Source organism: Pygocentrus nattereri, chromosome 12, assembly GCF_015220715.1.
Source record: "Pygocentrus nattereri isolate fPygNat1 chromosome 12, fPygNat1.pri, whole genome shotgun sequence".
Taxonomy (NCBI): Eukaryota; Metazoa; Chordata; class Actinopteri; order Characiformes; family Serrasalmidae; genus Pygocentrus; species Pygocentrus nattereri.
Genome location: NC_051222.1, coordinates 37,182,084 through 37,324,854, shown reverse-complemented (window position 1 = coordinate 37,324,854; position 142,771 = coordinate 37,182,084). Strand labels below are relative to the sequence as shown.

General features: G+C 41.2%; 7 protein-coding genes and 1 long non-coding RNA gene across 12 annotated transcripts; 1 reads left to right on the top strand and 7 right to left on the bottom strand.

Moving 5' to 3' along the window:
* The first annotated feature begins 1,360 nt into the window (after positions 1 to 1,360).
* LOC108412163 lies at positions 1,361 to 3,539 on the top strand. The gene is made up of 3 exons (XR_001856621.2): positions 1,361 to 1,441; positions 2,732 to 2,756; positions 3,412 to 3,539. It is a non-coding gene; the product is annotated as an uncharacterized LOC108412163 (long non-coding RNA).
* Positions 3,540 to 8,778: 5,239 nt separating this feature from the next.
* On the bottom strand, positions 8,779 to 16,387 carry LOC108412160. The gene is made up of 7 exons (XM_017684081.2): positions 16,310 to 16,387; positions 13,820 to 14,116; positions 13,603 to 13,686; positions 12,492 to 12,575; positions 11,346 to 11,462; positions 11,200 to 11,225; positions 8,779 to 10,193 (listed from the first exon to the last, which is right to left on the bottom strand). The coding sequence occupies exons 1-7, from the start codon at positions 16,347 to 16,349 to the stop codon at positions 9,579 to 9,581; spliced, it is 1,263 nt and encodes a 420-aa protein (XP_017539570.1). The 5' UTR covers positions 16,350 to 16,387; the 3' UTR covers positions 8,779 to 9,578.
* A 12,688-nt stretch (positions 16,388 to 29,075) lies between these two features.
* On the bottom strand, positions 29,076 to 36,080 carry LOC108412164 (CMRF35-like molecule 1). The gene is made up of 11 exons (XM_017684083.2): positions 35,966 to 36,080; positions 33,591 to 33,710; positions 33,141 to 33,239; positions 32,965 to 33,002; positions 32,378 to 32,438; positions 31,895 to 32,197; positions 31,411 to 31,749; positions 30,575 to 30,694; positions 30,124 to 30,222; positions 29,948 to 29,985; positions 29,076 to 29,811 (listed from the first exon to the last, which is right to left on the bottom strand). Exons 1-11 carry the CDS (start codon positions 36,021 to 36,023, stop codon positions 29,599 to 29,601), a joined length of 1,488 nt encoding a protein of 495 aa, XP_017539572.2. The 5' UTR covers positions 36,024 to 36,080; the 3' UTR covers positions 29,076 to 29,598.
* A 16,944-nt stretch (positions 36,081 to 53,024) lies between these two features.
* On the bottom strand, positions 53,025 to 67,992 carry LOC108412166 (polymeric immunoglobulin receptor-like). Of its 4 annotated transcripts, XM_037543579.1 has the most exons (7): positions 67,851 to 67,992; positions 63,762 to 63,820; positions 63,276 to 63,578; positions 62,788 to 63,126; positions 54,095 to 54,196; positions 53,931 to 53,971; positions 53,025 to 53,781 (listed from the first exon to the last, which is right to left on the bottom strand). In XM_037543579.1, the coding sequence occupies exons 2-7, from the start codon at positions 63,817 to 63,819 to the stop codon at positions 53,581 to 53,583; spliced, it is 1,044 nt and encodes a 347-aa protein (XP_037399476.1). In that variant the 5' UTR covers position 63,820; positions 67,851 to 67,992; the 3' UTR covers positions 53,025 to 53,580. The 4 variants fall into 4 exon arrangements, 1 of the variants encoding a protein (XP_037399476.1); XR_005131204.1 differs by lacking the exons at positions 53,025 to 53,781; positions 53,931 to 53,971; positions 63,276 to 63,578; positions 63,762 to 63,820; positions 67,851 to 67,992 and adding exons at positions 57,092 to 57,304; positions 57,484 to 57,584; positions 58,080 to 58,232; positions 58,818 to 59,798 and having other exon boundaries at positions 54,121 to 54,196; positions 62,175 to 62,894; XR_005131203.1 differs by lacking the exons at positions 53,025 to 53,781; positions 53,931 to 53,971; positions 54,095 to 54,196; ... (1 more) ...; positions 63,276 to 63,578; positions 63,762 to 63,820 and adding exons at positions 55,747 to 57,304; positions 57,484 to 57,584; positions 58,080 to 58,232; positions 58,818 to 59,798.
* Positions 67,993 to 69,533: 1,541 nt separating this feature from the next.
* Positions 69,534 to 77,304, bottom strand: LOC108412157. Its single transcript, XM_017684078.2, has 8 exons — positions 77,199 to 77,304; positions 76,536 to 76,593; positions 73,883 to 74,056; positions 72,095 to 72,147; positions 70,547 to 70,666; positions 70,107 to 70,205; positions 69,932 to 69,969; positions 69,534 to 69,777 (listed from the first exon to the last, which is right to left on the bottom strand). The coding sequence occupies exons 1-8, from the start codon at positions 77,302 to 77,304 to the stop codon at positions 69,553 to 69,555; spliced, it is 873 nt and encodes a 290-aa protein (XP_017539567.2). The 3' UTR covers positions 69,534 to 69,552.
* Positions 77,305 to 79,336: 2,032 nt separating this feature from the next.
* On the bottom strand, positions 79,337 to 87,090 carry LOC108412165. 2 transcript variants are annotated; one of them, XM_017684086.2, is made up of 7 exons: positions 86,944 to 87,090; positions 82,987 to 83,045; positions 82,505 to 82,807; positions 82,021 to 82,359; positions 80,731 to 80,832; positions 80,564 to 80,604; positions 79,337 to 80,414 (listed from the first exon to the last, which is right to left on the bottom strand). In XM_017684086.2, exons 2-7 carry the CDS (start codon positions 83,042 to 83,044, stop codon positions 80,214 to 80,216), a joined length of 1,044 nt encoding a protein of 347 aa, XP_017539575.2. In that variant the 5' UTR covers position 83,045; positions 86,944 to 87,090; the 3' UTR covers positions 79,337 to 80,213. The 2 variants fall into 2 exon arrangements, with proteins under 2 accessions (XP_017539575.2, XP_017539576.2); XM_017684087.2 differs by having other exon boundaries at positions 82,021 to 82,317.
* Positions 87,091 to 88,289: 1,199 nt separating this feature from the next.
* Positions 88,290 to 139,658, bottom strand: LOC108417413. The gene is made up of 23 exons (XM_037543339.1): positions 139,522 to 139,658; positions 139,032 to 139,334; positions 138,556 to 138,885; positions 137,618 to 137,905; positions 137,127 to 137,471; positions 136,455 to 136,568; positions 132,744 to 133,031; positions 132,259 to 132,603; positions 131,683 to 131,796; positions 124,538 to 124,705; positions 122,111 to 122,398; positions 121,631 to 121,969; positions 121,089 to 121,190; positions 119,788 to 119,955; positions 117,361 to 117,648; positions 116,881 to 117,219; positions 115,553 to 115,666; positions 114,580 to 114,747; positions 112,618 to 112,725; positions 89,201 to 89,299; positions 89,026 to 89,063; positions 88,707 to 88,871; positions 88,290 to 88,295 (listed from the first exon to the last, which is right to left on the bottom strand). The coding sequence occupies exons 1-23, from the start codon at positions 139,577 to 139,579 to the stop codon at positions 88,290 to 88,292; spliced, it is 4,575 nt and encodes a 1,524-aa protein (XP_037399236.1). The 5' UTR covers positions 139,580 to 139,658.
* Positions 103,538 to 106,778, bottom strand: LOC108412168 (CMRF35-like molecule 8). The gene is made up of 7 exons (XM_017684093.2): positions 106,560 to 106,778; positions 106,079 to 106,313; positions 105,631 to 105,969; positions 104,809 to 104,877; positions 104,422 to 104,529; positions 104,126 to 104,169; positions 103,538 to 103,946 (listed from the first exon to the last, which is right to left on the bottom strand). The coding sequence occupies exons 2-7, from the start codon at positions 106,278 to 106,280 to the stop codon at positions 103,716 to 103,718; spliced, it is 993 nt and encodes a 330-aa protein (XP_017539582.2). The 5' UTR covers positions 106,281 to 106,313; positions 106,560 to 106,778; the 3' UTR covers positions 103,538 to 103,715.
* Positions 139,659 to 142,771: the final 3,113 nt, after the last annotated feature.

Here is a 142,771-nt window from a genome sequence, read left to right as displayed (position 1 = left end):
GGGAATGTTTATAGGTTTGGGCCGGGTACACGTCACACTGGGCATCCAGAAAGTTGGCGAAAGGAGCTTGGGCCGATTACCATATGTGCTGATATGGCCCAGGGAATGTTTATAGGTTTGGACCGGGTACACGTCACACTGGGCATCCAGAAAGTTGGCGAAAGGAGCTTGGGCCGATTACCATATGTGCTGATATGGCCCAGTCAATGTTTATAGGTTTGGACCGGGTACACGTCACACTGGGCATCCAGAAAGTTGGCAGAAGGAGCTTGGGCCGATTACCATACATGCTGATATGGCTCAGTGAATGTTTATAGGTTTGGGCCGGGTACACGTCACACTGGGCATCCAGAAAGTTGGCGAAAGGAGCTCGGGCTGATTACCATACATGCTGATATGGCTCAGTGAATGTTTATAGGTTTGGGCCGGGTACACGTCACACTGGGCATCCAGAAAGTTGGCGAAAGGAGCTCGGGCTGATTACCATATGTGCTGATATGGCCCAGTGAATGTTTATAGGTTTGGGCCGGGTACACGTCACACTGGGCATCCAGAAAGTTGGCGAAAGGAGCTCGGGCTGATTACCATATGTGCTGATATGGCCCAGTGAATGTTTATAGGTTTGGGCCGGGTACACGTCACACTGGGCATCCAGAAAGTTGGCGAAAGGAGCTTGGGCCAATTACCTTATGCGCTAATATGGCCGAGGCATGCACTATAGCTCTGAGAGCAAGAGGAGAGTGGGCCGCCGTTGGCCCGCTGATGGCAAAGCTATTTTTTTGCTCAGCGTTTTCCAAGGGGTAGTTTAAAAGAGTATTAGAGAAAATTCCACTTATCATCGCTCATTTTCCACTAATGGCCCAATTTACTGATATTTCCTTCCTTTCTGTAGCTACACTTTGTAAATTAGTAAATAATTTTAATCCAGCTCAGTGTCGGCAACAACATTTTCAACAAAATCATTCTACATTAGGCCTTGCCATTATTTTGTTTTCCCTCGGTTGTTTGTAGTGTTTGTCTAAGTACATTTTCTAAAAATAAAAGTCTCTGTGCATTAAAAAAAAAAAAAAAAAAAACTGTATTCAATCCAGAGGACCTGTACTATTCAAACTGGGTGCCACTTATGGATAAGTCTCAAATGGCTTCCTGCTCCCTCCATAGTGCACTATATAGGTGTTAAAATAACAGCTTCTGAAGGCAAACAGTGCATAATGTCTAACAGAGAGCCAGCTGGGATTTAGCCGTGTGTGGACATATAGTGCACTAATTAGTTGAAAAAGTCGAAATCTCTGTACCGACACTATATAGTGCACTATGTAGGGAGTAAGGAGCCGTTCGAGACTCAGCCGGCCTCGGCAACCTCAGTAACATATACACAAGCCCACCCCGAATTATTCAGGAATAAATACTAAAATATCGTGTTTTATTGTGATGAAATGTGGTAAGTTAACAGGGATTCTGCTTGGAAACGTTTAGAAATCACTGCTTATACAAAAATATCACCGATGACGCGCTTTCACTTGGCGGGAAAACGCAGGTAAGACCCTCCACCTTCGCTGGATTTGCCCCGCTTCCAGCTGGACTTCGAGAGGGGCTGCGTCGTCGTTTAGAGTAAATGTAATCGTGTTTACGTCAAAAACTGGGTTAAAATGGCTTTAACGTACTATAAACAGCCCCGTTAGTGACCTAACATGAACAAACCACGAAGGAAAAGGCTTTGTTTTGAAGGGTAGCTCGTTAGCTTGATGGCTAAGTCCGTTGAATAGCGTTTAGCTGCGTTAGCTAGCTGGCGTTATCCACACAAACTGAAGCTCGATTTCAGTAAATTATTTATAGTATTTGCTTTAAATTGTGTCCGAGTTATTTATACAGGATGTGACTCCGAAATCCGCCGGCGAACATCACTTTAATGGCGAAAACGCAGAAATGAATCCTGTTTTCCGGGGTATTTTACAGGGACTTTAGCGTTAGCTTGCTAGTTAGCTGCCTAAGCTAGCTACCATCAGCATTAGTTCTCTTCACCCTTCAGCCCTCACTCTTTAGCCTTCAGCCTTCACTCTTCAAGCCTTTACTCTTCAAGCCCTCACTCTTTAGCCATTAGCCTTCAGTCCTCACTCTTTAGCCCTCACTCTTTAGCCATTAGCCTTCAGTCCTCACCCTTTAGCCCTCACCCTTTAGCCTTCAGTCCTCACTCTTTAGCCATTAGCCTTCAGTCCTCACTCTTTAGCCTTCAGTCCTCACTCTTTAGCCATTAGCCTTCAGTCCTCACTCTTTAGCCTTTAGCCTTCAGCCCTCACTCTTTTAGCCTTTAGCCTTCAGCCCTCACTCTTTTAGCCTTTAGCCTTCAGCCCTCACTCTTTTAGCCTTTAGCCTTCAGCCCTCACTCTTTTAGCCTTTAGCCTTCAGCCCTCACTCTTTTAGCCTTTAGCCTTCAGCCCTCACTCTTTTAGCCTTTAGCCTTCAGCCCTCACTCTTTTAGCCTTCAGCCCTCACTCTGTTAAACATCTGTTAATGTTTTTTATATTTCAGTGCTGGAAGGTTAATTCCCGTGGCACAGCTTTTATAGTTAGCTAACTAATTGTTGGCTGTTTCTTGCCAAGTCTGTCAGAAAATGAGCTGTTAGCAGCTCCGCACATTACAGAGAAGGTCGCTGGAGTTTTCATGTTGAGGTAAATCAAATAAAATGACTACTTGTTTTCTGGTTTCACTGATGGTTTTTCTTTTTTAACAGGTCTGAAAAAGCAGAATAGGATAAGGTGAGCCATGTATTTCATGTGGATGTGTGTGAATTTCTATATATATATTACACACACTGCTCAAAAAAATAAAGAGAAAGTATTCAAAGAGAATATTTCATTCATTCAGATCTAGGATGTGTTATTTGAGTGTTCCCTTAATATATATATATATATATATATATATATATATATATATATATATATATATATATATATATATGTATGTGTGTGTATGTATGTGTGTGTATGTATGTATGTATATATATATATAAAATACACAATACACACACATTGTCCACTTCAGGTAGTACACCTTATTGAATCTACACTCATGGCCAAATCAGCATGTCTGTAGGACATTTATAATGACAGTGTAAAAGGCAAGATGGCAGTTTATTCGTATGTAATTTAAATTCTCATGCATATATGCAGTGTTGTCACACAGTTACGCTTCATACAATTGGTGTCAAAATGATCAACTGTAATTTACCTGATGTGCATTTACACCCTCTAATAATGTGTTTAAAGCATTACAGAGAACTTCAGGCAAAATTCAGATGCTAGAAAGGAAATTCTGCCTCTCCTCTTTGCAGTTACTTATACTTGTGCTCATTCTGGGGCGAAATGAATTTGAAACTGCATTCTGCACCTGATTATATTTTCTTTTTCATAGACTTTCACCTGGCAAGCGTCCCATCAGGTCAGGACCAGCAGCGCACTCCGCAGAAAGGGCTTCACCTGAAGAATTATGCTCGAGAGATTGCAGCTGTTCTTGCATTAAAAGATGAGCCGAGACAGTAAGTGTGGCTTCCTGTGTCTTCATACATACAGCATTGTATGGAGATTTAAAGACTGTTTAATCAAATGTGTGGCCACGTTTTCTAGTTTATCAGCCTAGGAGTCGTAGATGAACACAAGGCTGATGTTATTCTCTTTATTTACGTGTCTGTTCCTCATTAAAATTGCTAAGCCAGCAAAATGAAACCGCTGCACCGTTTAAGGTAGAATAGAACATGGGAAAATGCAAGGCTGATAGACGGTGTATTACCAGAGAAGAGGGGAGGCCTGCTGTTTAAAAAAAAAAAAAAAAAAAACACCCCAGAAAAATCTGCCATGTGTTTGATTAAAGATTCTTCATAGGTCTTGTATGAAGACATATGTTCACTTGTGATGCTTATTATCACTGTTTCACCCAGTCTTCTAATTTTGGCTGCCATAATCTGGATTAAGGCCTTTCCGCTGAGCGTGCTGTTTGCTTCGCCCTGATGGGATGATTGACAGGTGGGTGTCTGAAAGAGCCAATGCAGTCGTATAAAATGCATCTTCACAGTCATCATCTGTGTTCGAAACAGTACACTGTTTACTACGTACTGCACCAGTATGTCCAAAAGGGAAAGGTAATTGCATTATCTGCATTGTTATTGTTTCTACAAAACCTTCACCCAGACCTGCCATTCATCCTGTCACAAGTGTTCACAGGATGGCATCTTTATTAAACTTCATGATTTCCCTAGGATAATGCAGCCTTATGGACTGTTGAAAGTTTTAGGTTTATGTCTGATGAGGATCATCATGTGACCACCTCTAATTGAAGCAAATAACATCTTGGTCATAGTTTTTCCTCACGATTATATGCCTAGGTGATCTGTGGACTGGTGGTCCTTTACAAACATGCTTAAAAACTTTCACATGGTACATAGAATGTCACAGAATTTGAACTTGCGGAAGAATTTTGAATTTGTTCAAAAACCTGTGTCTTTTTAAGGAAGGAAATCGGTGGAAGGCATCTGAACTGAGATCTTGCTCTATACGGGCCCCATGTTTCTCTGGGATGTTGCAAGTACTGCAGTTTACGATAACTTTATGCTCCTCTCGGCTGCAATCTTTATTCAGACCAGTCCATCTTTGTGCATGTCGATGTGTAACTTCTCAAGGACTTCTGTCTTTCATTGAACATTTTGGCTAATTTTATGGCAAAGAATGATCATGTTGGGAATATATCCGGGTTTCCTTTTGAGAGTTCTGTGGGTCAAATAAAAAATGGTGCGATGCCCAATTTGTCCTGTGGCACAGGTCATACGACAAATGTGTGAAACTGATAACATTACCGTTGCTTTTGACAGTGATGTAAGATCTTAATGTCATCTAAGAAAACATACTGAAGGTCCTTTATCACAGTCTATATCAGGACCAGCAAAGGATTTTAAAGAGCTTTATATCAGTAATTTTTGTATCACAGTTTCTGTTGGAGGTAACGGTGTCGAAAGTGGAAATGGCATTGATTTGGTAAACATACTCGTGGTTAAAGGTAGGGCTGGGTACTGAATGTTGATACCAGAAAGGCACCAATCAAAACATCTTGGTGTAATTGCAAAATACAATAAAATAATATATATATATAATTAAAAAACAAAAACAGACTGGCTCCCTGACGCACAGAAATGCAGAAAGCACAGCTAAATATGTTGGAAAGTCTGGCTCTGTTTCAAAAAATTTACTGAGAACAGTTAAAGGTGCTACATGTGCGTTAAGATAGTGGCTTCCCAAAATGGGTAATACGTCACGTGATGAAACATTTGATGACACATGGAATTAATCTCAGTCAAGAAAACTGCTGAATTTTCGCCTGCATGAAAAGGCACCGTCGCCACCGGAGATGGGAGAATTTGGACGGAATATAATACAACCACATGCAGACACCAGTGTTACCTGAGAATGTTTCATCACTGGAAAGTTAAGTTTCTGTGCACCTTTCTCACTTTGCCAGAGAAAACTAACATTTCTTACGATGCTTTATGTCGGCACTGAAAGCCAGTTAGGATAAGACTAGCACTTATCATACCATCGTATGAATGTATCAGTAATATTGTTATAGGTCATGTTCTGCAGGTTTCATGTATGAGGTCTACAAACTTCTTGCATGTGGATTTTATGTTGTAGGTGAGGGCTTTGACAGTGCTATGGCCAGTTCTACCAGTTTTACTCGCACCAATGCGTTTGCCCATGGAGAAACACTTGCTTTCACTGCAGCAGAAAAGCTGAGGTCGTCAGTTGAGCACAGGGAAGGATGCCACAGAGCAGGAGGGGAAAGAGAGCTAGCATTTTACTAGAGAAGGCTTGACCTGCTTATATTTCTTAACTGCAACCCACAACACGCCCATTGTTTGCTCCAGCAAGATCCAATTAAAAAGATGGTTGCTTCTGATGGTGACCGTACGGGACGGAGTACTCATGTTACTTGGTCTTTTAAGACTTCTTGTTGGAGTTACATTGCTTTTCTACTTGTTTAACATCTTCATATGTTTTAGTTTCTGTGAATTGATTGAAATGGACAGTATATATTTAAGCTGTTGTTCAGGCCCTAATTCTCAAGTTTTCAGGGTCAGCAAAAGAAACGATTCTGCACACAAAGTTGAGTTTTTCTTGTGGGCCAACATGCTTTCTAGTTTTAATCAGGTGGGCCATGAGGTGGAAAAGGTTGAGAAGGCCCAATCTAGGGAAAAAGTTTCAGTGGAATGTGGTAAAGCAGGGCAAGATGGACAGTCTGCAGTGCCGTGGTACCTTTTGGAGTAGGATGGGGGGAAGGTGAGAATGTATGTGAATTTTGTAGAATGGAATGAGAAACGTGCTTGTCATTAAAAGAACATTTCTGCTTGATGCTTTATACATTTTAAGCCGTTATCTTTTCCTTATCTTTGTCTTTGATCGGATGTTTTATATTGTTGAATTTGTCGAGACGGCTGAAGTTGAAATTGTGCCTTTCACCTGAGTGCAAAATGGTATGTGTTTATGACCTTCATGTAAGTCCACAGAAAAGATTTAAAAATCTGTAACCCACCAGGAGGTTTCAGGCAACAATTGGACGTCCTTTCATGTTGATGTGCTTATTGTACATTATGGTACAGTAATAGACACTGTGTAACTCTTGAACATGGTTTTATTAATCCCTTTAATATGCTGTGATAGCCCTGGATTTCTCTGGGCCTGTCCAGTTTCTCTTGAACTCTTACTTTCTGGGGACTTCAGGATTTATTGTGTTTTTTCAAATAGTCACAGGACTGTCCTGAAACATTGTCTTCCATTGAAAAGGGAAATCGAACCATCCCAAGTATTGCTATTATTTTAATTTCAGCTAGAGACTTGATTTCACATGTTACAGCTTCTTATAGTTGACCAACTTACCACTACGATCTGTGACCTTCACCATATTGGGTCTTCTACAGTCCCCCGTTTTGCGTTTTTTCAGCTTGGACGTACTGGACATTTCTTCTGTCTTACACTCACGATCTTACTGTGCTTCTCTGCTAGACAGCTTACTGCTGTTCTGATTAGGTAAGTTGGCTAATTAAGCTGGATATTTGTTAGCTAGCTAGAAAAGCTAACTTTAGTATTTCCTTTTCTGCCAGCTCATAACCTCCAAAGATATTCTTATTAGCATTTTTTTAGTTAATTAGTTCGTTCACTGTGTTGTAGAGATGCTAATTTAGCTATTTGACTATCTTTAGTGAATATTAGCACTCACTAGCTAAGTCTAGGCTTCATAGCTCAGCTGCTAAGCCTTGCAGATAGCTCATTGCTGAGACTGGGCATGTGGGTGAAGTGTACCACATTCGTAGGCTCCACTGATTGGCTGATGCAGATGGAACCTTAACACCCAGTCAGCAAGCACTTTTCAAGAAGGAATGTCTCAGATGTCTTTTAAAATACAGAATTTATTAGGCTCGTTTTATAAAAAAAAAAAGGAAAAAAAAGCAACAATAATCCGTACTGAGTGACTATTTGTAGCCCGCTTTGTGTGTTTGTCTCTCCACCCACTTCTCTGGGGTTTGGTCTGTTCCTCTTTCTCTGGTATGAATCCCTGTTACGTATCCACATAGCTCCACCCACCCGTACACTGACCAAAATAATTACAGAGGAATTGAGTAGTAGGTTAAAAAAAATACATTTCCAACATGATCAGATGGAGAAGTGACGGGTGTGGGTGTGTGTATATATACACCCTATATTGCCAAAAGTATTCAGTCACCCATCCAAATCGTTGAATTCAGGTCTTAAAATCACTTCCATGGCCACAGGTGTATAAAGCCAAGCCCCTAGGCCTGCAGACTGCATCTACAGACATTAGTGAAAGAATGGGTCGGTCTCAGGAGCTCAGTGAATTCCAGCGTGGTACCGTGATCGGACGCCACCTGTGCAGCAAGTCCAGTCATGAAATTTCCTCACTACTAAATATTTCACAGTCAACTGTCAGTGGGATTATAACAAAGTGGAAGCGATTGGGAACGACAGCAACTCAGCCACGAAGTGGTCGGCCACGTAAAATGACAGAGCGGGGTCAGCGGATGCTGAGGGGCATAGTGCGCAGAGGTCAGCAACTTTCTACAGAGTCAATCACTACAGACCTCCAAACTTCATGTGACCTTCAGATTAGTCAATTATGGTGTGGGGTTGTTTTTCAGGAGTTGGGCTCAGCCCCTTAGTTCCAGTGAAAGGAACTCTTAATGCTTCAGCACCAAGAGACTTTGGACAAGTTCATGCTCCCAACTTTGTGGGAACAGTTTGGGGACTTCCTGTTCCAACATGACTGCGCACCAGTGCAAAAAGCAGGTCCATAAAGACACGGATGAGCCAGTGTGGTGTGGAAGAACTTGACTGGCCTGCACAGAGTCCTGACCTCAACCCCATAGAACACCTTTGGGATGAATTAGAGTGGAGACTGTGAGCCAGGCCTTCTCGTCCAACATCAGTGTCTGAACTCACAAATGCGCTTCTGGAAGAACGGTCAAAAATTCCCATAAACACACTCCTAACTCTTGTGGAAAGCTTATAGCGTGCGCGTCTGTGCGTGTGTGTGTGTGTGTGTGTGTGTGTGTGTGTGTGTGTGTATATATATATATATATACATACATGTAATATATATTTTTGTGTTCTATTTTATTGGTTTTATTGATGAATGAGACAATATTCTTGGTGTTGGTCAGAGAAATACGGCCAGTGGAGCTATACATTTAATTAGAGAACAAATGTTTGCAATACAAAATCAAAATGTCTTGTGTAATTTATTTATATTAAATCACATAATTGAAACTCTTGCAGTGACATACCTGCTGATCAACATTCATGAAATGATCTAAAATGAGTGGTTTTCATGTCATTTTAGGCAGTAGAGGTGACATTCTATACTACAGCAGAGTTTGAACTGCCTGTTTAACCAATGAATCAGCAAATATATACAACATATTGACACTTTTACAGTATGCAGAGGAAAAATTTATATTAGTCTTTTTTTTTTTTTTTGTAAAATTAAGAACGGAAATGCACATTCACTTAATTATGCTACAGGTGATCGTTCTATGTAAGTTCTTTCATTTTCTCATATTCATGCTAGAATGTTTTATTTTGGCACCAAAGGTTTGATCATTGAAATCTAGGGCTGACCCAGCAGCACTTTTTGTGCATATAATATATTATAATGAAATAATAATATATTTCAAAAAGCTAATATTTGGAGCATTTTAGTCTCTTAATCAGTGCTAGACATCTGTCATCAGTTGCACACATGCTTTACCTTTTAGCTTCTGTGTCCCCATGACAAGGGGTGCTCTATGACAAGGTGAGATGCCTGAAATGAACTTGAAGATAAGATGCATTTTAAACTAAACCAGCTATAATTTTTTCATATGTATTAACAATTTCTCTATTTTAGCGACTCTGCTGGTAAAATTTATTTAAGATTAAAATTATTGTGTAAGAAATCAATGCTTTCAGTAAATAAACTAAGGACAGAGTCACAAATTTGATTACCTGAGTGCTCAGGTAATCAAATTATTTGGGCCAGCCCTACTTAAATATAATATGTCTAGGACCTAAAGTGTGGTAGACTGAATTTATGTCCTTTGTTTTAGGGTCTAAACTCTGGTAGACTGAATCTGATTGGTTGGTGTTGGAGTTTGGACTCTGGTAGGCTGGAAGTGATTGGCCAGGGTATGGGTTTGGATTCTCGTAGTCTGAATCTGATTGGCTTGTGTCAGAGTTTGGACTTTTGTAGACTGAATCTGATTGCTTGGTGTTGGAGTTTGGGCTCTGGTAGGCTGAAAGTGATTGGCTAAGGAATGAGTTTGGATCCTCATAGTCTGAATCTGATTGGCTTGTGTCAGAGTTTGGACTCTGGTAAACTGAATCTGATTGGCTCTGGGAAGCTGAATTTAATTGGTTAGGGTATGGGTTTGGATTCTCATAGTCTGAGTCTGATTGGCTTGTGTCAGAATTTGATCGGTTGTTGAATTTTGTACTCTGGTAGACTGGAAGTGATTGGTTAGGGTATGAGTTTGGTTTCTTGTAGTCTGAACCTGATAGACTGGCCGATTGGCTCATGTTGGAGTTTGGGCTCTGATGATCTGAATTTGATTGTTTGGTGTTTGGTCTAGGTGGATCATTTTCATCATCGCCACCTGTCTGAAATCAAAGCAGCACAGAGTACAAATTACCAGATGATACAGAAACATTCCATAGTCCCATAGCAAACTGTAAAACAAATCCATGAGACATACAGCAGATCTAACAAATGATAAACAGGGCAAACAATTCAGACACCTACATCTTTTGTTATTTAGTATACTTCCAGTGCGTCTTGTCTTTTATAAGGACAGGAATAGAGCACTTGTTTAGATCAGCTCTGGTTGTTTTATGACAGTAAGGTTTTTACAACAGGATTCAAATGTCTCACTCTGTTCTGTATGACTCTCTTGGGGGTGTGGAAATTTGAGTATAATGCTTTGGTTCCAAAACCTGGTCTTTACATTGAGGTGAGACTAAGGCAGATGTACAGAGCTCTGAGTAAAGCGACGCCCGACATGCTCAATCGAGTATGGGATGAATTTGACTTTGGCCTTGATGTTGTCCGTACAGCTGGAGGAGGTTCATACTGAGCACTTGTAAAATTACAAAATAAACTTTATGCTCAACTGAAGCATTTACAGTTTATTGCATTGTTCTGTAATGATTTACAAGTGAAAAATAATTTTGAAATTGGATGAATCTTTTTGAATCACCCTGTATATTAACCCCTTAAAATCCCAGACTTATTACATACTAAGTCCAGTTATTCAGTAACTACAAGGGCTTCAATGCAAACAGCCTAAGCTATTCTTAGTTGTAAAAGTGTGTCATAAAACTTTGGGCTGGCCAGTGGCACTGGCTGAGAAAGGGGTTAAATGGAAATAAAAGTGAATAATTGTTCTCTTTTAAATTTTTTTTTTTTACTTGTGTGGTCACAAGCATGAACAGAGTTTCACAAAACCACAATGTCAGTTTGAGAATCAAGTTGCGACAACTGCTCAACTATTCCCCTAATATTTACACACAGTAGTCTGTCCTGTCCATAGATAAATTCTATTTTTTTTATTACACGTTTGTTTTCAGAGAAAATGTAAGTTTTAGTCAGTATTACAAAAACACTTACTGTTTTTTGGCCTCTACAAGCAGAATCTGTGGAAAAAGAGAAGCAATCAGTGACGGATGCTCTTTTCAAACGGTCTGCTGTAAACAGACTTTAGTTTTAGTCTCAGAGTGGAGTTAATCTTCGGTAGAACAAAGTGCAACATTTACCTACACAGCGAGTGATCGCAGCATGTGTCTTGTGCTGTCTCTGTCTGTATTTCATCATAAATAATCCTCCAAGCAGTATTAGAGCTATAAAGAAACACGCAGTGATGATGGCGAAACCTGGAAATGAAACCCAGAGGCAGGAACAGAAAAAACATTCAGCTAAGATGTCATCACATTCATTAGAAACATACAGTTCAAATGGGGCCACATTTAAAGAAACGGGTGAAAAAATCAAATGTAGAGTTTTCCTCTGACAGCAGTTCCAATCGATCAGCCCAGACATGTTTGTTGTATAGATTTTGCCTTTTCAGTTTAGCACTTGAGAAGCACTTGAACATTGGAAACATTCAAAGTCGATAGTCACCGGTATCGTGTGGGTTTTTTTTTTTTGTGTGTGTGTGTGTGTGTGTGTGTGTGTGTGTGGTGTTGTTTTTTCATATTTTGATCTATTTTAGGTGTGGGGATAAATGTTAAGCCTTTATTTAGAAGTTTTAGCTGACTTTCCGTAGGTATGAAGCATTTTGAAAGGTTTAATACCTCACCACCTCTCTGTAGACCCTGTTTTGGGTTCAAAGGCTTCCCCAGTTTAAGTGCTTGGCCCAATGTTCTAGCATGACCCTAGCACATGCTGGTGTCCAGTGTATTTTGTCCTGGGTGACCTCAAACTGAGCTGCTGGCAATTGTGGGATATAGGCCATGTTTTTCTTGATGTGCTTATTAAGGCACATCAACTTTTCTTGCTCATCCAATTTAAGTGCTTTTGAGAAATTAATAAGGGGGATCCTGATAACTGCCCCCGGAAATGTATCTGTTTTTAAAATAAAAAAATACTCAACTCTTGTCAACCCTCTCAAGTGGAATCCAGCTTTTTATTAAGGGCCTTTTCAATGCGCTTTAGGACGCTGACATTGTATAGCTGAATGCTATAGTCAGTCATTTGAGAACAGGTGTTGTGCCAAATTCTGACACTCAAGTGAACCAAGTTCATGGAATCATGTAGGTGTTATCTTATATTTGAGATTTCTGTTGCACACTGCAACCTTACTCAAGAACATTTAACAGTAATAGCAGTAAGCATTTATTCATGTTAATGTATACTATTTCTACACAATTTTAAAGGGAATTATGAATATTAAGAGTTCTTACTGAATTGTTCATCAAATGTAAATGCTGTTTGCCCTACAGATGTGTTCCTGTAGGTTGTTGGTTCCAGAGTTGAACTTGATCTTGCTGGCAGTGGTTGTTTTGGTGTAGAGGATTAAAACATACAAAATGTAAAATATTGAGCATTAGTGGTATAAAAATTTGAGGAATTTGTCAGAAACATAAGGACTTGTATGAAAATGAGTTAGAACCTGAAGCCTTCTGGATATACAGTGGTGCTTGAACGTTTCTTAACTTTTTAAATTTTCTCTATTTCTGCATACATTTGTTCTCATACTTAATCAGATTTTCACACAAGTCCTAAAAGTAGATAAAGAGAACCAGTTTCTTTATCATGCAGTTCGCTATAGATCACAGAAGGCTATGGGAACAATGTTTTGTGGACAGATGAGATCTATCTATCTATCTATCTATCTATCTATCTATCTATCTAAAATAAAATGTTATATATATTTTAAAGAGAAGTGTTTTGTTTGGAGAAAGGAAAACACTGGATTCTAGCATAAAAACCTAATCCCATCTGTGATGGATGGAGGTGGTAGTATCGTGATGTGGGCCTGTTTTGCTGCGTCTGGCTTGCCATCATTGATGGAACAATGAAATCATGAATCATACCGGCAAATTCTAAAGGAAAATGTCAGGACATCTGTCTGGGAGCTGAAACTCAAGAGAATGTGGGTCGTTCTACCAAAGAATGGTTAAAGAAGAATAAAGTTAAAGGTTTGGAAATGGCCACGTCAAAGTCATGAACTTAATTCTATAGAAATGTTGTGGGAAGAACCCAAAGCAGCAGTTCACGGGAGGAAACCCACCAACATAAGAGGTGAAGCAGTTTTGTACTGAGGACTAAAACTCCACCAAGCCGACGTGCAGGACTAATCAACAGTTACCGGAAACATTTAGTTGCAGTTGTTGCTTTACAAGGGGGTCAGGTTCACATACTTTGCCATATTGCCTGATACGTAGTTTTGGATTTTCCTCAATTTATAAATGACCAAGTCTAATATTTTTTTTCTCATTTGTTTAATTTGGTTCTCTTTATATTAGGACTTCAGAATGTAAGGGAATTTTTCGATAGTAACCGAGCTCTTACTGAATTGTCCTTTAGATGTAAACGTTGTTCCTAGTGGAGATGTGTGCCTGTAGGTTGTTGGTTTCAGAGTTGAACTTGGTCTTGCTGGCGTTGGTGATGTTGTAGGTGAACAAAATATACAATAAATTTAAATCATAAAACATACATGGCATAAAGATGTCTGTGAGAAACATAAGAACTTGTATAAAATGCAGACTTAGAGCTACAAGCATCTCACCAATAATTTCAAGATAAATCCATCTCAAGGTGTTTCCTTTCATCACTTTACAGGAATAATCTCCTGAATCTTCTTGTGTCACATTAATGATGTTCACACTTATGGTGTTAGACCTTCTGTCATCAGAAATGGAGAATCTGCCTTTTGGAGCCTCTGTGGTACTGACCACTATGGTATGGGAGTCATCAAATCTTTTGGCTAAACACTTGGGTTTGCTCTTGAACTTCTCAGGATAGTTACAGCTGATAGTTACAGTCTCTCCTAGAACAGCAGTTAAATGTTCTATACTCCAAGCATCTGAAAATCACACAATCATGAAACAAGCAATCAGCCATAAACATAAACTCCAATTGAAACGCTTACTATCTGCATTGTGCCTTATGTCTCTATCGCAGTAATGCCTCAGGAATGATTTACGTTGTAGTAACACACTGAAAAGTTAAACTCTAATCTTCAGCTAAAAAAAAGCTTCAGCTTTCAGCTACTCCAGATCTGTTACAGCATCCAAATCTACTCCACATCTGGCTCAGGTGTCAGCAAGATTGTTTTTGAACATCTAAGGTCCTTAAGCAGCATCCCACCTGGACCCCCCCATCCATTACAATCATATGTTGATACAAGAATGAAAGGGTACTAATCCTTCATTAATTACTTTAATAATACATTTTAAACAGGAGAATAAAATGGAGAGACTGAAATGGATAAAAGGCTACATTTTCTTAATTTCCAATTTTATTCTTTTCAGCTGTTGTCATTCTCTACCTAATGTGTGTCCATTGCAAATGATATGTAAATAAAAATTCCACACAATCGCTCTGAAATCAGTGCTTGTTTCATTGTTGTAAAAGTTTCCTGAATCATGCACAATAATTTGTACATCTGGATGGTCAAATCTCTGCTTGCTTGCTGTTCAGCTTTAATGAATAAGGGCCAACAACACAAATAACTATACTCATTGAGAACTTTATTAGGAACACTCATACTGTGTAGGGCTTCCCTTTGCCGTCAACAGCCCCATTAAACTTGTGTTCAAGAAATCGGTTTGAAATGACGTTTGCTTTGTGAGATGGGATATTATCATGCTGGAAGTAGCTGTTAGAAGATGGTTAATTATGGCCATGAAGGAATGCACATGGTCAGCAACAAATAGACTGTCACTTAAATAGACTGTTGCATTCAAGCGATGGTTGATTGTTTTCTTGGCACATTTTGGGTCTGTTAATACCACTCTCCACACAGTTACACCACCTCCACCAGCCTGGACTGTTGACGCAAGGCAGGTTGGATCCATGGATCCATGCTGTTGAAGCCAAAATCTGACCCTACCATCTGTGTGCCTTAGCAGAAATATATCAGACCATCCTACATCCTTTCGTTCTTGAGCTGTTCGATTTTGGTGAGCTTGTGAACACTGCAGCCTCAGCTTTCTGTTCTTGGTTGACAGAAGTGGAACCCAGTGTGGTTTTCTGCTGTTGTAGCCCACCCCCCTTCAAGGTTTGTGTTGTGCATTTGGAGATGCTTTCCTGCTCACCATAACTGTACAGAGTGGTTAAGAGTGGTTATCTGCCTTTTTGTGATATATAACACTGACACACACACTGACACACACACTGAATGTGTGTACTGAATGATAGTTGCCCAATAAATGTGCGTACTAAGGGTGTGTGTGTATGTATGTGTGTGTGTGTGTGTGTGTATATATATATATATATATATATATATATATATATATATATATATATATATATATATATATATATATATATATATATATATATATATATATATATATATATAACCATCTCTAGGGTTTACAGAGAACTGTCCGAAAAAGAGGAAATATCCAGTGAGCAGTCAGTTGTGTGGACAAAAATGCCTTGTTAATTTGAGAGGTCAGAGGAGAATGGGCAGACTGGTTCCAGATGATAGAAAGACAACAGGAACTCAAATAACCACTTGTTACAACCAAGGAATACAGAATACCATATCTGAACGCACAACACATCGAACCTTGAAGATTTTCCCCTTTCTTCCCCATTCTGATGCTCGGTCTGCACTTCAGCTTGTCTTGACCACCTCTCCATGCCTAAATGCAGTGAGTTGCGGCCGTGTAATTGGCTGATTGGCTATTTGTGTTAAGCAACTGAACAGGCGTACCTAATAAAGTAGCCAGTGTGTGTGTATAGACCAAAGGAAACCATCCAAACTTACTTAGATACAAGGTTTTCTTCTGACATCAGCAAGACATGTATATGTCCAGTTAACGCAATTAGCAAATTAAACATATTAACAATATAGTTTAAGATATTTTACACAGCATGTCAGAAAAAGGGGGAATCTTACCTTTTGGAATTATTAAGTTTGCATTTATATAAGTGAACATAAAACAGTCACTAACATTTTGTGAACATCAGCTTTATGTTCAAATCAAAAATTTCACAAACACATTTCTTGACATATTTAGCAGCAAGTAAAAGTGATATATCTGACCTGAGACCCGACAGAGGGTGAGGAGAAGGAGGATGTTCATTCTGGACTGAAGTTTAGAAAATCAATCTGCTTTCCATGAAAGCCCTTTAAAAATGACTTTAGTTTTTGTCACTTATGTTCCTATGTGTGTGTCTGTCTCCACTTCCCTCTGTGGTGGTTGGAAAAAGTCCCATATGGGGGAGGGAGGCTTAAGTGGTACAGGGGAATTTGATTGCCCAAAATAAGGCCCACCACCCACACACAGAGTGAAGCTAGTAGCTGATTGGTTATTACGTTGGATATGGTTGGACATTCAGTTAATTCTTTTGAGGAAACAGGAGAAGGTGGTTGCACTCTGCTATCCGTTCCACATTTCAGTTCCGTGCATAAAAAAAAAAAGAATAAACACATTTTCACGATAAAAGCCTGAGGTGATTTTAATGTTGTGAACATGTATTCATCCCCCTCTCCTTTCTTTTGAGCTGATTGACCTTTCATCTCTTCATATGTGGGCTGTGTGGTGTTGCAGCATTTTACCCACGCATTGGCCCTTATTCATCAAAGTTGCAGCAATCTGATGAAAATCCCAGTTTACATGCACACTACAAATAATCAGATCCAAAATGATGTGCTTGTGTAGAGCACTATTTGGTGTAAACGTTACCATGACAACCAGCAACCAGATGAGCAGCAGTGAGCAGTGCTTGTTTTTAATGTTTTAATTTTTAAGGTGTCTGACTCAGGAAAACGTTCTTGACGTGTACTTATTAAAGGACGCAGACAGGAAGACGTCATGTTATGAGACACATAAGCTGGACATCCGTCTCACCGCCGTCTTTTAAAGATCAGAGCATGAACTTTGTCTCCTCTGCAGACCAGTTTCTGCTCCGCCGTGTTGAACAGTATTAAACTTTCACGCATACAGAAGGTACTTAAACTGGCCGATAGGGAATGTAGTCAGATACAGGCGTTTACATAGTTACTATTCTTCTATTTAATGTATTATTCACATGATTACCCTCCTCGTTCAATGGGATAGAAATTGTATTCCAAATGCACACAGACTAGTCTATTCCGACTGAGGTGTATACATGGACATATTCAGCTGAGCTATTAGTCGGATATTTAATGGATGATCAGGCTGCATGTAAATGTGGCTAATGGCTGTGCGTATTGGCAGAGTTTTGAGGTCAAGCAGTGAGTGCATAGTAGTTCCCACTACTAATTTTTAAGATGGTAGAATGGTGTAATTGTGTCATTATTTTCGTAAAATAACATTTAAAACTGTAGTTTTCTGTAGTCTTCTGCTGTATTGTCTCTAAATGGGACAACAGATAGTTTTAGCTTCTGTATTATAATTATTTGCATGTAAAAAAACAAAATAAATCTGAAAAGGCTTTCCACAAGGGTTAGCAAGCAAGCAAAGTTTATTTATATAGTGTTTTTTACAACAGGTGTTGTCACAAAGCAGCTTTACGGAACAATCTAATACAAACAGTATTACAGAAAGAAAAATAAAACAAAAATCCGGGTCCGAGCCCCCATGAGCGTCGCCAGTGGCTACAGTGGCAAAGAAAAACTCCCTAAAGAGGAAGAAACCTTGAGAGGAACCAAGACTCAGAAGGGGGAACCCATCCTCCTCTGGTCAACACCAGAAAGCAAACATTGTTAGTATAAAGAATTATAGTATTGTAGTACAAAGCGGGAAAAACAGGTGGGCAGCGGTTAATCTGATTAGTTTATGATTATCAGCGGCAGTAGCATCTGAGGATGAGGATTGCACAGCATTGTACAGCAAGAAGCTCAGTGGTGGTCAAGCTGGTCCAGAAGGCTGGTGAGCAGTGGGCACCCGATAAAGGCAAAAGGGGCAGCAGCATCAATCACAGGATGGGCAGCTGATCAACTCGGCAAAGAAAGTAAAGAAAAACACAGTCAGTTCAGTAAAGAGTGACTGACCACAGATTACAGTGTTAACAGAGCAGCAGAGACTTCAGCAGGTCTACATCTGACTGGGAAGACTAATCACCAAATGCTCGACTATACAAGTTTTTAGCCTAGACTTAAAGACTGAGGCTGTGTCTGATTCCCGAACATTAACAGGAAGATTATTCCAGAGCTGGGGGGCTTTGTATGAGAAAGCTCTCCCCCCTGATGTAACTTTTTATTAATTCTAGGTACCAGTAGTGAGCCAGCACCTTGTGATCTAAGTAGGCGTGATGGTTCATAGTAGGAGAGAAGTTAGGAGCGTGTTTATGGCTGTTCTTCCAGAGTCGCATTTGCCAGGTCAGAAACTGATGTTGGACGAGAAGGCCTGGCGGCAGTCTCCATTGTAATTCATCCTAAAGGTGTTCTATGGGGTTGAGGTCAGGACTCTGTGCAGGCCAGTCAAGTTCTTCCACACCAAACTCGCTCATCCATGTCTTTATGGACCTGCTTTGTGCACTGGTGCGCAATCATGTTGGAACAGGAAGGGGCCGTCCCCAAACTGTTCCCACAAAGTTGGGAGCATGAAATTGTCCAAAATCTCTTGGTGCTGAAGCTTTAAGAGTTCCTTTCACTGGAACTAAGGGGCCGAGCCCAACTCCTGAAAAACAGTCAGACAAGTATGGAGAAGCGTGATTGGTCACTCCAGAGAACACGTCTCCACTGCTCTAGAGTCCAGTGGCGGCGCTATACACCACAGCATTCCACGCTTTGCATTGTGCTTGGTGATGTAAGGCTTGGATGCAGCTGCTCGGCCATGGAAACCCATTCCATGAAGCTCTCCACGCTGTTCTTGAGCTGATCTGAAGGCCACATGAAGTTTGGAGGTCTGTAGCAATTGACTCTGCAGAAAGTTGGTGACCTCTGCACACTATGCACCTCAGCATCCATGACCCCGCTCTGTTATTTTACGTCTTGCTGTCCTTCCCAATCGCTTCCACTTTGTTATAATACCATTGACAGTTGATTGTGGAATTTTTATTACAGAGGAAATTTCACGACTGGGCTTGTTGCACAGGTGGCATCACGTATATGATGTCATAATATTGATAATTTATTATTTGCGAAGCATTTATTCTTTTAGAATATTAAACTTTTACTCTCAAATGTACACACACTTCTACCAGATGTTTGATCCTACAGATACTCCAAGGGTGAAACTGATGCGATACAAAACTTAGGGAAATTTGCATGTGTTCAGTTTAATGTTCACATCTGGGCATACGCATCTTTAATTAATGGAGTAATGAACCAAACTGGCCCTTAGGCAAATCTTCTGGACCTTTGGAGCCTGAGGGTCCACTTTCCATTGGTGATATTTTGTCTTTGCATCAAAGTACCTCATACCCAGATGAAAAACATGCACAATGCATATACATAACATTTCAAAAGTAAAATATTGTTAAGGATAACATGCATTGTACTGTAGAAGCTCTTCACAGTAGTCATTAAACCACAAACCTCTTAAGAATAATTTAAGAAATCATGAACTGCTACTCTTTGTCTTCTGTCTTAGTTACCTGAAGTTCTCCCAGACCTGACCACCTGGAAATCAAATAAGGCAGCAGAGCAGGTGCTTGAAATGTTAGTCATTTGTATCACAGTTGTCATTAGAGTGCTTGAAAAAGCACTCTATTGTTATCTCTCATACTTCTTATTCTTCTTCCACACTTTTCTGTGACTAATACAGCCCGAACTGCTTAATGTACAGACTCCATTCAAACTTGTTCAGAGCTTCAAATTCTAACCTACATCGATGACATCACAGCAGGCCACGCAGTCTCACAGACACAGCTGATTACGCAGGGAATCTGCTTTAAAATCCTTAAACTTTCACCTAGAAACTCCATTTCAGTTTTAAATGGTAGAGAAACTTGTCCTTTCAGCTGAGTCAGCTGAGAACAAGTCACTGCTGATGGGCTTGGTGGAGAGTGCAATAATTTGAATTGGCCATAATACATTGACAGCACCCACAGAAAAGAAATTTTATCTTAAAAGAAGAATGTTGTTTATATTGCAATGTATATTGTAATGTATTTCAGGGTGTATAGTGTAATATATATTTTATCCCTATTTGATTGGGTGGGCCTCTGATATCTGATGTAACTCTTGAATAGGCTGCTGCATTATCACAACTGCACTGTTTTCACATTAAATCTCACGAATGGTGATGTGTGGGGAAGAAAAAACCCTCCAGACCTTGTGTCCTCATAGCTAGGTGTGGCCATGATTCCTGTTACCCACTTGGCGCCCTTATACACCTTGTATCTGAAAGCATTTGAAAAGCCTGTTTAGTGTAAAGATGCACAAAAATGTGTGTATTTAACTGAAATTTCATAGTTTATGTAAGTGGAGTCTCAGTTGTTGGAATGCTGCATTTTGGTGTATTACTGACAAATGTGATTGTCTACATGTATATCACAGTGCCAACCTCACCGTGGCCAGTACCAGCTAAGATTACATGGACATGTTGTGTCTAAAAATGCCCTTTTTTTCCTCTCTCTCTAAATTGTGCTGCAGTGGAGCTGTAACGTTCAAGTTTCTCCATCCTGTTAATGGGAAAGGACACAGCTAGTGTCCTGTGTTGGAGAGAGATGGTGCGAGGGACCTAGCAGAGGTGTAGAGGTGGGAGGGGCAACTTTAAAAAAAAAAAAAGGAAAAAAAAAGAGTTTTTAGCTAGAAACCAATGCATTCCAAGATGGATTCCATGATGAGTTTATTGAAAATGAAATGTACACATTATAAAGAACTGGGGATTAAACTGACAGTGAAAAGCTAGAGATCAGGCTTTTGATGGCTTATAGCCAATTACAAGAAACAAGTTGCAAACATATTCAAAGAAGCAATCTTTAAAAATGTAAAATATTGACTTTACAAGTAATAAGGCAATTTAGCAATTGTACAGATAAGCATTTAACTCTTTCCTATTGTGATCATCTATGACAGAAGTTTATACTGTATAAAAACAAACAAACAAAAAATACCATTACTTTTACAATTCATCTGGAAAGAACCTGAGACTTGAGGGAGTTTGGCAGTATTTGGTAAATTTCTCAGCCAGCCCAAATTTAAACTTTGACCAAATAGAGAAGAGGCTATGCACAGTTCTAATGGGTAGTTATCATTTGGTTCTTATTTTGTAGCTGGGAAACACTGCTTGGTGAAATGCCCCCCTCATCCACTGCTGTTAATGTTGAGATTCCCATAAATGGATTCTGATTGGTTGGTGTTTGGATCAAGTTCCTCATAGATTAATTCTGATACGTCAGGATATGGATTTAGGCTCTGGTAGACTGGACCCATGCTGATGTCGTATTGCTTTCCACGTGGAACATTTTCATAAACTCCATCGCCCTAAGGTCAGAGGAGGACACTTCGTACAGGCAGATCATAGATAAACATTCTGCAGCTCACATATAGTATCTCTTCCACATTTCAGAATAAAATGTTATATTTCATAATTTTTGTGCCTTAATTCAACAACATTATTTTTACTCACTTTACTTTTGTCTGTTCTCTGGCCAGTCGAGGCAGAGTCTGTGGAAAAAGATATTAAAAATATGAGCAATACAGATATTTGTGTGTATTCTCCTTCTTTGTCCTCTAGAGGGAGCCTTCAGCTTTAGTTTTTGAATAGGTCACTAAAGGACGTCATGTATACTAGTAATCTGCTTACCCTGTATCCTGTGGTTCCTCAGTTTGTAGACGATCAGTGCTGATCCTCCAATCAGCAACAGAGCCACACAGACAAATACAGTGATGATGACAGAGGAACCTGGAGATGAGACAGAGACAAGAACAAGCCAAATACTCAGTATTACAGTTCAGTTAGAATATCCTTACAGTATCTCACAAAACTGAGTACACGCCTCACGTATCTGCAAATATTTTTGTCTGTCTTTGTTTGATGGAACGACACTATAGAAATCAAACTTGGATATAACTTAAAGTAGTCAGTGTGCAGCTTGTACAGCAGTGCAGATTTACTGTCCTCTGAAAAGAACTCAACACCCAGACATTAATGTCTAAACAGCTTGCAGCACCTCACAATGAACACCACCTCCAAATGAGTGTCAATATTATGTGTGACCACAATTACTGTCTAGCACTGCCTGAACCCTCTTAGGCATGGAATTCACCAGAGCTGCACAGGTTGCTACTGGAATCCTCTTCCACTTCTCCATGATAATATCACAGAACTGGTGGATGTTAGACACCTTGTGCTCCTCCCTCCTTCCCCTTGAGGATGCCCCATAGGTGCTCAGTTGGGTTTAGGTCTGGAGCCTTACTTGGTCAGTCCATCACCTTTACCTTTAGCAGGGCAGTTGTCATCTTGGGGTTGTTATCATGTTGGAAAACTGCCATTTGGCGCAGTTTCTGAAGAGAGGGGATCATGCTCTGTTTCCGAAGGTCACAGTACATTTTGGAGTTCATGTTTCCCTCAATGAACTGCAGCTCCCCAGTGCCGGCAGCATTCATGTAGCCCCAGACCATGATGCTACCACCACCATGCTTGACTGTAGGCAAGAAACAGTTGTCTTGGCACTCCTCACCAGGGCGCCGCCACACATCAGAAGAGCGCAGCGGCTTCCTTCAATGACAATGGCCATGCAGACAGAGTCGCTGCACTGTGTGGTGTATGGTCTGAGCACTGACGGGCTGACCTCCCACTTCTTCAACCTCTACAGCAACGCTGAACACGTGGACTCAACTTCTTTGGTTAACCCTGACGAGGCCTGTTCTGAGTGGAACCTGTCCTGGAAAACCCTGTATGACCTTGGTCCCCGTGCTATTGCTCAGTTTCAGGGTGTTAGCAATCTTCTTATAGCCTAGCGTCTTTGTGGAGAGCAATAATTGTATTTCTCACATCCTCAGAGTTCTTTGCCATGAGGTGCCGTGTTGAATATCCAGTGGATAGTATGAGTGAATTGTACCCAAAACACCAAATTTAACAGCCCTGCTCCCCATTCACACCTGGAACCCTGTAACTCTAATGAGTCACATGACACCAGGGAGGGACAACGATACAGTTGGGCACAATTTGGACCTGTTTACTTTGAGGTGGACTCACTTGTGTTGCCAGCTGTTTAGACATTAATGCCTGTGTGTTGAGTTCTTTTCAGAGTGAATCTGCACTGCTGTACAAGCTGCACACTGACCACTTTAAGTTATATCCAAGTTTCATTTCTATAGTATCGTCCCATCAAAAGATAGAATAAAATATTTGCAGAAATGTGAGGGGTGTACTCAGTTTTGTGAGATACTGTACATTAATCACAAATATGCACTAATGTATTAAATTTGGGAACCTATTAAACACTTTATTTACAGTAGGGTCACAGTACAGTGGTGCAACTGGTCAGTTTCGGATTGGATTGAAGGCTTAGTGAGACCATACTGCAAAGTAAGGGCATTAGATCCCACAGCATCCTGATACCCACCGTACCAAGAACAGTCTATCTCCAAATTAGTTTCAGTTCCTGGTGTGGAGCCTAAACCACCAAAGTCCTGCCTGAAACATTTAACATGAATGCAGACTGAAAGAGAAATTTATGAGTAATGAGTTCTTACTGAGATGTTCATTAGATGTATCTGCTTCTGGTGGTACTGCCGCTGATGTGGTCCAGTAGGTTGTAGCTGTAGTCAGTTCCATAGTTGTGCTTGGATTTTCTGGTAGAGCAGTAGATTTATTTATTTATTTAAAAAAAGAAAAAATCAAAATATGATTCATAGTGTTCACTGGGTAGGTGGGAGTTGGCCCATTGGTTTGATTTTGATCATATTTGTCACTAGAAGAACTTTTATCCAAAGTTACTTATACTGTAAATTACAGATTATAGGAGAACGTGATATTAGTCTTACAGTTATGTTACAGATATAGGAGAATGTGGTGCCAGGAGGACTTAATTTTAATGCTTGTGAATCTCTTTTACAAGTGAGCCCTGGCCCTCGTTAAACCCCAGTCGGCTGAATGGAGTGCGGTGATGTCACCCATTACACCAAACACACCTCCAAACTGACCGTTACCTTTGTCATTGTCATTTCCTCTGTTCTCTGTGGTTTAAAGATCATGTGACTTCCTCTGAATCTTACACTTTGCGTGTTTTATATTTGGTTTAAAACTTAAACATGGCTGTCAACTCGTTTAACACGTTGAAATCATTAAGTACTATGGATGTCATGATTGTGAATCTGTATTAATTTTCAAAATGTGATGCATTAGAATTAAGCAAATGCAAAGTTAATGTATCTCACCAGTAACCTGTAGCTGAATCTCTCTGAAGTAGGAGTGATAACCCACTGACTTCTCTTTCTTCCACACTGCACACAGATAAACTCCTCCATCTTCTTCTGTCACGTCAGTGATGTTCACACTGAAGACTTTAGAGCTTCTGTCATCAAAGATGGAGAATCTGCCTTTCTGTTCCTTTTTAGATTCTGCTACAGTGTAAATTATGTCTTTAATAGTATTTTGATTATTGAGGTTGATTAACCGCTTGCTGTTTGTCTTGAACTCATCTGGATAGCTACATTTGAAGGTGGCCGTCTCTCCCAGGTAAGCTTTCATTCTTTTAATTCCCCCACAACAAGAATCTGTCAATCATATAAACAAACATATGCGAACTAGAGTTCATGAATCAGTTCAGTACTAGGCCTTTAAACCTCAGTGTGTTTGATGGTTTGATTGACTCATTTTATCATTTTAATATAAATATTTTAGAAACTAGCAGCTTAAACGGGTTAAACACTCTCACCACTCTGAACGGTGAGCTTGATGTCCTTATGCTTTTCCTTCCCAACTCCAAATCTGTACACGGCAGAATCCTGTGGGTTCAGCTCTCTGATCAACAGTAGAAATTCTCCATCTACATTTGAATACATCTTGAACCTCCCGCTAGTAGCAGCTTCGCTCTTAGTCTGATCCTTCATTATATCTACGCAACCACTTTGTACCACCCTGCAAATATACCGTGCATTTACATCCCACTGCAGATCAGGGAATAAAAGGACGCTTCCTCCTGAATAGCCGAACACATAAGAGCAGCACACTGGGCCTGTCGATCAGAAAAGAAACCTCACACATGCGAGAACCTCACAGAACCTTCGGTACTCTTCACTCTTGCAGTATAAACATAACTGTAGCACACAGAACTACTATAGCTTCCAATGCAAGAACAACCGATAATAAATAACTGCACTTTCTGTCGTATTAGCAGTGATTAGAGTTGAATATCTGACCTGAGATCAGGTAGAGGATGGTGATGATCTTCATCCTGAAGTTCAGAAATTCTAATCCACTTTTCCAGAATGGAAAAAAAAAAAAATGCGATTAGTATTGTCCTTTTTCTAGGCGTGTTTGTCTAGTCTTGCACTGCCGTGTCTGTCTCTGCTGTCTCTGTCTCCGCTGTCTGGGTGTTCTCACTGCTGTTTTTTTTTTTTTTTTTTTTTTTCCCTGTTTCTTTTTTTACTTTTACTCTTTTGTAGTATTTTCTTGTTTGTTTAAATTTTTGTATTGATTTTTGATCATTTTATTTGCTTTAGCCATTTAACTATGTATTATGGTATTATTGTATAGTTGTTATTTTATGTCATACCAGCTGACACTATAAATAAGGCCTAGCTCTCAGTCCTGGCTCCTCCCACCAGAACCACTAACCACTAAGCAGTGAGGTAAAGAATGCTTGACATGTTAGACTGTTTCTGCACTATCACAGCCTTGAATGATTAATGATCATAACTCGAGTTCATCATTATGAGTGTCATTTAAAATGAATGTATACATATAGTAATATGATCAGTGTCTTAACGGAGATAAAAGCTGCAGCTGTAGGTATCTGTGCTGTTGCATTTAGGGTTTTATGTAATAATATAGCCTCTCATATATTTGGTTGGCGATTGTCAGAGTGTCTTCTCTAGAGTCACAGATGGACAGAGAATACAGCCACATTACCTCACCAGACACTTTATGAAAAAGCCCAACCAAAATCGCTTTAAATCAATATAATGCCATTTTACCATTAGGCCTGCTTGTAGTAGTACAACACCGAGAGGCAAAGATGAGAATTGTTCTTTTCTTTCCTTTTTTTTTTTATAGTTTAATGCTTGGTCAGTGTGCTCTGTTCATTGTTGTTCATTTATTTCTCACAATCTATAAATAATACAGCTTCCTTTCTCTGCCTCTCATCATGAGGTCATGCTTTTTCATATACTGCTTCAAACCCACAGCTTGCAAGACAAACTGATCTTCATTCATGTAACTCTTATAACCCAAGAGTAGCTGTAGCTGATTTTAGTTTAAGTTTAGTTGAAGTTTTGTCAAAGGCCATTACTGTTGCGAAGTATTTAAAGTACTTATGAGACAGTCACACAGGCCATATGTTGCTATTTTTAGAAGACCATACATGCATGCACACACCTAGGGGCAATGTTGCATGTCCAATTGGCCTAACTGTATGTATTTGAACTATGGGGGGAAACCGGAGGATGCCCACATACAGGGGGAGAATAAACTCCACATAGAGAGGACCCTGGTCGCCTGGCCGGGGAATCGAACCCAGGCCCTCCTTGCTGTGAGGTGACAGCCTCTGCGCCACTGTCAGCTCAGATATCTTTTGAGATGTTGTTAGTGTAGAGGGTCTGTGAGCGGAAAATGCAAGAAATCTGGTGGTGCTAAATTCCTTGGCTTAGTAAAAATGAAATGATTGACGTAATCATTTACTGTGGCGCATTTTCTATTGATTTTCTGTTCTGTTCATGCTGAGTGCTAACTAAGTTACAGCCGAGCAAGCATTACAATGTTGTACTCGGGGCCAAGGTGAGTACTTTTGAAACTATTCTAGCAGTGATGCAGAAGAAAACATTGGAAACACTGCACATACAGACAAATGCTCTTTTAGTGGAAAACAGACACTTCAGCGAAGCAAGGAAATACCCAGTGCTATCCCCACATGTAACATGGCAGGAGCTAACCCACGTGGACAAAACGAATGAGGAGTGTACACATCTAGCACACTGTAAACACTACATAGCCCACCCTCTTCATACACACTTACTCTAAACACAATAACGCACCAACAGCAGCAAAACATCACAAGAAGAACAAATGACTCTCGTCTTATTTTCACATCTTTACAGCCATGTTGATGACCACACTTCCTGAGTTCCCCACGTGGCCTGTGGTGGTTGTCATGTAGTCCTCTCCCCTCAAAAATCGGCCAAGCCGGTGACCCATACCGCCTGAAGAGAAAAAAAAAATCCCTAGGCCACGCAGAGTCCTGGCAAGTACAAGTGCTGGAAATGTCTCCTCTTCAGCATTGGGCACCCTGTATTCCTCTCTTTGGACAGTGTCCCTAGCCCAGTGGCTCCTTGGTGTGCCCTGGTAGAGTTGTCTTACTCTGCCTCTGATGTGCAGGCAAACACCAGCATCCTTGGTGAAAGGGAGTAGAGATGGAGTTCTCCCTCCCCTTCTCTGTGCAGCAGGACTTCTCACATTTCACAACAGTAATTTTGGTTATACTGGAGGTGATGGCTACACTTCTCTCAGCTGACACCACTACACTCGTCTAGCAATTTTTTCATCATCCACTGCTTTGTTGCTACTGACAATGTAGCTGCTTGTGTGCTGCTTTTGTTTTGAAGGACTATGCCTGGATGCAGCTGCAATGCCACAGAGCCAGCATAAGAAATTGCAGGGAGCTGCCCCCTGTCCACACTGAACTTGAGGTCTGTGGCAGCAGCCAGTTTTCCTGGCAGGTTTCATTTTCCCTTCGACCTTGTCTTGCGGCATTGATGGACACAGTCTTCATTCTTCTTGCAGCACCAGTACAAGTCGTTCTGCCACCTCTTGGTTGGGGGCCCCACTCGAAATGCCCTCTACTCCTCAAGCTCCTGTGTTGCATGGTGCTGTTAACTGATGCAGTGTCTCCACACCAAGGATGAATTCTGTCCTCTCTGCCATGGTGTGATAGTGGTTTTAAATGATGGCTGGTGCAGCGTGCTTCATGTGCTGTACTGGATCCTCCTGCAGTAGCATGCTCAGTAAGTGTTCAAACTCTGCTTTTCTTGCACAGCTTTCTTGAATGTTGGGTATATCTGTAAACCATCATGCTCAGGTCTACCACCAAAACACACTAATCCACTTTCCCTTCAGCCTCTGCCTCTCAGGATGCAGCTGCCTGTCCAACCACACCACCAGCACCTGTTTGAAGCGTCACTGCAAGGCTGTGGTGAACACCCCTAGGCCACAGTGTAGCTCTGTTAGCGGGTCTGTGATACTTGAAGACTCACTCATAGCTGCAAGTAGGAATCCCTTCATCAAGCGCCTTTACAGCTGAGTAAGCTGACGGGTACCATCTCCCTTGCAACACACTTTGCATGGCACCCCAACGGCAGCTTGGCCCATGGCAGATGCCACAGAATGTGTGTGTGTGTGTGTGTGTGTGTGTGTATGTGTATATATATATATATATAATGATATACAACCCCAATTCCAATGAAGTTAGGACGTTGTGTAAAACAAATGAAAACAGAAAACGATGATTTGCAAATCCTTTTCAATCTATGTTCAATTGAATACACTACAAAGACAAGATATTTAATGTTCAAGCGGATAAACTTTTGTTTTTTTTTGCAAATATTCACTCATTTTGAATTTGATGGAGCTCCAACATTCAAGTTTCTCATTGCTCTCCAGGAGAGGGAGCACTTGCTAGTGTCCCCTGTTGCAGTGGGAGATGGTGCTAGGGAGCCAGGGAGGCGCAGAGGTGTCAACAAAAAAATCTTTTTAGTCAGAAAACAAACGTTCCAGGATAGATTTAAGTTTATTGAAAATGAAATGCACTCAATATATAGCAAAACAACTAGAGATCATACTGACAGAGAAAATCTAGATATCAGGCTTTTGATAGTTTAAAATTAATTACAAGAAGTTGTCAATGTATTCAAAAACAGTTTTAGAAAGGTAACTAATTTTAACTGATAAAGCAATAAGGCTTCTCAATTTTGCAGGTATATGTATTTAACTCCAGCTAAATTATTCCTGATTTCTTTCTCTTTGTGGCAATCTTAGACAAGTACAGTTACACTGGATAAAAACAGGCCATTAAACCAAAAAACAAACACAAACATTTATTTTTAAGATAAGGCTGGGAGAAAACTGAGACTATTGAAAGTTCAAATTGACCTGAATTTGAAGGTCTTTGGTAAATTTATCTGACAACTCGAACCAAAAGTCTAGTTTTGACCAATAAGAGAAGAGGACATTTCTAATGGGCAGTTATCACGGGTTCTTATGTTGTAGCTGAGAACCCCTGCTTTGTGAAATACCCTCATCCACTGCTGTTGATGTTCGCATTCTCATTAATGAAATCCGATTGGTTGGTGTTCTCAGCTATGTTCTCATAGTCAGAATCTGATTGGTTGGTGTTTGGATCAGGGTTCTCATAGACTAAATCTGATGTGTTGGGGTTTAGGCTCTGGTGGACTGGAATCATGCTGATGTCGTATCGCTTTCCATGTGGAACATTTTCATAATCATCATCCTGAAATCAGATGAGGGCACTTAATACAGCTAAATGGTCTTCTGCTCACATACAGTGAATTTTATGCTGAGATGCAGAAAAGACACTTCTGACAGTAATTTTTTTTTGCCTTAATTGAGCAACAGATTTAACTCACATTATTTTTGTCTGTTCTCTGGCCAGTCGAGGCTGAGACTGTGAAAATAGATCAAATCCAAGCATCAGTCATACAGATATTTGTGTGTATTCATCTTTGTCCTCTAGAGGGAGACTTCAGCATTAGTTTTGGAATGGGGGACTAAAGGACACCATGTAAAACTGTAATTTGCATACCCTGTATCATGTGGTTCCTCACTTTGTAGACGATCAGTGCTGATCCTCCAATCAGCAACAGAGCCACACAGACAAATACAGTGATGATGACAGAGGAACCTGGAGATGAGAGACTCAGAGACTCAGGATTAGTCGATTTAGAATGTCCTTACATTAATCAGACATATGTATGACTGAAGCTTTTGGGTCTAACACACTCGAGTCACAGTAGGGTCAGTATACAGTAGTGCCACTGAGTTTCTGCTTGGGTTGAAGACCTCAGGATGTCTTTTTGCATAGTTACGGCATTAGAACCCACAGCATCCTGACACCCGCCAAATCAAGAACGCTGCTTCTCCACATCAGTTTCAGTTCCTGACGTGGAGCCTGTAGCACTGAACTCCTTGCTGAACACATGAAACATGAATATAGAATGAAAAGAGGAAGTTATGAATAATGATGGAGTTCTTACTGAGATGTTCTTCATCAGATGTTTCTGCTTCTGCTGGTGCTGCTGATTTGCTCCAGTAGGTTGTAGCTGTAGTTGGGTCTATAGTTGTGCTTGGACTTTCTGGTAGTGCAGTTGGTTTTTCTTTTGTGTTTAAGAAATATAAAAATATGACATTCAACTTTAATAATGGATACGTTTACAAACAGACCCAATCTACTGAAGGTTCTGCTTTTTTCTGTGCTTCTGGAGTTTATATGTAATTACTCCTTTTTTGGGCAGTTGCTGGGTGGGGGGTGGGGTGGGAGAGATGGTGCCATGTTGACAACTGTCTGTCTCTCTCATTCTCTCTCTCTCTCTCCTAGTGGGCCCATTGATTTTGATAGTATTTGTGCACTGGATAGATCCTTTCATCCCAAGTGATTTGCATTGTTACTTATACATGTTACAGGAGAACATTACGTTAGTCTTACAGGTTAATCGTGTTACAGATGTAGAAGAATGTGACACTAGGAGGACTTTTAAGCGCTTGCCAAGGAGGGGCCTTAAACCCCAGTTGGCTAAATGGAGTTCAGTGATTTCACCCATTACACCAACCACACCACCAAATGGACCCTAACATTAGACATTGTGACGTCCTCTGTTCTCTGTGGTCTAAAAATGAGGTGATTTCCTGTGAATCATGCACTCTGCATGTTGTTGTTTTTGATTTAAGCATTGGTTTCAGTGTGACTAGTGAGTGTCAGCTCACTAGTCACATTGATTGCCTTAAAGAAAACAATGTCATGAGACAGAGTTCATATTCATTTTCCAAACCCGATAGAGCAGAATTAAGCAAATGTAAAGTTAACGTATCTCACCAGTAACTCGTAGTTGAATCTCTTTGAAATAGTTGTAATAACCCACTGACTTCTCTGTCCTCTTCACTCCACACAGATAAACTCCTCCATCATCTTCTCTCACATCACTGATGTTCACACTGAAGACGTTAGAGCTTCTGTCATCAACGATGGAGAATCTGCCATTGTGCTTTTTCTGAGCCTCTTTTCGAGTGTAAATTATCACTTTAACAGTAGTTTGATTGTTGAGGTTGATTAACCGCTTGTTGTTTGTCTTGAACTCATATGGATAGCTACATTTGAAGGTGACCGTCTCTCCCAGATAAGCTTTCATTCTTTTAATTCCCCCACAACAAGAATCTGTCAGTTATATAAACAACCATATGGTTTATTCATTAGCTGATTAAACAAGAGTGTGTTTGGGATCAATGTCTCATTTATATATATCGTTATTTTCTTAAATATTTTAGAAACCCAAGAGCTTCAACAGGTCAAATTGTCTCACCACTCTGAACGGTCAGCTCAACGTCCTTATGCTTTTCATTCCCAACTCCAAATCTGTAAACGGCAGAGTCCTGTGGGTTTAGCTCTCTGATCATCGCTATAAAGTTGCCTGCTGTATTTGAATACATCTCGAATCTTCCACTAAAAACAGACTTGCTCAGAGTCTGGTCCCTGATTATATTTAGGCAGCCACTTTGTTCCATCTTACAAATATATCTCGTATTATTTACATCCCATTGCAGATCGGGTATTATAGTGACACTTCCTCCTGAATAGCCAAACACATCAGAGCAGCACACTGGGCCTGTCAATCAAAAAAGAAACGTCTTACACAAACGAGAACCTCAAGAGTGAAGAATACAGAAGACTCAAGTATAAACATAGCTTTAGCTCACAGAACTACTGTAATTTTCAATGGAAGAATAAACAATAGTGAATAACTGCGCTTTGTCGTATTAGCTGTGAATAAAAACGAATATCTGACCTGAGATCAGGTAGAGGATGGAGATGATCTTCATTCTGAAGTTCACAGACATTCTAATCCACTTTTCCAGAATGGGGAAAAAAAATGAATGCATTTAGTATCGTCCTTTTTCTAGGTTTGTTTCTGTGTCAGCTTGCACTGCATTTGACCAATAAGAGAAGAGGACATTTCTAATGGGCAGTTATCACTGGTTCTTATGTTGTAGCTGAGAACCCCTGCTTTGTGAAATACCCTCATCCACTGCTGTTGATGTTCGCTTTCTCATAAATGAAATCCGATTGGTTGGTGTTCTCAGCTATGTTCTCATAGTCAGAATCTGATTGGTTGGTGTTTGGATCAGGGTTCTCATAGACTAAATCTGATCTGTTGGGGTTTAGGCTCTGGTGTACTGGAATCATGCTGATGTCGTATCGCTTTCCATGTGGAACGTTTTCATAATCATAATGATCATCCTGAAATCAGATGAGGGCACTTAATACAACTAAACGGTCTGCTGCTCACATACAGTGAATTTTATGCTGAGATGCAGAAAAGACACTTCTGACAGTAATTTTTTTGCCTTAATTGAGCAACAGATTTTCACTCACTTTATTTTTGCCTGTTCTCTGGCCAGTCGAGGCTGAGACTGTGAAAATAGATCAAATCCAAGCATCAGTCATACAGATATTTGTGTGTATTCATCTTTGTCCTCTAGAGGGAGACTTCAGCATTAGTTTTGGAATGGGGGACTAAAGGACACCATGTAAAACTGTAATTTGCATACCCTGTATCATGTGGTTCCTCACTTTGTGGACAATCAGTGCTGATCCTCCAATCAGCAACAGAGCCACACAGACACATACAGTGATGATGACAGAGGAACCTGGAGATGAGAGACTCAGAGACTCAGGATTAGTCGATTTAGAATGTCCTTACATTGATCACATATGTATGACTTAAGCTTTTGGGTCTAACACACTCTAGTCACAGTAGGGTCAGTATACAGTAGTGCCACTGATCAGTTTCTGCTTGGTTTGAAGACCTCAGGATGTCTTTTTGCATAGTTACGGCATTAGAACCCACAGCATCAAGACAGCCAGCAAAACAAGAGCCCTCCAGCTCCACATCAGTTTCAGTTCCTGGTGTGGAGCCTAAACCACTGAACTCCTGCCTGAATACATTTAACATAAAATAGAATAAAAGAGGAAGATATGAAGAAGGACTGCGTTCTTACGGAGATGTTGAGCAGATGTTTCTGCTGCTGGCAGTGCTGCTGTTGATGTGGTCCAGTAGGTTGTAGCTGTAGTCTGATCCACAGCTGTGCTTGGACTTTCTGGTAGCGCAGTTGATTTTTCTTTTGTGTGTTAAAAAAAAATTAAAATGATTTTTTCAACTTTCGTAATGAATACGTTTACTCTTCGTGACCACATATTTTGCGCTGCTGTAGTTTATGTGCGATTTCTCTCCTTTTTTGAGTGTCATTTTTGTCGCTGGCCGTGGGCTGGGGATGGGTGAGAGAGATGGTGTTGCCATGTAGAACACCAGTTGGCTGATTGGAGTTCAGTGATGTCACCCATCACCCCAGCCACACCATCAACTGACCTTAACATTAGACATTGTGTGACATTCTCTGTGGTATAAAGATCATGTGACTTCCTTGTGCACTCTGCATGCTGTTCTATTTGATTTGAAAGTCACTGTGTCTGCTCACTACTCACATTAAAAACATTAGAGGAATGAAAATGTGTTGACACAGTTTATATTAAGTTTCCCAAAGCGAAATGGTCCTGGAGATCTATCACCCCAATTCCAATGAAGTTGGGATGTTGTGTAAAACATGAATAAAAACAGAATACGATGATTTGCAAATCCTTTTCAACCTACATTCAACTGAATACACTACAAAGACAAGATATTTAATGTCCAAAGGATAAACTTTATTGTTTTTTGTAAATATTCACTCATTTTGAATTTGATGCCTGCAACACGTTCCAAACAAATTGGGACAGGGGCAGGGAAAGTTGAGGAATGCTCAAAAAACACCTGTTTGGAACATTCCACAGGTGAACAGGTTAATTAGAAACAGGTGAGTTTCATGATTGGGTATAAAGGGAGCATCCTTGAAAGGCTCAGTCATTCACAAGCAAGGATGAGGCGAGGTTCACCACTTTGTGAACAACTGCGTGAGCTAATAGTCCAACAGTTTAAGAACAACGTTTCTCAACGTGCAACTGCAAGGAATTTAGGGATTTCATCATCTACAGTCCATAATATCATCAAAAGATTCAGAGAATCTGGAGAAATCTCTGCAAGTAAGCGGCAAGGCAGAAAACCAACATTGAATGCCCGTGACCTTCGACCCCTCAGGCAGCTCTGCATTAAAAACCAACATCATTCTGTAATGGATATTCCCATATGGGCTCAGGAACACTTCAGAAAACCACTGTCAGTGAACTCAGTTCGTCGCTCCATCTACAAGTGCAAGTTAAAACTCTGCCATGCAAAGCAAAAGCCACATATCAACACCAGCTTCTCTGGGCCCGAGCTCATCTGAGATGGACTGACGCAAAGTAGAAAAGTGTCCTGTGGTCTGACGAGTCCACATTTCAAACTTGCACATCTATGAAGGCACCATTAATGCTGAAAGGTACATACAGGTTTTGGAGCAACATCTGCTGCCATCCAAGCAGCGTCTTTTTCAGGGACGTCCTGCTTATTTCAGCAAGACAATGCCAAGCCACATTCTGCACGCGTTACAACAGTGTGGCTTCGTAGTAAAAGAGTGCGGGTACTAGACTGGCCTGCCTGCAGGCCAGACCTGTCTCCCATTGAAAATGTGTGGCGCATTATGAAGCTCAAAGCCATTGTTGTTTGTCTTCAGCTCATCTGGATAGCTACATTTGAAGGTGGCCGTCTCTCCCAGATAAGCTTTCATTCTTTTAATTCCCCCACAACAAGAATCTGTCAATCATGTAGAGAACCATACGCAAACTAGAGTTCATGAATGAGTTTAGTACTAGGGCTTTAAACCTCAGTATGAGCTACGTCTCATTTTTTATATCATGCATTATTATATTTTAATATAAATGTTTTAGAAACCCAACAACTTAAACATGTTATCTCACCACTCTGAACAGTCAGCTCAGAGACAGGCCAAAGGAAAGTTAACCCTTTCAACGTCCTTATGCTTTTCATTCCCAACTCCAAATCTGTACACGGCAGAGTCCTGTGGGTTCAGCTCTCTGATCAACAGTAGAAAATCTCCATCTACATTTGAGTAGATAATGAACCTCCTGCTAGTGACAGACTTGCTCTGAGTGTGGTCCTTTATGATATCTAGGCAGCTATTTTGCTCAATCTTGCAAATATATTGTGCATGGTTTACATCCCACTGTAGATTAGGGAATAAAATGACACTTCCTCCTGGACACACTGGACCTGCCAAAAATGACACATGTGAGAACCTCACAGAACCATCTGTACCCTCTACTCTCACAACATAAACATACCTGCAGTAAACAGAACTGCTATAGTTTTCCTATAGGAGGAATAAATGAATATGAATACACTTGCTGTCATATTAGCAGATATTAAAGTTTAATGTCTGACCTGAGATCAGGTAGAGGGTGGAGATGATCATCTTCATCTTGAACTGAAGGATCTTCATCCTGAAGGTCACAGAAATGGTACTGTTAGCTTTACCGTGCTCTGTATGTGTTTCTGCCTCGTCCTGCGCTGCTGTGTCTGTTTCCGCTGTCTCTGCTTTTCTTACTTCTGTGGGGTTTTTTTTTTCTAGTAGCCTTTTCTCATTTGCATGCAGTTCATGCCATATTTAATTTGTTAATACATTTATTTTTGTTGGTTTCTTTAACCATTTGATAATGGGTGCCTGATGTTAACTGAAATATGTTTACATTGTATTGTAAATCTGTTTTATTGTTTGTCTCACCAGCTCATACTATAAATAAGGCCTTGCTCTCAGTCCTGGCTCCTCCCACCAGTTTGACTGAACAAATACCAAATTTAGCAATGAGAGAAATGCTTGACATGTTGGACTAGTTCCGCACTGACACAGCCCTGAACGATTAATGATGATGTGCCATTTAAAATGAGCTGAAGATGAACAGTAATATGATCGGTGTTTTGATGCATGAATCATGGCAGGGGGAAACCCAGGAGGACACAACATATGAAGAGTGTAGACACTTCTAACACACTGCAAACACTACAAAGCCCATCCTCCTCAGACACACTTATACCCTAATAACCGCAACTCCACACTAACAGCAGCAACATAGTGATAACAAGAACAATCCATCCATCCATTTTCCAAGCCGCTTCTCCATCAGGGTCGCGGTGGGGTGCTGGAGCCTATCCCAGCAGTCTTCGGGCGGAAGGCAGAATACACCCTGGACAGGTCGCCAGGGCATCGCAGGGCACAACAAGAACAAATGTCTTTTTTTTTTTTTTTTTTTTTCTTCTCTATGCTGGGCACCTTCAGAGAGCCACTTTCCATGACCACCTCCCTATCTGGGCCCTATATTGGCTACCAATTTTTTTATTATCCACTGCTTTGTTAATACTTTATGCTGCCTGTGTGCTGCTGTTGGCTTGAAGGAATATGTCTGGATGCAACTGCAATGCTCACGAGCCAGTGTCCGTTAGAGGAGGAAGCTGCCCCCTGTCCACACTGAACCTGACACAAGGTTCGCAGCGGCAGCCAATTTTCCTTGCTTGTTTTTGTTTACCTGCTGAATTTTGCTTGTGGAATTGATGGACTCTGTGTCCCATCATCCTGCAGCACCAGCATACAAGTGGCTCTGCCTTCACTCACTTGGGGGGCACTCGGAATGATGCTGTATGCTATGCTCAGATGCTACAATGTTTTTATTACACACACACGTAGGTGTGTGTGTGTGTGTGTGTGTGTGTATGTACACTGCTCAACAAAAAAAGGGAACACTTACAACACAATATAACTCCAAGTAAATCTAACTTCTGTGAAATCAAACTGTCTGGAGAGAGAGAGAGAATGAGAGAGACAGACAGTTGTCAACATGGCACCATCTCTCCCACCCCACCCCCCACCCAGCAACCCCCCAAAAAAGGAGTAATTACATATAAACTCCAGAAGCACAGAAAAAAGCAGAACCTTCAGTAGATTGGGTCTGTTTGTAAACGTATCCATTATTAAAGTTGAATGTCATATTTATATATTTCTTAAACACAAAAGAAAAACCAGAAAGTCCAAGCACAACTAAAGACCCAACTACAGCTACAACCTACTGGAGCAAATCAGCAGCAGAAGCAGAAACATCTGATGAAGAACATCTCAGTAACAACTCCGTCATTAGTCATAACTTCCTCTTTCACTCTATATTCATGTTTCATGTGTTCAGCAAGGAGTTCAGTGCTACAGGCTCCACGTCAGGAACTGAAACTGATGTGGAGAAGCAGCGTTCTTGGTTTGGTGGGTATCAGGATGCTCTGGGTTCTAATTCTGTAACTATGCAAAAAGACATCCTGAGGTCTTCAAACCAAGCAGAAACTGATCAGTGGCACTACTGTATACTGACCCTACTGTGACTCGAGTATGTTAGACCCAAAAGCTTAACATATGTCTGATTAATGTAAGGACATTCTAAATCGACTAATCCTGAGTCTCTGAGTCTCTCATCTCCAGGTTCCTCTGTCATCATCACTGTATGTGTCTGTGTGGCTCTGTTGCTGATTGGAGGATCAGCACTGATTGTCCACAAAGTGAGGAACCACATGATACAGGGTATGCAAATTACAGTTTTACATGGTGTCCTTTAGTCCCCCATTCCAAAACTAATCATCATCATCTGAAGTCTCCCTCTAGAGGACAAAGATGAATACACACAAATATCTGTATGACTGATGTTTGGATTTGATCTATTTTCACAGTCTCAGCCTCGACTGGCCAGAGAACAGACAAAAATAAAGTGAGTGAAAATCTGTTGCTCAATTAAGGCAAAAAAAAATTACTGTCAGAAGTGTCTTTTCTGCATCTCAGCATAAAATTCACTGTATGTGAGCAGCAGACCATTTAGCTGTATTAAGTGCCCTCATCTGATTTCAGGATGATGATGATGATGATGATGATGATGATGATGATGATGATGATGATTATGAATACGTTCCACATGGAAAGCGATACGACATCAGCATGATTCCAGTCCACCAGAGCCTAAACCCCAACAGATCAGATTTAGTCTATGAGAACCCTGATCCAAACACCAACCAATCAGATTCTGACTATGAGAACATAGCTGAGAACACCATCCAATCGGATTTCATTAATGAGAATGCGAACATCAACAGCAGTGGATGAGGGTATTTCACAAAGCAGGGGTTCTCAGCTACAACATAAGAACCAGTGATAACTGCCCATTAGAAATGTCCTCTTCTCTTATTGGTCAAAACCAGACTTTTGGTTCGAGTTGTCAGAGAAATTTACCAAAGACCTTCAAATTCAGGTCAATTTGAACTTTCAATAGTCTCAGTTTTCTCCCAGCCTTATCTTAAAAATAAATGTTTGTGTTTGTTTTTTTGTTTAATGGCCTGTTTTTATCCAGTGTAACTGTACTTGTCTAAGATTGCCACAAAGAGAAAGAAATCAGGAATAATTTAGCTGGAGTTAAATACATATACCTGCAAAATTGAGAAGGCTTATTGCTTTATCAGTTAAAATTAGTTACCTTTCTAAAACTGTTTTTGAATACATTGACAACTTCTTGTAATTAATTTTAAACTATCAAAAGCCTGATCTCTAGATTTTCTCTGTCAGTATGATCTTTAGTTGTTTTGCTATATATTGAGTGCATTTCATTTTCAATAAACTTAAATCTATCCTGGAACGTTTGTTTTCTGACTAAAAAGATTTTTTTGTTGACACCTCTGCGCCTCCCTGGCTCCCTAGCACCATCTCCCTCTGCAACAAAGGACATTAGCAAGTGCTCCCTCTCCTGGAGTGCAATGAGAAACTTGAATGTTGGAGCTCCATCAAATTCAAAATGAGTGAATATTTGCAAAAAAAAATGAAGTTTATCTGTTTGAACATTACACTACAAAGACAAGATATATATACACACTGCTCAAAAAAATAAAGGGAACACTTAAACAACACAATATCAACACAATATAACTCCAAGTAAGTCAAATTTCTGTGAAATCAAACTGTCCACTTAGGAAGCAACACTGACAATCAATTTCACAGCTGTTGTGCAAATGGAACAGACAACAGGTGGAAATTATTGGCGATTAGCAAGACACCCTCAATAAAGGAGTAGTTCTGCAGGTGGGGACCACAGACCACTTCTCAGTACCTTTCTGCTTTCTGGCTGATGTTTTGGTCACTTGAATGTTGGTGGTGCTTTCACACTCGTGGTAGCATGAGACAGACTCTACAACCCACACAAGTGGCTCAGGTAGTGCAGCTCATCCAGGATGGCACATCAATGCAAGCTATGGCAAGATGGTTTGCTGTGTCTGTCAGCGTAGTGTCTAGAGACTGGAGGCGCTACCAGGAGACAGGCCAGTACACCAGGAGACGTGGAGGCCATAGGAGAGCAACAACCCAGCAGCAGGACCGCTACCTCCGCCTTTGTGCAAGGAGGAACAGGAGGAGCTGCCAGAGCCCTGCAAAATGACCTCCAGCAGGCCACAAATGTGCATGTGTCTGCACAAACGGTTAGAAACCAACTCCATGAGGATGGTATGAGGGCCCGACGTCCACAGATGGGGGTTGTGCTCACAGCCCAACACTGTGCAGGACGCTTGGCATTTGCCAGAGAACACCAGGATTGGCAAATTCGTCAATGTGCCCTGTGCTCTTCACAGATGAAAGCAGGTTCACACTGAGCACATGTGACAGAGTCTGGAGACGCCGTGGAGAGCGATCTGCTGCCTGCAACATCCTTCAGCATGATCGGTTTGGCAGTGGGTCAGCAATGGTGTGGGGTGGCATTTCTTTGGAGGGCCGCACAGCCCTCCATATGCTCGCCAGAGGTAGCCTGACTGCCATTAGGTACCGAGATGAGATCCTCAAAACCCCTTGTGAGACCATATGCTGGTGCGGTAGCCCTGGGTTCCTCCCAATGCAGGACAATGCTAGACCTCATGTGGCTGGAGTGTGTCAGCAGTTCCTGCAAGATGAAGGCATTGAAGTTGAAGTTGAGCACATCTGGGACATCATGTCTCGCTCCATCCACCAACGCCACGTTGCACCACAGACTGTCCAGGAGTTGGCGGATGCTTTATTCCAGGTCTGGGAGGAGATCCCTCAGGAGACCATCTGCATTGTAGGGAGGTCATACAGGCACGTGGAGGCCACACACAATACTGAGCCTCATTTTGACTTGTTTTAAGGACATTACATCAAAGTTGGATCAGCCTGTCGTGTGTTTTTCCACTTTAATTTTGTGTGTGACTCCAAATCCAGGCCTCCATTGGTTAATAAATTAGATTTCCATTGATTTTTGCGTGATTTTGTTGTCAGCACATTCAACTTTGTACAGAACAAAGTATTCAATGAGAATATTTCATTCATTCAGATGTAGGATGTGTTATTTGAATGTTTCCTTTATTTTTCTGAGATATATATATATATATATATATATATAAAATGTATTTATTAGCAGTGGGATTGTGGTTAAAGCAACCACTATTCAAGGGACCCCTTGATCACCGTGACTGAAGTTGCATCCTCCAAATTTGTGAGGTAAATAATGTTTCTGTTCAGTGGAGCAGGCTCTTGCTAGTTTTGACTGCAAGTTGGGTATCTGCCATGATGGCAAACTCTGGCTTAATCATCATTGTGAGGGAAAACACAATCAGCAAAATCCTGGCCCATGTTTTGGCTCACCAGTCACACCAGTTAAGCTCCAGTTTGTCCTCCCTAACTGGGTTTGGCAGTAAATCTATTGGGCTTCAGGTTTCCTCAGTGTCCTTGAGGCTGCGAGTGTTTTGCCATGTAGGCCCAGTAAAGCAGATGAAGGCCCAGATCATCCCTTAGGGGTTTATGCGCACATGGACAGCTGCCTAAACTGCAAGCAATTATGACATACACTATATTGCCAAAAGTATTTGTTCGTCTGCCTTCACACCTGTACTTGAGTGACATCTCATTCGTAATCCATAGGGTTTAATATGAAGTCTTTTTCTTTTCTTTCCCTTTGTGACAGTCTTTAAATCAGTTTACTCTGGAAACCAACAAACAAGTAAAACCCATTATTTTTTGATCGGTCTGGGAGTGTGGGGGGGTGGTCATAGACTAAAATTCTTTTCATCCATCCATCCATCCATTCTCTAAGCCGCTTCTCCGTCAGGGTCGCGGGGGGATGCTGGAGCCTATCCCAGCAGTCTTCGGGCGGAAGGCAGGATACACCCTGGACAGGTCGCCAGTCCATCGCAGGGCAGACAGACAGACACAGACAGTCACTCACACACTCACACCTAGGGAAATTCTTTTCAGTATTTTTTAAATTGACTGAATTCAGAGGTATTTGGTGAATTTCTCAAGCAGTCCAAGATAAAACTGACGCTTTGACCAATAAGAGAAGGACATTTCCACTGGGCAGTTATCACTGGTGACTGCAAAACCCTGCTTTGTGAAACACCCCCTCCCATCCACTGCTGTCACATGTTCACATTCTAATAATTGAAATCCGACCGCTTGGTGTCATCAGCCACGTTGTCATAGTCAGAATCTGATTGGTTGGGGTTTGGATCAAGGTCCTCATAGATTGAATCTGATATGTCAGGGTTGGGGCTCTAGACTGGACCCATGCTGATGTCATATCGATCTCCATGTAGAACATTGTCATCATCCTGAAATGATGGAGGATGACATGCAGGCAGATCATAGAGAAACATTTTGCTCTTCACATGTAATGTATTTTACGATGAGACATGGAAAAACACTATTGCCAATCATTTTACTGTCTTAATTCAGTTACACAGGTTACTTTCACTCACTTCAATTTTTTCTGTTCTCTGGCCAGTTGAAGCTGAGTCTGTGAGAAAAGATATCGATTACATCAATCATACAAATATTGGTGTGTATTTTCCATCACTGGCCTCTAGAGGGAGACTTTAGCATATGGATGAGGGACGAAAGGACGTCATGTAAAGTAGTAATTTGCATACCCTGTGTCATGTGGTTTCTCAGTTTGTAGATCAGTGCTGCTCATCCAATCAGCAACATCTGAGACCCACAGACACATACAGTGATGATGATGAGAGACACAGAGAAGAACAGACCAAACACTCCATATTTCAGTCAATTTAAAATGTTTTATATCAATCATAAATGTGATGATGTATTGTCAACTATTTGGAGACTTAAAACGGTGACTCTTCACCGTAGGGTCACTAAACAGTAGTGCCACTTGTCAGCTTCTGCTTGGTTTGTAGGCTTTGGGATGTTTTGTTGCAGAGAGCCTTAGATCCTGCACCAGAATGGGAAAAAAAAAAAAAATGCGATTAGTATCGTCCTTTTGCTGTCTCGTCTTGCACTACTGTGTCTGTCTCCGCTGTGTCTGTCTCCGCTGTCTGGTTTTCTCACTGCTGTTTTTTTTTTTTTTTTTTTTTTTTTAAATCATCCCCCCCGCCATTTTTTACTTTTACTCTTTGGTAGTCTTTTCTTGTTTGCATCCAATTTATGCCTTGTTTAAATGTTTGTATAGATTTTTGATCATTTTATTTGCTTTAGCCATTTAACTATGTATTATGGTAACTGAAATACTTTACGCTTTTATTGTATAGTTGTTATTTTATGTCATACCAGCTGACACTATAAATAAGGCCTAGCTCTCAGTCCTGGCTCCTCCCCCCAGAACCACTAACCACTAAGGTAAAGAATACTTGACATGTTTGAACTGTGGGGGGAAACCCACGCAGACACGGGGAGAATAAACTCCACATAGAGAGGACCCTGGTCGCCTGGCCGGGGAATCGAACCCAGGCCCTCCTTGCTGTGAGGCCACAGCGCTACCCACTGCGCCACAGTCAGCTCAGATATCTTTTGAGATGTTGTTAGTGTAGAGGGTCTGTGAGCGGAAAATGCAAGAAATCTGGTGGTGCTAAATTCCTTGGCTTAGTAAAAATGAAATGATTGACGTAATCATTTACTGTGGCGCATTTTCTATTGATTTTCTGTTCTGTTCATGCTGAGTGCTAAAACTAAGTTACAGCCAAGCAAGCATTACAATGTTGTACTCGGGGCCAAGGTGAGTACTTTTGAAACTAGCAGTGATGCAGAAGAAAACATTGGAAACATTGCACATACAGACAAATGCTCTTTTAGTGGTAAACAGACACTTCAGCGAAGCAAGGAAATACCCAGTGCTATCCCCACATGTAACATGGCAGGAGCTAACCCACGTGGACATAAGTATGAGGAGTGTACACATCTAGCACACTGTAAACACTACAAAGCCCACCCTCTTCATACACACTTACTCTAAACACAATAACGCACCAACAGCAGCAAAACATCACAAGGAGAACAAATGACTCTCGTCTTATTTTCACATCTTGACAGCCATGTTGATGACCACACTTCCTGAGTTCTTTGCCTCTGCCTCTCAAGATGCAGCTGCCTGTCCAACCACACCACCAGCACCTGCCTGAAACACCCCTAGGCCACGGTGTAGCTCTGTTAGCGGGTCTATGAGCACATGGAACACTTCCTTCCAGGGCCAGGCACAGCTGGATTGCAGTGACCGCTGCTGTGATACTTGAAGACTCGCTCATAGCTGCATGAAGTAGGAATCCCTTCCTCAAGCGCCTTCACAGCTGAGTAAGCTGATGGGTACCATCTCCCTTATACCGCATGGCACCCCAACGGCAGCTTGGCCCATGGCAGATGCCACAATATATATATTTTTTTATTACTCAGATTTACATTGATATATGTATTATCAGTGTGATCACTGTTGAAGCAATGACCATGTAAGGGACACCTCTTTTATTGTTGTGGCGGTTGAATACTCCAAGTTTGGGAGGTAGACCATGAGGCGGGGCTCCCTTTTTTTGTTCAGTGGTGCAGGCTCTTGCTGCTTTTGACTGCAAATTGGGTATTGGCCATGGTGGGAAACCGGAACTTGCTCTCCTTCAGTGTCAGGGAAGACACTGCATCAGCAGAATCATGGTACATCACTCACATCAGGCAAGCTCCAGTTTGTCCTCTCTAACAGGGTTTGGTAGTGAGTCTGTTGAGCTTCAGGTTTCCTTCATGTCCTTGAGCCTGCGTGCATCTGCCATCTAGGCCCAGTAAAGTAGGAGCAGGCTTAGATCATCCCTTGTGCATTGGGGCCCAATTTTAACTTTTACATTTTAGCTTTTTTGACTCAAAAAATTTTAACTAAAGCCACAACTAAAATTAATTTAAACTGTCATAGTATATAATGTTAGTTTTAGTATTCAATATTTAGGTCACCTATAGTCTGTCATTCTGTTTCATAAACAGTGCAGTTTTCAAGGTTACTTAAATTCTTGTTAAAAACAATGTTGAAGTATTATTTGTAGCTAATTTTCTCTTGTTTGTATACAGTTATATGACTACCAACAGAGTAAGAGAAAGTAATCAGATTATGCCGCTCTAATGTAGTAATCCTTTGGATTAGGTTACAGTTCCATTTTTTTAACAGGAAGTCAGTAATCTGTTCTGGAGTACAGTTTTAAAGTAATGCTCCCTCCAGTTTGACAGTCTGATGGACAAGTCTTGGTTTGGTGGATGCCAGAATGCTACCTACCAGAATACATAGTGCCCACAATAAAAGTCTGTTTTTCAGTGTTTGAGCCCTGTAGTTTCAGTGAAGGGTAATGCTAATGCTACAGCTCATACACACATTTAAGACAACTATGCTTCCAACTGGCAGCAGTTTGGGGAAGGACCTGTCCTGTTCCAGCATGACTGAGCCTATAAGCATGTTCACCTTTGGTCAAACCACAGCTGTTCTGAGGTCAGCTGATAACCAGTCTCAGCTGATTGGCTGGTCTCATCGCTGTTTCCAGATTGAATCTAATAAAAATTACTTAGATCATTGCTGTCTGCATACTAGCTATGAACATGATCGGTGCTGACAACAAATTGAAGGTTTGAGGTATTCACAGATAGGAACAGTTGCTGAGCAGTGACTGGAGGGCAAAGAAAATAAGATGAAGCTTGGTGGAGAATGAAATTATTTTAACCAACCAAGATACAGTCTTAAAAAGGTATCTCAAAAAGTAGCCTGTAATAAATATTCCATCCTTACTTGATTTTGGTGCTCCTGAGATATCCATGAGTGCACCCCTGAATAGATTGGTGAATGATCAGCGCTGCAGTGTCTCATGAAAAGTCTCATGAATAGAAATACATTCAAATGAACTGTCACTCTGTTATTATGCAGCTCTTAGTGGAGAAGCCTTGTTTGAGTCCGATTGGCACCCTCTGAACAAACAGTCATAACTCGGGAAATGTTTACTCTATCACTTAACCGGATAGATGGTGTGAGATGAGATCCCTTGAGGATTATTTTGGTGTAATGTTATGTGTATTGAGAAGAAAATGTCTTGAGTTGTGATGAGTTAAAAACAGAAAATCTTGAAATAAGCAGATTCTGATTTTGAGAAATTTACATGGGAGAGAATGGGGCAGTTTTCTGTGCCTAGTGCCAAACAAATGCCCATAACTCTAAAGCTAATTGATAAAATGATGAGATATTCTGAGGTTTCATAAAGGACAAGTTTCTCTACCATTTAAAACTGAACTGGAGTTTCTAGGTGAAAGGATTTTAAAGCAGATTCCCTGCGTAATCAGCTGTGTCTGTGAGACTGAGTGGGATGCTGTGACGTCATCGATGCCAGTTAGAATCTGAAGTTCTGAACATTCCGCCGTTCATTCTTATGGGAGGTTTTAAATTTTTAAACTTATTTTTATTAAAAACTACCAATCGACTCCAAACATACAGAGCACACGTCACAGCACAGAGACCTTCAAAACACAGTTTGAATGGAGTCTGTATGTTAAGCAGTTCAGGTTGTAATAGTCCCAGAAAAGGGTGGAGGAAGAATTATGAGAGATAACAATAGAGATAACAATAGAATGCTTTCTCAAGCACTCTAATAACAGATGTGACTAGAATGTCTCACAATGCAGTGACCACCATGGGCAGTACTAACTCAGATTGAAAAAACAAGTGTGTAAAAATTTACTCCTGAAAAAATTTCTAATTGTGCTGCAATGGCACTCCAACATTCAAGTTTCTCATTGCTCTCCAGGAGAGGGAGCACTTGCTAGTGTCCTCTGTTGCAGTGGGAGATGGTGCTAGGGAGCCAGGGAGGCGCAGAGGTGTCAACAAAAAAATCTTTTTAGTCAGAAAACAAAGTTCCAGGATAGATTTAAGTTTATTGAAAATGAAATGCATACAATATATAGCAAAACAACTAGAGATCATACTGACAGAGAAAATCTAGAGATCAGGCTTTTGATAGTTTAAAATTAATTACAAGAAGTTGTCAATGTATTCAAAAACAGTTTTAGAAATGTAACTAATTTTAACTGATAAAGCAATAAGGCTTCTCAATTTTGCAGTTATATGTATTTAACTCCAGCTAAATTATTCCTGATTTCTTTCTCTTTGTGGCAATCTTAGACAAGTACAGTTACACTGGATAAAAACAGGCCATTAAACCAAAAAACAAACACACACATTTATTTTTATGATAAGGCTGGGAGAAAACTGAGACTACTGAAAGTTCAAATTGACCTGAATTTGAAGGTCTTTGGTAAATTTCTCAGACAACTCGAACCAAAAGTCTAGTTTTGACCAATATGAGAAGAGAACATTTCTAATGGGCAGTTATCACTGGTTCTTATGTTGTAGCTGAGAACCCCTGCTTTGTGAAATACCCTCATCCACTGCTATTGATGTTCACATTCTCATAAATGAAATCCGATTGGTTGGTGTTCTCAGCTATGTTCTCATAGTCAGAATCTGATTGGTTGGTGTTTGGATCAGGGTTCTCATAGACTAAATCTGATCTGTTGGGGTTTAGGCTCTGGTGGACTGGAATCATGCTGATGTCGTATCGCTTTCCATGTGGAACGTTTTCATAATCATCATCATCATCATCATCCTGAAATCAGATGAGGGCACTTAATACAACTAAACGGTCTGCTGCTCACATACAGTGAATTTTATGCTGAGATGCAGAAAAGACACTTCTGACAGAAATTTTTTTGCCTTAATTGAGCAACAGATTTAACTCACTTTATTTTTGTCTGTTCTCTGGCCAGTCAAGGCTGAGACTGTGACAATAGATCAAATCCAAACATCAGTCATACAGATATTTGTGTGTATTCATCTTTGTCCTCTAGAGGGAGACTTCAGCATTAGTTTTGGAATGGGGGACTAAAGGACACCATGTAAAACTGTAATTTGCATACCCTGTATCATGTGGTTCCTCAGTTTGTGGACGATCAGTGCTGATCCTCCAATCAGCAACAGAGCCACACAGACAAATACAGTGATGATGACAGAGGAACCTGGAGATGAGAGACTCAGAGACTCAGGATTAGTCGATTTAGAATGTCCTTACATTAATCACACACATGTATGACTTAAGCTTTTGGGTCTAACACACTCTAGTCACAGGAGGGTCAGTATACAGTAGTGCCACTGATCAGTTTCTGCTTGGTTTGAAGACCTCAGGATGTCTTTTTGCATGGTAAGGGTTTTAAAACCCACAGCATCAAGACAGCCAGCAAAACAAGAACCCTCCAGCTCCACATCAGTTTCAGTTCCTGGTGTGGAGCCTAAACCACTGAACTCCTGCCTGAATACATTTAACATAAAATAGAATAAAAGACCTGCGATGGACTGGCGACCTGTCCAGGGTGTTTCCTGCCTTCCGCCCGAAGACTGCTGGGATAGGCTCCAGCTCCCCCCCCGCGACCCTGACGGAGAAGCGGCTTAGAAAATGGATGGATGGATGGATGGATAGAATAGAAGAAGGAGATATGAATAAGGACTGCGTTCTTACGGAGATGTTGAGCAGATGTTTCTGCTGCTGGCAGTGCTGCTGTTGATGTGGTCCAGTAGGTTGTAGCTGTAGTCCGATCCACAGTTGTGCTTGGACTTTCTGGTAGCGCAGTTGATTTTTCTTTTGTGTGTTAAAAAAAAATTAAAATTATTTTTTCAACTTTCGTAATGAATACGTTTACTATGGGTGACCACATATTTTGCGCTGCTGTAGTTTATGTGCGATTTCTCTCCTTTTTTGAGTGTCATTTTTGTCGCTGGCCGTGGGCTGGGGATGGGTGAGAGAGATGGTGTTGCCATGTACACCACCAGTTGGCTGATTGGAGTTCAGTGATGTCACCCATCACCCCAGCCACACCATCAACTGGCCCTAACATTAGACATTGTGTGACGTTCTCTGTGGTATAAAGATCATGTGACTTCCTCTGAATCGTGCACTCTGCATGCTGTTATATTTGATTTGAAAGTCACTGTGTCTGCTCACTAGTCACATTAAAAACATTAGAGGAATGAAAATGTGTTGACACAGTTTATATTAAGTTTCCCAAAGCGACACAACAGAGTTAAGCAAATGCAAAGTTAACGTATCTCACCAGTCACTTGGAGCTGAATCTCTTTGAAGTAGGAGTAATAACCCACTAATGTGTCCTTCTTCCACACTCCACACAGATAAACTCCTCCATCATCTTCTCTCACATCACTGATGTTCACACTGACGACTTTAGAGCTTCTGTCATCAAAGATGGAGAATCTGTCTTTCTGCTCTTTCTGAGCCTCTTTTCCAGTGTAAATTATCTCTTTAACAGTAGTTTGATTATTGAGGTTGATTAAGTACTTGTTGTTTGTCTTGAACTCATCTGGATAGTTGCATTTGAAGGTGGCCGTCTCTCCCAGATAAGCTTTCATTCTTTTAATTCCCCCACAACAAGAATCTGTCAGTTATATAAACAACCATATGGTTTATTCATTAGCTGATTAAACAAGAGTGTGTTTGGGATCATTGTCTCATTTATATATAATGTTATTTTCTTAAATATATTAGAAACCCAACAGCTTAAACAGGTCAAATCGTCTCACCACTCTGAATGGTCAGCTCAACGTCCTTATGCTTTTCGTTCCCAACTCCAAATCTGTAGACGGCAGAGTCCTGTGGGTGCAGCTCTCTGATCAACACTGTAAAGTTGCCTGCTGTATTTGAATAGATCGTGAACCTCCCGCTAGTGACAGACTTGCTCTTACTCTGATCCTTTATGATTTCTAGGCAGCTATTTTGCTCCATCTTGCAAATATATCGTGCATGGTTTACATCCCACTGTAGATTAGGGAATAAAATGACACTTCCTCCTGAGTAGACAAGCACATCAGAGCAGCACACTGGGCCTGCCAAAAATGACACATGTGAGAACCTCACAGAACCATCTGTACCCTCTACTCTTACAGCATAAACATACCTGCAGTTAACAGAACTGCTATAGTTTTCCTATAGGAGGAATAAACGATAATGAATAACTACACTTGCTGTCATATTAGCAGATATTAAATTTTAATGTCTGACCTGAGATCAGGTAGAGGGTGGAGATGATCATCTTCATCTTGAACTGAAGAATCTTCATCCTGAAGGTCACAGAAATGGTACTATTAACTTTACCGTGCTCTGTATGTGTTTCTGCCTCGTCCTGCGCTGCTGTGTCTGTTTCCGCTGTCTCTGCTTTTCTTACTTCTGTGGGTTTTTTTTTTCTAGTGGCCTTTTCTCATTTGCATGCAATTCACGCCATATTTAATTTGTTAATACATTTATTTTTGTTGGTTTCTTTAACCATTTGATAATGGGTGCCTGATGTTAACTGAAATATGTTTACATTGTATTGTAAATCTGTTTTATTGTTTGTCTCACCAGCTCATACTATAAATAAGGCCTTGCTCTCAGTCCTGGCTCCTCCCACCAGTTTGACTGAACAAATACCAAATTTAGCAATGAGAGAAATGCTTGACATGTTGGACTAGTTCCGCACTGACACAGCCCTGAACGATTAATGATGATGTGCCGTTTAAAATGAGCTGAAGACGAACAGTAATATGATCGGTGTTTTGATGCATGAATCATGGCAGGAGGACACAACATATGAAGAGTGTAGACACTTCTAACACACTGTAAACACTACAAAGCCTACCCTCCTTTAACCCACACTTATACCTAATAACCGCAACTCCACACTAACAGCAGCAACATCGTGATAACCGAGTTTATGCTCACCTGGATAATCCATATGGATAATGTTTTTTGACGTCTCCAGCGCATTTAACACCGTCTGGCCTGCTCTTCTGGGTGATAAGCTCACAGTGATGCAAGTAGATGCCCCCTTGTGTCCTGGATTGTTGACTACTTGATTGGCAGACCACAGTATTTATGCCTGCAGCACTGTGGGTCAGCAACACTGGAGTTCCACAAAGAACTGTTCTCTCTCCCTTCCTCTTCACTCTCTACACCACGGACTTCAGCTACTTTACAGAGATTTGCCACCTTCAGAAGTTTTCTGATGACTCTGCGATAGGTGGATGTATCAGCAGGGGTGATGAAGGTGAGTACAGGGCAACGGTGAAGGACTTTGTCGCATGGTGCGAGCGGAACCACCTGCAGCTCAACGTGACAAAGACAAAGGAACTGGTGGTGGACCTGAGGAGGGACAAGGCATCGGTGACCCCTGTGTCCATCAGGGGGGTTAGTGTGGACACTGTAGATGATTACAAATATGTGGGTGTGTATATTGACAATAAACTGGACTGGGCTAAGAACACTGATGCCCTCTACAGGAAGGGCCAAGGTCGTCTCTATTTTCTGAGGCGCCTGAGGTCCTTTAACGTCTGCCGGACTATGCTCAGGATCTTCTATGAGTCTGTAGTGGTGAGTGCTGTCTTCTATTCTGTTGCATGCTGGGGAAGCAGGCTGAGGGTGGCAGACGCAAGGATCAACAAACTGATCTGCAAGGAGGTGTCTTTGGTGCACCACTCACATCAGTCAAGCTCCAGTTGGTGTTAGTGGTCCTCTCTAACAGGATTCGTCAAGAATTGTTATGAGCTGGCAGTGTCCTTTGTGTCTGTGAGGCTGTATCTGTCTGCAATTTAGGCCAGTAAGCAGGGGTGGGTCCGGATCATCCTATAGGTTTTACAGGCACTGCAGAAGCACCCAAGGCACTAAGCGGCCTCCCACAAGCAATTATGACAATTTTAACAGATTTCTTGACTCCCAGTGAGAACAAAAATTCATTTAAGCCGCGTCATTGAGTTACGGCTGAACGTAAGGCTGGAGCTGTACACTTTTTATCAAAGCATTTGATTTATTTTCCCGTTCACTTCCTGCTTAGCAGCTGTTCATCTATCCGCCGTTACTTTGGTCAAGCTTTTAGGGGTGAGCTAGTATCTAAATGTACTTTTAAGTTCAAGCTCCAGAAATTCAACAGATATGTCTGGGGGACCTGATACTCTGGCAGAGTGAAGAAATGTCTACTTCTAACACCAAACAAATTAATAAACATCATACCAAGAGTGTGCACACTGGTGCTGAAAAAACAATGAAATACATAACATGGGTAGAGTGAATAAAGCAGCACCTTAGTATGTGTACCTGCAAGACTGTGTTTCAGACATGGCAGTGTGCAGTAATGGGGCACCTCAGGGGACTGTATTAAGCCCATTCCTGTTCAACACATCTGACTTAAAGTACAACACAGTCATGTCATCTACAATCTCTGATAAGGTTTTTCACCCAAAGTTGATTAAATACTTCTTAAAATGTAATTACAGTGGTCTTCATAACATATAACTCTCTGTATGTCTCCACGTCACCTTCTCTGTATTTTTCTTTTTTGTTCCTCTTCCTTTGGTGTCGGAGTTTAACCTCAATGCTCCTCCCACCAACACCACTGACTATGAAACAAAGTAATAAGAGAGAGTGCCATCTGCTGTTGGTGAGTCTGCTTTGGCACTAGGGCAGCCCTGACGGATAAAAAAGATTGTATTTTGGGGGTTATTAGAAATTCGTTTCTCAAAACATCAGGTGATTATTTTGGTTTAGTCCAATTTCTAAGTATAACAGAAAACTGTGTGCATGTAAATGTAACTATTGACACAGTGGATAAGAAGGTGATGGAGCAAAGCACTCCAGGCACGTAAACATTTATCAGGACTATTTGTTGATGATCAGTCTTGATTGCAAGGACGTGTGTCCTAAAATGAAATTTGGAAAAACTTATCAAAGTATCCTCTACCTGCTCAGGGGAGAGAGCACTGCTAATGTCCTGTGTTAAAGTGGTAGATGTATAGATGGTGTGTAGGTGGCAGGGGAAACTTTATCATGCATTGCATGATTTGATAAGTTTATTGAATGTAAAATGCTTAAAATATACATGGGGGTGCATTTTTCTTTCATCGAGGTACAAACAGTGTAAATGTTCCTTCAAAAGTTCGGTTTAAGGTCCAGTTGTGTACCTTGTAGTTTTTCCAAGTGAAGTTCATATTTGTTCCTTTTCATAACCGAATGTTTTAAAACAGAGCAGTAGAATAAACGCCTGGAGGCGAGGCGAGGCGGGGCGGGGCGGGGTGTGTGGAGTCAGCACAGCTTAGAACAGATCATTTCAGTGGATTATGGTTCAGTTATGTTCCCTGACTGAAGGTACTGAGATGTACCCTTTGACGGTACCACCCAAGTCACAGCTTCATACCTTTTTTTTGACAGAATAGAGATCAGATTTTGATAGCTTATAACTAAGAATGAGTACATGCAGACATATTAAGAGAAATCTGTAGAAGCATAAACTGACTGATCAAGCAATAAAACACAAATTTAGCGATTATAGAGATGTGTTTAACTCTCCAGCTAAAATATCCTTAATTTCTCTCCTTGTTGCAACCTCAGGCAAGTAAGTTTACACTGGAAACAACTAAGAAAACAAAAACCAAAAGTATTGTTTTTTTATTTAATCTAGAAGGACTGGAGTATTGAGGGAGGTGCAAATAAACTGATGTTGTGAAAATTTGGGTGTATTTGGTAAACTTCTCCGACAACTCGAACCAAGAATTTAGCTTTGACCAATAAGAGAAGAGGACATTTCTAATAGGCAGTTATCACTGGTTCTTATGTGTTGGCACTGAGAACTGCTTTATGAAATACTCCCCTCATCCACTGCTCTTGATGGTCACATTCTCATAAATGAAATCTGATTGGTTGGTGTTCTTATAGTCCGAATCCGATTGGTCGGTGTTTGGATCACGGTTCTCATAGACTAAATCTGCTATGTTGGGGTTTGTGCTCTGGTGGACTGGACCCATGCTGATGTTGTATCGATTTCCATGTGAGACATTTTCATAATCGTCATCCTATAATCAGAGGGAGGACACTTAATACAGGCAGATCACAGAGAAACATTCTGCAGTCCACGTATAATGGATTTTATTCTGAGATGTGGAAAAATACTGTATCCCATATTTTTTGTCTTAATTGAGCTACTGAGGTTATTTTCATCCACTTCATTATTTTTGTCTGTTCTCTGGCCAGTTGAAGCTGAGTCTGTAGAAAAAGAAAAGATGTAAAACAATAGTCATATCCATCACTGTCCTCTAGAGGGAGACTTTAGATTTAACTTTTGAATGGGGGACTAAAGGACACCAAATATACTAGTAATTTGCATACCCTGTATCATGTGGTTTCTCCGTCTGTAGAAGATCAGTGCTGCTCCTCCAATCAGCAACAGAGTCCCACAGACACACACAGTGATGATAGAGGAACCTGGAGCTGAGACACAGAGAAAGACAGGCCAAAGACTAATCATGTTACAGAGATAGATGAATGTAACTGTAACATAGAGGCTGAGGCAGGTTACAAGTGCAAAGTGGCTTTGTTAGGGGCTTTACGATACTCATTGTTGTAGCAGAAGCATGCAGGAATAAAGCAGTCTTATTGAGATCAACAGAAGGTGCAGGTGTATGGGAGAGGAGGAGAATGGGCGGGATCTCAGCCTATATTCCTGGGGTGGGGGAGCAGCTCTGGAAGCCAGAACTGGATCAACAGGAAGAGCCGGCACAGAAGAAGCTTGGAGCAGAGGACCAGGAGCCGCTCGAGGTGCAGGAACTGGAACAGGAGCCGTCCGGTCCTCAGAAACTGGAACAGGAGCCGTCCGGGGTGCAGGAGGTGGAACAGGAGCCACTCATGGTGCAGGACCAGAATCTAGAGTGGCTCCCGTTGTGGTTGCCACCCCAGCAGAGGTGGTTAGAGGAGCCACCACAGATGAGGAAGCTCTGGGTGGCATGATGAGGGTTGATGGGCCAGTGCTCTCCATAACACTGGGCAGAGCCTTAAGGACAGGTGTCGATGGGCCAGTGCTCTCCTGAGTACTGGGCGGAGCCTTGAAACCCTTCTCTGCTTTAAGGGTCTCTGCATACATTGTCCCCTTCGCCCACTTGACAATACAGGAACTAGAGAGATCCTTTTAGCCCCCCTAATAAATTTCTTTGTGGAACCTTCTTCTCTGGCCGTGTGTCAAAACAGACTGGAAGAGACCCCAGAACTTCTCCAATGAGTAAGCTTATGCTTTCTGAGGCCCATATAAGAGCTGCCCAGTCTAACGCAGGCCCTCGCAGCAACATTTATGAAGTCCTCAGACTGCAACGACTCCTCAAAGCAAAATGGGCCAAATAGCAGAGCCACACACCCGTAACGTCTGCCCACAGCTCTACCTCCCCATGATGGGCAGGCTTGTTGGTAGGTGGGGGTGTGAAGCCACTCACTGCAGCCTTGGTTAGTGAAGTCTTTTGTGAATGTACACTGTAAACCCGAATATGTTCAATGAACCCAAAACATTTGGGGTAACACGTTGCCTCAAAAAAACTGATTTCTTAACCACTGAATAAACATAAAAGTTAAGGTTGACTGTACCATCATTTTAAGGTACACTGCATTGTTTGATTCAGTACAATAAACTATTCTCTCATGTTATACTAATCAATACTTATTAGGTTGAAATTGATTGTTTGTTTACATAATTTAATATTATTTGTAATTTTTTCCAAACCTTTTAATTTGGCTAGTGCTAAATGTGTACTTCATTTTACTACTAAACATGGGGTTGGGGTAATATGTGAATGTTTAGTCTTCAGCAGTATTGCACCTAGAGATATTTGTATGTACTTCCACATTTACATAGCATTTTTTGGTAAAGTTGTGGGTTCAACACTAAATGGGGAAAACCTGCCAAACTAGAACATGCATACTTAAACAATTCCAAAATAACAGCACATCTATTGCTGTAAGAGCTATGAATAAAAAAAAAAAAAAAACAGATTGACTGGTTTTTGAAGGATTATTGTAATGCAGTAATGTGAAAACTGACAAACAAGAAAGCCATTCTACATTAGGGATATTATATATATAACAAAGGGTTTTTATGTTTTACTTATCACATACAAAAATACACTTACCACTATATGTTCGTACATTGTGTTATGGGATAGACTGGTTAAGATTGTAATTTACACACATGCTACTGAATAAAGGATTTCCCACTACTGTGGCAGCAGCCTCCTCCCACCACCTCTACAATGACTGTAGAGGTGGCGGATGCTACCACAGCAGTGACAGATACACTAAACAGTAGCATGTGTGCAAATCTCAATCTTGACCAGTATATTACACACCAAACTATCTGAAAACATGGTGGGAAGTGTAAAATACCAACCGTGACCTGTAGGCCAAAACAAAGAAAACCTATTTGCCAACACTGTCAAATGACCATGACTGTAAACGCCAATATACCCTTTTTTACACAAGACAGTGGTATCAGCTGTGTGCACTTTTCCTTTCAACTCCTCCCTACCCAAAGAGAACCTGCTGAACGAATTGAAGGTTGTGTTTACCATGCACCTTGGGTAGTTTGTGTACAGGATGGTCATTTGACAGTGTTGGTGCTACCCTATTCACAGAACAAAGTAGCATAAAGTGCATATAAATAAAGTCACTGCCTTCCACAACAGAAACTCCGGCAATGGCACTTTGTAAAAACAACTTTTTCAAAACTTTTTTTTTCAATTGTTCACACACCAAATGTAACATCACTTTTTTCAACAGCCTTTGTACCTTAAGAGTTCTGAAATGGTTATTCATGACACTTAAAACAGAATTTAAAATAAAAATTACAAATAAAAAAGATAGAAAAAATACAGCTACTCACCACAAAAGGCCCATAATGATTAATTCAATAATGAAATGAACCAAATCGCCATACCCAATAACATCTTCCAAGGTCAAGCTGGGCATTTTACATCTACCACTATATGTTCGCACAGTTTGTTATGGGATAGGATGGTTAAGATTGTAATTTACACACATGCTACTGAATAAAGGATTTCCCACTACTGTGGCAGCAGCCTCCTCCCACCACCTCTACAATGACTGTAGAGGTGGCGGGTGCTACCACAGCAGTGACAAATACACTAAACAGTAGCATGTGTGCAAATCTCAATCTTGACCAGTATATTACACACCAAACTATCTGAAAACATGGTGGGAAGTGTAAAATACCAACCTGAAGTGACCTTACATGGCCAGCTGATTAGTCAAAGTCAACACTTTTCCCTTCAACTCCTTCCTCCCCAAACCCAAGAAAACCTGCTGAATGAACTGGAATGTGTTTACCATGCATTTTGGGTAGTTCAGATGAAGTGCATATGTCAAGCCAAAGAGTAGGCACATGGTCTGGGGCAAGTTGTTGATATTGTCCATCACAACATTTCCTTCCAGAACCACACCCAGGGAGGATGGGTTTAGGGGATGTTGTGCAACACCATCATGATGAATAGCGAGGATTCCAATTGGGATGTGTTTGTAGGCGTCCTCATCATCCACAGCCTAGAAATGAAAATAAAAAAAAAAGTGTGGTTTTACTCTGAGAACAGAACGCTGTATTTGCAATAAAAGTGTTAATCACAGATAGCTAAGATGGACTACAGGTAACCTAGAATGGTTACATGTGCTACTTTCTATATCACAATGCATATAGACAAAGGTAACCAAGTGGTATGACTTACAAAACCTTCCAAAAGTCCTTGAAGAATTCAGATGGGTTGTCATCCAGAAGCACTGCCAGCCCTCTCAGGACGAGGCATCATATGTCGGCAATGTCCGATGTCTGGATTGCAATGAAAAAAAAATACTACATTGTAATACTACTTAAGGTTAGAATTCTCATTCATTGTGTTTCCCAAGAACTTCCCAAGTAGTGTGCCTACTTTAATCCTAAGTAGTACTTAAAGAAGAATTCCTGCCCATTTCAACACTCAATTTGACCCAGCATATCACTTTAAGCCTAAATTGTAAGCTTGATTTCACATTTGGAGCTTTAAAGGAAAATTCCGGTCAATTTCAACATGCCGTTGTGTTGCTCATGTTACCCATGACTTGTCAGTACCTGATGATGCGGCATATTTTTGTAAAGCTTTCTGAGATCCTGACCATAGTAATGGGGGTAAGGTACAACAAAAACACAAGCTCCTAAATAAGTCCAGTTGCTTACAACCTAAATCCTTTAGATAGTATGACCTTGCTGAAAGAGAATTGTCAGATATCTCATTGTTCTCCATCAAGACAATTGTACATGGGAATTGACTGAATTCAATTCACAAACCTGTGCTTGGCGCAAAAGTGCATCCAGCAGCTGCCCCTTCAGCCCTCTCTTTGACTTCATGACATCAACAAGTGCAGGACAATGGCGATCAAGGGAGTCGTAGAATTCTTGCTTCAGGTTTTTCCCCACGACCCTGTTCAATTCCTGGTACACCTGGAACACAGCAATAAATCAAGATTTAATATCAATTCTGTCAGAACCATTTTAGTCAAGAAACACAAGAGAAGATTCTGAATGAAATTTCTTTATTGTAAAGTATGAATTACATTTGGCGGTATGGCTCTGTTTAGAGGAACCCCACCTTTTTCCATGAGCACCATGGAAAAGCAGCGAGTCAGGGGGCAGCAGCAGTTAGGGAATTCTCACCCCAGCAGGACAGGGAGAGATAGATATTCCCCCCATGAACAGAGCCAGGCGACATGACAAGAGCACATGCCATGTCATACATGACAAGGCTGAGCAGGGGAGGAGGTGGGTTAGCAAAAACCAAGCAGCATGCAGCTGAGGGGAACAGAGTAGGATTTAAAGGGCGTGCCAGTGGTGCGTGGCCAATCGCTAGGGAATAAAGATGATCAGCTGAGGAGATTCTCCTGGATCAATTAGTAATGGAATTGAGGTGAGGACAAGCGGCAAGCTTCTTGACTACGATGGCCTGGCCAGAACTGACGTTAACACTTTGTTTACACCGCCACACTATAAGAATCATTCACACACACACACACACACACACACACTTACCTGATTTTCCACGAACAGTGCTGGTCAACGCTGGAGCATCTGGATCACAGGTGGCTTGTCCTGCACAACTTCCTTCCTTCACAGAGACAATGTTGCATCCATCTTCTGATTGATAAGTGTTCTGTCTGGGTTCTTTTTCTTCATCTCGTCCACTAATTGCTTTCGGGCATCTTCAAGGCTTGTGTTATTGTGTCCATCCGGAATATTTGGTAAGTAATTGACTTCCCCTTTCTTTGGCTTTTTTATGTTCTTGTGTGGAGGCTCACCATTCGGGGTGTTTCGTCCTCGTTTCCCTGCATTGACCTTGACATCTTCATGTCCCAGAGCTCTCATTTTTGACCTGTAATTGCCCATTTTGTCTTTAAGGCTGTCCTTCCACCCACAGCAACCAGATGGTGATGCCGGTTCTTGAAGGCAAGGATGAGCCGCTATTAATGCCCTGGCTACTGCGTTGAGGTCACGAGTAGTTGGGTATGCTTTGAATGAGTAAATTCTTTCTGCCAGCCTGTGAAGGATGTCATGCTTCAACTCTTTTGAGACCTTAAGGTATGTTCTCTCCTTGAGATAAGTCAAATTCCCCTGACGGAGTCTGTACTCGACATCTACAGAGAATTTTGGAATTAAGACGTCATCGGGCCATGGCTTCCTTGCTTCTGTCAACGAAGTGGAGAGCAGCTCGGTATCTGCTGTAGACACAGTGTCATTCAGATTTTCAGATAAGCTTGAAGGAAGGGAGACCAAATTGAGCAATGGAATGATCTTTACTGTTGGCTTCTCCGGCAGTTCTGATAAATCTGTGAGGTTGCAAAGTTCATTATCAAACTCTGCGTCTCGAAACTGTAAGTTGAAGTCATATTCGAGTCCGAATGATTCTTTTATATACATAATCAAATCCGCAACTGAGCTAGGCCTTGAGGTTAGCTTCAATTTTCGGACATTGGCTTCAGTTAGGATGACTCTCATGGTGGTTGATGATGCCATCTGCGGAGAAAAAAGGCATTCAACTGTGAATAAAATGCCTCACTGTTACCATTAATTTACCCTGTACATTGTAAGGTGAAAGAGGGAAAGGGTAATTTAGATCTGTAAGCTGAAGTACGCAAAATGTTGGACTGTCTGGACTGCAAAGTTCATATGACCGAAGCTGTTCATATGAGTACCAAGCTGTCATGACCTTGCAAATGAACAGAACATCTGTGTTCACAGCAATTATCTGAGTGATTTGCTTAAATTCAGGAAGGCCAGAACATGAGCCAGCTGAAAGCAGACTGTCTACGTTGTAATCTATTCCATCAATACAGATGGAGGATGCCGTAAGAACAGCTGAAGTATTGGGGACTTTTTTTCGAAGTGCATTCTGGATGCTCTCTGGTAAAGAGGTAACCAACAAAGATGTTACTTTGGCCTTCTCAAATTCTGGCTTGTAAAACAAACTGCAGTCTAGTTGGTAGCTTTTTGGTGTCTTACAGCAAGAGTCATAGGAACATTTTTAAAGTTCTGAGCATCCCGATCAACCTTTTTGAAGAACTTGAGCTTTCCTTCAAATCTCATTGTCCACACTTCACACAGTGTGCCATACAGCTTTATAAGTTTGGAGTAATGCTCGATATAGTGGTGTTTGGGCCACAATCTAAAACCTGGGAAGGTAGACTGCAAAAGTTCCCTGTGCTCTGCCACCTTGCTTTGAAGAAGGTGTACAGACACACTGGTATGTCTTGGTGCAAGAGCTAATGCAACAATGTCCTTAAGAAGCATTAGTACATCCCAAGCATCATTTCCCTCAGCAATGCAATGGCCAATAAGGAGAGGAAGGAGTCTGATTAGGCACCAGTTTTCATGGCCATTTCCTCCTATCGTCCCTTTCTTATCAAAGCCCTTCACAATAGGCTGTGGCCGATCAGTTTTGTCTGTGCAAGCATAAGGAAATGTTTTGATGGCCTCATTGATCACCTCTAATATAATGCACTTCTTTGCCACCAAGTCTGCAACACATATGATAACCTTCTTTTAATTGTAGCTAGACATCCATCCTTGCCACAGCATGCAGTGATAATGTTGCTGCCTGTCAAAGTCTCTACTACCTCTCTAACAACTGACTCATCAACGTTTGTATGATGCTTCAGTAAAAACATTTTTACTTTACTGTACAGAGGTGCCTGGGACAACTGAACTAACTCACAAAGTTGCTGAATAACCTCTTGCACAGATTTTTCTGGAACATGCAGCACTGTTTGCATTTTTAGAAACAGGGCTGCCAAGTTATGCTCCAAATCTTCCCACAAGTGCTGAGACTCAGCCTCAGGTGTTTCATTGTCATCATCCAGATTACCTGCTGTATCCACAACATTTATCTCCAGAGTATCACCACAGTCACTACATTCGTCATTTTCTGTTTCAGTACTGACTACTATTTCTGATTTAAACGTTGTCCAAGTCATATCTCTGTGCACCTTACTTTTATGTGCATTAAATGTTGAGTAGACACTGCTCTCAAATGTGCAGCCCTTAAACGGACACTGAACTTTCTGGAAGTCTCGAAGATACTACGAAGGTGGGTGAAATACGTGGCATCAGTGCATGGTTCAAGAAACTCGCATAACAGACAGCGCAACTTGACTGCACGTGCAGGTTGCAGAGAGTGGGTTTCAATATGGAACCGAGATATGTGAGTCCTGAGAGTGCCAAAAGACCGGAACGTGCACAAACAGTCCTGGTGAGGGCAAGGGAAGGGTTCATTTCTAGAGTAACTTCCATGCTTTATCCTGTAATGTTTTAAAATCTGCCCCCTTTTGTCACAATTGAACTCGCAGTATTTACACTTCCAAATCATATTTTCTGTCCTCTGTCCATAAATCGGTCACCATTAAACCTGTGCATGTGCTCACATTCCTAGCAACTAGCAGCTTAGCTGAAAAGTTCGCCTCTACTTGCTGAATGGCCTAAAACTATGAAACGCTAAAATAACCAGCAATACCACTTCACAAAGACTAGAGAATGATTCACGATAATAACCTCAAATAAACAACAACGTGTTAACCATTGGAAACAAACAAGCAAGATGCAATGAAATGGCTACCTAACATTGCATGGTGGACATGCTCATAGCAGCTAGCAGCTTAGCTGGAAAAAGTTTCTGATAATTTGCAAGTAAACCAGAACATATGCAAAGCTGAAAACAATACGCAACCCAATGATAAATACCTAAATACAAGTCATAGAAAATACGTTGTGGTCATAGCATAAACTAAACAATGGCATGATAGCACTTACGAGAGACAAGAGATACTGAAGTGAATAGACAACACAGTAACACAAACTGAAATGACTGACTGACAACTGTGAATCGCGCGCACTTACCTCACCGTTCCTTGTCTTCTTTCCCTCCTTTTCTTCCTCCTCTTCTTTCTCTCATTTGTCGTTGTTATATATCCCCCTTCCCCTCGCTCTTCGTCCTCAAAAGCTCACACCTCCGCACGTTCTCGCTTCAGAAACATTGCGGAGCGGGGCAAATGTATCTGGCTTTCAAACTAGCCAATGAAATCTTTCCATTTAGCAATGGTACAAATTGTTTGATTAATTCAGTCCAAAGATACAGGTTGTATGTACAAGTGGTCAAAAAGGTTCCGTTTATCTAAAATGTTTGGGTTTCAAACGGGAAATCATTATATTTCTGTCCAAGAGACCTAATGTATTTGGGTCCATATAAAATGTGGGTTTACAGTGTAGGGGCTGAGGCAGGTTGCAAACATGAGGGATTGAGAGCAGTGGTGTTATCCCTTACACTGCACCAACCAAAACCAGACTGCCACAGTGACCTTAAAATCATACCCTCTGCATGCTGTTATATTTGATTTAAAACCTAAACCTGAGTGTCAACTCACTGGTCACATAATTTTGAAAACAGTAAAGAATAATGAAAAACGTCATGACACGGGTCAAATTAAGCAAACGTAAAGTTAACGTATCTCACCAGAAACTTTCAGCTGAATCTCTCTGAAGTAGGAGTAATAACCCACTGACTTCTGATTCTTCCACACTCCACACAGATAAACTCCTACATCATCTTCTGTCACATCACTGATGTTCACACTGAAGACGTTAGAGCTTCTGTCATCAGAGATGGAGAATCTGTCTTTCTGCTTCTTCTGAGACGCTTGTCCAGTGCAAATTATTCTTCTAATTGTATTTTGATCATTGAGGTTGATGAGGTACTTGCTTTTCATCTTGAACTCATCTGGATGGTTACAGTCGAAGTTGGCCGTCTCTCCTAGATAAGCATTCGTTTTTGTAATTCCCCCACAACAAGAATCTGTCAGTCATATAAACAAACAAACAAACTACAGTTCATGAATCAGCTGATTAAATCTGAGTGTGTTTGGGAGCAATGTTTCATTTTTATCATCATTTTAATATAAATATTTTAGAAACTAGCAGCTTAAACAGGTTAAAAACTCTCACCACTCTGAACGGTCAGCTCAATGTCCTTATGCTTTTCATTCCCAACTCCAAATCTGTACACGGCAGAATCCTGTGGGTTCAGCTCTCTGATCAACACTGTAAACTCTCCATCTGCATTTGAATACATCATGAACCTCCCGCTAGTGACAGACCTGACCTTAGTCTGATCCTTCATTATATCTAGACAGCCACTTTGTTCCACCCTGCAAATATACCGTGTATTGTTTACATCCCACTGCAGATCAGAGAATAAAAGGATGCTTCCTCCTGAATAGCCGAACACATCAGAGCAGCACACTGGGCCTGTCGATCAGAAAAGAAACCTCTCACACATGCGAGAACCTCACAGAACCTTTGGTACTCTTCACTCTTGCAGTATAAACATAACTGTAGCACACAGAACTACTATAGCTTCCAATGCAAGAACAATCGATAATAAATAACTGCGCTTTCTGTCGCATTAACAATTAAAGTTGAATATCTGACCTGAGATCAGGTAGAGGGTGGAGAGGAAGATCTTCATCCTGAACTGAAGGATCTTCATCCTGAAGTTCACAGAAATTCTGATTCACTTTTCTTGATGGAAATTGTTAGTTTTTTGGTTACAACTGATAGTCCTCTGTATTTGTTTGCCTCTTCTCACTGCTGTGGTGTTTCCACCGTCTCTGGCTTTCAGACTGCTGTGCACCCCACCCAGCGATATACATATGTGTATACGTATATTAAAAAATTGACATCATCTTTAAGGAAGACACTCAACTTCAAAGCACCTCCCACCAGCACCACTGAACAAATACGAAGTTAAGCCATGAGAGAGGGAACACTTGAGTGTGATGCATGACATAACTCTAGAGTTATCAATAGAAATAGGCTGTATTAAATGAATTTACACATACAGTAATATGGTCAACATCTGAACTGTGAGAAGAAGGCTTTCGTCATGGTAGGTTAGCGGTCTGTTGTATTCTGGGTTTTAAGTCATGGTTTAGCCTCTCATGTATTTAGTTGGAAGATCAGAGTCACAGTTGGACAGAGTGCAGGCCTGCATGTACTCACAAGACCCTCCATCAGAAAGGTCAACCAATATGGCCTTTTACACACTCTACCTACATTATTTTAATCCATATGAGTGTTGGTTGTAGTTCCTTTTCTAATACACACACACCATATGTTGTAGTGTCGTCTGCAAAAGAAGAAACCCAGGGATCGCCATGATTCTGCTGCGAGAAGTTTTCTTTATTCAGCACGCCAGCGGAAGAGGCCCAACCAGAGCACTGAACTCGTGAGGGAGGTCACCTCTAGCCAAACACTTCACCTTGACGGTGACCCCTACTCACACACACAACCCCTAACTAAACCCATGCCCCAACACATAATGACACACACTGTTCCACGGCGGTACCCATTTTGTTCCCCACTAACGTTTGCAGTAAAAATGTTTTTCTTTTAAATGGTTTGCTGTAAAGGTTGAATTTACTCATTTTCACTTCAGAAATCAGCGAACTTTGCAATTTGGCCAGGGGTTATGCATCATGCATTTCAGCTTCCTCAGAGCTTTTTTCTTCCCTTCAAGTCAGCTCTCAGTTTAGTTCTGTTCTCCTATCATATTAGTGCATGCTGCATGGTACAGCGGTTCTTGATCTAATCTCACTTTGTCCTCTGTGGTCTAGAGCTTCCTGTTCTTTTTGTGGCCAGTGGGTGCTGTGAATTTGTCAGCAACTGACAGCACAAATAAACAAGTCTGCAGTCTGGAAGTGTTTTCATATTTTATAAGCATTTGCAACATAAAATCACCAATAATGCTACATTGATCCTTCACAATTGTTCATGAGTGATGGTTGAGCATAAATTGTTCCCTAAAATTATGCCATGAATTTAAAATGTGCATTTCCTGAATGTAGTGATTGCACAGGTTAAGCAATTCATGTGATTGGTTTTGCTGATGTTCCTGCTGGTTGCTAGGGAATTGTGGGGCAGTTTGTACGGTATTCCAGGTGGTTGCAAGGGTGTTGCTAACGGGTTACTAAGTAGTTTTTATTGTAGCACCTAGGCTAGAAGAAAACCAGAGAATGCAGTGATTGGACAGGTTAAGCAATTCATATGATTGGTTTTGATGATGTTCCTGCTGGTTGCTAGGGAATTGTTAGGCAGTTTGTACGGTATTCCAGGTGGTTGCAAGGGTGTTGCTAGCGGGTTACTAAGTAGTTTTTATTGTAGCACCTAGGCTAGAGGAAAACCAGAGAAACACTTTCAGCATGCCGGTAAATGCTCTTTTATTGAACAGGCAGCAAGGGAGAACTGCCACCAGGTGCTGTTCAAGTTGCTGGGATAGCAGGCAGGTCACTTCTACTCATATGCTTTGTGTTCACTTGATCTAATCTCACTGTGTCCTCTGTGGTCTAGAGCTTCCTGCTCTTTTTGTGGCCACTGGGTGCTGTGAATTTGTCAGCAACTGACAGCACAAATAAACAAGTCTGCAGTCTCAGTGTGACAGTTGATTTATAAATTGTTCCCTACAACTATGTTATCAGTTGGAGAAAGTGCATTTCCTGAATGCGGTGATTGCACAGGTTAAGCAATTTTGTGATATTGCTAGGATGTTGCTAGATGCTTTTGATGTTCCTGGTGGTTGCTAGGGAATTGGCAGGCAGTTTGTATGGCATTCCAGGTGGTTGCAAGGGTGTTGCTAAGTAATTTGTATTGTAGCACCTAGGCATAGAATAAAACCAGAGAAATGCTTTAAGCGTGCCCAATAAATGCTCTTTTATTGAACAGGCAGCATGGGAGAACTGCCACCAGGTGCTATTCAAGTTGCCAGGATAGCAGGCAGGTCACTTCTACCCATACACTGACTTCACCCTGATCTCTAAACTGACATCAGCTACCCCACAGCCCAGCCCAGCCCAGCACAGAACAGCACAAGTAACACATTTACACAAATAACAATCGCACAACAGCAACGTAACCGGTAAATATCTCTTACCAGGAGCACTGCACCTCTGGAAAGCTCACATGTCCACTTTGCATTGCCATGCATCACCACAACATGCAACTATACATGGTTACTAGTGTTTTGCTATATGGCTGATCTTGTATTGGAGATGTTCATGTTCTTAGGTGGTTGCTATGACATTTCTCGGGGTTGCACAAGTTTTCCAAGTGGACTGCTAGGGTGTTGCCAGTTGTATCCTGGTGACATAAGTGATGTACAAACTTTTGGCCTCATAGTGTACGGTGGCTAGCAGAATAAGTTTACATAAGTAGAATTCTTATCTACTTATTTGTTCTTGTGCATTAGGCCATCAGACCAGAAATAGTGGCCATATGTAAATTGTACATCCAATTTAAAAATCTGTACGCAAGCACACCTTTCCAAACCAGATTGAACATTCTGGAGTTGGTTTAGTGTTAGTATCTCAAACTGTGTGATGAGTTGGCAGACAAAAACAAGGAAATAAGGATTAGTCAGATACTTCTAGTCCTTTCAGCCATTCATTTAAATAAGCTAGCACAAATTTCACATTGCATTTTGCCCACAACATAAATAGTGGTTTTCAAGGGTGATGCCAAGAACCACTTTTGATCCCCCGAAAAGCCTCCCCGTGAGGAAGAATAAGAAAGGAAGTTAATACTTTTCATAACTTGCAGATGCATTTTAGTGTAGGTGGTGGATCCCTTCGCAAACTAGTATGTCCCATTATCCTCCTCCCTCAGATCTGTGATGGTGTGCAGATCCCAGCAGGTGCATCATCACTCCGAGAGAATCTGCCAGTTCTGTTTTTCCTCTGATGAAGCTCCATCTTTGACTTTAACTCAAAACGTTAATTTTGTTTCTTTTGAACTAGTGGACTTGAGGTGGACTTCTGTGCTTCAGGTCGCTGTCCTGCTGCCTAAACCAACTGCTCTTGAGCTTTACGTCACGGACTGATGGGCAAACATTCTCCTTTAGGATTTTCTGATAGAGCAGAAGTTGTGGTGCCATAAATTCTGAAAGTCATCCAGTTCCTACAGACATATAGCAGCCCCAGCCCATCACACTACCACTGCCATGTTTGACTGTTTGTATGATGTTCTTATGGTTGAACGTGGTGTTAGCTTTACGCCAGATGTAAAGGGTCTTCTAGCGTTTTTTTGACATGCGTGTGTTCTTTTTGGTCAGCAGTGGTTTGTTCCTTAAGTTAAGTGATACTTTTTTTAATCCCACAAACGGGGAAATTCCACCTCCACATTCAACCCGTCTGTGAAGTGAAACACCACATACACACTAGTGAATACACACACTAGGGGCCCACCGGAGCGGTGGGCAACCTTGTCCAAGGACACCTTGCTCAAGGACGCCTCAGTCCTGGACTGTCAGCACTGGGGATCGAACCGGCAACCTTCCAGTTACAGGGCCAGTTCCCTAACCTCCAGCCCACGACTGCCCCAATAAGCTTGCAGGTTATTGTGGAATTATGTACATTTGTGGACAGTGGCTCTCACTGTGGTCCACTCCATTTTCCAATACAAACAAAACAAACCAGAATAAGCAATATTTACGGTCATATTAGCCGGGATTAAAGAAGAATATCTAACCTGATATCTGGCGCTGGTTGAAGATGAGGAGCGTCTTCATTCTAAATAGAAGTTCGCAGAAATATGATCCACTCAAGTTTCTTTAAATACTGCTTAGAATCGGACTCAGCTGGACTTCATAACTTATGGCCTACTGTGTATGCCTTCTCGCTGGTTTAGTTGGTTCTTCTTTTTTTGGTGTCAGAGTTTATCAACCTCATTGCTCCTCCCAGCAGCACCATAAAGTGCAAAGAGTGCCATCTACTGGTGGTGGGAGTCTGCTTTGGCACTAGGACAGCCCTGAATGACAAAATGGCTATATTTTTAGGGTCATTACAAATCAGCTTTTTAAAAAAACTTTAGTTTGGTTCAGTGTCTTAGACTAAAGTAAGAAATTCAGACTACTGTATGCATGAAAATGTAACTATCGATACACATTTACTACAGACATTAGAGCCTCAGGTAGGTAAGAAGGTGGTGGAACAAAGTCCTCCAGTGTGGGGAATTTTTAACAAATGTTTGTGTATAAAAAGTAATGCAACAGCATCAAACTGATCCTACTGGATGTATAATTTAGTGTACTTTTATTATAAAAAAAGCCAATTTCTAGCAGGGCTGTAACTAAGATCAAAATGTTAGTGAGGTCCATCTTACAGAAACGTGACCCATGTCTCATAGTGAATAAAATGACTGAATGATATTGCACTCAGTTACTTTTTAACCAGACAATTTTTCATTTTTACTCATCTATAAGTGCATACAGTACATATTTTCCTGTCATTTGTCCTTTCCCATTCCTCAATACACTCTCTTTTACCTCTTGGTCCTCACAGATTACTGAAAAAGCATACATTAAAAATACATATCTGTCTCTACCAAAGCCTAGCTCAATGAAAAAGTACCCTTACACTTGATTAGACAAAAGTCAAATGTACATTGATTTCTTAATTATGTTACATACTTTTATGCCATCAAACGCTAGTTAACAGTAAACTTTATGACTAGGTAATGCAAATTGAATTTGTCATTGAAGTATCTGATAACCAGTCTCTGTCGATTGGACAGTCTCGTCACTGTTTTAATGTTTGAATCTCTTAAACTACTGAGGACATCGCTGTCTGCATGCTAGTCGATCAGTGCTGATAACTGACTGAAGGTTTGAGGTAATAACGGATAGCAAAGTTTGCTAAGCAGTGATTGGAGGGCTAAGAAAATAAGGTGGAGAATGTAAAGATTTTAACTAGCCAAGTAATAGTGACGGTACCAAACCAGATTCCATGAAAAGTTAAGTTTATAGGATATGAAATGCACAAAATATATAGTGAAATAAGAAGATCAGACTGACAGAAACGCTAGAGATCAGCCTTTTGATAGCTTAAGCCTATAACAAGAAGAAAGCTTCAAACATATTCAAAGAAATAATCTTTAGAAATATAAAATAAATCTTTACAGTTCGAGCAATAATGCAATTTGAAAGTGATATGGCTACGCATTTAACTCTCCTGTTGAAACTGTTCTGATTTCTTTCCCTTTCTTTCCAGACTAATTACAAAATAAACGAAATAGTGGTGGGGGTGGGGACATAGACTGAGGTTGTTCAAGTTCAGATTTACTAAATTTGGGGTATTTGGTAAATTTCTCAGACAACTCAAGCCAAAAGAAAGGTTTTGGCCAATAAGAGAAGAGAACGTTTCTAGTTGGTAGTTATCCGTTTCTTATTACATTATAACTGAGGAACCTTGCTTTGTGAAATACCCCCCAATACACTGCTGTTCATGTTTACATTATCATAAATGGAATCTGATTGGTTGGAGTTATGGACCATGGTCTCATAGATAAAATCTTTTTGGTTAGTGTTTCGATCAGGATCCTCATAAACTAAATCTAGTATGTTGCTTTTGGGGTGTAGGCTCTTCTGGACTGGACCCATGGTGATGTAAACACCCTCCTGAAATCACAGGAGGACAATTGATGAAGATAAGCAGATCACGGAGAAACAGTTTTCTGCTCACATTTAATAGATTTTAAACCGAGATGTGGAAAAGTCAGTGTCCCATAATTTTGGGTGTCTTAATTCAGCAACTGAGATTATTTTTACTCACTTTATACTTCTCTGTTCTCTGGCCAGTCGAGGCGGAGTCTGTGAAAAAAGATCATTTTAAAAATAAGTCACAGATATTTGTGTGTATTCTCCTTCTTTGTCCTCTAGAGGGAGCCTTCAGCTTTAGTTTTTAATAGGTGACTAAAGGACGTCATGTATACTAGTAATCTGCTTACCCTGTATCCTGTGGTTCCTCAGTTTGTGGATGATCAGTGCTGATCCTCCAGTCAGCAACAGAGCCACACAGACAAATACAGTGATGATGACAGAGGATCCTGGAGATGAGAGACTCAGGATTAGTCGATTTAGAATGTCCTTACATTGATCACACACATGTATGACTTAAGCTTTTGGGTCTAACACACTCTAGTCACAGTAGGGTCAGTATACAGTAGTGCCACTGATCAGTTTCTGGATGTCTCACCTCAGGATGTCTTTTTGCATGGTAAGGGTATTAAAACCCACAGCATCAAGACAGCCAGCAAAACAAGAACCCTCCAGCTCCACATCAGTTTCAGTTCCTGGTGTGGAGCCTAAACCACTGAACTCCTGCCTGAATACATTTAACATAAAATAGAATAAAAGAGGAAGATATGAAGAAGGACTGCGTTCTTACGGAGATGTTGAGCAGATGTTTCTGCTGCTGGCAGTGCTGCTGTTGATGTGGTCCAGTAGGTTGTAGCTGTAGTCTGATCCACAGCTGTGCTTGGACTTTCTGGTAGCGCAGTTGATTTTTCTTTTGTGTGTTAAAAAAAATTAAAATGATTTATTCAACTTTCGTAATGAATACGTTTACTATGGGTGACCACATATTTTGCGCTGCTGTAGTTTATGTGCGATTTCTCTCCTTTTTTGAGTGTCATTTTTGTCGCTGGCCGTGGGCTGGGGATGGGTGAGAGAGATGGTGTTGCCATGTACACCACCAGTTGGCTGAGTTCAGTGATGTCACCCATCACCCCAGCCACACCATCAACTGACCCTAACATTAGACATTGTGTGACGTTCTCTGTGGTATAAAGATCATGTGACTTCCTCTGAATCGTGCACTCTGCATGCTGTTCTATTTGATTTGAAAGTCACTGTGTCTGCTCACTACTCACATTAAAAACATTAGAGGAATGAAAATGTGTTGACACAGTTTATATTAAATTTCCCAAAGCGACACAACAGAGTTAAGCAAATGCAAAGTTAACGTATCTCACCAGTTGCTTGGAGCTGAATCTCTCTGAAGTAGGAGTAATAACCCACTGATGTGTCCTTCTTCCACACTCCACACCGATAAAGTCCTCCATCATCTTCTCTCACATCACTGATGTTCACACTGAACACTTTAGATCTTCTGTCATCAAAGATGGAGAATCTGCCTTTCTGCTCTTTTTGAGCCTCTTTTCCAGTGTAAATTATCTCTTTAACAGTAGTTTGATTATTGAGGTTGATTAAGTACTTGCTGTTTGTCTTGAACTCATCTGGATAGCTACATTTGAAGGTGGCCGTCTCTCCCAGATAAGCTTTCATTCTTTTAATTCCCCCACAACAAGAATCTGTCAATCATATAGACAACCATACGCAAAACTAGAGTTCATGAATCAGTTCAGTACTAGGGCTTTAAACCTCAGTATGAGCTACGTCTCATTTTTTATATCATGCATTATTATATTTTAATATAAATGTTTTAGAAACCCAACAACTTAAACATGTTATCTCACCACTCTGAACGGTCAGCTCAACGTCCTTATGCTTTTCATTCCCAACTCCAAATCTGTACACGGCAGAGTCCTGTGGGTTCAGCTCTCTGATCGACACTGTAAAGTTGCCTGCTGCATTTGAATAGATCTTGAACCTCCCGCTAGTTACAGACTTGCTCTTACTCTGATCCTTTATGATTTCTAGGCAGCTATTTTGCTCCATCTTGCACATATATTGTGCATGGTTTACATCCCACTGTAGATTAGGGAATAAAATGACACTTCCTCCTGAGTAGACAAGCACATCAGAGCAGCACACTGGGCCTGCCAAAAATGACACATGTGAGAACCTCACAGAACCATCTGTACCCTCTACTCTCACATCATAAACATACCTGCAGTAAACAGAACTGCTATAGTTTTCCTATAGGAGGAAACTTTGCTGTCATATTAGCAGATATTAAAGTTTAATGTCTGACCTGAGATCAGGTAGAGGGTGGAGATGATCATCTTGAACTGAAGGATCTTCATCCTGAAGGTCACAGAAATGGTACTATTAGCTTTACCGTGCTCTGTCTGTGTTTCTGCCTCGTCCTGCGCTGCTGTGTCTGTTTCCGCTGTCTCTGCTTTTCTTACTTCTGTGGGGTTTTTTTTCTAGTAGCCTTTTCTCATTTGCATGCAATTCATGCCATATTTAATTTGTTAATACATTTATTTTTGTTGGTTTCTTTAACCATTTGATAATGGGTGCCTGATGTTAACTGAAATATGTTTACATTATATTGTAAATCTGTTTTATTGTTTGTCTCACCAGCTCATACTATAAATAAGGCCTTGCTCTCAGTCCTGGCTCCTCCCACCAGTTTGATTGATCAAATACCAAATTTAGCAATGAGAGAAATGCTTGACATGTTGGACTAGTTCCGCACTGACACAGCCCTGAACGATTAATGATGATGTGCCGTTTAAAATGAGCTGAAGACGAACAGTAATATGATCGGTGTTTTGATGCATGAATCATGGCAGGGGGAAACCCAGGAGGACACAACATATGAAGAGTGTAGACACTTCTAACACACTGTAAACACTACAAAGCCCATCCTCCTCAGACACACTTATACCCTAATAACCGCAACTCCACACTAACAGCAGCAACATCGTGATAACCGAGTTTATGCTCACCTGGATAAGCCAGCCAGCTCTGTGAGGGTCATGTTTTTTGACGTCTCCAGCGCATTTAACACCGTCTGGCCAGCTCTTCTGGGTGATAAGCTCACAGTGATGCAAGTAGATGCCCCCTTGTGTCCTGGATTGTTGACTACTTGATTGGCAGACCACAGTATGTACGCCTGCATCACTGTGTGTCGGACAGAGTGGTCAGCAACATTGGAGTTCCTCAAGGAACTGTCCTCTCTCCCTTCCTCTTCACCCTCTACACCACGGACTTCAGCTACTTTACGGAGATTTGCCACCTTCAGAAGTTTTCTGACGACTCTGCAATAGTTGGATGTATCAGCAGGGGTGTTGAGGGCAACGGTGAAGGACTTTGTCGCATGGTGCGAGCGGAACCACCTGCAGCTCAACGTGACAAAGACAAAGGAACTGGTGGTGGACCTGAGGAGGGACAAGGCATCGATGACCCCTGTGTCCATCAGCGGGGTCAGTGTGGACACTGTGGAGGATTACAAATATGTGGGTGTGTATATTGACAATAAACTGGACTGGGCTAAGAACACTGACGCCCTCTACAGGAAGGGCCAAAGTCGTCTCTATTTTCTGAGGCGCCTGAGGTCTTTCAACATCTGCCGGACTATGCTCAGGATCTTCTATGAGTCTGTGGTGGCGAGTGCTATCCTCTATGCTGTTGCATGCTGGGGAAGCAGGCTGAGGGTGGCAGATGCCAACAGACTCAACAAATTGATCCGCAAGGCCGGTGATGCTGCGGGTGTGGAGCTGGACTCGCTGACGGCCGTGTCAGAGAGGAGGACGCTGTCTAAGCTGCAGGCCATTATGGACAATGGCTCCCACCCACTCTACGACACGGTGATGAGACACAGGAGCTCATTCAGTGCAAGACTCATTTTACCGAAATGACCACAGAGCACCACAGGAGGTCATTCTTACCTGTGGCCATCAAACTCTATAACTCCTCCCTGTGTGTGATTCACAAACTCAATACCAAACTGTTCATAGGGGTTATATATATATATATATATATATTTTTTTTTTTTTTTTTTCCCCTTCTCTATCTAATTCCCTTACCTTACCACATACCCTGAACAAACTCCTTAGGTCTCGTGGAGTCCTGGCCATGCTGGAGGGATGTCCACTCACTCTTCAGCAGCAGGCACCCTCTAGTCCTCTCTAGGAACTGTGTCTCCTTGGTGCACTCCTGTAGAGTTGTCCTACTCTGCCCCTGCCATGCAGCCAAACCCCAACATCTTTGGTGCAAGGGAGTGGAGAGTACTTCTCGCAGCTCCCAGAGAAAAGTTCAGTGATATTGGAGGCAGTGGCAGCAACAGCAACATTCCTCTCAGCTGGCTACCAATTTCTTTATTATCCACTGCTTTGTTAATACTGTTTATGCTGCCTGTGTGCTGCTGTTGGCTTGAAGGAATATGTCTGGATGCAACTGCAATGCTGACGAGCCAGTGTCCGTTAGAGGAGGAAGCTGCCCCTTGTCCACACTGAACCTGACACAAGGTTCACAGCGGCAGCCAATTTTCCTTGCTTGTTTTTGTTTACCTGCTGAATTTTGCTTGTGGAATTGATTGACTCTGTGTCCCATCATCCTGCAGCACCAGCATACAAGTGGCTCTGCCTTCACTCACTTGGGGGGCACTCGGAATGACACTCTATGGTACGCTCTCTCTCTCTCTGTATGTATGTATGCATGTATGTATATATATATGTGTGTGTGTGTGTGTGTGTATATATATATATATATATATATATATATATATATATAGGTATTTATTAGCAGTGGGATTGTGGTTTAAGGAACCACCATGCAAGGGACCCCTTCGTTACTGTGACTGAAGTTTTTTGAATCAGCAAAATCCTGGCCCATGTTTTGGCTCACCACTCACACCAGTCAAGGTCCAGTTTGTCCTCCCTAACTGGATTTGGCAGTGAATCTATTGGGCTTCAGGTTTCCTCTGTCTCCTTGAGGCTGCGTGTGTTTTGCCATGTAGGCCCAGTAAAGAAGATGAAGGACCAGAACATCCCTTAGGGGTTTATGCGCACATGGACAGCTGCCTAAACTGCAAGCAATTATGACATACACTATATTGCCAAAAGTATTTGTTCATCTGCCTTCACACGCATATGAACTTGAGTGACATCTCATTCATAATCCATAGGGTTTAATATGAAGTCGGCCCACCCTTTGCAGCTATAACAGCTTCAACACTTCTGGGAAGGCTTTCCACAAGGGTTAGGAGTGTGATTATGGGAATTTTTGACCATTCTTGCAGTGCATTTGGGACGTCTGATGTTGGATAAGAAGGCCTGGCTCACAGTCTTTGCTCTAATTCATCCCAAAGGTGTTCTATGGGGTTGAGGTCAGGACTCTGTGCAGACCAGTCAAGTTCTTCCACACCAAACTGGCTCATCCATGTCTTTATGGATTGTGCACTGGTGCACAGTCATGTTGGAGCAGGATTGTCTAAAATCTTTCAGTGCTTAGGCTTGAAGAGTTCCTTTCACTGGAACTAAGGAGCCGAGCCCAACTCCTGAAAAACAACCCCACACCATGATCCCCCCTCCAAAAAACTTTACACTTGGCACGATGCAGTCAGACAAGTACCGTCTCCTGGCAACCGCCAAACCCAGACTCGTCCATCGGATTGCCAGACGGAGAAGTGTGATTGGTCACTCCAGAGAACACGTCTCCACTGCTCTAGAGTCCAGTGGCGGCGCTTTAAGTTAAGTGATACTTAACTTGATGTAAGACTTGGATGCAGCTGCTCTGACATGGAAACCTATTCCATGAAGCTCTCTACGCTGTTCTTGAGCTGATCTGAAGGCCACATGAAGTTTGGAGGTCTGTAGCGATTGACTCTGCAGAAAGTCGGTGCCCTCTGTGCACTATGCGCCTCAGCATCCGCTGACCACGCTCTGTCATGTTATGTGGCCGACCACTTCGTGGCTGAGTTGCTGTCATTCCCAATCGTTTCCATACCTGAACACCTCAATTTAATGATTTGGATGGGTGAGAGTACTTTTGACAATATAGTGTATATGGGATTATAGTAGCCCCATATTTCATATGGGGTTACATATGTATTTATATGTAGCTATTGACACAACACCACAGACATAGGAGCTTATGTCATGAGCAGGTACAACAAAATGTCTTTCAATTCTTATTTAATTACTAATATAGGCAGCAACTGAGCTTGTAACCTGAATAAAGCAGCTTTTCAAAGTAGAAAAAAAAAAAGCATGCTGACTTGGATAGCAATGTTACGAGTGGCATAAATAAAAACAGGTCATGAGTTTTATAAGCGTAATCTGTTAATTACACTCCTACCTACTATCACAGCAGTGTCCATTTTTAGCCTGTAGTATGTGTGTTGCATGAGTACATCTCAAGAAGACATTCTGGGTAGTGATAGTGACCAAATCACAGCTGTTCTGAGGTCAGCTGAGAATCAGTCACTGTGGATTGGGCAGTCATGTCACTGTATCCACATTGAATCTCAAAAACTATTGAGGACATCTTTGTCTAGAAGCTAGTTACAAACATGACAGATGCCGGTAATGAGCTGAAGAATTGAAGCAGTGGCAGATAGCAGTGTTCAGCTGAGCAAATAAGGTGAAATGAGTCTAATGAATTTGACTGGCTAAGGTACCGTGACACTGCTCACAAAAAACAAATAGAAAATTTATCTTAATGTAAACTAGTAGTTTGCATACCCTGTGTCATGTGGTTTCTCAGTTTGTAGATCAGTGCTGCTCCTCCAATCAGCAACATCTGAGACCCACAGACACATACAGTGATGATGAGAGACACAGAGAACAGGCCAAACACTCCATATTTCAGTCAATTTAAAATGTTTTATATCAATCATAAATGTGATGATGTATTGTCAACTATTTGGAGACTTAAAACGGTGACTCTTCACCGTAGAGTCAATAACAGTAGTGCCACTTGTCAGCTTCTGCTTGGTTTGTAGGCTTTGGGATGTTTTGTTGCAGAGAGCCTTAGATCCTGTACCAGCCTGGGACCCTAAAGCTCTGAAACACTACCCGAACACACTTAACATGAATATAGAATGAAAGAAACTGAGTTCTTACTGAAATGTACTTCATGAGATGTGACTGATGCTGATGTGGTCCAGTGGGTTGTAGCTCTTGGACTTTCTGGCAGCGCAGTTGAATTTTGCGTGTTGAAAAAATACAATCGAAATTTGATGCATTCAATTTCTATAAAAGTAGGCTTAAAAACTGACCTGATCCACTGACTTTTATAGTATTTAGTCTTAGAAGTGTAGCTACATTTGATTTTTTACATTGGCAGATACTTATATCCAGAACGGATCGTAGTGAAGTGTGGTATGAGCCTTACGATTGAATCACAGATGTAGGAGAATGTGGCATTAGGAGGACTCTTATTGGGGTAGTGCTTGCCAGAGAGGGGACTTGAACCCCAATCTGCTATGTGGAGGACAGTGATGCCACCCATTACACCAACTAAAACCACAACGCCAAACTGACCCTGTAATTGCAGTCACTTCTTCTGTTCTCTGTAGTATAAAGATGATGCAAATTCCTCTGAAACTTACACACTGCATGTTGTTATATTTGATATGAAACATAAAATATGAACAAAAGTTCATATTAATGTTCAAAACTACATTTGCTTAATTCTGTTCCATTGAAAGTTAATGCATCTCACCAGTAACTTGTAGCTGAATTTCTTTGAAGTAGGATTACTTCCTCCACACTCCACACAGATAAGCTCCATCATCTTCTCTCACATCACTGATGTTCACACTAAAGACGTTAGATCTTCTGTCATCAAAGATGGAGAATCTGTCTTTCTGCTCTTTCTGAGCCTCTTTTTCAGTGTAAATGATTGGGCTAAGAGTGTTCTGGTTACTGAGGTTGGTTAAGCGTTTGTTGTTTGTCTTGAGCTCCTCTGGATAGCTACATTTGAAGGTGACCGTCTCTCCAAGATAAGCGTTCGTTTTAGGAATTCCCCCACAACAAGAATCTGTCAATCATATAAACAAACAGTTAATTCATCAGCTAATTAAACCTGAATGAATTTGAGAGAAATGTCTAATTTGCATCAGCAGAATCCTGGCTCTATGTTGCTACTCCATGTCGAGGTTAGAGGTGTTTTTGGTGCACCACTCACATCAGTCAAGCTCCAGTTGGTGTTAGTGGTCCTCTCTAACAGGATTCGTCAAGAATGGTTATGAGCTGGCAGTGTCCTTTGTGTCTGTGAGGCTGTATCTGTCTGCAATTTAGGCCAGTAAGCAGGGGTGGGCCCGGATCATCCTATAGGTTTTACAGGCACTGCACAAGCACCCAAGGCACTAAGCGGCCTCCCACAAGCAATTATGACAATTTTAACAGATTTCTTGACTCCCAGTGAGAACAAAAATTTATTTAAGCCTTGTCATTGAGTTACGGCTGAACGTAAGGCTGGAGCTGTACACTTTTTATCAAAGCATTTGATTTATTGACCCGTTCACTTCCTGCTTAGCAGCTGTTTGTCTATCCGCCGTTACTTTGGTCAAGCTTTTAGGGGTGAGCTAGTATCTAAATGTACTTTTAAGTTCAAGCTCCAGAAATTCAACAGATATGTCTGGGGGACCTGATACTCTGGCAGAGTGAAGACATGTCTACTTCTAAAGCTAAACAAATTAATAAACATCATACCAAGTGTGTGCACACTGGTGCTGAAAAAACAATGAAATACATAACATGGGTAGAATGAACAAAGCAGCACCTTAGTATGTGTACCTGCAAGACTGTGTTTCAGACATGGCAGTGTGCAGTAATGGGGCACCTCAGGGGACTGTATTAAGCCCATTCCTGTTCAACACCTCTGACTTAAAGTACAACACAGTCATGTCATCTACAATCTCTGATAAGGTTTTTCACCCAAAGTTGATTAAATACTTCTTAAAATCTAATTACAGTGGTCTTCATAACATATAACTCTCTGTATGTCTCCACGTCACCTTCTCTGTATTTTTCTTTTTTGTTCCTCTTCCTTTGGTGTCGGAGTTTAACCTCAATGCTCCTCCCACCAACACCACTGACTATGAAATAATAAGAGAGAGTGCCATCTGCTGGTGGTGAGTCTTGTTTGGCACTAGGGCAGCCCTGACGGATAAAAAAGATTGTATTTTGGGGGTTATTAGAAATTCGTTTCTCAAAACATCAGGTGATTATTTTGGTTTAGTCCAATTTCTAAGTATAACAGAAAACTGTGTGCATGTAAATGTAACTATCAACACAGTGGCTAAGAAGGTGATGGAGCAAAGCCCTCCAGGCACGTAAACATTTATCAGGACTATTTGTTGATGATCAGTCTTGATTGCAAGGACGTGTGTCCTAAAATTAAATTTGGAAAAACTTATCAAAGTATCCTCTACCTGCTCAGGGGAGAGAGCACTGCTAATGTCCTGTGTTAAAGTGGTAGATGTATAGATGGTGTGTAGGTGGCAGGGGAAACTTTTTAAAAATTAATTACAAAATAATGCATTGCATGATTTGATAAGTTTATTGAATGTAAAATGCTCACAATATACATGGTTAGAAATAAAGGTCCTGTGGGGGTACATTTTTCTTTCATCAAAGTACAAACAGTGTAAATGTTCCTTCAGAAGTTCGGTTTAAGGTCCAGTTGTGTACCTTGTAGTTTTTCCAAGTGAAGTTCATAATTGTTCCTTTTCATAACCGAATGTTTTAAAACAGAGCAGTAGAATAAACACCTGGAGGTGAGGCGGGGCGGGGCGGGGTGTGTGGAGTCAGCACAGCTTAGAACAGATCATTTCAGTAGAATATGGTTCAGTTATGTTCCCTGACAGAAGGCACTGAGATGTACCTTTTGAGGGTACCACCCCAGTCACAGCTTCATACCTTTTTTTCTTTTTCTGAGACTGTATGGTGAAACCACTGGAGATCATAATGACAGAATAGAGATCAGATTTTGATAGCTTATAACTAAGAAGGAGTACATGCAGACATATTAAGAGAAATCTGTAGAAGCATAAACTGACTGATCAAGCAATAAAACACAAATGTAGCGATTATAGAGATGTGTTTAACTCTCCAGCTAAAATATCCTTAATTTCTCTCCTTGTTGCAACCTTAGGCAAGTAAGTTTACACTGGAAACAACTAAGAAAACAAAAACCAAAAGTATTGTTTTTTTATTTAATCTAGAAGGACTGGAGTATTGAGGGAGGTGCAAATAAACTGATGTTGTGAAAATTTGGGTGTATTTGGTAAACTTCTCCGACAACTCAAACCAAGAGTTTCGCTTTGACCAATAAGAGAAGAGGACATTTCCAATAGGCAGTTATCACTGGTTCTTATGTGTTGGCACTGAGAACTGCTTTATGAAATACTCCCCTCATCCACTGCTCTTGATGGTCACATTCGCATAAATGAAATCTGATTGGTTGGTGTTCTCATAGTCCGAATCCGATTGGTGGGTGTTTGGATCAGGGTCCTCATAGACTAAATCTGCTATGTTGGGGTTTGGGCTCTGGTGGACTGGACCCATGCTGATGTTGTATCGATTTCCATGTGAGACATTTTCATAATCGTCATCCTATAATCAGAGGGAGGACACTTAATACAGGCAGATCACAGAGAAACATTCTGCAGTCCACGTATAATGGATTTTATTCTGAGATGTGGAAAAATACTGTATCCCATATTTTTTGTCTTAATTGAGCTACTGAGATTATTTTCACTCACTTCATTATTTTTGTCTGTTCTCTGGCCAGTTGAAGCTGAGTCTGTAGAAAAAGAAAAGATCTGGTAAAACAATAGTCATATCCATCACTGTCCTCTAGAGGGAGACTTTAGATTTAACTTTTGAATGGGGGACTAAAGGACACCAAATATACCAGTAATTTGCATACCCTGTATCATGTGGTTTCTCCGTCTGTAGAAGATCAGTGCTGCTCCTCCAATCAGCAACAGAGTCCCACAGACACACACAGTGATGATAGAGGAACCTGGAGCTGAGACACAGAGAAAGACAGGCCAAAGACTAATCATGTTACAGAGATAGATGAATGTAACTGTAACATAGAGGCTGAGGCAGGTTACAAGTGCAAAGTGGCTTTGTTAGGGGCTTTACGATACTCATTGTTGTAGCAGAAGCATGCAGGAGTAAAGCAGTCTTATTGAGATCAACAGAAGGTGCAGGTGTATGGGAGAGGAGGAGAATGGGCGGGGTCTCAGCCTGTCTTCCTGGGGTGGGGGAGCAGCTCTGGAAGCCAGCACTGGATCAACAGGAAGAGCCGGCACAGAAGAAGCTTGGAGCAGAGGACCAGGAGCCGCTCGAGGCGCAGGAACTGGACCAGTTTCTAGAGCGGCTCCCATTGTGGTTGCCACCCCAGCAGAGGTGTTTAGAGGAGCCACCACCGATGAGGAAGCTCTGGGTGGCATGATGAGGGTTGATGGGCCAGTGTTCTCCATAGCACTGGGCAGAGCCTTAAGGACAGATGTCGATGGGCCAGTGCTCTCCTGAGTACTGTGCGGAGCCTTGAAACCCTTCTCTGCCTTAAGGGTCTCTGCATACATTGTCCCCTTCGCCCACTTGGCAATACAGGAACTAGAGAGATCCTTTTAGCCCCCCTAATAAATTTCTTTGTGGAACCTTCTTCTCTGGCCGTGTGTCAAAACAGACTGGAAGAGACCCCAGAACTTCTCCAATGAGTAAGCTTATGCTTTCTGAGGCCCATATAAGAGCTGCCCAGTCTAACGCAGGCCCTCGCAGCAACATTTATGAAGTCCTCAGACTGCAACGACTCCTCAAAGCAAAATGGGCCAAATAGCAGAGCCACACACCCATAACGTCTGCCCACAGCTCTACCTCCCCATGATAGGCAGGCTTGTTGGTAGGTGGGGGTGTGAAGCCACTCACTGCAGTCTTGGTTGGTGAAGTCTTTTGTGAATGTAGGGGCTGAGGCAGGTTGCAAACATGAGGGATTGAGAGCAGTGGTGTTATCCCTTACACTGCACCAACCAAAACCAGACTGCCACAGTGACCTTAAAATCATACCCTCTGCATGCTGTTATATTTGATTTAAAACCTAAACCTGAGTGTCAACTCACTGGTCACATAATTTTGAAAACAGTAAAGAATAATGAAAAACGTCATGACACGGGTCAAATTAAGCAAACGTAAAGTTAACGTATCTCACCAGAAACTTTCAGCTGAATCTCTCTGAAGTAGGAGTAATAACCCACTGACTTCTGATTCTTCCACACTCCACACAGATAAACTCCTCCATCATCTTCTGTCACATCACTGATGTTCACACTGAAGACGTTAGAGCTTCTGTCATCAGAGATGGAGAATCTGTCTTTCTGCTTCTTCTGAGACGCTTGTCCAGTGCAAATTATTCTTCTAATTGTATGTTGATCATTGAGGTTGATGAGGTACTTGCTTTTCATCTTGAACTCATCTGGATGGTTACAGTCGAAGTTGGCCGTCTCTCCTAGATAAGCATTCGTTTTTGTAATTCCCCCACAACAAGAATCTGTCAGTCATATAAACAAACAAACTACAGTTCATGAATCAGCTGATTAAATCTGAGCATGTTTGGGAGCAATGTTTCATTTTTATCATCATTTTAATATAAATATTTTAGAAACTAGCAGCTTAAACAGGTTAAAAACTCTCACCACTCTGAACGGTCAGCTTGATGTCCTTATGCTTTTCATTCCCAACTCCAAATCTGTACACGGCAGAATCCTGAGGCTTCAGCTCTCTGATCAACACTGTAAACTCTCCATCTACATTTGAATACATCATGAACCTCCCGTTAGTGACAGACCTGACCTTAGTCTGATCCTTCATTATATCTAGACAGCCACTTTGTTCCACCCTGCAAATATATCTTGTCTTGTTTACATCCCACTGCAGATCAGAGAATAAAAGGACGCTTCCTCCTGAATAGCCGAACACATCAGAGCAGCACACTGGGCCTGTCGATCAGAAAAGAAACCTCTCACACATGCGAGAACCTCACAGAACCTTCGGTACTCTTCACTCTTGCAGTATAAACATAACTAGCACACAGAACTACTATAGCTTCCAATGCAAGAACAACTGATAATAAATAACCACTTTCTGTCGCATTAACAATTAAAGTTGAATATCTGACCTGAGATCAGGTAGAGGGTGGAGAGGAAGATCTTCATCCTGAACTGAAGGATCTTCATCCTGAAGTTCACAGAAATTCTGATTCACTTTTCTTGATGGAAATTGTTAGTTTTTTTGTTACAACTGATAGTCCTCTGTATTTCTGTCAGCCTTTTCTCACTGCTGTGGTGTTGCCACTGTCTCTGGCTTTCAGACTACTTTGCACCCCACCCAGCGATATACATATGTGTATACGTATATTAAAAAATTGACATCATCTTTAAGGAAGACACTCAACTTCAAAGCACCTCCCACCAGCACCACTGAACAAATACGAAGTTAAGCCATGAGAGAGGGAACACTTGAGTGTGATACATGACATAACTCTAGAGTTATCAATAGAAATAGGCTGTATTAAATGAATTTACACATACAGTAATATGGTCAACATCTGAACTGTGAGAAGAAGGCTTTCGTCATGGTAGGTTAGCGGTCTGTTGTATTCTGGGTTTTAAGTCATGGTTTAGCCTCTCATGTATTTAGTTGGAAGATCAGAGTCACAGTTGGACAGAGTGCAGGCCTGCATGTACTCACAAGACACTCCATCAGAAAGGTCAACCAATATGGCCTTTTACTCACTCTACCTACATCGTTTTAATCCAAACAAGTGTTGGTTGTAGTTCCTTTTCTAATACACACACACCATATGTTGTAGTGTCATCTGCAAAAGAAGAAACCCAGGGATCGCCATGATTCTGCTGCGAGAAGTGTTCTTTATTCAGCACGCCAGCGGAAGAGGCCCAACCAGAGCACTGAACTCATGAGGGAGGTCACCTCTAGCCAAACACTTCACCTTGACGGTGACCCCTACTCACACACACAACCTCTAACTAAACCCATGCCCCGACACATAATGACACAGACTGTTCCACGGCGGTACCCATTTTGTTCCCCACTAACGTTTGCAGTAAAAATGTTTTTCTTTTAAATGGTTTGCTGTAGAGGTTGAATTTACTCGTTTTCACTTCAGAAATCAGCGAACTTTGCAATTTGGCCAGGGGTTATGCATCATGCATTTCAGCTTCCTCAGAGCTTTTTTCTTCCCTTCAAGTCAGCTCTCAGTTTAGTTCTGTTCTCCTATCATATTAGTGCATGCTGCATGGTACAGCGGTTCTTGATCTAATCTCACTTTGTCCTCTGTGGTCTAGAGCTTCCTGTTCTTTTTGTGGCCAGTGGGTGCTGTGAATTTGTCAGCAACTGACAGCACAAATAAACAAGTCTGCAGTCTGGAAGTGTTTTCATATTTTATAAGCATTTGCACCATAACATCACCAATAATGCTACATTGATCATTCACAATTGTTCATGAGTGATGGTTGAGCATAAATTGTTCCCTAAAATTATGCCATGAATTTAAAAAAAGTGCATTTCCTGAATGTAGTGATTGCACAGGTTAAGCAATTCATGTGATTGGTTTTGCTGATGTTCCTGCTGGTTGCTAGGGAATTGTGGGGCAGTTTGTACGGTATTCCAGGTGGTTGCAAGGGTGTTGCTAACGGGTTACTAAGTAGTTTTTATTGTAGCACCTAGGCTTAGAAGAAAACCAGAGAAACACTTTCAGCATGCCGGTAAAGGCTCTTTTATTGAACAGGCAGCAAGGGAGAACTGCCACCAGGTGCTGTTCAAGTTGCTGGGATAGCAGGCAGGTCACTTCTACTCATATGCTTTGTGTTCACTTGATCTAATCTCACTGTGTCCTCTGTGGTCTAGAGCTTCCTGCTCTTTTTGTCGCCAATGGGTGCTGTGAATTTGTCAGCAACTGACAGCACAAATAAGCAAGTCTGCAGTCTCAGTGTGACAGTTGATTTATAAATTGTTCCCTACAACTATGTTATCAGTTGGAGAAAGTGCATTTCCTGAATGCAGTGATTGCACAGGTTAAGCAATTTTGTGATATTGCTAGGATGTTGCTAGATGGTTTTGATGTTCCTGGTGGTTACTAGGGAATTGTTAGGCAGTTTGTATGGTATTCCAGGTGGTTGCAAGGGTGTTGCTACGTAATTTGTATTGTAGCACCTAGGCATAGAATAAAACCAGAGAAATGCTTTAAGCGTGCCCAATAAATGCTCTTTTATTGAACAGGCAGCATGGGAGAACTGCCACCAGGTGCTATTCAAGTTGCCAGGATAGCAGGCAGGTCACTTCTACCCATACACTGACTTCACCCTGAGCACTAAACTGACATCAGCTACCCCACAGCCTAGCCCAGCCCAGCACAGAACAGCACAAGTAACACATTTACACAAATAACAATCGCACAACAGCAACGTAACCGGTAAATATCTCTTACCAGGAGCACTGCACCTCTGGAAAGCTCACATGTCCACTTTGCATTGCCATGCATCACCACAACATGTAACTCTACGTGGTTACTAGTGTTTTGCTATATGGCTGATCTTGTATTGGAGATGTTCATGTTCTTAGTTGGTTGCTATGACATCTCTGGGGGTTGCACAAGTTTTCCAAGTGGACTGCTAGGGTGTTTCCAGTTGTATCCTGGTGCCATAAGTGATGTACAAACTTTTGGCCTCATAGTGTATGGTGGCTAGCAGAATAAGTTTACATAAGAATTCTTATCTACTTATCTGTTCTTGTCTAAGTTTAGGATGAGCATTAGGCCATCAGACCAGAAATAGTGGCTATATGTAAATTGTACATCCAATTTAAAAAATCTGTACGCAAGCACACCTTTCCAAACCAGATTAAACCAACTCCAGAATGTTCAGTGTTAGTATCTCAAACTGTGCGATGAGTTGGCAGACAAAAACAAGGAAATAAGGATTAGTCAGATACTTCTAGTCCTTTCAGCCATTCATTTAAATAAGCTAGCACAAATTTCACATTGCATTTTGCCCACAACATAAATAGTGGTTTTCAAGGGTGATGCCAAGAACCACTTTCGATCCCCTGAAGAGCCTCCCCGTGAGGAAGAATAAGAAAGGAAGAATATTGGGTAATGATGATGATTCATTTTATCACTAATGATAAAGTTAATACTTTTCATAACTTGCAGATGCACTTCAGTGTCGATGGTGGATCCCTTCGCAAACTAGTATGTCCCATTATCCTCGTCCCTCAGATCTGTGATGGTGTGCAGATCCCAGCATGTGCATCATCATTCTGTTTTTCCTCTGATGAAGCTCCATCTTTGACTTTGACTCAAAACGTTAATTTTGTTTCTTTTGAACTAGTGGACTTGAGGTGGACTTCTGTGCTTCAGGTCGCTGTCCTGCTGCCTAAACCAACTGCTCTTGAGCTTTACGTCACGGATTGATGGGCAAACATTCTCCTTTAGGATTTTCTGATAGAGCAGAACTTGTGGTGCCATAAATTCTGAAAGTCATCCAGTTCCTACAGACATATAGCAGCCCCAGACCATCACACTACCACTGCCATGTTTGACTGTTTGTATGATGTTCTTATGGTTGAACATGGTGTTAGCTTTATGCCAGATGTAAAGGGTCTTTGAGCGTTTTTTTGACATGCCTGTGTTCTTTTTGGTCAGCAGTGGTTTGTTCCTTAAGTTAAGTGATACTTTTTAATCCCACAAACTGGGAAATTCCACCTCCACATTCAACCCGTCCGTGAAGTGAAACACCACATACACACTAGTGAATACACACACTAAGGGCCCACCGGAACGGTGGGCAACCCTGTCCAAGGACACCTTGCTCAAGGACACCTCAGTCCTGGACTGTCAGCACTGGGGATCGAACCGGCAACCTTCCAGTTACAGGGCCAGTTCCCTAACCTCCAGCCCACGACTGCCCCAATAAGCTTGCAGCTTATTGTGGAATTATGTACATTTGTGGACAGTGGCTCTCACTGTGGTCCACTCCATTTTCCAATACAAACAAAACAAACCAGAATAAGCAATATTTACGGTCATATTAGCCGGGATTAAAGAAGAATATCTAACCTGATATCAGGTACTGGTTGAAGATGAGGAGCGTCTTCATTCTAAATAGAAGTTCGCAGAAATGTGATTCACTCAAGCTTCTTTAAATACTGCTTAGAATCGAACTCAGCTGGTCTTCATAACTTATGGTCTACTGTGTATGCCTTCTCGCTGGTTTAGTTGGTTCTTCTTTTTTTGGTGTCAGAGTTTCAACCTCATTGCTCCTCCCAGCAGCACCATAAAGTGATAGAGTGCCATCTACTGGTGGTGGGAGTCTGCTTTGGCACTAGGACAGCCCTGAATGACAAAATGGCTATATTTTTAGGGTCATTACAAATCAGCTTTTTAAAAAAACTTTAGTTTGGTTCAGTGTCTTAGACTAAAGTAAGAAATTCAGACTACTGTATGCATGAAAATGTAACTATCGATACACATTTAATACAGACATTAGAGCCTCAGGTAGGTAAGAAGGTGGTGGAACAAAGTCCTCCAGTGTGGGGAATTTTTAACAAATGTTTGTGTATAAAAAGTAATGCAACAGCATCAAACTGATCCTATTGGATGTATAATTTAGTGTACTTTTATAAAAAGCCAATTTCTAGCAGGGCTGTAACTAAGATCAAAATGTTAGTGATGTCCATCTTACAGAAACGTGACCTATGTCTCATAGTGAATAAAATGACTGAATGATATTGCACTCAGTTCCTTTTTAACCAGATAATTTTTCATTTTTACTCATCTATAAGTGCATACAGTACATATTTTCCTGTCATTTGTCCTTTCCCATTCCTCAATACACTCTCTTTTACCTCTTGGTCCTCACAGATTACTGAAAAAGCATACATTAAAAATACATATCTGTCTCTACCAAAGCCTAGCTCAATGAAAAAGTACCCTTACACTTGATTAGACAAAAGTCAAATGTACATTGATTTCTTAATTATGTTACATACTTTTATACCATCAAACGCTAGTTAACAGTAAACTTTATGACTAGGTAATGCAAATTGAATTTGTCATTGAAGTATCTGATAACCAGTCTCTGTCGATTGGACAGTCTCGTCACTGTTTTAATGTTTGAATCTCTTAAACTACTGAGGACATCGCTGTCTGCATGCTAGTCGATCAGTGCTGATAACTAACTGAAGGTTTGAAGTAATAACGGATAGCAAAGTTTGCTAAGCAGTGATTGGAGGGCTAAGAAAATAAGGTGGAGAATGTAAAGATTTTAACTAGCCAAGTAATAGTGACGGTACCAAACCAGATTCCATGAAAAGTTAAGTTTATAGGATATGAAATGCACAAAATATATAGTGAAATAACAAGATCAGACTGACAGAAACGCTAGAGATCAGCCTTTTGATAGCTTAAGCCTATAACAAGAAGAAAGCTTCAAACAAATTCAAAGAAATAATCTTTAGAAATATAAAATAAATCTTTACAGTTCGAGCAATAATGCAATTTGAAAGTGATATGGCTACGCATTTAACTCTCCTGTTGAAACTGTTCTGATTTCTTTCCCTTTCTTTCCAGACTAATCACAAAATAAACGAAATAGTGGTGGGGGTGGGGACATAGACTGAGGTTGTTCAAGTTCAGATTTACTAAATTTGGGGTTTTTGGGGTATTTGGTAAATTTCTCAGACAACTCAAGCCAAAAGAAAAGTTTTGGCCAATAAGAGAAGAGAACGTTTCTAGTTGGTAGTTATCCGTTTCTTATTGCATTATAACTGAGGAACCTTGCTTTGTGAAATACCACCCAATACACTGCTGTTCATGTTTACATTATCATAAATCGAATCTGATTGGTTGGAGTTATGGACCATGGTCTCATAGATAAAATCTTTTTGGTTAGTGTTTCGATCAGGATCCTCATAAACTAAATCTGGTATGTTGCTTTTGGGGTGTAGGCTCTTCTGGACTGGATCCATGGTGATGTAAACACCCTCCTGAAATCACAGGAGGACAATTGATTAAGATAAGCAGATCACGGAGAAACCGTTTTCTGCTCACATTTAATAGATTTTAAACCGAGATGTGGAAAAGTCAGTGTCCCATAATTTTGGGTGTCTTAATTCAGCAACTGAGATTATTTTTACTCACTTTATACTTCTCTGTTCTCTGGCCAGTCGAGGCGGAGTCTGTGAAAAAAGATCATTTTAAAAATAAGTCACAGATATTTGTGTGTATTCTCCTTCTTTGTCCTCTAGAGGGAGCCTTCAGCTTTAGTTTTTAATAGGTGACTAAAGGACGTCATGTATACTAGTAATCTGCTTACCCTGTATCCTGTGGTTCCTCAGTTTGTGGATGATCAGTGCTGATCCTCCAATCAGCAACAGAGCCACACAGACACATACAGTGATGATGACAGAGGAACCTGGAGGTCAGAGACTCAGGATTAGTCAATTTAGAATGTCCTTACATTAATCACACACATGTAGTAATGCATTAATAACTATTAGATCCCTAGACGACTGTCTAGTCACAGTATGGTCACCATACAGTTTGTTTGGTTTGAATGCCAACACCAAACCAGGAACCCTCCAGCTCCACATCAGTTTCATTAACATGAATATAGAGTGAAAGAGGACCTTGAACTGAACCACAAGCCCTTTGAGCTTCGAGTACACCTCGGCTTGACCCGCCATCCTTCAAGGCACGTGGAAGACAAGCGTACTGGCACCCAAGTGGTGGAAAGAACTCCCACTGGCTGTCTCAACAACAGAGTCTCTTGCTGTCTTCAAACGCAGATTGAAGATCGTCTCTTTACACAGGACTTAAATGAGCACTGAATTAAGTATTGCTTGCAATATATTGCGCTGCACTTATATTTTATTGTATTGCACTGTGTATTGTTGTTTACTGTATTGTAGTGGCTCAAAGTTCTGTGCTCTACTGTTCCTTTTCTCTCAGTATCTACACTGACTTTAGTTTCTATCAGTATCTGAGCTCAGGACCGTCTTTCTCTCTAACCTACTGGTAACTAGCAAAGATACTTTCTCTAGACAGACAAAGCTCTTCTTGTAAGTCGCTCTGGATAAGAGCGTCTGCTAAACGCTGTAAATGTAAGAGGAAGTTATGAATAAGGACTGAGGTCTTACTGAGATGTTTATTAGATGTTTCTGCTGCTGGCGGTGCTGCTGTTGATGTGGTCCAGTAGGTTGTAGCTGTAGTCTGATCCAAAGTTGTGTTTGGACTTTTTGGTCGCACAGTTGGCTTTTCTTTTGCATGAAAAAAAAAAAAATATTCAGCTTTTATAATTCATGTTTAAAAACAGACTTGATCTCCCAAAAGCTGTTCTCTTTCTCTTTGGCAGCCAGGTTTAAATTGTTTAAATGCCAGCTAGAGGTCTTAAACCCAGTCTTCTGCATGGAGCACAGTGATGTTCCCTACACTCTTCTTAATTGCACCCATTCTATGTACTGTATATTTGATTTGAAATGTAAACAAGTGTTGGCTCACACAGCTTTTTTCAATAATGGCGAAACTTTGGCGAAGTTGTCAATTGAAAATGTATAATGATTTAAAAGATTTTATACAGTAAAATGATCCAAATGTAATGAATCTCACCAGTGACCTGTAGATGAATGTCATGGAAGTAGGAGTAATAATGCCCCGACTTCTTCCACACTCCACAGGAATAAACTCCTCCATCATCTTCTCTCACATCACTGATGGTCACACTAAAAACTTTAGATCTTCTGTTATCGAAGATGGAGAATCTGCCTTTCTGCTCTTTCCGAAACCCTTTTCTGGTGGAAGTGATATCTTTAACTGAGAGAACACCAAATTTGTCCATGTACTTGTAGTTTTTTGTAAACTTTTCTGGATAGTTGCATTTGAAGGTGGCCGTCTCTCCCAGGTAAGCTTTCATTCTTTTAATTCCCCCACAGCAAGAATCTGTCAATCATATAAACAAACATACACATGAAATCAAATCAAAAATCCAGTTCCATAGGAGTTGGGACAGTATGTGAAATGCTAATGAAAAACAGAAAGCAGTGATTTAGCACTTATGTTTTCCCTTATGAACCTATATATATATATATATATATATACAAACCGGATTCCAAAAAAGTTGGGATACTAAACAAATTGTGAATAAAAACTGAATGCAATGATGTGGAGATGGCAAATGTCAATATTTTATTCGTAATAGAACATAGATGAAAGATCAAAAGTTGAATCTGAGTAAATGTAACATTTTAAACGAAAAATATGTTGAATCAAAATTTTACAGTGTCAACAAATCCCAAAAAAGTTGGGACAAGTAGCAATAAGGGGCTGGAAAAAGGAAATTGAGCATATAACGAACAGCTGGAAGACCAATTAACACTAATTAGCTCAATTGACAAAATGATTGGGTATAAAAAGAGCTTCTCAGAGTGTCGGTGTCTCTCAGAGGCCAAGATGGTAAGAGGATCACCAATTCGACCATTGTTGTGCAGAAAGATAGTGCAGCAATACCAGAATGGTCTTACCCAGCGTAAAATAGCAAAGACTTTTAAGTTATCATCATCAACCGTGCATAACATCATCACAAGATTCAGAGAATCTGGAACAATCGCTGTGCGTAAGGGTCAAGGCCGTAAAACTCTACTTGATGCTCGTGATCTCCGGGCCCTTAAACGTCACTGCACCTCAAGCAGGAATGCCACTGTCAAGGAAATAACAGAATGGGCTCAGGAATACTTCCAGAAAGCATTGTCAGTGAACACAATCCACCGTGCCATCCGCCACTGCCAGCTGAAACTCTACAGTGCAAAGAGGAAGCCATTTCTAAGCTCCACAAGCTCAGACGTTTGCACTGGGCCAGGGGTCAAGGATAACCTGAGTTGTTGTCAACGCTCCGTTCAGAATCCTGCATCACTGATGGTTTGGGGCTGCATGAGTGCTTGTGGCATGGGCAGCTTGCATGTCTGGAAATGCACCATTAATGCAGAGAACTCTGTTCAGGTTCTAGAACAACATATGCTCCCATCTAGACGTCGTCTCTTTCAGGGAAGACCCTGCATTTTTCAACAAGATAATGCCAGACCACATTCTGCAGCAATCACAACGTCATGGCTACGTAGGAGAAGGATCCGGGTACTGAAATGGCCAGCCTGCAGTCCAGATCTTTCACCTACAGAGAACATTTGGCGCATCATAAAGAGGAAGGTGCGACAAAGAAGGCCCAAGACGATTGAACAGTTAGAGGCCTGTATTAGACTTGAATGGGAGAGCATTCCTATTTCTAAACTTGAGAAACTGGTCTCCTCTGTCCCCAGACGTCTGTTGAGTGTTGTAAGAAGGGGGGATGCCACACAGTGGTGAAAATGGCCTTGTCCCAACTTTTTTGGGATTTGTTGACGCTATGAAATTTTGAAACAACATATTTTTCCCTTAAATTGATACATTCTCTCAGTTTAAACTTTTGATCTGTGATTTGTGTTTTATTCTGAATAAAATATTGACATTTGCCATCTCCACATCATTGCATTCAGTTTTTATTCACAATTTGTTTAGTGTCCCAACTTTTTTGGAATCCGGTTTGTATATATATATATATATATATATATATATATATATATATATATATATATATATTCTTATTCAAAAATGACAGGACAGGAGCATGGATACCAGTGTTTTAGCACTTTTTCTTTTTTTTAACCAGCATTTAATAAATATTTCCAGATTGATGATTGTGTTTTCCAGAAAGAACTTCAAATTTTGATTTATCTGACCTCAGAACAGTTTTCCATTTTGTCTCAGTCCATTTTAAATGAGCTCTGGCTGAAAGAAGACGATGGCGTTTCTGAATCGTTTTGACATACAGCCTTAACTTGCATTTGTGGGTTGCACAGTGAACCGTGTTCACAGACACAGATCTCTGGAAGTGTTTCTGAGCCCATGCAGTGATTTCCAGTACAGAATCAAGCCTGTTTTCAGTGCAGTGCTGCCTGAAGGCCCAAAGATCACAAGCATCCAATACTGACTGTCCGTCTTGTCCCTTGTGTACAGTGATTTCTCCAGAGTCTCTGAATCTGTTTATAGTATGTACTGGAGATGGTGGGATATCCAAGGTTTTCACAATTTTATGATGAGGAACATTTTTCTGAAATTGCTCCACGATTTTTAGACACAGGGTTTTACAGTTTGGTGAACCTCTGCCCATTTTTCCTTCGGAGAGACTCTCTAAAATGCTATTTTTATACCCAGTCATGTGAGTTAGTTGCAAAGTGCTCCTTCAGTCATTACCACTACTTACCGTTCCAGAATGAGTTCAGAACTTGATGGCAGAAACATCTCAGAAAAGTGGAGACATTGGCTACAAAATTCTGGAACGGTAAGTAATATTTTTCATGAAATGGTAAAATGTCACATTTTCATCTTCTGATGTGTGTTCTGTGTTCTAATGTGAATAAAATATGGCTCTATGAGGTTTGCAAATCAATGTATTCTGATCATTCTTATTTATTTAAAAAGGTACCTTTACGGGAAGAACAAAAAAAAGTCTCTGTGTGTCACACACACACACACACACACACACACACACACACACACACATATATATATATATATATATATATATATATATATATATATATATATATATATGGAGCTGAACATTACACCAGGCTGAGAATCAAACCCAGGCCCTTCTTTGTCACCCACTGCGCCATCCTTACATTTGATTTTTCACTATATTTATTGTGAATTAAGTAGTTTTATACATTTACTGCTTTCAGTGTTTAAGTTCATTTCACATTTCAATACTTGTTTAACACTTCAAACAGCTTAAACTCACCATTCTGAACGGTCAGCTCAACGTCCTTATGCTTTTCATTCCCATCTCCAAATCTGTACACGGCAGAATCCTGTGGGTTCAGCTCCCTGATCAACACTGTAAAGTTGCCTGCTGCATTTGAATAGATCTTGAACCTCCCGCTGTTGACAAATTTCCTTTTTGTCTGATCCTTGATGATATTTACGCAGCCGCTTTGTTCCATCTTGCACATATACCGTGTATTGTTTACATCCCACTGCAGATCAGGGAATAAAAGGACGCTTCCTCCCGAATAGCCGAACACATCAGAGCAGCACACTGGGCCTGTCGATCAGAAAAGAACCTCTCACACATGCGAGAACCTCACAGAACCTTCGGTACTCTTCACTCTTTCAGTACAAACTGCAGAACTGCTAGTTTTCACTGGAGGAACAAAAGATAATGAATAACTGCGCTTGCTGTATAAGTGGGGCTTTAAAGTTGAATATCTGACCTGAGATCAGGTAGAGGATGGAGAGGAAGATCTTCATCTTGAAGTTCACAGAAATTCTGATTCTCTGTATGTGTTTCTGTCTGGTCTTGCTCTGCTGGGTCTGTTTCCGTCGTGTCTGGTTTTCTCACTGCTGTTTTTTTTTTTTCCTCTCTCTTTTCCTCTAGTGACCTTTTCTCATTTGTCTCCAGCTGTTTTATGTCTTTTATTGGCTTTATTTCATTTGTTCTGTGTACTTGAGATTTGTGTTTAACCTGTGCTTAATGTTAACTAGGGTATTTTATTAATGTTATCATATTTGTATTTGGACTTTACCTCTCAGGCCTGGCTCCTCCCACCAGCAGTACTGACCAAATACCACAATAAGCAATGAGAGAAGAAGGGCTTGACATGTTTCTGCACCACAATAATGCTGTGGTTCAATAAAAACGAGTGATTTAAGTGAACATGTACGCATAGTAATATTTGTCTTATCAGTGAGATGAAAGCTACAACAACACTTGACTTTGAGCTGTTTTATGTATGATCAGTGTATGCTCTGCTCCATCAGGTTGTTGGTCACACTCTATAAGCACTATGACTTCCTTTCTCTGACTCTCATCGTAAAGGTGTGAAGTGAGTCAAATGTCGACTACAAACCAACCTTTCTTTAACTCTTATAACCCAAAAGTGCTTAGCAAAAACCATTTGGTCAATTACATTTGCAAAGTATTTACAGTACTTATGAGAGTTTTGATTCCAAGATCTGATTTGTTAGACCAACTAACCCAAATGTAATGAAGTTAATTAAAATCTTAAAATCCATGTTTTAATGCTATTCTAAACAAAATGCTGTTAATTTGAGTGTGTTTAGCTACATTGTCTTTAACTCCCCTGAAGGCCATAGAAGATCATAGTGGAAAGTTTACAAATTTATGCAGCATGGAATATTAAAGTATCTGAGCTGAAAATGTACATCAGCTACTAATTCTTGGTTTAAAATCATGCCTGTTGCAGCGGAGCACATGCATCATAAAATTGATAGTGAATAGAGTTGTTGTTTAAAACATAAGTCAGAAAAGGATAAGTTGTAACACAGCGGTCATTGGGCGGAAGGCAGGATACACCCTGGACAGGTCGCCAGCCCATCGCAATTAGAGAATTACGTACATAAAAAAATAAAATGATAAAAAAATAAAATATGCGGAGAGAATGGAATTAGCTGGCCTTTTAAGCAGCTGGGCTCCTAAGCTGTTTCGGTGGAATAGCCATCTGGCACCCTTGAGGAAAGACATGACTTCCTGTGATCCCAAGGTGCCTCTGTCCTCTTGAATTTGATGTGCAGATGTCACTGCCACATGTGCTTAAATCCTAGACAACTCCACCAGCTCATGTTGAGGGTACAAGCACTTTTTCAATGATAATCCAAACAGTCGGAGGTTATGATTCCACAAAGGACAGCAGCTTATGCTGCTTCTGTCTCCTGAATGCTGAATTCTAAACTAGCCCACACTTTGTGTGCCATGGACGTGCCATGGGGGTTATGGACCATATGCCTTCTGTGTGGAGCCCTGTGTGGATTGTGCCTCTGGATGAAGCACTACATCAGGATGTCTGCTGCCCCAATTTGGAGTGCAGGAGAACTGAGGAATGTTTGGTTAGGACTTGCACTGCTGCTGCCCATCTAGGATGTGTAGGGAACTCCCTGTCTCACTTGCCAGTAGCACTGAATACTCAAATGCTCTCTTCTAATGTCAACCTGTTAGCTTCTGAACTACTGGAGGCTTCACTGCAAGTAGTGGGCCTCATGGCCCCTGATTGTAGCAGGGTTCTTAGACCTTTAGCTCCAAGTCAAAGACAGGTGTGGCTCGCTCAGTCTCCATTTTCGAACCCATGTTATGCTAATTTGAGGTTGACTCTACTACCTGGCCAGCTTTCGGCAGCGAAAGAGGCCTTGGAGAAATGGGCACAGGTATCGGAAACATGCCACCAACAGATGGGATAGCGCCCAACAGGCATCAGCAACCCCTCAGAGTTACCTCCCCAAGGTTCTCTTCTGTGGGTCTTTTCACCATGGTCCAGTCGTTCGGTCGCAAAATATGCATTCCAGGCAGCATCCTAGAAAACATCTGGTTAACATCAATGCAGTGGTTCACCAAGCAGAGGAGGCTGTGGCCATGCACCTGCTGCGTATGCCATGCGTTCATTTAAGTGGAGATTATTTTTACGGTGGTGTTCTTATCCCAGTTAAATGCTTGTAAACCACAGTCCTGGATTACATACTGAAGTTAAGGTAAGCTAGTGCAGCCTCCAGATTACACTGAACTGTGTTTGCTGTGGTTTCAGTTCTATATACAGCAAAAGATAGCTTTATATTTGGCTGGTATGGGAGACAAAATTTGGATCTAGAAGCCATTTCTGTTAGAATATCTCTTACTAAATTAGACTCTTCATAGATCATATTAGTTGGTGCATGGTCTGAAATCAAATTACTGTCACAATTATACAGCTTGACCTTATGCATGGCTTGTGAGTTTAATGGTGCTGAAAAAACTTTCCCTGGGCAACTTATTCTAGTATTGCTTAGTGTTAGAACATAAATCCTTTCTATAAGACAACCATAGTATTCCCTTTTCTAAAGTGGGATTCTTCTGGAAACTCACAGTGGCGTAAGTGAGGTCAAGGTCTTTGGGTGGTTGTTCGGTGGAGTGAATATCTACAGAGTATCAGAGGTATTAGTGAGTGGTGAAGCATTGTTGCTGTTTTTAGTCTCTTCATAGTTAGACCACAGCAGGGAACCTGAGAGTGGTCAAGAAACATTGTTTTCAGGCCTTGGGGCTGTAATATTGATTTGGCCCATATATTGGTGTTTTGTCTTCTTAAGAACTGTTTTCAACATGTTTACTTACTGTTTGCTTAATATTTTCGAACATTTAAACACACAACACAAATTCTCACCTGTTTATGGTCTTTAATCTCTGTCTTGGATGAAGAAGTGAAACCTGTAATGATCCAGAATAAATGCAAAGAATATGTTGGTAAATGAAATCATCTGAAATCTAACCAAACTGTTTAATTTGAACGTTTCCCATGTTGAGATTTTTGTAAGAGACTGAATTTGCTGCACTATATGATATAGTGGAAGTATCTTATTCTATTGGCAGATCATTCTGATTGGTTTGAGCGTTACTTTAGAAATTTCTTGAAATAAATATTTTCCAATAAGACAGCTTGACTACATAAAATTTATTTTTTAAAATCCAGAAAAAAGTTAAATCAGTCTTAAAATATTCTTACAACAATTTCATCATGAAAATGATTATGTATTTGAACTAGATCATTTCACTTGCCAGTGCAGTGCCATTCCCAAAAAAACTTCACAGCAACAAGAGCAGGTGTGTCTGAGTGTGTAAGTGGTATCTTCTTGCGTTTCACATAGATGATCACTGCTGATCCTCCAATCAGCTGGGGAACAACACTGATGATGATGAGGATGACGGAGGAACCTGGAGCTGAGAAACAGCCGTCCTATTCGCAGACAGGTCTCTGGTCAGTCTCTGCTCTGTTTGAAGGCCTCTGTGCAGGTGTAGAGATGCATAGTTAGCGTATTAGTTACTACAGCATCCTGGTAACCTGGAATCAAACCAGGACTCATTTGCTCCAGTTCCTGGTGTGGAACCTAAACCACTGAAGTCCTGTCTGAATGGATTTAACATGAATACAGAATGAAAGAGGGAGTTAGAAATTCTTACTGAGATGACAACATTGTTGTTGATGTGCCCCTGAAGGGTCCTTTAAAACAGTAATGCACACCAGATTGTTCATCTGTTATTGTGGTCCTGAAGGCTCCTTTATCTAGATAATATCGAGAGTCAGGAATAAGTGTGACTTATAATAAGTACTAGGAAGTTGAGCCACAGTAATTCATACAGAATTCACTCACTAGCTCTCTTCACGCAAGCTGATTGATTGACAAGTGTTCTAACCGTGTTCTTATTTCACCAAAACATCACAGGTTTTTCACAAACACACTCACTCGGCTGAGACGCTGTTCCTGACCAATGACTTTCACAGCTGTAGGAGATGCTCAGGCCGTTTGACCGTTTTTACTTCTTCTTTCTTTGCCACAAACAGAAAACACACTGTTAAGCTCAGATTTGAGCGAAAGGCGATTTGGTAGGACTCTGAAGACGAGACCACTAAATTCCCAACCCGTCAGTCGGTCTGTGTGGAGCTGGAGAACGAACTGCCGGCTGTGCAGCGAGTGGGCGGAGCTCGTTACTCTGACGTAGCAACAAGCTGCTCGTTAAGGAGCTATAATTAGGAGGAAGGAGCTGAACATTAAAACATATTAAACAGTTTATTCATTTCTTACTGTATTTATTTAACGGCTGTATTAAAGCAGTAGAGACACTCGAGGAGTGTGGTAATGCGAATGTGATGATCTACGGCGACCAAATCACAGCCGTGATGTTATTTCGCGATAGCACAACCTCGAGTGATCTACTGCTTAAATAACTAATATATTTAATGTATATTCTCTCTCTGTTTCATCTCATGTCTACAGACTGTGCTGAAACAGTTGGTCAAAACCAGAAAGCCCAGCAGAGCTTTAGCTCAAACTCTGTAGCTTCCTCTGTGGTCACACAGCGCTGTGTAAGAACTGAACTGAGAAATGTGCTTTAGTTCACTTTGCACACACTTGTGAAAACACCTGGCAGCTGGTCTGGGTCATGGTTCCACAGTAATTTGTGATCTTTAACACTTTTCAAAACTCCACATAGCAGAATGGAACGATGGGGAAATTGAGCACCTTACCAGTAACCCACAGCTCTTTCAAGTAGGAGTAATAACGCACCGACTTCTCTTTCCTCCACTCCCACACCTCTGCACATAGATAAGCTCCTCCATCATCTTCTCTCACAGCACTGATGTTCACACTGAAGACTTTAGAGCTTCTGGCATCAAAGATGGAGAATCTGCCTTTCTGCTCTTAGACACTTTTTCAGTGTAAATCCTGTGGGTTCAGCTCTCTGATAAACACTGTAAGCTCTTTGAATACATTTGAACACATCTTGAATCGCCCACCATTAACAACATTGCTCTTAGTCTGATCCTTCATCATACAGGCTTCCAGTATCCGTAGTTTCAGGTGCTGCACATCTCATATCTTCACAGCATAGACAATTGCCTTCAGATGACCCCAAAGATAAAAGTCTAAGTGTGTTAGATCGGGAGACCTTGGGGGCCATTCAAGGAGTTTGGTCCAACATCAGTGTCTGACCTCACAAATGGGCTTCTGGAAGAACAAATATTCCCATAAACACACTCCCTAAACCTTGTCAAAAGCCTTTGCAGAAGTGTTGAAGCTGTTATAGCTGCAAAGGGTGGGCCGACATCATATTAAACTTTGGATTAAGAATGGGATGTCACTCAAGTTCATTTGCGTGTGAAGGCAGACGACTGAACATTTTTGGAAATACAGTGTATGTTCAAATAAAACTTTGACTAAACTCTACTGCTATTTTGTATTAAACTGATGTGAGTCCTGTCCTCAGCAGTGATGAGCTATCACAAGAACCCTTCTCAAACCATAGTTTTAGTTTTGGATAAAAAGCAAATGAATACATATAGTATGTTTAGCAGAGGGAAAAGCTGATAAGGTCATACTTTTTTGGCCATGGAAAATATTTGGGAAATATTGCGACATGGAAAATGCTTGTTCTGGCTGATTCTTACGCATTGTGCTCAGGTCCACAGCTACATTTTCTTGTTTAGACCTGTATCGCACATTTAAACTTGCTCACATCCTTTAAGCAGCACCTCAGTGGGTTATTTATAGCAAGAGGGTCATCACCACTCAGTCAGTAACTTCGTACATTCTGAATATTTAACGCCACCCAGTGTGCAAACTGAGCATTACACACATAGATACATGCCTACATATCATGATGGAGACATTATTTGGCTGAACAATGCAGCACTCAATCTCTCCACTCAGGTGCACCGATAGAAAGGATACAATCCAGAGAAAGGACTTCAGGTGTGTGTAGGCAAGGAACACGTAACCCGCAGCTTTGTGTTGACCAGAACTATGGACGTGGATGCATATGCACAATGTTTCTCTCTGGTTCTTCTTTGCCTAGACCAGGCATGTCAAACTAGGGACCTTTTGGGCCACAGTGGTGCAGATATTAGTGTTTGTCCTCACCTAACACCCTGAATTCAGTTCATGAAGGCCTTGCTAATTACCTGATGAGTTGAATACCTGATTAATGTATATGAAGTCTGCAGTGTTGCGCATGGAACCTGGAGCTTGACACATGTGGCCTAGATGCTGCAACAAGAGCAATAATAATAATAATTGCATTATCCCCTAACTATGTAGCAACCTGGTACTTCACTTACAGGTGGATTCAAATCTGGGAACCGTAGTATACAATACTAGTGTAAACTGAGTGAGGTACCAAGTGAGAATATGGGAAAGGGACTCAAGATGCCAAGAAACAGTCCTGAGAAACCCTGAAAGGAATACATGCGGGGTTAGTTGGCGTTGTGTTGGAGAAACCTCTGTTAAGACTGTGTTGTCACTGTTCAAGTGGAAGAACTTCACCTGACATCAGACATGTTGGAGGTGATTTGGGTTGCAGTGATCTCTGGATCTGCACTCTTATCTCCTCTTCGTCTTTTGGGCTGAGGGTCGGGCAGTGGTAATAAGTCCTCACTGTTGAACTGCTGCTAGTGGTGTCACTGCTGGATGTACCGGAGGACTCCTCATCCTTCTCATTGTTCTCAGAGGTTTCATTTTCTGCGTAGTTGTTTTTCATGCTCTCCTGAGCTGCTTATTGATTCTGTACTGACCTAGATCAGCTTGGGCCCTGTTTGGGCTCTACGTTGCTGTGTACCATGATGCCTTGCACCACATGCTTTGGGAGTTTTAACAGCATTTGTGGACACTGTTTTTCAGAAGTGTTTCTGATCCCATGTGGTGATTTCCACTACAGAATCATGTCTGATTTTAATGCAGTGCTGCCTGAGGGCCCAAAGATCACGGCCAGCAAATACTGGTTTTTGGCCTCGTCCCTTACATAGAGATTTCTCCAGATTCTCTGAATCCTCAGTGCTACTATGTACCGTAGACGATGAAAAGCAAAGGTTTTTCACTATTTCATGTTGAGAAATGTTATTCTTGAAAAACACTATTTGCCCATGCAGTCTTTCACAGAGTGCTGAACCTCTCATCTTTACTTCTGAAAGACTCCGCCTCTGTGAGATGCTCATTTTATACCCAATCATGTTACCGACCTGTTGTCAATCAACCACCAGGTGTTATTTATTTATTTATTTATTTGCATTGCACAACTTTACAAGCCTTTTGTTGCTCCCATTCCAGCTGTTTTGGAACATGTTGCTGGCATCAAATTCAAAATGGGTATATATTTTTTTCATCAAACAGTAAAATTTCTGCTTCAAAATTTCATATGTTGTCTTTGAAGCCTTTTCAACGTAGTTTTATGTACATTTTTCAAAGCACCCAACTTTTCTGGAAATGGGGTTGTATTAATATTAACACAACTTAACAAAATATAAGAGTTGATATAAGTTCTAACCCAAGTTTAATCATTAGTTAAAGTCTGCAGTCAATGAACTATGTTGCTTGGCTCAAGAATTGCTTGTTGTGATTAATATTCGTAATAAATAGTTACTGTATTGTTGTATTTTATCATATTATGTGGTGGTTGTTCTATAAAGGTAGTGACACACGCAGGCCTGCATTTTTCCACAGTTAGAAACAGATCCTGGCCCAGAAAATGCATGGCCTATCATGACTTGTTGCATTAAGCAATGCAAACATTTTTACAATAATCAGCAACAGTGCCAATTTTACACAGGCCTAATGGAAATGACCAATTCTGTATCTCACTTTTTCATCCCATACTCTTGTGAAAGTCTGTCCACACCACTGGGCCTGTATGTTGTTTCATTTCCATTATATACAGTCTGTGAGTAGTTCTGTTTCTCTTACTGCGCTTAAAAAGACAGTCAGTCATTTGAAAGACATGACCGTGTTTGTCAAAGGTTCATACGTTGAACACTGTTCGTTTAAGTTTGTTTAGCTGTATTGCCTTTAATGAAATTAAACCTTGACTAAAGCCAATAGATCATAGTGGTAGTGGCCTGTAGTTTTACAGAGCACAGAATACTAAAGTATCCGAGCTGAAAATGTGCATCAGTTACAATATTAATAATTTGAAATAATGTTTGAATCAGTTCTTAAGCAAATGGAACACATTTATTATAAAATTGGTAGTCTGAATAGAGTTGTGTAGTCCAGACCAGGTGATGTAGCTGGACGCCCACAAACACAAATATAGATCATGCCAATAATAAAAAATGTAAAGTCTTGGTTATCTTTACTAGGTTTATCACTGTTTTCAGCTTGCAGTGGTACAAAGTTTCAGCTCAGACTTTAAATGAAAATCTGAAAATGGCACATCACCACCTAGTGGCCAGAAAACAAGGTGTATGAAAAGTGTGCAGTAAAAAGAAGCCAGAGTAATGGATATTTATTTTGGAAAATTAGCCTAAAATAACAGAAAATGTAGACAGCTACAAAAAAAATAACATAAAATATAGAAATTATGGAGATATACATGGTTTTAATAGTAAGAGAAATGTGCAGCTGAATGAAGTTGATATTCAGGTTGATTCAAGACGATGATAATTTACAGTGCAGCATAGATTACAGGGCGCACATCCTGCTTTTTGATTGTATTTAATTTTTATGCCCAGACATTGTCATAACGTTCATGTGACTTTGTACCAAAATCAGTATGATTGATTTTTTTCTACCTTTATCCGTTAGAATTAAACAAGCTTTTTTACTGTTCCTTTAAGTAATAGGTAAGTTTGTTTTAAATGTAAATGAGCTCTGTTGTGATTGGCTGCATTGTATCATGCCTTTTTCAAAAAGCAGTCTAGTCTGAAACAATATAACTTCATTATAAATGGGCAGGTATTTGCGCCAGTGCTGTAGTGGTATCGTGCAAGGTTCCCATGTTTGTGCCCTGGGCTTGGTGCGTGCACCCTCTGTTTGGGGGCAGTCATGGGCTGGAGGTTAGGGAACCAGTCTTGTGACCAGAAGGTCGCCAGTTCGATCCCTAGACATGACCGAGCACATGACTGAAGTGTCTTTGAGCAAGACCCCAACTGCTCCCCAGGCACTGCTGATTGGGCTGCCCACCACTCCGGGCAAGTGTGCTCACTGCCCCCTAGTGTGTGTGTATTCACTAGTGTGTATGTGGTGTTTCACTTCATGGATGGGTTAAATGTGGTGAAATTTCCCCATTGTGGGACTAATAAGGGTCTCTTAAACTGTTATAGGCTGAATAAACAGATATGTAAATATATTCTTTTTTGTAACCTTGGTTTCTTCTTGGTTTCCATATACGGATTGGCAATTGTGCATTACATTTCAGAACTTTAACAATGTTTACATACTATATCAAACTCTTACAACAAAAAAATTGTCCTGATGCGGTCCCTTAGAAGCTACTCCAGTCCGGTGCTGTATTTCACAGTGCTGTACAAGGTATCAGATTCCTCCTTACTGAAGGTGGCTGTTGCGTCAGTGGATAAAGCCGGATTCTTCTGGAAGCTCACAGTGGCGTAAGTGAGGCCGTGGTCTTCGGTGGAGTGAATATCTGTGTGAGAGGTGTTAGTGGGTGGTGAAGCAGGTCTGGTGTGTTTAATCTCCTCATAGGTACAGACCACAAGGGGAACCTGAGGATGGACAAGAAACATACATTTTTACATTAGATTGAGCAAATGTTTAGGCCTCGGGGCTGTTCAAGTTTATCTTTTCAATGATTTACAGCACTATTTTCAACATTTGGTGTTTACTTACTGTCATACTACTGTATCAGAAGCTGTAAACACGCAACAACAAAATAATTACTCGCCTGTTTGTCGTCTTTAGGCTTCGTCTTGGATGAAGAAGTAGAACCTGTAATGAATCAGAATAAATGCAGTGCAAAAATATCTTGGCAGGTAAAATCTCAAATCTAACCTAGCCAGCTCATTTTAATATTCACTTTGTTAAAGATTGTTTTTTAATATGGTATAACAAGTAGCATTCGGGTTGATTTAAGCATGAGTTCTTAAAATAAACACAAACGGTCAAAAAATATTTGCAGTGACTCTGTGTCTCTTCATAAACAGGCCACAGCAACAAGCTGTCTGTGAGTGTAGATGGTACCTTGTCTCTTCTTGCGTTTCACGTAATAGATAATCAGTGCTGATCCTCCAATCAGCAGCAGAGCAACACAGGCACACACAGTGGTGATGATGATGATGGAACCTGGATCTGAGAGACAGAAACAAGAACAGAGATTAGTAAACACAACGTTTTCAAATATTTCACAGTAGGGTCTCTGGTCAGTCTCTGCGTGGTTTGAAGGCCTCTGTGCAGCTGTAGAGATGACCTGCAGCATCCTGGGAACCTGGAATCAAACTGGGAACCATCTGGCTCCACATTTGCTCCAGTTCTTGGTGTGAAGCCCTAAACCACTGAGCTCCTGACCAATCACATTTACCATGAATCCAGAATGAAAGAGGGAGTTATGAATAATGACTGAGGGCTTACTGAGATGTTCTTCATCAGATGTTTCAGCTGCTGATGTGGTCCAGGAGGTTGTGGTCACAGTTGATTTTTCTGTTGTGTGTTAAAAAGTAAATATGATACATTTCACTTTTATAATTCATAATTTATAACTTTTATAATAAAGTCTAAAAAAGACATGTTCTACATCAGATGTAATTGATGTGGTCCTGATGAATCCTTTAAAATATAGAGTCAGGAATAAATGTAAAGTACTAGAAAGTATGGATGAAAAGTGGTTTAGAAAACCAATGTGATCATAACATCACCATAAATATACAGAAATGTTTGTCTGTTAATGTGGTCCTGTAAGATGTTGGTTTGAGCTTGCAGGTGAATTTTATATTGCATGTTGGGCACATTGAACGGTACATTGTACTTTTGTGGTCCACCTGGTCAGAATTAGACCTTATGTACTAGAAGCTGCTACAAAAATGTTGTCTGGACCACTGACCATGTACACTTGCTCACTAGCTCTCTCTAGCACAACTAATATGCTTAAGCTCCTTCATCTCATGTCTACGGACTGTGATGAAACAGTTGGCCAAAACCAGAAAGCCCAGCTGAGCTTCGACTCAGACTCCGTAGCTTGCGCTGTTCTCTGTGGTCACACAGTGCTGTGCAAGAACTGAGAAATATGCTAATGAGAACTGTCTTCAGGTATTCTTGTTCCTATTTAGTTCAGTGTCCAACAAACAGCAATGCATCTGTTCTGGGTCGGTCATGGTTCCACAGTAACTTGCCTTTTTTATATACTTTTCAAAACTCCATAAAAAATTAAGCAATGGAAAAGTTAATGTATCTCACCAGTAACCTGTAGCTGAATCTCTCTGAAGTAGGAGTGATAACCCACTGACTTCTTTTTCCTCCACACTCCACACAGATAAAGTCCTCCATCATCTTCTGTCACATCACTGATGTTCACACTGAAGACGTTAGAGCTTCTGTCATCAAAGATGGAGAATCTGCCTTTCTGCTCTTTCTGAGCCCTTTTTCCAGTGTAAATGATCGGGCTAACATTGTTCCGGTTATCGAGGTTGATTAACCGCTTGTTGTTTGTCTTAAACTCATCTGGATAGGTACATTTGAAGGTGGCCGTCTCTCCCAGATAAGCTTTCATTCTTTTAATTCCCCCACAACAAGAATCTGTCAGTCATACAAACAAACATACAGTTAATCAACTGATTAAACCTGAGTGTCATATTAATATAAATATTTTAGAAACTAGCAGCTTAAACAGGTTAAAATGTTTCACCACTCTGAACGGTCAGCTCAATGTCCTTATACTTCTCATTCCCAACTCCAAATCTGTACACGGCAGAATCCTGAGGCTTCAGCTCTCTGATCAACACTGTAAAGTTGTCTGCTGTATTTGAATAGATCTTGAATCTCCCGCTAGTAACAGACTTGCTTTTTGTCTGATCCTTTATTATATTGACGCAGCCACTTTGTTCCATCTTGCAAATATATCGTGCATGGTTTACATCCCACTGTAGATTAGAGAATAAAATGATGCTTCCTCCTGAGTAGACAAGCACGTCAGAGCAGCACACTGGGCCTGTCATCCAAAAACGAAACATCTCACACATGCGAGAACCTCATAGAACCTCCGGTACTCTTCATTCTTGGAGTATGAACATAAGCTCACAGAACTACTATAATTTCCAATGGAGGACCAAACAATAATAAATAACTGCACTTGCTCTATAAGTGGTGAGTAAAGTTGAATATCTGACCTGAGATCAGGTAGAGGGTGGAGATGAAGATCTTCATCCTGAACTGAAAGATCTTCATCCTGAAGTTCACAGAAATTCAATTCCACTTCTCCGTCTTTTTTTTGTTGTACTTTATCCTCTCCTGTATTTAGTTGGAAGTTCTATCTTCTTTTTCTAGAGTATATTCTTTAATCCCAGAGGGACAGAGAGCAGGGCTGCATATACTCACGACACACTTCATTGGAGAGATCAACCAACATGGATTACAGTGACGGCCGTTTAGTCTGCTGACAGTAGTACAACACATTGAGATTTGAGCTGAAGCAGGCAGTAAGAATAAGGACTTTTCTTTTTCTTAGTAGCCTGTCTTATGTACAAAAAAATACTTCCACTTCCTTTCTCTCGCTCTTTCTTGTCATGAGGTGTGAAACTGTGTGTCAGCTATGCTGTAGTATGTCGTCCATGCCCACTGCTTGCAGGTCGAAGTGCTTTATGCGTTGGCATAAAAAAAATGACACAGGAAGCCCTAGCACTTCAAACGACGGCTTATGCAGTCATATCTACTGCATGTGCAACACGTCTGTGCATGTACACATCTCACCAACAGTAACATATTTGCATGTTTTAGGTCCCTCTCACTGTGAATCTGATGCTGTGAAGTCACTGGTACGGCTGACCCTTGAAGCTCTCAGGTGGCGCCGTGCTCCCAGTGAAGGCATTTGGTCTACTGTTGTGGACATTGAGTACAGCATTGTTGCTTGTGCTGTTCTGTGCTCAGCTGCGGTTTAGTTACTGCCACTGTTGTTGCCTAGCGTAAAGAGAGTGTGTATGGCTAGAAGAAAGCTCTAGGCAGCAGTTCTTTCTTGCTATATGTTAAAAAAAAGAGCATAGAGGACATGTAAATGTAAACTGAGTAAGCTACCAACTCAGAATATTAGAAAAGGACTCGAGTGGCGTGGTGGGTAGCGCTGTCGCCTCACAGCGAGGAGGGCCTGGGTTCGATTCCCCGGCCGGGTGACTGGTGTCCTCTGTGTGTGGAATTTGCATGTTCTCCCCGTGTCTGCGTGGGTTTCCTCCGGGTTCTCCAGTTTCCTCCTACAGTCCAAAGACATGCAGTCAGGCCAATTGGACATGCTACATTGACCCTGCGTGTGAGTGTGCATTTGACTGTGTATGTCTCTCTGTCTGCGATGGACTGGCGACCTGTCCAGGGTGTATCCTGCCTTCCGCCCGATGACTGCTGAGATAGGCTCCAGCACCCCCCTGCAACCCTGAGGGAGAAGCGGCTTAGAGGATGGATGGACTCGAGTTTTATCAAAACATAGATAAAAAGCAAACAGAGTTCTGTGCTGGCGAGGGCCAAAGGAGAGTAGGACAGATGGGGGAAAATGTGTTTGGTATAGTGTAGTGGGCTTCAGTTTAATCCCTCACTTGGGCACGCACCATTCACTAAATCTATAAGAGTCCTTGGGCAAGACTCCTAACACTCCGTCCGCCCACCTGTGTAAACTGATTAAATTGTTGCTCTGGATGCGAGCGTCTGCCAAATGCAGTAAATAAAACAAAGTTCAGGGGACTGAGGCAATCCTGAAGCAGGATAAGAGATGCTGACCTCTGGAATGGAAGGCTGGTGTGAGGGGTCTAATTGTCTTGAGATCAAAGAGCAAATTAAATGACTTTTGATCAGTTATGCTCCAACTTCAGAAGGGTTAAGGGCCTCACAACTGCCAGTTAAGGTCAGCCTGACCCAATGCCTTCCTGCCCCTTGAGCTCATGTGTGGCTTCTTTACAAAAAAGAAAAAAATACATAAGATTTGAAACCTTAATATCAATTAAGAAAAAGAAGGAGCACAAATGCACTCAGATTTTTAGGGCTGCAAAGCACTAAGCACAAAGTAGATTGCACAGTTTCAAGCTGGTCAACACTGAGTTTATCAAAAAAAATCTGGAAATTCTGCATCATCTTTCATGCATAAACCACCCTCGAAACCACTTCTGTACATTCTGCAGGACTGCTTTCACTTTTTTGATTCAACCTCTTTCTTTTTGTTTTTCAGTTCTGCTTTACAACTTCTGTTTCTTGCCTTCAAATTAGGCAATGGAAACTAAACCCAGTGTTGGCATATTAGCACATGCTGCAGGTCTTGTAAAGCTCTTGGACTAATCTCAGTGCATGTTCTCTGCTGCTTAGAACTGTCTTCAATCTATTTTGTTCTTATGCTCAGTGGGTGCATCTTAACTTGTCAGCAACTGACTGCACAAATATATTTACTGAGTGCAGTGATTTCACAGATGGAGCTTTTTTGTTGTAGTGCTAGGATATTGCTAGATGGTTTTAATGATGTTCCAGGTGGTTGCCAGGGGACTGCAGTTTTAGGTTGAAAGTGTGTTGCTAAGGGGTTGCTAAATGACTCACATATAGGAAAATAAGAACAAGAGGGAATCATCGCACATGCTGGAAAATGCAGCAAGGGATACTAGCAGCAACTACCCCACAGCCCGGCACACCACAGCACAAGTAGCATGTTTAAATGAAAAAAAGTCAACCAGCAGCAATGTGAACATTTCAATGTCTCTCCTTACCAGGAGCTTGGTGCCTCCTGAGAGCCTCTTTGGATGACCGTGCCTTACGCCAGTTGCTGAGCACCAGAATATATTATTCTAGGTGGTTGCTACAGTGTTGGTATGTAGGTGCTGTAGTATTGGAGGTGCTTTCTAGGTTCTCTGGTGGTCGCACGTGGTTTTCTAGTGAGTTTCTAGTGGTTGCTTGGATTTGCTTGGTGGTTTCTATGGTATCCAAGGTGATTGGTAAGGTGTTGCAGGTTGACATGTATCATGGCGATATAAGAGTGGTGTACAAACTTTTGGCCTTATACTGTATAATGTCTGTAGCAGAATACGAAGTTTACATAGGTAGAATGATTTCAGGTTCACCATCATTCATTCCTATTGGGGAAAATAGTCAGAACAAAAACAGTGGAAATTGTACATCGAATCACAATACATAAACACACTTTTCCCAACCAGACTAAACATTCTTGACTTGATTTGGTGTCAGTATCTTGAAACCTGTGGGACAATTAGGAGATAAAATTAAGAAATGAAGAAGGAGAAATTTTTCAATACTCTCAGACCCTTTCAGTCAAAAAAAAAATACCAGAAATTGTTTTTATTAAATCTATATTTAATTAAATCCAACTTGATTCATGATTTGCATCAAGCAGAAATAAGACAGTATTGCGTTCATCCATAATGAACTATTAGAAGTATGCTTCTCAGACCCACAGTCTGTACTGCAGTAGACCCTCAGAGTTTAGCTAAACTATCTAAAAGTGTGTTTTGGTCCTGGTTCCTGAGGAATCAATGAAGCACACCCCACCCACAGATTGGTAGGGTGAATAAAGCAGTGTTTTCCAGGAAATATAGACATTAAAATGAAGATCTGGGAAAAGTGTGGTGTAAGCCCAGCTCCCACAGTTGTTCAGCATTGTTTCATCTCAGATAATCTGTGAGCTTTCAACTTGCTTATGGCTTAAATTTGTTTTTCAGTGAACTAAATTAATTACCGAATTAATTACAGGATAATATATACCAACACAGAACACACTCTAAATGTGCTGTGCATTACCACAATATGTGCTATATTGAGCTAGATCACATTATTGGCTAATGATGAGGAGCATCTTCATTCTAAACAGTCCTTCACGGAGATGATCTAGTTTATCTAAAGTTCTTAATACTTCTTTGAATCAAGTGATGTTGCTTTGCATAAATTGTAACTCTGTGTGTCTTCATGGCTCATTTTCTTCAGTTTAGTTGGTTCCTTTTTCTTTGTTGTCATAGTTTCTCAACCTCAGTGCTCCACCCACCAGCACCACTGACCATGAAACGAAGTAAAAAGAGAGAGTGCCATCTGCTGGTGGTGAGTCTGCTTTGGCATTAGGGCAGCCCTGAATGATCAAATGACCATAATTTTTTAAATTACTAATAGCTTTTTAAAACAGTGTAAACATCTTGGTTGGTCCAGTTTCCAGTTTCAGACTACTTTGTCCATAACCCGTAATTACGTCAGTGAGTTCTCCATTTTTGAGAGGTTGTACTGTGGTGTTTAATCCTTCACGACTGTTTGTTAATAATCAGGATTGATTTAGATTTTCCAGTATTAATAGCGTGACTGGAACTTCTCACAGTGGCATACCATGGCCAGTACTAAATCAGATTGCAGTGACCTGTTGTGTGTCCTAACATTTGTAAAATCTTTCGAAATGGCGTCTTGAAAGGGATGTGATGCCCAGGAACTGGCAGAGGTGCATGCATGGAAGGTACAACATTTTTTAAAAGTTATTTTTAGGAAGAAATTGATGCATTAAGGGCTTTCAAAGTGATATGTTTATTGTATATGAAATGCACAAAAGTTATGATGAAAGAACTGGAGATTATACTGACAGAGCAAAGTTTGAGATCAGAATTTTGCTAGGTTATCGATAACTGCTGGATGCCACATAAAAAGTTACAAACATGGTTTAAGAAATGAAAAATCTTCACAAGCAAGTGAAGTTACATTTTTGCAGTTATATGGATATGATTATATCTCTTCTGTTAAAATCTGCACAATAGTTCTAAGAGTTTTGCAGTATTAGACCACAGTCAATCAGAGGATAATATAAAATAAGTAGATTATTTTGTACTGAAAAAGCAATCAAACAAACAAAAACATTGGGCCTCATTCTCCAATATCTTCCTAAGTTTTTCTTTTTCCAATTTATTCTTGAGAAAGGTCCTAAGAAAAAGATTGTCAGATTTGTTTTTAAAATTTGTTTACACCTTTGCTCTTGACTGTGTGTAGATTCTGCTCTTATCTAAGAACAAATCCCAAACGTTGGTGTCAAAGTCAGAATCTTTGTGAAAACTGTTTAACAGGGTTTAAAGAAGGTCTTTATTCTTAAGACGGGTTGGTAAACAAGGCCCAGTGTTCTGTGATTATTCTGGAAACTGATTATTGAGAGATAGACTAAGATTAAGTTTACTTAAGTTTACAAAGTGTACTGAATTTGGGAGTACTTGGTAAATTTCTCTGCCAAAAGTCAAACGTTGACCAATTAGAGAAGAAGAAATGGACAGTTTTCTCCACTGGTTCTCATTATTTTGCTAACTGAACAGAGAAACTCTGCCTTATGAAGCACCCTCTTGTTCACTGTTGTTGACATTCAACTTCTAGCAAATCAGATCTGAGGGTTTGGGCATTGTTTACCATGTTCTCCTTGACAGAATCTTATTAATTGGTGTTGGAGTCGAGGCTCCGGTAGACTGGACCCATGCTGATGTATTGATTTCCACGTGGATCACCATCACCCTGAAATCAGAGGAGACGACATCACACACCTGAGCAAATCATAGAGAAACATTTTGCAGTGGTATGTGGGAAAGACACTATGACGGTGTTTTAATCAACAGAGGTTATTTTCACTCACTTTGTAGTTTTTTTCAGCTTTCTGGCCAATCGAGGCCAAGTCTGTGGAAAAGGATAATGTCAGAAATATCAGTCATATAAATATGTGTGTGTGTTCTCCATCACTGTCCTCTAGAGGGAGCCTGTAGCGTTACTTTCAAATGGGGGATTAAAGGCCTATGTAAAGTAGTAATGGGCATACCCAGCATCATGTGGTATCTCAGTTTGTAGATCACTGCCAATCCTCCAATCAGCAACAGTCCAATCAGAGTCCCACAGATACATACAGTGATGATGACAGAGGAACCTGAAGATAAGACACAGAGTGAAGATGTAATAATGTAATAATAACTATCTGGAGCACTAACAGACTCTTTATTCATGGTAGCCTCACTATACAGTAGTACCACCAGTCAGATTTTGCTTGGGTGGAAGGCATCATGAGGCCATGCTGGAAAGTAAGACCATTAGAATCTGGAGCAACCTGACGCCCACTAAACCAAGAACCTCCAGCTCCACATCTCTTCTAGTTCCTGATTTGGAGCCCTCAAACGCTGAACTCCTGCCTGAACACAGTTGACATGTATATAGAATAAATGAAGAAGGTATGAATCATGACCGAGTTCTTACTGAGATGACCATCAGATGTTTCTGCTGCTGGTGCTGTTGATGCGGTCCAGGAAGCTGTTGCTGTCGTCATAGTTGTGCTTGGACTTTCTGGCAGTGCACTTGATTTTTCTGTTGCACATTAAAAAGATACAATATAGTCAACTTCTACAATATGCAAGCTGATTTAAGAACAAACTTGATCTCCTGAAAGTGATGCTCTTCCTCAGGGGGACTGCTATGGTCTGTGTTTAGTTTCAGGGCTTGTTTTCTCATATCTTCTTTCATGGGACACAGTGACATCCCTCTCTCTTTTAGTGGGAAACAATGTGCTTATGCAGGCCAACTGGTAGTATAATCATATTACATTAGATTAATTAGACAGTGACCTTATTAGTCCCATAACAGGGAAATTTCACCTCTGCAGTTAACTCATCTGTGCAGTGAAGCACCACATACACACTAGTGAGCACACACACTAGGGGGCAGTGAGCGCACTTGTCCAGAGCGGTGGGCAGCCCTATTCGTTGTGCCTGGGAAGCAGTTGGGGGTTAGGTGGGCACTGACTTTACACATTTATGCATTATACACATTAATGCATTATAATAACAATTCATAATGTTCAATAAACATAGCTATAAAATGTAATTCATTTTTTGCTAAATATTTGTAACCACGTTTATAATGCCTTATGAATGCATTATAACAAGCTATAAATATGTTTATAGATGCTTACAAACATGTTCATAGAAAGTTTCACCCTCAAAATGGACTTTTTATACACGGAAGCTTCACTATACAGAAGTTCCGTAACACTTTCTATGAATGTCACGTGGTAGAAAAATGATCGTTCTACTCTGTTCAAGCAAAAGCTTCGTTATATAACACAGCTTAAGCACCGTTGTCCAACACTGTTGTTTTATACGGCCACATATGGTCATAGCAAGTAGAGCTGGCAAAAGACCCATTTATATGTTTATGCACAGCTAAGCAGTGTCATTATACTTTCTGGAAAACAGGATGCGTCAGCAAAGTATCTACCGAAACTGCGACTTGGCTGTTCTTGGCTGATGTCCTTGGTCTGTTTAAACCTTGTTTACCCTGAATAAGTTGAGCATTTGCATTTAGACATCGTTCTGCAGGTAACTGCTCCCTTGCTTGAAGAATAAAGACTTTACAGACATCAGTGGTCACGGACTGATTATTTAAAGGGAGTTTTCCTGTCATTACATTTGTAAGCTTTTATAAACACATTTATAACATGTTATAATGCATTTATAATGCACTATAAACATGGTTATAGATCTTTATAAGAATGACTTACACTGCATTGCACTTTATAGCTATGTTTTGTACTTTATGAATTGTTAAAATAATGCATTATAAACAGTGTTAATAATATGTTATACTGTCAGTGCCAAAGAAGTCAGTTCCAGCTTGGAGAGCGTAAACTAAAAAGACAAATACAAAGTTTATTTACGGGATTTGCGGTATTATTTCTTGCCTTTGGTGCTGTTTGGGCCCTTCAAGGCTTCAGTCTTGAATTTTGAGATGCTCCAAACTGGCCATCCAGCCTAGAATCACTGCTACACTGAGTGTCAGGCTAACGGTGGTGAACAAATATGACTTATGAGGTCTTATTTGATATGAACGGTACTTATAATGCATTATTATGACAATTCATAATGTGTAATAAGCATAGTTATAATGTGTAATGCATTTTTATAAACGTTTATAGCCGTGGTTATGATGCCTTTATGAATTCATTATAACATATTATGAATGTGTTTATAGTTGCTTACAAGCATGACATTCATAAAGTGTTGCCAAAAGTTCTTCTGATCAGTGCCATGTTGCAAAGTAAGGCCATTAGAACCCTCCGGTTCAATTCCTTTAGTGGAAACTAAACCACTGAACTTCTCCCTGAACACATTTGACATGAACACAGGATGAAAGAGGGAGTTATGAATAAGTCTGAGTTCTTACGGAGATGATCATCAGATGTTTCTGCTGCTGGTGCTGCTATTATGGCCCAGTCGGTTGTAGCTGTAGTTGGTTCCATGGTTGTGCTTGGAGTTTCTGGTAGTGCAGTTGTTTTTTCTTTACTGTGTTTAAGCAGCCATGCTGTTGTAACCCATGCAGAATGTTTCTTTCCTGTATATAGTGAGATTCTTACTTGGGGAGAAATTGGGGGTTAAGTGTCTTGCTCAAGGACACCTCAATCATGGACTGTCGGCACTGGGGATTGAACCATTCGGTCGCAGGGCCAGTTCCCTAACCTCCTGCCCACTACTGCCTCCTAACTTACAGAGCGTTTCTTTAAAATCTAGTAATTTTACTTGATAAAATTAATAGAAAAAAGTTAAAAACGTCTAGTAATTAGTTAAGATCATTTAATTTGTTGATATCTTTTTTTGCATGTAAGGAATTTTACAGTTTAATTATGTTGTTAGAGATGGGAGAAAGTTAGGAGTCTTGCCCAACGACTCTTATTGGCATAGAATGCTAGACTAGGCAGGAAAGAGAGATGACTGAAGTGACCTTAAATTCAGAATTTGTAATCTCCTGTGTTCTTTGTGCTGTAAAGAGGATGTAAAATCCACTGAGTCTTGCAGTTTTCATATTGTGTAATATTTGATTATGACCTTAAATATGAGTGACCGCTCAATGGTCACAAATGTTTGGGGGGGGGGGGGGGTGTCTTAATTCAGACATAATAATTTTCAAAACTTGATTCAAAGGAAAGGCAAATGTTATGAACCTCATCACTGACCAGCAGATGAATGTCAACCAGTATTACAGTTTACAATAACCTTATATTATCTACAAATATATAATAATGTAGTAACAGCTATTTGGAACCTTAAAGTGAAGCCTAAACCATTGAATTCCTGCCTGAACACATTTACTGTGAACATGGAATGAAAGAGGGAGATATGAGTAGTGACTGAATTCTTACTGAGATGCTCACCAGTTGTTTCTGCCACTGGTGCTGTTGACGTGGTCCAGTAGGTTGAAGCTGTAGTTGGTTCCGTAGTTGTGCTTGGAGTTTCTGGTAGCACTGTTGATTTTTCTATTGAGCGTTAAAAAGATAGAATCACAATGTGAAGCATCAGCCTTTACGATGTAGAAGTTCATCTAAAAACAGACTTGATCTACTGAAAGTTCTGCCCCGTCCCTGAGTGACTAGGTGTTGTGTGCTGCTGTGGTTTCTCTCTGTCTGTCTCTCTCTCTCTCTCTCTCTCTCTCTCTCTGTCTCTCTCTCTCCCTCTCTCTCTCTCTCTCTCTCTCTCTCTCTCTCTCTCTGTCTCTCTCTCTCTCTCTCTCTCTCTCTCTCTCTCTCTCTCTCTCTGTCTCTCTCTCTCCCTCTCTCCCTCTCTCTCTCTCTCTCTCTCTCTCTCTCTCTCTCTCTCTGTCTCTCTCTCTCTCTCTCTCTCTCTCTCTCTCTCTCTCTCTCTGTCTCTCTCTCTCTCTCTCTCTCTCTCTCTCTCTCTCTCTCTCTCTGTCTCTCTCTCTCCCTCTCTCTCTCTCTCTCTCTCTCTCTCTCTCTCTGTCTCTCTCTCTCTCTCTCTCTCTCTCTCTCTCTCTCTGTCTCTCTCTCTCCCTCTCTCTCTCTCTCTCTCTCTCTCTCTCTCTCTCTCTCTCTCTCTCTGTCTCTCTCTCTCTCTCTCTCTCTCTCTCTGTCTCTCTCTGTATCTCTCTCCCTCTCTCTCTCCGTATCTCTCTCCCTCCCTCTCTCTCTCTCTCTCTCTCTCTCTCTCTCTATCTCTCTCCCTCTCTCTCTCCGTATCTCTCTCCCTCCCTCTCTCTCTCTCTCTCTCTCTCTCTCTCTGTCTCTCTCTCTCCCTCTCTCTCTCTCTCTCTCTCTCTCTCTCTCTCTGTCTCTCTCTCTCTCTCTCTCTCTGTCTCTCTCTGTATCTCTCTCCCTCTCTCTCTCCGTATCTCTCTCCCTCCCTCTCTCTCTCTCTCTCTCTCTCTCTCTCTCTATCTCTCTCCCTCTCTCTCTCCGTATCTCTCTCCCTCCCTCTCTCTCTCTCTCTCTCTCTCTCTCTCTCTCTCTCTCTCTCTCTCCCTCCCTCTCTCTCTCTCTCTCTCTCTCTCTCTCTCTCTCTCTCTCTCTGTCTCTCTCTCTAGGATATTAGGAGTCTTACAGTTACAAAGGTAGGAGAATGTAATGTGCCCATATACTCTAAGTTAGTGTTTTTGCTGGCTGGGTGGGGGGGCATATGTATTTATTCAGAGTTCATACTAATTTTCAGTGCTTGATTCAAAGTTAATGTATCTCACCGTTAACCTGTAGCTGAATCTCTCTGAAGTAGGAGTAATAAAGTACCGACTTCTCATTCTTCCACACTCCACACAGATAAAGTCCTCCATCATCTTCTCTCACATCACTGATGTTCACACTGAAGACGTTAGAGCTTCTGTCATCAAAGATGGAGAATCTGTCTTTCTGCTCTTTCTGAGCCTCTTTTTCCGTATAAATGATCACTTTAACAATAGTTTGATTATTGAGGTTGATTAACCGCTTGCTGTTTGTCTTCAGCTCCTCTGGATAGCTACATTTGAAGGTGGCCGTCTCTCCCAGATAAGCTTTTATTCTTTTAATTCCCCCACAACAAGAATCTGTGAATCATATAGAGAACCATATGTAAAACTAGATTTCACGAATCAGTTCAGTACTAATGCTTTAAGCCTCAGTATGAGCTACGTCTCATTTTTATATTGTTAGGTTTAAATCAGTTTAAACAGGTTAAAAACTCTCACCATTCTGAACGGTCAGCTTGATGTCCTTATGCTTCCCATTCCCAACTCCAAATCTGTACACGGCAGAATCCTGAGGCTTCAGCTCTCTGATCAACACTGTAAAGTTGCCTGCTGTATTTGAATACATCTTGAATCTCCCGCTAGTAACAGCATTGCTCTGAGTCTGGTCCTTTATTATATTGACGCAGCCACTTTGTTCCATCTTGCACATGTATCTTGTATTGTCTACATCCCACTGTAGATTAGGGAGTAATGTGATGCTTCCTGCTAAATAGCCGAACACTTGACCTGCCAATCAAAAATAGAAATGCAAGGTACTCACTGAAGGTACCCTCTGAACACAGAAACACAGTTCAAAAGAAGTATGTGATAAAGTGTGAAATGCTAATAGAAACAGAAAGCGACGACTAGTGAAACCTCTTAGAACTCTACCAAATTGAAAAGGTTCTAAAACGATATTTGATGGTTTTTCCTTGTCAACTCATAAAGCCACATACATTTTCAGCTGGAGACGGGCAGGCATCTAGCATAAGTCTAGCATACACATGTATGCATTATAATAACAATTCATAATGTTCAATAAACATAGCTATAAAATGTAATTCATTTTTTTGCTAAATATTTGTAACCACGTTTATAATGCCTTATGAATGCATTATAACAAGCTATAAATATGTTTATAGATGCTTATAAACACGTTCATAGAAAGTTTCACCCTCAAAATTGACTTTTTATACACGGAAGCTTCACTATACAGAAGTTCCGTAACACTTTCTATGAATGTCACGTGGTAGAAAAATGATCATTCTACTCTGTTCAAGCAAAAGCTTCGTTATATAACACAGCTTAAGCACCGTTGTCCAACACTGTTGTTTTATACGGCCACATATGGTCATAGCAAGTAGAGCTGGCAAAAGACCCATTTATATGTTTATGCACAGCTAAGCAGTGTCATTATACTTTCTGGAAAACAGGATGCGTCAGCAAAGTATCTACCGAAACTGCGACTTAGCTGTTCTTGGTCTGTTTAAACTTTGTTTAACCTGAATAAGTTGAGCATTTGCATTTACACATTGTTCTGCATGTAACCGCTCCCTTGCTTGAAGAATAAAGACTTTACAGACATGGGTGGTTTTTATTTACAGGGAATAAAGGTTTTTATTTATTGTTTTACACCGGTGGTGATTAATTAAAATGAATTTTCCTGTCATCATGTTTGTAAGCGTTTATAACGTTATAATTAATTAATAAGACATTATAAACATGGTTATAAATCTTTATAAGTATGACGTATGCTGCATTACACTTTATAGCTATGTTTTGTACATTATGAATTGTTAAAATAATGCATTATAAACAGTGTTAATAATATGTTATACTGTCAGTGCCACAGAAGTCAGTTCCAGCTTGGAGAGCGTAAACTAAAAAGACAAATACAAAGTTTATTTATGGGATTTGCGGTATTATTTCTTGCCTTTGGTGCTGTTTGGGCCCTTCAAGGCTTCAGTCTTGAATTTTGAGATGCTCCAAACTGGCCGTCCAGCCTAGAATCACTGCTACACTGAGCTTTTCTTACCCAGCATCTCACTTTAAATGCTACATTACATCACAGCAAATCAAGTACCCATCAGCCCCTCCGCTGAACCCCCTCTGTCATTACACTGAATGTGGAGTGAAGGCCTGGAGAGTGTAAAGTCGAGATAGTGAAATGCTGTCATTGTTATTTGTTCCCTCACTGGTTCTAACGTCAAGGGCTAGAACCCTTCACTCTGTAACACTACATTACAGCAATGCTGGTTTCTGCTGGCGTTCTATTGGATATGCAGTGTTAAGTCAGTGTCAGGCTAACGGTGGTGAACATTAACGGTGTTGAACATTTGACTTTCCCTCATTTGGTGAAACTCTGATGTTGCTCTAGTTTAAACTCTGACGTTTGAAGCCTGTAATGAGCTTTATTGTGTTTTAGTGTTTCAGTAAATCCTTCAGTAAATACGTCAACTTGAAGCCTCGGTCTAAACCCTGGAGGAGGCTTTAGTCCAGTACGCTTCACTTTACTTAGAGTGGACAAATACAACTTATGAGGTCTTATTTGATATGAACGGTACTTATTATTATGACAATTCATAATGTGTACTAAGCATGGTTATAATGTGTAATGCATTTTTATAAACGTTTATAGCCATGGTTATGGTGCCTTTATGAATTCATTATAACATGTTATGAATGTGTTTATAGTTGCTTACAAGCATGACATTCATAAAGTGTTGCCAAAAGTTCTTCTGATCAGTGCCATGTTGCAAAGTAAGGCCATTAGAACCCTCCGGTTCAATTCCTTTAGTGGAAACTAAACCACTGAACTTCTCCCTGAACACATTTGACATGAACACAGGATGAAAGAGGGAGTTATGAATAAGTCTGAGTTCTTACGGAGATGATCATCAGATGTTTCTGCTGCTGGTGCTGCTATTATGGCCCAGTCGGTTGTAGCTGTAGTTGGTTCCATGGTTGTGCTTGGAGTTTCTGGTAGTGCAGTTGTTTTTTCTTTACTGTGTTTAAGCAGCCATGCTGTTGTAACCCGTGCAGAATGTTTCTTTCCTGTATATAGTGAGATTCTTACTTGGTGAAATTAATAATGAGTAAAAATGTCTAGAAATAATCTTATCAGCTTATAACTTCAGCATGAGAAATATTAGATATATTGATTAGATTTAAGGTCATTTTATTTAAAAGTGGTATTACCCCCTACCCTACACCCAATCCAGATGACCGAAATGATCCTAAACTCAGACTTTGTAACTTCTTCTGTTCCCGGTGGTCGAAAGAGGATCTGAAACCTCTGAATCTTATTTTTATTTTGAGTAATATTTGATTTGAAAGTGAAACTGGAGTGTCAGCTCATTCCATCACGTTTATGGCATTTGGCAGACACTCTTATCCAGAGCAAATTACAATTTGATTACTTTTCTTTACACAAGTAGGTGAAGGTAGGGTTAGGAGTCTTGCCCAAGGACTCTTGGCAAAAATACTCAACTGATGCTGTTGTAAGTTTTTTAAGTTATTTTTTTTTTTTAAAGTTTTTAAGTGATTTTTTTTTTTTATTTTACTTGATAAAATTACTAGAAAAAAGTTAAAAATGTCTAGTAATACGTTCATTTAATTTGTTGATATCTTTTTTTGCATGTCAGGAATTTTACAGTTTAATTATGTTAGTGATGGGAGAAAGTTAGGAGTCTTGCCCAACGACTCTTAATGGTATAGAATGCTAGACTAGGCAGGAAAGAGAGATGATGGAAGTGACCTTAAATTCAGAATTTGTAATCTCCTGTGTTCTTTGTGCTGTAAAGAGGATGTAAAATCCACTGAGTCTTGCAGTTTTCATATTGTGTAATATTTGATTTTGACCTTAAATATGAGTGACCGCTCAATGGTCACAAATGTTTGGGGGGGGGGGGGGGTGTCTTAATTCAGACATAATAATTTTCAAAACTTGATTCAAAGGAAAGGCAAATGTTATGAACCTCATCACTGACCAGCAGATGAATGTCAACCAGTATTACAGTTTACAATAACCTTATATTATCTACAAATATATAATAATGTAGTAACAGCTATTTGGAACCTTAAAGTGGAGCCTAAACCATTGAATTCCTGCCTGAACACATTTACTGTGAACATGGAATGAAAGAGGGAGATATGAGTAGTGACTGAATTCTTACTGAGATGCTCACCAGTTGTTTCTGCCACTGGTGCTGTTGACGTGGTCCAGTAGGTTGAAGCTGTAGTTGGTTCCGTAGTTGTGCTTGGAGTTTCTGGTAGCACTGTTGATTTTTCTATTGAGCGTTAAAAAGATAGAATCACAATGTGAAGCATCAGCCTTTACGATGAAGAGGTTCATCTAAAAACAGACTTGATCTACTGAAAGTTCTGCCCCGTCCCTGAGTGACTAGGTGTTGTGTGCTGCTGTGGTTTCTCTCTGTCTGTCTCTCTCTCTCTCTCTCTCTCTCTCTCTCTCTCTCTCTCTCTCTCTCTCTCTCTCTCTCTCTCTCTCTCTCTCTCTCTCTCTCTCTCTCTCTCTCTCTCTCTCTCTCTCTCTCTCTCTCTCTGTCTCTCTCTCTAGGATATTAGGAGTCTTACAGTTACAAAGGTAGGAGAATGTAATGTGCCCATATACTCTAAGTTAGTGTTTTTGCTGGCTGGGTGGGGGGGCATATGTATTTATTCATAGTTCATACTAATTTTCAATGCTTGATTCAAAGTTAATGTATCTCACCGTTAACCTGTAGCTGAATCTCTCTGAAGTAGGAGTAATAACGCACCGACTTCTCATTCTTCCACACTCCACACAGATAAAGTCCTCCATCATCTTCTCTCACATCACTGATGTTCACACTGAAGACGTTAGAGCTTCTGTCATCAAAGATGGAGAATCTGTCTTTCTGCTCTTTCTGAGCCTCTTTTTCCGTATAAATGATCACTTTAACAATAGTTTGATTATTGAGGTTGATTAACCGCTTGCTGTTTGTCTTCAGCTCATCTGGATAGCTACATTTGAAGGTGGCCGTCTCTCCCAGATAAGCTTTTATTCTTTTAATTCCCCCACAACAAGAATCTGTGAATCATATAGAGAACCATATGTAAAACTAGATTTCACGAATCAGTTCAGTACTAATGCTTTAAACCTCAGTATGAGCTACGTCTCATTTTTATATTGTTAGGTTTAAATCAGTTTAAACAGGTTAAAAACTCTCACCATTCTGAACAGTCAGCTTGATGTCCTTATGCTTCCCATTCCCAACTCCAAATCTGTACACGGCAGAGTCCTGAGGCTTCAGCTCTCTGATCAACACTGTAAAGTTGCCTGCTGTATTTGAATACATCTTGAATCTCCCGCTAGTAACAGCATTGCTCTGAGTCTGGTCCTTTATTATATTGACGCAGCCACTTTGTTCCATCTTGCACATGTATCTTGTATTGTCTACATCCCACTGTAGATTAGGGAGTAAAGTGATGCTTCCTGCTAAATAGCCAAACACTTGACCTGCCAATCAAAAAGGGAAATGCAAGGTACTCACTGAAGGTACCCTCTGAACATAGAAACACAGTTCAAAAGAAGTATGTGATAAAGTGTGAAATGCTAATAGAAACAGAAAGCGACGACTAGTGAAATCTCTTAAAACTCTACCAAATTGAAAAGGTTCTAAAACGATATTTGATGGTTTTTCCTTGTCAACTCATAAAGCCACATACATTTTCAGCTGGAGACGGGCAGGCATCTAGCATCAGTCTAGCATACACATGTATGCATTATAATAACAATTCATAATGTTCAATAAACATAGCTATAAAATGTAATTCATTTTTTTGCTAAATATTTGTAACCACGTTTATAATGCCTTATGAATGCATTATAACAAGCTATAAATATGTTTATAGATGCTTATAAACACGTTCATAGAAAGTTTCACCCTCAAAATTGACTTTTTATACACGGAAGCTTCACTATACAGAAGTTCCGTAACACTTTCTATGAATGTCACGTGGTAGAAAAATGATCATTCTACTCTGTTCAAGCAAAAGCTTCGTTATATAACACAGCTTAAGCACCGTTGTCCAACACTGTTGTTTTATACGGCCACATATGGTCATAGCAAGTAGAGCTGGCAAAAGACCCATTTATATGTTTATGCACAGCTAAGCAGTGTCATTATACTTTCTGGAAAACAGGATGCGTCAGCAAAGTATCTACCGAAACTGCGACTTAGCTGTTCTTGGTCTGTTTAAACTTTGTTTAACCTGAATAAGTTGAGCATTTGCATTTACACATTGTTCTGCATGTAACCGCTCCCTTGCTTGAAGAATAAAGACTTTACAGACATGGGTGGTTTTTATTTACAGGGAATAAAGGTTTTTATTTATTGTTTTACACCGGTGGTGATTAATTAAAATGAATTTTCCTGTCATCATGTTTGTAAGCGTTTATAACGTTATAATTAATTAATAAGACATTATAAACATGGTTATAAATCTTTATAAGTATGACGTATGCTGCATTACACTTTATAGCTATGTTTTGTACATTATGAATTGTTAAAATAATGCATTATAAACAGTGTTAATAATATGTTATACTGTCAGTGCCAAAGAAGTCAGTTCCAGCTTGGAGAGCGTAAACTAAAAAGACAAATACAAAGTTTATTTATGGGATTTGCGGTATTATTTCTTGCCTTTGGTGCTGTTTGGGCCCTTCAAGGCTTCAGTCTTGAATTTTGAGATGCTCCAAACTGGCCGTCCAGCCTAGAATCACTGCTACACTGAGCTTTTCTTACCCAGCATCTCACTTTAAATGCTACATTACATCACAGCAAATCAAGTACCCATCAGCCCCTCCGCTGAACCCCCTCTGTCATTACACTGAATGTGGAGTGAAGGCCTGGAGAGTGTAAAGTCGAGATAGTGAAATGCTGTCATTGTTATTTGTTCCCTCACTGGTTCTAACGTCAAGGGCTAGAACCCTTCACTCTGTAACACTACATTACAGCAATGCTGGTTTCTGCTGGCGTTCTATTGGATATGCAGTGTTAAGTCAGTGTCAGGCTAACGGGGGTGAACATTAACGGTGTTGAACATTTGACTTTCCCTCATTTGGTGAAACTCTGATGTTGCTCTAGTTTAAACTCTGACGTTTGAAGCCTGTAATGAGCTTTATTGTGTTTTAGTGTTTCAGTAAATCCTTCAGTAAATACGTCAACTTGAAGCCTCGGTCTAAACCCTGGAGGAGGCTTTAGTCCAGTACGCTTCACTTTACTTAGAGTGGACAAATACAACTTATGAGGTCTTATTTGATATGAACGGTACTTATTATTATGACAATTCATAATGTGTACTAAGCATGGTTATAATGTGTAATGCATTTTTATAAACGTTTATAGCCATGGTTATGGTGCCTTTATGAATTCATTATAACATGTTATGAATGTGTTTATAGTTGCTTACAAGCATGACATTCATAAAGTGTTGCCAAAAGTTCTTCTGATCAGTGCCATGTTGCAAAGTAAGGCCATTAGAACCCTCCGGTTCAATTCCTTTAGTGGAAACTAAACCACTGAACTTCTCCCTGAACACATTTGACATGAACACAGGATGAAAGAGGGAGTTATGAATAAGTCTGAGTTCTTACGGAGATGATCATCAGATGTTTCTGCTGCTGGTGCTGCTATTATGGCCCAGTCGGTTGTAGCTGTAGTTGGTTCCATGGTTGTGCTTGGAGTTTCTGGTAGTGCAGTTGTTTTTTCTTTACTGTGTTTAAGCAGCCATGCTGTTGTAACCCATGCAGAATGTTTCTTTCCTGTATATAGTGAGATTCTTACTTGGGGAGAAATTGGGGGTTAAGTGTCTTGCTCAAGGACACCTCAATCATGGACTGTCGGCACTGGGGATTGAACCATTCGGTCGCAGGGCCAGTTCCCTAACCTCCTGCCCACTACTGCCTCCTAACTTACAGAGCGTTTCTTTAAAATCTAGTAATTTTACTTGATAAAATTAATAGAAAAAAGTTAAAAACGTCTAGTAATTAGTTAAGATCATTTAATTTGTTGATATCTTTTTTTGCATGTAAGGAATTTTACAGTTTAATTATGTTGTTAGAGATGGGAGAAAGTTAGGAGTCTTGCCCAACGACTCTTATTGGCATAGAATGCTAGACTAGGCAGGAAAGAGAGATGACTGAAGTGACCTTAAATTCAGAATTTGTAATCTCCTGTGTTCTTTGTGCTGTAAAGAGGATGTAAAATCCACTGAGTCTTGCCGTTTTCATATTGTGTAATATTTGATTATGACCTTAAATATGAGTGACCGCTCAATGGTCACAAATGTTTGGGGGGGAAATGTCTTAATTCAGACATAATCTTCTTCTTCTTCTTTTGGCTGCTCCCTTTAGGGGTCGCCACAGCGGATCATCTGCCTCCATCTTGCCCTATCCATTGCCTCCTCTACTTTCACACCAACCATCTCCATGTCCACCTTAACTACATCCATAAATCTTCTCTGGTTCTACCTCTTCTCCTTCTACCCGGCAGCTCCATCTCCAACATTCTTTGCCGAATATATCCACTATTCCTCCTCAACACATGTCCAAACCATCTCAACCTGGCCTCTCTGACTTTATCTCCAAACTGCTCCACCTTCACTGTCCTTCTGATCTGCTCATTTCTAATCTTGTCCAGCCTTGTCACTCCCAACGAAAATCTCAGCATCTTCATCTCTGCCACCTCCAGCTCAGCCTCAACCTTCCCTTTCACTCTTGCTGGTATCCTTCTGTCACACATCAGCCCTGACATCCATCTCCAAACACTCCATCCTGCCTGCACCCTCTTCTTAACCTCTTTTCTGCACTGTCCATTGCTCTGGATGGTTGATCCAAGATATTTGAAGTCATCCACCTTTACGACCTCTACTCCTTGCATCTTCACCTTTCCACCTGCCTCCCTCTCATTCACACACATGTATTCTGTCTTATCTCTACTGACCTTCATTCCTCTCCTCTCCTCTCCAGTGCAAACCTCCACCACTCCAGATTCTCTTCCACCTGCTCTCTACTCTGACCACAGATTATAATGTCATCTGCAAACATCATGGTCCATGGAGCCTCTTGCCTGACCTCATCTGTCAACCTGTCCATCACCATTGCAAACAAGAAGGGGCTCAAAGCTGATCCCTGATGTAACCCTACCTTCACCTTGAAACCATTTGTCACTCCAACTGCACACCTCCCCACTGTCTCACTATCCTCATACATGTCCTGCACCACCCTAACATACCTTTCAGCTACACCTGACTTCCTCATACAGTACAACAGTTCCTCTCTTGGCACCCTATCATATGCCTTCTCTAGATCCACAAAGACACAATGCAGCTCCTTCTGACCTTCTCTGTACTTCTCTACCAACACTCTCAATGCAAAAATTGCATCTGTGGTACTCTTTCTGGGCATGAAACCAAACTGCTGCTCACTGATCTGAACCTCTCGCCTTAGCCTTGCTTCAACAACTCTTTCCCATACCTTCATGGTGTGGCTCATCAACTTCATACCTCTGTAGTTACTGCAGCTCTGCACATCACCCTTGTTCTTAAAAATGGGGACCAGTACACTGCTTCTCCACTCATCAGGCATCCTCTCACTCTCCAGGATTCTGTTAAACGACCTGGTTAAAAAGTCCACTGCCTTCTCTCCTCAACATCTCCATACCTCCACAGGTATGTCATCTGGACCAACTGCCTTTCCATTCTTCATCCTTTTTAAAGCTGCCCTCACTTCCACCTCACTAATTCTCTGCACTTCCTGATCCACTATCTCTCCCCCCGTTGTCCTCCTCTCTCTCTCGTTTTCCTCATTCATTAGTTCTTCAAAGTACTCGTTCCATCTACTCATCACTCTCTGTTCACTCACTAGTACATTTCCCTATCTATCCTTTATCACCCTAACCTGCTGTACATCATTTCCAGCTCTATCTCTCTGTTTAGCCAAACGATACAAGTCCTTTACTCCTTCTTTACTGTCCAGCCTCTCATACAGCTCATCATAGGCCTGAGCCTTTGCCTTTGCCACCATTCTTTTTGCTATGTGGCTAGCCTCACAGTACTCCTGCCTACTTCCTTCATCTCTCTGGTTATCCCACTTTTTCTTAGCTGCCTTCTTCTGAATACTCTTCTGGACTTCCTCATTCCACCACCAACTTTCCTTTTCTTCTTTCCTCTGACCAGACGAAACACCCAACAGATTCTTGCCAGTTTCTCTCACCACCTTAGCTGTAGTTTCCCAGTCCTCAGGTAGCTCCTCACTGCCCCCAAGGGCCTGTTGCAATTTTTCCCTGAACTGCCTGCAACCATCCTCCTCCTTCAGCTTCCACCATCTAATCTTTGGCTCTGTCTTCACTCTCTTCCTCTTGTTTGTTTCTAATCTCATACTACAGACAACCACGCTATGCTGCCTTGCTACACTTTCCCGTGGCACCACTTTACAATCTCCAATCTCCTTTAGGTGGCATCTCCTGCTAAGGATATAATCTACCTGTTTGCACTCCCTCCACTCTTGTATGTCACCCTGTGTTCTTCCCTCTTCTGAAAATACGTGTTCACCACAGCCATTTCCATTCTCTTTGCAAAATCTACAACCATCTGACCTTCCGCATTTCACACCATACATACCCAGCACCTCTTCATCCCCTCTGTTCCCTTCACCAACATGTCCATTGAAGTCTGCACCAATCACCAATCTCTCCTCCCTAGGGACACCATCTACCACTTCATCCATCATACGCCAAAATTTCTCTTTCTCCTCTAACTGACAACCAAACTGTGGTGCAAATGAACTGACCACATTCAAAAGTACACCATCAACCTCCAACTTCAGGCTCATGATCCTGTATGACACACTCTTTACATCCAGAACACTTTTCCCAAGCTGTTCCTTTAGGATTATCCTTACTCCATTTCTCTTCCTCTCTGCACCATGATAGAACAGTTTGAATCCACCTCCAATGTTCCTGGCCTTGCTTCCTTTCCATCTGGTCTCCTGAATACACAGAATATCTACCTTCCTTCTCTCCATCATGTCTGCAAGCTCTCTGCCTTTACCAGTCATTGTCCCTATGTTCAGAGTCCCTACTCTAACCTCCTCACTCCTGCGTTTCCTTCTCTCTCGCTGCCTTCTAACCCGCCTTCCTCCTCTCCTCTTTGATGGTCTTCGACATCCAGTAGTCCAATTTCCACCGGCACCCTCCTGGTCAACAGCACCGGAGGCGGTCGTTGTTAACCCGGGCCTCGACCGATCCGGTAAGGTAATAATATTTGTGATCCGCATGATAGTTTTGGCCCTTCCTGGATCGGGGCCTTGTCGTGGCGGAAGGGCTTGTGTAGTCTAGGGTTCTTCAGAGCTAAGTTGTCGGGAGCAATATGCTCCTGGTAGGGTCTCCCAGGGCGAACAGGTCTGGAGTGAAGACCCAGACTAACACGATCCAAAGTTCTCCATGCACATTGGGCACAAGAAATCGTGTACCCTGCCCGGGAAAGGGTCACCGGGACCTACCCCTGGAGCCAGGCCTGGGGGTAGTGTTCCACGGTGAGCGCCTGGTGGCCGGACAGCCCACGTAATCTGGCCGGGCTCAGCCCGAAGAGGCAACGTGGGGAGGCCATGTAGGCCCACCACCCGCAAGGTCCAGCATGGGGGAGCGGTGCAGTGCCATATTGGCAGTGGGAGTTTGCGTGGAGGCCCTAGTTGGCCTAGGCCCCGGCAGCAGAAACTAGCTCTTGGTACATGGAATATAACCTCACTGGGGGGGAAGGAGCCGGAACTTGTGCAGGAGGTTGAGAGGTACCAACTAGATATAGTTGGGCTCACCTCCACCCACAGTGTCGGCTCTGGAACCAAACTCCTGGATAGGGGTTGGTCTCTCTCCTACTCAGGGGTTGCACAGGGTGAGAGGCGCTGGGCGGGTGTAGGGATACTCACAAGTCCCCGGCTGGTGACCAGGCAGTTGGAGTTTGTCCCAGTGGACGAGAGGGTCGCCTCAATGCGAATTAAAATCGCAGAGAGGAAAACTTTGACTGTTGTCTGTGCGTATGCACCAAACAACAGGTCAGAGTATTCGGCCTTCCTGGAGCGAGTGGGCGGGGTTCTGGAAAGGGTCCCGCCTACAGACTCCACATAGTCCTACTGGGAGACTTCAATGCTCACGTTGGCAATGACTGGGAGACCTGGGGAGGCGTGATTGGGAAGAACGGCCTGCCCGATCTAAACCCGAATGGTGAATTGTTATTGGACTTCTGTGCCAGGCATGGATTGTCCATAACGAACACAAGGATGTTCATAAGTGTACATGGTACCAGAGCTCCTTGGGTCAAAGGTCAATGATCGACTTTGTTGTCGTTTCATCTGACTTGGGACCATATGTTCTGGACACTAGGGTGAAGAGAGGTGCTGAGCTGTCAACTGATCACCATCTGGTGGTAAGTTGGATCAGATGGCAGGGAAGACTGATGGTCAGACCCGGTAGGCCCAAGCGAATAGTGAGGGTGTGCTGGGAACGACTTTCAGAGGCCCCTGTTCAGAATGATTTCAACTCCCACCTCCGGGAGAGCTTTTCTCATGTCCCGGAGGAGGTAGGGGACATGGAGTCTGAATGGACCCTGTTCAAAACCTCCATTGTGGAAGCTGCCAGGCATAGCTGTGGCCAAAAGCTTGTGGGTGCCTGTCGGGGCGGTAACCCAAGAACCTCCTGGTGGACACCGGTGGTGAGGGAGGCCGTCAAGCTGAAGAAAGAGGCCTTTAGGGACTGGTTGGCCCGAAGGACTCCCGATTCAGCAGATAGCACTTTGAGGAACTTCTTAATCCGGGAGACGTGCCTCCCTCACGGGAGTCAGGGCCAGAGGCTTCTGGGGTGTCAAGTTCCATTTCTCTGGTGGAGGTCACTGAGGTAGTTGGTAAGCTCCTCAGTGGTAAGGCACCGGGGGTGGATGAGATTCGTCCAGAAATGCTTAAGGCTCTGGATATTGTGGGGCTGTCATGGCTAACACGCCTTTGCAATATTGCATGGATCTCGGGAACAGTACCCTTGGACTGGCAGACTGGGGTGGTGGTCCCTATTTTTTAAAAGGGGGACCGGAGGGTGTGTGCCAATTATCGGGGTATCACACTGCTCAGCCTTCCTGGGAAAGTCTATGCAAAGGTGCTGGAAAGGAGACTCCGACCGATAGTTGAACCTCAGATTGAGGAGGAACAATGTGGATTCCGACCCGGTCGTGGAACAATGGATCAGCTTTTCACCCTCTCACAGTTTGTTGAGGGGGAATGCGAGTTTGCCAACCCAGTCTACATGTGTTTTGTGGACTTGGAGAAGGCTTATGACCGTGTTCCTCGAGATATCTTGTGGGAGGTCCTCCGGGAGTATGGGGTGCCGGGGCTACTACTCCGGGCTATCCAATCTCTGTACTACCGGAGTGAGAGCTGTGTCCGTATACTCGGCATTAAGTCAGACTCCTTCAGGGTTAGCGTTGGACTTCGCAAGGGTTGTGCTCTGTCTCCACTCTTGTTCATGATATTCATGGACAGAGTGTCAGGGCGTAGCATGGGTCAGGAGGGCATTATGTGTGGAGGCCGGAGGGTGGCGTCTCTGCTATTTGCAGATGATGTTGTTCTTTTGGCTGAATCACATGGATGCCTCCAACGTTCGCTGGAGCGGTTTGCAGCTGAGTGTGAAGCGGTTGGTATGCGGATCAGCACCTCCAAGACACTGAGTCCATGGTCTTGGCCCTGAAAAAGGATGGCATGCCCACTCCAGGTAAGGTGAAAGGACCTGCCCCAGGTGGAGGAGTTTAAGTATCTTGGGGTCTTGTTCACGAGTGATGGGAAGAGGCTACACGCTCTGCGATAGAGTGAGGAGCTCGGTCATCCGGAAGGAGCTCAGAGTAGAGCCACTACTCCTCCGCATTGAGAGGAGCCAGCTGAGGTGGTTCGGGCATCTGATCCGGATGCCCCCTGGACGCCTCCCGGTGGGGGTGTTCCAGGCACGGCCTACCGGGACAAGACCCCGGGGTCGCCCTAGGACCCGCTGGAGGGATTATGTCTCCAAGTTGGCCTGGGAGCGGCTTGGGGTCCCCGGGAATGAGCTGGAGGAAGTTGCGGGGGACAGGGTCATCTGGGATTCTCTGATCTCCCAACTGCTACCGCGACCCTATTTGGACTAGCGGGCAACGACGATGATGATGATAGTTTTGGCACAAGTTTTACACCAGATGCCCTTCCTCCGGATGCCCTTCCTTTTACACCAGACGCAACCCTCACCATTTATCCGGGCTTGGGACCGGCACCAGAAGTACACAAAGTACACCCCTAATGGCTGGTTCATTCAGACATAATAATTTTCAAAACTTGATTCAAAGGACACCCAGCTGGCCTGGGAGCGCCTCGGAATCCCCCTTGGAGAGCTAGTGGAAGTGGCTTGGGAAAGGGAGGTCTGGGCCTCATTGCTTAGGATGCTGCCCCCGCGACCCAAACCCCGGAGAAGCGGAAGATAATGGATGGATGGATGGATGGATGGATGATTCAAAGGAAAAGCAAATGTTATGAACCTCATCACTGACCAGCAGATGAATGTCAACCAGTATTACAGTTTACAATAACCTTATATTAACTACAAATATATAATAATGTATTAACAGCTATTTGGAACCTTAAAGTGGAGCCTAAACCATTGAATTCCTGCCTGAACACATTTACTGTGAACATGGAATGAAAGAGGGAGATATGAGTAGTGACTGAATTCTTACTGAGATGCTCACCAGTTGTTTCTGCCACTGGTGCTGTTGACGTGGTCCAGTAGGTTGAAGCTGTAGTTGGTTCCGTAGTTGTGCTTGGAGTTTCTGGTAGCACTGTTGATTTTTCTATTGAGCGTTAAAAAGATAGAATCACAATGTGAAGCATCAGCCTTTACGATGTAGAGGTTCATCTAAAAACAGACTTGATCTACTGAAAGTTCTGCCCCGTCCCTGAGTGACTAGGTGTTGTGTGCTGCTGTGGTTTCTCTCTGTCTCTCTCTCTCTCTGTCTCTCTCTCTCTGTCTCTCTCTCTCCCTCTCTCTCTGTATCTCTCTGTATCTCTCTCCCTCTCTCTCTCCGTATCTCTCTCCCTCCCTCTCTCTCTCTCTCTCTCTCTCTCTCTCTCTCTCTCTCTCTCTCTGTCTCTCTCTCTAGGATATTAGGAGTCTTACAGTTACAAAGGTAGGAGAATGTAATGTGCCCATATACTCTAAGTTAGTGTTTTTGCTGGCTGGGTGGGGGGGCATATGTATTTATTCAGAGTTCATACTAATTTTCAATGCTTGATTCAAAGTTAATGTATCTCACCGTTAACCTGTAGCTGAATCTCTCTGAAGTAGGAGTAATAACGCACCGACTTCTCATTCTTCCACACCCACACTCCACACAGATAAAGTCCTCCATCATCTTCTGTCACATCACTGATGTTCACACTGAAGACGTTAGAGCTTCTGTCATCAAAGATGGAGAATCTGCCATTCTGCTCTTTCTGAGCCTCTTTTCCAGTGTAAATGATCTCTTTAACAATAGTTTGATTATTGAGGTTGATTAAGTACTTGTAGTTTGTCTTGAGCTCCTCTGGATAGCTACATTTGAAGGTGGCCGTCTCTCCCAGATAAGCTTTCATTTTTCCAATTCCCCCACAACAAGAATCTGTCAGTTATATAAACAAACAAGCTACAGTTCATGAATCAGTTCAGTACTAGCCCTTTAAACCTCAGTATGCTTTAGAGCAAAGACTCCTTTTTATATTGTTAGGTTTAAATCAGCTTAAACAGGTTAAAAACTCTCACCATTCTGAACGGTCAGCTCAATGTCCTTATGCTTCCCATTCCCAACTCCAAATCTGTACACGGCAGAGTCCTGAGGCTTCAGCTCTCTGATCAACACTGTAAAGTTGCCTGCTGTATTTGAATACATCTTGAATCTCCCGCTAGTAACAGACTTGCTCTGAGTCTGGTCCTTTATTATATTGACGCAGCCACTTTGTTCCATCTTGCACATGTATCTTGTATTGTTTACATCCCACTGTAGAGTAGGGAATAAAATGACACTTCCTCCTGAATAGGCAAACACTTGACCTGCCAATCAAAAAGGGAAATGCAAGGTACTCACTGAAGGTACCCTCTGAACATAGAAACACAGTTCAAAAGAAGTATGTGATAAAGTGTGAAATGCTAATAGAAACAGAAAGCGACGACTAGTGAAATCTCTTAAAACTCTACCAAATTGAAAAGGTTCTAAAACGATATTTGATGGTTTTTCCTTGTCAACTCATAAAGCCACATACATTTTCAGCTGGAGACGGGCAGGCATCTAGCATCAGTCTAGCATACACATGTATGCATTATAATAACAATTCATAATGTTCAATAAAATAGCTATAAAATGTAATTCATTTTTTGCTAAATATTTGTAACCACGTTTATAATGCCTTATGAATGCATTATAACAAGCTATAAATATGTTTATAGATGCTTACAAACACATTCATAGAAGGTTTCACCCTCAAAATTGACTTTTTATACACGGAAGCTTCACTATACAGAAGTTCCGTAACACTTTCTATGAATGTCACGTGGTAGAAAAATGATCGTTCTACTCTGTTCAAGCAAAAGCTTCGTTATATAACACAGCTTAAGCACCGTTGTCCAACACTGTTGTTTTATACGGCCACATATGGTCATAGCAAGTAGAGCTGGCAAAAGACCCATTTATATGTTTATGCACAGCTAAGCAGTGTCATTATACTTTCCGGAAAACAGGATGCGTCAGCAAAGTATCTACCGAAACTGCGACTTAGCTGTTCTTGGTCTGTTTAAACTTTGTTTAACCTGAATAAGTTGAGCATTTGCATTTACACATTGTTCTGCATGTAACCGCTCCCTTGCTTGAAGAATAAAGACTTTACAGACATGGGTGGTTTTTATTTAAAGGGAATAAAGGTTTTTATTTATTGTTTTACACTGGTGGTGATTAATTAAAATGAATTTTCCTGTCATCACGTTTGTAAGCGTTTATAACATGTTATAATTCATTAATAAGGCATTATAAACATGGTTATAAATCTTTATAAGTATGACGTATGCTGCATTACACTTTATAGCTATGTTTTGTACTTTATGAATTGTTAAAATAATGCATTATAAACAGTGTTAATAATATGTTATACTGTCAGTGCCAAAGAAGTCAGTTCCAGCTTGGAGAGCGTAAACTAAAAAGACAAAGACAAAGTTTATTTATGGGATTTGCGGTATTATTTCTTGTCTTTGGTGCTGTTTGGGCCCTTCAGGGCTTCAGTCTTGAATTTTGAGATGCTCCAAACTGGCCGTCCAGCCTAGAATCACTGCTACACTGAGCTTTTCTTACCCAGCATCTCACTTTAAATGCTACATTACATCACAGCAAATCAAGTACCCATCAGCCCCTCCGCTGAACCCCCTCTGTCATTACACTGAATGTGGAGTGAAGGCCTGGAGAGTGTAAAGTCGAGATAGTGAAATGCTGTCATTGTTATTTGTTCCCTCACTGGTTCTAACGTCAAGGGCTAGAACCCTTCACTCTGTAACACTACATTACAGCAATGCTGGTTTCTGCTGGCGTTCTATTGGATATGCAGTGTTAAGTCAGTGTCAGGCTAACGGTGGTGAACATTAACGGTGGTGCACATTAACGGTGGTGAACATTCACAGTGGTGAACATTAACGGTGGTGAACATTAACGGTGGTGAACATTCACAGTGGTGAACATTAACGGTGGTGAACATTCACAGTGGTGAACATTAACAGTGGTGAACATTGACTTTCCCACATTGGGTGAAACTCTGATGTTGCTCTAGTTTAAACTCTGACATTTGAAGCCTGTAATGAGCTTTATTGTGTTTTAGTGTTTCAGTAAATCCTTCAGTAAATACTTCAACTTGGAGCCTCAGTCTAAACTCTTTAAACTGGCTTTAGTCCAGTACGCTTCACTTTACTTAGAGTGGACAAATACGACTTATGAGGTCTTATTTGATATGAACGGTACTTATAATGCATTATTATGACAATTCATAATGTGTAATAAGCATGGTTATAATGTGTAATGCATTTTTATAAAAGTTTAAAAGATATAATGAACTTTTACAATATACAGGTCAATATAAAAAAACAGGCTTGATCTACTGAAAGTTGTGCTTTTATTGTGTGCTGCTGTGGTTTAGGTGAAGTTTTTTTTTTATTGTCTGTTTGTTTATTTTTGCGCCTCTCTTTCTCTCCATCTCTTTTTTTGTGTCTCTCTTCCCCCCTAGAAGGAAATGTTGTGCTTATCCAGAGCAATAATGAAGTATCTTGCACCGTTGCCCATTGGGGTCATCAAATTTAATTAATAATTGTACAAGCACATCAGCTTTTTTTGTTAAATGTTACTCTTACTGGCTGACATCAAACTTGGAAAACAGAGAACACAAGTTTACCTGAGTGCTCTTCCTGCAATTCCCTCTCAAGGTGTTTTTATTTTGTTTTTGTGACCAGATGGATAGAGCCACTTCACTTTCCCATGGAACGTGCAAACAACAAGCAGGTTTGACATGAAGGAGGGGACCTTGTGTATGTTGTGGAGCCCTATAGGTATATAGGGCCGGCGGACTCTGGGTATCCGAGTAGAGCCTGAGCCCTGAATCGCATTGCTGGCCTTAAGGAAACCGGACATCCGGACATGGCCAGCGACACGTGGGCATCAAGCTTAAAACATCAGTGTTGAGCAGTAAATTCGACAGGTTGACACGTCTGTACAACCCATTCCTCATAATGTGGCAGGGATTTTCAACAGGAGACAGGTCAGTCTACGCCTGAACTCTTTCATTAAGCAGCCATGCTGTTGTAACCCGTGCAGAATGTTTCTTTCCTGTATATAGTGAGATTCTTACTTGGTGAAATTAATAATGAGTAAAAATGTCTAGAAATAATCTTATCAGCTTACAACGTCAGCATGAGAAATATTAGATATATTGATTAGATTTTAGGTCATTTTATTTATAATATAGTTTATTTACACTTTAGGCATTTTACAGGTGGTTATAGTTACAGAGGTAGGAGGATGTCACATTGGGATTTTACCCAAAGAGTCTTATTAAGAGGGGATTCATATTTCAGCATGCTTTGTAGAGGGCAGTGGTATTACCCCCTACCCTACACACAATCCAGATGACCGAAATGATCCTAAACTCAGACTTTGTAACTTCTTCTGTTCCTGGTGGTCGAAAGAGGATCTGAAACCTCTGAATCTTATTTTTATTTTGAGTAATATTTGATTTGAAAGTGAAACTGGAGTGTCAGCTCATTCCATCAAGTTTATGGCATTTGGCAGACACTCTTATCCAGAGCAAATTACAATTTGATTACTTTTCTTTACACAAGTAGGTGAAGGTAGGGTTAGGAGTCTTAAACCATTGAATTCCTGCCTGAACACCTTTACCGAGAACATGGAATGAAAGAGGGAGATATGAGTAGTGACTGAATTCTTACTGAGATGCTCACCAGTTGTTTCTGCCACTGGTGCTGTTGACGTGGTCCAGTAGGTTGAAGCTGTAGTTGGTTCCGTAGTTGTGCTTGGAGTTTCTGGTAGCACTGTTGATTTTTCTATTGAGCGTTAAAAAGATAGAATCACAATGTGAAGCATCAGCCTTTACGATGAACAGGTTCATCTAAAAACAGACTTGATCTACTGAAAGTTCTGCCCCGTCCCTGAGTGACTAGGTGTTGTGTGCTGCTGTGGTTTCTCTCTCTCTGTCTCTCTCTCTGTCTCTCTCTCTCTCTCTCTCTCTCTCTCTTTCTCTCTGTCTCTCTTTCTCTCTGTCTCTCTCTCTCTGTCTCTTGCTCTCTCTCTCTCTGTCTCTCTCATTGTCTGTCTCTGTCTCTCTCTGTCTCTCTCTCTGTCTCTCTCTGTCTCTCTGTCTGTCTCTCTGTCTCTCTCTCTCTCTGTCCCTCTCTCTGTCTCTCTCTCTCTCTCTCTCTCTCTCTCTTTCTCTCTGTCTCTCTCTCTAGGATATTAGGAGTCTTACAGTTACAAAGGTAGGAGAATGTAATGTGCCCATATACTCTAAGTTAGTGTTTTTGCTGGCTGGGTGGGGGGGCATATGTGTTTATTCAGAGTTCCTACTAATTTTCAATGCTTGATTCAAAGTTAATGTATCTCACCGTTAACCTGTAGCTGAATCTCTCTGAAGTAGGAGTAATAACGCACCGACTTCTCATTCTTCCACACCCACACTCCACACAGATAAAGTCCTCCATCATCTTCTGTCACATCACTGATGTTCACACTGAAGACGTTAGAGCTTCTGTCATCAAAGATGGAGAATCTGCCATTCTGCTCTTTCTGAGCCTCTTTTCCAGTGTAAATGATCGGGCTAACATTGTTCCGGTTATCGAGGTTGATTAACCGCTTGTTCTTTGTCTTGAGCTCCTCTGGATAGCTACATTTGAAGGTGGCTGTCTCTCCCAGATAAGCTTTCATTTTTCCAATTCCCCCACAACAAGAATCTGTGAATCATATAGACAACCATACGTAAAACTAGATTTCACAAATCAGTTCAGTACTAGCCCTTTAAACCTCAGTATGCTTTAGAGCTAAGACTCCTTTTTTATTGTTAGGTTTGAATCAGTTTAAACAGGTTAAAAACTCTCACCATTCTGAACGGTCAGCTCAATGTCCTTATGCTTCCCATTCCCAACTCCAAATCTGTACACGGCAGAGTCCTGAGGCTTCAGCTCTCTGATCAACACTGTAAAGTTGCCTGCTGTATTTGAATACATCTTGAATCTCCCGCTAGTAACAGCATTGCTCTGAGTCTGGTCCTTTATTATATTGACACAGCCACTTTGTTCCATCTTGCACATATATCTTGTATTGTTTACATCCCACTGTAGATTAGGGAGTAATGTGATGCTTCCTGCTAAATAGCCGAACACTTGACCTGCCAATCAAAAATAGAAATGCAAGGTACTCACTGAAGGTACCCTCTGAACACAGAAACACAGTTCAAAAGAAGTATGTGATAAAGTGTGAAATGCTAATAGAAACAGAAAGTGACGACTAGTGAAATCTCTTAGAACTCTACCAAACTGAAAAGGTTCTAAAATGATATTTGATGGTTTTTCCTTGTCAACTCATAAAGCCACATACATTTTCAGCTGGAGACAGGCAGGCATCTAGAATCAGTCTAGCATCTGAATTGTTTCAAATTGAAGAAAATATAAAAATTATATTTAATGTTTTTCATTATCCATGTCTAGTTTGCCCAGAGAGTCTTATTGGTGTGGTGTGGTGTGTTTGCCGTGCAGGAGAACTGAACGACACCCCTACACCAAACGTAGATGACCAAAGTGACCCTAAACTCGGACTCTGTAAAATCCTGTGTTCTCTATGGTCTAAAGAGGATGTGAAATCCACTGAATCCTACATTTTCATTTTGGGTAATATTGATTTTAGCCTTGAGCACAAATGTGAGCTCACTGTTTATAGAAAATAAAAAAGAATACTAAAACTGTCAGGATATGTAGTTCATCTTAATTTTCAAAACTTGAAACAGTAGATTTGAACAAATGTGAAGTTAATGTATCTCACCAGTCACTTGGAGCTGAATCTCTCTGAAGTAGGAATAATAACCCACTGATGTCTCTTTCTTCCACACTCCACACAGATAAACTCCTCCATCATCTTCTGTCACATCGCTGATGTTCACACTGAAGAATTTAGATCTTCTGTCATCAAAGATGGAGAATCTGTCTTTCTGCTCTTTCTGAGCCTCTTTTCCAGTGTAAATGATTGTGTTTTGATTATTGAGGTTGGTTAAGTACTTGTTGTTTGTCTTGAACTCATCTGGATAGCTACATTTGAAGGTGGCCGTCTCTCCCAGATAAGCTTTTATTCTTTTAATTCCCTCACAACAAGAATCTGTCAATCATATAGAGAACCATACGTAAAACTAGAGTTCATGAATCAGTTCAGTATTTGTGTGTTTTTAAGCAGTGTCTAATCATTGTTTTAACAAAAGGTTTTTTATTTATTTATTTATTTTTACACAGGTTAAAAACTCTCACCACTCTGAACGGTCAGCTTGATGTCCTTATACTTTTCATTCCCAACTCCAAATCTGTACACGGCAGAATCCTGTGGGTTCAGCTCTCTGATCAACACTGTAAACTCTCCATCTACATTTGAATACATCTTGAACCTCCCGCTAGTGACAGACTTGCTATTTGTTTGATCTTTTATTACATTCCGGCAGCCAGTTTGTTCCATCCTGCATATATATTTTGTATTGTTTACATCCCACATTAGATCAGGGAATAAAATGACGCTTCCTCCTGAGTAGACAAACACATCAGAGCAGCACACTGGGCCTAGAGAGAAAAGAAAAACGAAACGTCTCACACATGCGAGAACCTCACAGAACCTTCTGTACTTTTCACTCTTGCAGTGTAAACATAACTGTAGCACACAGAACTAACATAGCACCCAATGGAGGAACAAACGATAATAAATAACTGCGCTTGCTGTGGAAGTGGTGAGTAAAGTGAAATATCTGACCTGAGATCAGGTAGAGGATGGAGATGAAGATCTTCATCTTGAGCTGAAGGGTCTTCATTCTGTAATTCAAATCTGCTTTTCCAGATTGAACTTATTCATAATCCTCTGTGTGTCTGTTGCTGCCTCTTCTTCTTTCTGCTGTGGTTGTTTCTGCTGTCTGTAGTTTTCTCACTGCTGTGGCCTCCACCCACCCACGTAAGGGTAAAGTCAAGCTTATGAAGAACTGAAAGCCCATCCCACCACCACCACTGACCAAATACCAGGAAATAAGGCTTGACACGTTGGACTAATCATTGCAGTCTTGATTAGGCTTTTTCAGAATGTGTTGCATACAGAAGCTAAAGATGACCCCTGTTTAGGCTTTCACCATTACTGACCGAAAAGGTAAACTAACAGACATGCATGTTATCTCAGCGAACATGCACACGGTCTTAGCTGCTTGTCCTCCTGGGCGGTGGGTGGTGGTGGTGGGTGGGGATGGGGATGGTCGCCAGAGCCTATCCCAGCGTTCATTGGGTGGAAGGTAAAATCCAGCTCAGGCCCTTGCTACGAGGCAACAGCGCTACCCACTGCACCACCGTTCTTTTCTTATCTGAGCAACCATTTGTTATTTACTTCTCCACCGCTATACAGGAAAGAATGACCGAAAGAAAAACTGCAGTAGCCAGGCGGAACTATTCAAAGTGATATGTGATGCTGAGCAAAATGCCTGCAGTGTCTTCAGTCTGAGGTCAGTGTTCAGTATTAAAGTCAGACAGCTGTGCAACTGTGAGTGTGGGATAAAGGGCTTGTCCCAGTCTATGGTAAAATTGTAGAGACTTGTACAAGAGACAATGATGTTGCTTACCCTCTGTAGGCTGGGTTACAGTTGGATCATGAGGTAGTCAAAGCAGCTATTGCAGCCTGTTCAATGCAGCAGTGCTTATTGCCTCTGTTAATTCATAGCTCCATGGTTGTGAAGTGGGTCTTAATGTCTGAGTGGGTCTGAATGTGACCAGAACAAAGGAGATGAGTGTGGATTCAGAAGGTCAAAGATGAGCCATACCCCTCTACGCATCAACGGGAAAGTGGAGGAGGTTTATGTTTCTGGTACTGCACATCACTGACAATCTTTCCTGGTCTCTGAACACCTCCTCCTTAGTAAGGAAGGCACCACAGTGCCTCTACTTTCTAAGGAGACTGAGAAGGGCTGGCCTGCAAACACCCATCCTCAGCCACTTCTACAGAAGCATCATAGAGAGCGTCCTGATCTGCAGCTGTCTGGTATGGAAAAGGCTCCACCTCTGATAAGAAAAGCACTGCAGTGGGCAGTGGAGACTGCCTAGTCTATCAAGGATTGTAGGAAAACGGAGTACTGACACGGCGGTGTCATTGAGCAGGGAGGTTTTATTCTTTCTCTCAAAGTAAACAACAAAACAAACAAAAGAAGGCTGTGAGCAGAAAGCTCATCACTACTGCAAGCTTCAGAGCTGTCTCTGGAGTTTCATGTTCAGCTTGTCACCCTGCTGTGTGCTCCTGTCTCCCAGGTCTCTCTCTCTCTCCTTACTGGGAAAAGAAGCTCATATTAATAGTGAAATGGGGAAGTAGCCACAGTTGTGTTTGCCAATCAGTCAGTGTCCTCACTCTGGCCCAGCCTCTCCCCTGCAGATCACGCTTGACCACGGCCCGCTGCCACAACAAGTTTAAAAATGATGTCCACGGCAATCAGCAACAGGGCCCGTTTTCATAGGCCAAATGTATGACGCACAAAATCTCTCCAGTTTACCAAAGTCTCATGGCCTTCTTATTTGTCCTATAATCTGGTCAAAGTCTGTGCACACCACTGGTTTTCTACATGAAACTGAGTGCTATTCATTCAGGTATGTTTAGCTGTATTGCCTCTACATCTGGGGGCAGTCTTGGGTTAGGGAACCAGCCTTGGGATTGGAAGGTCCCCGTTTTGATTCCTTGAGCTGTCAGTATATGACTGAAGTGCTCATGAGCAAGACACCAAACCCCAACTGCTCTCTGGGCCCTGTGGATAGGGCTGCCCACTGCTCTGGGCATGTGTACTCACTGCCCCTAGTGTGCACATTCACTTCTGTGTATGTTAAGTGATACATTTTTAATCCCACAAACGGGGAAATTCCACCTCCGCATTTAACCCATCCATGAAGTGAAACACCACATACACACTAGTGAATAGGGGGCAGTGAGCACACTTGCCCGGAGCGGTGGGCAACCCTATCCACGGCACCCAGGGAGCAATTGGGGGTTGGGAGTTTTGCTCAAGGACACCTCAGTCATGGACTGTGTGCTCTGGGGATCAAACCGGCAACCTTCCAGTCACAGGGCCAGTTCCCTAAAAGCATGTTTTAAAGCATGGATGAGTTAAATGCAGAAGTGAAAGTTCCAGGTTGTGGGACTAATAAGGGTCACTTAATCTTTAATTAAAATTGTTGGATTGGAATGAACCGGCACGCACTTTGGTAGGCTGCAAGAGTGGGTTTAATGAGGAAAATGCAGTTGTTCAAAACAAATGACAAATGCAAAATACAGTCTCAAAACATAATCCAACAGCATTACAACAGGCAAAATAACCAAATCCGTTTAAATAATAATGATGATAATAAACACAGACAGCACTTATATGACAGCAATTCAAGTTTGCTATTATAAAACCTGCTGATTACTCAAAATGTTTGCAAGTGAGATGAAAAAGAACGCAAATACTGGAATGAGAGTGACCCCTGGAGGCGCTGAGAGGAATTCCCTGGCATCAGGGTAACAAGGATATTTATTTTTCAACATTAGCCTAAAATAATACCACAAAAATACAGAAAAGTTATTTTCATAGTAAATTTTGCAACAGATATTATAGAAAATTATAGTTACATACATAAAACATGAACTCGAAGTTGATTCAAGACTGGGGTAAAGCTGATGATACAGCACGGATTAGAGGTTTACATTTACAGCATTTAGCAGACGCTCTGATCCAGAGCGACTTACAAGAAGTGCTTTGTCTATCTAGGGAAAGTATCTTTACTAGTTACCAGTAGGTTAGAGAGAAGGACGGTCCTGAGCTCAGATACTGCTAGAAACACAGTCACTGTAGATACAGAGAGAAAATGAAGAGCTGAACACAGAAGAGTGCAGTACAATAAAATTCAATTCATAAGTCCAGTACAATACATTACAATCAATACTTAATTCAGTACTTAACTCATTAGAAGTCACACATCCTTCATTTTTCATGTAATTTTTTTCC

What these genes read in the sequence shown, in the direction of transcription:
- LOC108412160 (XM_017684081.2), bottom strand. Translation starts at nt 16,349, where the DNA reads ATGAACATCCTCCTTCTCCTCACCCTCTGTCGGGTCTCAG. An exon ending in GATTTATCTTGAAATTATTG is followed by an intron (nt 13,687 to 13,819) that starts GTGAGATGCTTG and finishes CACCAACGCCAG; the next exon opens with CAAGACCAAGTTCAACTCTG. An exon ending in TACATTTGATGAACAATTCA is followed by an intron (nt 11,463 to 12,491) that starts GTAAGAACTCTT and finishes TTTCATTTCCAG; the next exon opens with GTTTCGCCATCATCACTGCG.
- LOC108412164 (XM_017684083.2), bottom strand. Translation starts at nt 36,023, where the DNA reads ATGAAGATCCTTCAGTTCAAGATGAAGATGATCATCTCCACCCTCTAC. An exon ending in AACATCTGCTCAACATCTCC is followed by an intron (nt 33,240 to 33,590) that starts GTAAGAACGCAG and finishes TCTCATCTCCAG; the next exon opens with GTTCCTCTGTCATCATCACT. An exon ending in TGAGCTGACCGTTCAGAGTG is followed by an intron (nt 31,750 to 31,894) that starts GTGAGACAATTT and finishes TATAACTGACAG; the next exon opens with ATTCTTGTTGTGGGGGAATT.
- LOC108412166 (XM_037543579.1), bottom strand. Translation starts at nt 63,819, where the DNA reads ATGAAGATCCTTCAGTTCAGGATGAAGATCTTCCTCTCCACCCTCTAC. An exon ending in CACCCTCTACCTGATCTCAG is followed by an intron (nt 63,579 to 63,761) that starts GTCAGATATTCA and finishes TCTGATCGACAG; the next exon opens with GCCCAGTGTGCTGCTCTGAT. An exon ending in GAACAGACAAAAATAATGAA is followed by an intron (nt 53,782 to 53,930) that starts GTGGATGAAAAT and finishes CTCTGATTATAG; the next exon opens with GATGACGATTATGAAAATGT.
- LOC108412157 (XM_017684078.2), bottom strand. Translation starts at nt 77,304, where the DNA reads ATGGGTGGCATCACTGTCCTCCACATAGCAGATTGGGGTTCAAGTCCC. An exon ending in TGCCACATTCTCCTACATCT is followed by an intron (nt 76,594 to 77,198) that starts GTGATTCAATCG and finishes TGTGGGTCTCAG; the next exon opens with ATGTTGCTGATTGGAGGAGC. An exon ending in GAGGAACCACAGGATACAGG is followed by an intron (nt 69,970 to 70,106) that starts GTAAGCAGATTA and finishes CTTTTTTCACAG; the next exon opens with ACTCCGCCTCGACTGGCCAG.
- LOC108412165 (XM_017684086.2), bottom strand. Translation starts at nt 83,044, where the DNA reads ATGAAGATCCTTCAGTTCAGGATGAAGATCTTCCTCTCCACCCTCTAC. An exon ending in CACCCTCTACCTGATCTCAG is followed by an intron (nt 82,808 to 82,986) that starts GTCAGATATTCA and finishes TCTGATCGACAG; the next exon opens with GCCCAGTGTGCTGCTCTGAT. An exon ending in GAGAAACCACATGATACAGG is followed by an intron (nt 80,605 to 80,730) that starts GTATGCAAATTA and finishes CTTTTTCTACAG; the next exon opens with ACTCAGCTTCAACTGGCCAG.
- LOC108412168 (XM_017684093.2), bottom strand. Translation starts at nt 106,280, where the DNA reads ATGGAACAAAGTGGCTGCGTCAATATAATAAAGGATCAGACAAAAAGC. An exon ending in ATCTGATGAAGAACATCTCA is followed by an intron (nt 104,530 to 104,808) that starts GTAAGCCCTCAG and finishes TCTGTCTCTCAG; the next exon opens with ATCCAGGTTCCATCATCATC. An exon ending in AGCCTAAAGACGACAAACAG is followed by an intron (nt 103,947 to 104,125) that starts GCGAGTAATTAT and finishes GTCCATCCTCAG; the next exon opens with GTTCCCCTTGTGGTCTGTAC.
- LOC108417413 (XM_037543339.1), bottom strand. Translation starts at nt 139,579, where the DNA reads ATGAAGACCCTTCAGCTCAAGATGAAGATCTTCATCTCCATCCTCTAC. An exon ending in AACATCTGATGATCATCTCC is followed by an intron (nt 122,399 to 124,537) that starts GTAAGAACTCAG and finishes TTTGATTGGCAG; the next exon opens with GTCAAGTGTTTGGCTATTTA. An exon ending in GAGGAACCACAGGATACAGG is followed by an intron (nt 89,064 to 89,200) that starts GTAAGCAGATTA and finishes CTTTTTTCACAG; the next exon opens with ACTCCGCCTCGACTGGCCAG.